This window comes from Mirounga angustirostris, unplaced genomic scaffold (genome assembly GCF_029215605.1).
Source record: "Mirounga angustirostris isolate CCGP_5_RB_7025 unplaced genomic scaffold, mMirAng1.0.hap1 SCAF_9, whole genome shotgun sequence".
In the NCBI taxonomy this organism is placed as follows: Eukaryota; Metazoa; Chordata; class Mammalia; order Carnivora; family Phocidae; genus Mirounga; species Mirounga angustirostris.
The window spans coordinates 36,882,314-37,025,238 of NW_026991717.1; the positions used below are offsets into that span (position 1 = coordinate 36,882,314).

Consider the following 142,925-nt stretch of genomic DNA (forward strand, 5'->3'; position numbering starts at 1 on the left):
CTCCCCATCTGTGTCCTCAGCTACCCTCTGGCCTCCTTGAAGGCGAGGATGAGGCCGGCACATCTCTAGATTCTGGGCTAGTCCCCATGCCCACACACAGTGAGAGTGGGCACTCAATAAGTAAATATTAGATGATTCTCAAGTCAAACCAGGTAACATTCTGGGGTTGGAGTCCAGAGTAGGGAGAAAGATGGGAGAGAAGTGACCTAAGAAGTGAGGCAAGACCCACGCTCCTCATCTCCACTACATTGCTTGTTATCCAAGGGGCCTTCGTCTCTCCATCAGCAAAACGGGAATATGGGGGCGCCTGGGTGGGCTCAGTCGGTTGGGTGTCTGCCTTCAGCTCAGGTCATATCCCAGGACCCTGTGATGGAGTCCCACGCCGGGCTCTCTGCTCAGCAGGGAGTCTGCTTCTCCTTCTGCCGCTCCCCCTGCTTGTGCTCTCTCTCTCTCAAATAAATTAAATAAATAAAATCTTAAAAAAAAAAAAAAAAGAAAGAAACCTGACTTTGCAGGGTCGTGAGGAAGAAGAGAGATGATGGATGTGCAGTGCCAGGTCCATAGTAGGTGCTAAGTAAAAGGCTGCCCATGACTAAAACAATGACCCTGGGATGTAGATGACGTCTGATGCTGAGCTTGGGCCAACGATCAGTGTTTCCAGCGGGGGAATGCAGGGTTACCAGACGACATTAGCCAGAGGTTCAAGATCTTTTTATAAAAGCCAGGGAGGAGAGCAAATTCACAGGTGTTGAATGCCGTATATGCCGTAACTTTAATCCTCTTGTCCAGGAGGGAAGTGAGTGTTTCGTGCCCCGGTCTACAGGAGGGAAGGAAGACACGTGCCGCCGCTCGCCCAAGATCTCAGGGACGGAAACTGGTGGCATTTCTGGCCTCTGGGGCAGGAAGTATTCCTGGGCTCCTAGTACTCTCCTTAGTCTCTTTAAATTAAATCAAGTCCTGGAAGCAGCTCAAAACTCACCCTTTTCGGCGCCCAGTCCCTGTGCCTTTGTTTAACAGCAAACATGGTTCCATTCCAGGCTGGCCTGGTTCGAGCTGATGAGGATAAGGCTGTCAGCCGGGAGGTGCACCAAGCTTCTCTTTTCCCTCCCCGCTGCCCAAAGAACACGACCCTCTCTCTCCTCCAGGCCTTGCTCGCCTTGGGTTCAGCTCTGAGCACTCCACCCTTGGAGACCCTTCCCTCCCTTCGGAATCTGGAGTGAAGAACTCCGAGGGGCTCAGAGGTTGGAGAGGACCTTGCCCGGAGGGACCAGGGAGCAAGAGAAAAGACAAACCCAGGTGGGCGATCCCAGCCGCCTCTTCACAGGCCATGTGATGCTTGGTCAAATGACTTCACCCCACTGTGCCTCAGTTTCCTGCAAAATGGGGACAACGGTGCCCGCCTCCGTTCTCAAGGGTTGCTGTAAGAGTCTTTATGATGGCAATGTGTAGACAGTGCCTGGCCAGTAGAAGGTGCTCAGTAAATACCCGTTCCCTAGTCTGTCGAGCCAGAGCAAAAGGGCCTTGGCCATTTCTGCACACCACCAATAAGAGTCTCCTGTTTTTCTATACAATGATTCAGTTTTAAAACTCCATCTCACGCAAGCAGAAAGCCAGCAGCCCTTGGAAAGTTTTTATTTCTTTGTCTCATCAGTATTTGTTGAGTGTTCACCATGTACCAGGTACTGTTCTGGGCACTGGGGATACAGGAGTGAACCCCCAACCCCTCATCCTCACAGAGAGTACATTCCAGGGGGGGAAACAGTGAACAAAGAGAGATAGAACGTGACATCATTGACAGCGTCCAGGAAAAGAAACCAAGGCACAGGGTAGCCTAGAGAGACAGGGTACCTGTTTCATTCAGTGGGAACAGAAGTGGACTCATCCCAAAATTAATAAGGCTTTCGCTTCAAGGCTTTTTGTGTGGTCAGGTCCCTTCCTGTTCCCATTCTAGATACTTCCCTACCAAATTTTGTAGCCCCAACTGGGGATGCTTTTTCCTAAAGAGCACTCTCCAAAATTAAATAAGCTTCAGGCAGGCCCCACAAAATCTGGTTCTGGGCCCGGTGGCCAGGGAAGCCCTCTCCAAGAAGGTGCTACGGGAGCCTGGACCTGAATCCATAGAAAGGAACCATTCAAATGAGCAAAACAAAATTCTTGGCCCTGCAGAAGCCAGTGATTCTAAAAGGCCCCCAGTCTACCTGCTTTGCCGAGTGGAAAGGCTGACTCTGAAATCCTACCTCCAGCCAGGTCTCCAAAACAGGTGGAGCTGGAGAGTTTCTGTCTCCCCAGACCCCCTCCCCACAGGCCATGGGCCTATGCCAGGCCCAAGCGTGGATCGGAGAGGGTGGGAGCTCGGGGAGGACAAGAAGCGTGGACTGGCCGTGGGCCCCGGGCAGTGGCAGGGACTCGAGGCCAGAAGGAGGAAGGAACCCGGACAGACAGCGTCAAGTGCCGATGAGAACATGGAGCAACTGGAACCTTCACGCACTTCTGGTGGGAAAGCAGTGATCCAACCATTCTGGGAAACAGTTTGGCAGTGTCTTGCAAAGTGAAACACGTACTTCACCCATGACTCAGCAGTCACCCTCCCTGGTATGTATTTTAGAGAAATGAAGCCTTATGTTCAAACAAAAACCTGTACACGGATGTTCCTGGGAGCTTTATTCATAATAGCCAAAAACTGGAAAAAAGCCAAAAACGGCCCACATGTCCACGAGCGGGTGAACGCGTGAACAAACTGTGGTCTGCCCAGCAGTGGAGTGCTCCTCAGCATTACAAAGGCACAAACAATGGATACGCCCAACAGCACGCGTGAATCTCAGACATCACGCTGGCTTCTGGAAGAAACCAGACACAGCAGAGTTCATCTGTAGGATACCATCATGTGACATACGTTCTAGCTCTAGGAGCAGAGGGCAGATGACTGCCAAGGGGCAGATGGACATAAATACGTTGTCAGAACTCATTTTATTGGATATTAATTGCTCATTAGAATGGGCGCATTTTCTTATATATGTTACAGCTTAATTGAGTGATAGCCTAATGAAGTTGACATGAAAGTTCCATCACCGTGTAGTCCAAGGGAAAGACCCTCCTTGAGCTCAGCCTTCCGCCCCCTTCACTTTATACATCAGGAAACAGGCCCAGAGAGGGGAGTGACTTTCTCAAGGTCACACAGTGAGTCAGGACTATTAACAATGAGCAACTGAAGGGCTACTTGAAGTTCACAGAGTGTCTTCCAAACCTGCTCTGACTCAGTGCCCCGGATACTTTGTGAGGCTGCAGCACTCCCATTATGCCCGGGTTACAGATGAGCCCACTGAGGCCCAGAATGGTTGGAAGACGCACCTGAGGTCACAGAGCCCCCTTCATGACCTACCCTGTTGACGGAGTGGGAGTACAAACCCAGCTACTCTGCTCTCAAAACCCAGTCCTTCCCTCCTCCTCAGCACACCTCCTCTTGCCCACTGAGTCGGTGTGAGCCAGAGACCCTTCACGGAAGCCCCAGGGCCCAGAGATGGAGGGAGGGACAGCATGGAGCTCCGGGGGGCTTTCCACTGTGGGGCTGCAGGCTGGGCCTGGCAGGGCACACCCAGGGGGCAAGGGGGTTGGTGGGGGGGAGCAGGGACAGCCCTGGCTTTGCTCAGAAAGATCCGGTTTCCCCTGGATGCTTTTTCCAGTATGGCCTGCCAGGGGAGATTAAGATCGCAGAGAGCAACATGATGCCGCTAGAGAAGGAGATTAGTGGGTTCCAGGGTATTTGTCTCTCTCAGAAAGGCGGTTTGTTTGGGATCTGACTCCAAGCCACGGGATGAAGCCACGCCAAGCCCTGCTGGAGCTGACTCCAGGAGAGACACAGCCCCTCGGGCAGGGAGAGGGAGGGAGGCCAGACCTAACAAGACTGGGGTTTTCAGAATCCCGGAAGGACCATGCGGGGGTCCCTCTGGGGTCCCACGTAAGCCTCCAGTTTAGCCGAGCCCGGGCTGCATTACAGACAGACCGCTGGTTGGCTGAAAACCCACCTGGCCTTGACCCTGTCCAGCCAGCCTGGGATGGGAGTAACTGGGGTTGTTTGCTCCAGAGTGGGAGGGCCTGGGCCCAGAGGGTAAGGGGGAGGGGGTGGGGGAGAGTAGCCACTAGCATGAAGACTGGCGGAACCTTAAAAACAAGTAAAATGTGTAACACAAAACCTTACTGAGGTTCTCACTGACCCGAGCCCAGTGAGATACCAGCTGTATCTTCAGTAAGGTTCCTGTTGCCCCAGCAACTTTGGAGTGAGAGACCAAAGAGAAAGACCTAGCCCAAAGTTTGGGTCCGCTCCAGGGAACAGATAAGGGAACAGCCGAAAGGAAAAGTAGGTCTCACGGAGGCAGGAGTCTGAGCCTAAGTGGGTGGGGACAATTCGCAGGAATTTGCATCTTAGAGGCTTTGTGTCCCCCAAGGGCTGACATGAGAGTTTCGGTCTATCTCATTCAAGTTCCCGGAGGCCGGGGACTCTGGCGGCCATCTGAGTCACATGTGTTCGTGCCATGGCAGTGGGGGTGGGAGTGGACACAAAATTGGATGTGGCGTGTGTCCTGCCCTCAAGCAGCACCCAGCGGAATTCCGCAGTTACGGCAAGCTCGCAGCAAGCTCTGGGTGGTGGGGACCGAAAGAGCATGATGGGCAGGGGCAGGGCGGGTAGAGCAAAAGCCGGGAAGAGGGAGGGACAGAGGGAGAGAGGTGGATTTTTTTTTCGCAACCTGGAGACAGTAACATAAGGAAGCCCTCTGAAATGAGATCACATTTAGGCCAAACAGTTGCCAAATCAGTAGGCTATGGCCTTAGGGATATGTGGAGAGGGCCCCTCGGGGAACCTGGCGTGAGCACAGAGGGGCGAAGGCACAGAGCACTGAGAAGCTGGGGCAATGGAGACATGAAGGGGGAGCCCTGGGGGAGCAGGTTGGCCGAAGTGTTAGCCCTCCACCTTGCCGGGCACGCCAGGACCTTGCTTGAAGATTACAGTCCCGGAAAGGAAACACCTATGAAATAGTCACACAAATAAATACAATGTTTGAAATACTGATAGTGTCGCGGGGATACCATTTCAATAAGGCTCTTTCCAAGCCAACCCCAGAGAGCGTCAGCTTGGTCAGGGCAGCGATGTCTGCGATCAGAGGGGAAGCGTGGGCAGAACCAAGTGGCCGAGGAAGGCGGGGTGGGGAAGAGCGCTCTAGGCCGAAGGAACGGCCAGTGCGCAGACCTCAGGGCCGGACAGAACATGGCACCGTTCAGGAACTGAAGTGAGTTCCTCCTTGCACCTCCCCCATTGCACTGCACACCGGCCTGGGCCTCACATGTGTGCCCGAATTCACAGACTCCGACTGCTAATTTGCTCCCACGCTCATCCCTTTCTGCAACTTATACTGATCACCTCGGGGCACCACTGCATATCCCCGCGGCTGATTTCTTAGCCCACGGCCACCAGATGCACACCAGTTTTGCTCAGTTTTGTGAAAGTGGGCCTGCCTGAGTCCTGCTTGGGTCCTCCCCACTCACCCCTCCCCATCCTGCCTGGGAGGCGAGAAGCCCACAGGAACCCCCTTGGTCCAACACAAATTCACCATGCCATGAACCCTGGATCAGAGGGGGCTAAATAGGTGTTACCCCTTCTTCTCCAGCAGGCCCTTTTGAGACTCATCTCATGAGGCTCTGTAGAAGGCTCTGGGAGACAGAACGGAGGCAAATCCGTCTTGCATCCAACAACGCGTGCACAGATGGGCTTTGCAGATGGCTGGGTCCTAAACCCCCAGCCTCTCTGCTCAGCTGCCACACCCCTGACTTGATCACGTTTGAACACCCAGTCTGGTCCCCACGCTGACTTCTCTTAATAGCCAGTCGGCATGTTTACCAAGAATGTGTTGACCTTTACTTTCCAATGGCAGGGACAACGTGATACATTACTTCCTTGTTTGGAGGTTGCTTGCTCAAAGGCTAAGTGGCCACTCCACCGAACCTATATGGTGGCCTGTATTTTCACCGGCCGCTCCAATGCAGCCTGAGGTCCTGGTGTAGAGCCCAGCACCACTGCCTGGGTGCTGGGAGCCTGGGCTCCCAACCAAATTCGGCCATGCATGCTATGCGACCCTACACAAGTCCCGGGCCTCTTTGTCTCTTCCCTATGAACTAAGGTAGGATGGACGTTCTCCAAGGTCCTTCAAGCTCCAATCAGAGGATCACGCTCCTTCCAGTGCCCAGAGAAAATCAAGTTCAGGTCTGCCCAACAGACCACCTCCCCAGCTAACGTTCTCCCTGCAGATCAATCACTTCTTTATAGTACCTTTAATACCATGTATCTTTAATACCACGCTTTTTGACTGGGATTTACGGGAGGTGGGAGGTGGTAGTGTATGTGTATGTCCCCAAAATTCAATGCAACATTTTTTAACAAAATAGGGTGTGGGAAAAGAATCAAGACACACTCCAAATACAACTCGTAGAAGGTCCAAATCAGGCTGTGTTTTGAAAAACATGAAAACAGCAACAAAGTGGGCGGTGCTTCTTGGCTGTCACTGGCACCAAGAGAGGCCAGATTCCTAGGTGGGGGCAACTGCTTGTGACTGTCCATATTAATTAGGGGGTGACCAGGAAGCCGAGCCTGAAGCCTTTGACAACCTAACGTGATTGTTTCTTACATATAGAAGCATTTTACCATATTGTATAGTTAGATCTAGGATGTTGGTTGGGATTGGGGTTGACAGGTAAAAATAAAATGTTCCCCCTTTAAAAATAATAGAACATAAACAGAAGGAAAGGAAAGGAAAAGAAAGATGTTCCCAGAAGCATTTTCACTGAACAGCTCATTTTCAGAGATAAATTACTGACATGAAGCAAGAGATACTGTGAGCTCTTCCCATTTGCATGGTAGTAGTATTCCGGGGAAACGCAGTATATATTAAAGCCTTGCAAATATATTTGGTGTTTATTATGTAAATCAGAGTTTAGTTTTTAGCTCAGATAATCATCTACATCAATGTCTGGAAAGACGTTCTAAAGTCACGTGGAATGCAAGACAATTCTTCATCGTGAGATGGGCCCAGGCCCTGCAAAATATCTAGCATCTGGCTCCTCCCAGGCTCCCCAATGCCAGCAGCACCTCCGTCAACCCTGTGACCCCCGGAAATACCACCCCCCAACATTTTAATCCCCTGGGGCTTTCCTACCTTCATGGTGACATGATCTGAAAGAACACAGTCGCCAGATGCAGTAGGGTGGGTGAGGACAGGGCTTGGCAATGGTTTCAAGGACCCCACCATTCTTCCCATGGGCATTTTTTTTTTAATTGAGTTATTCACATATCATAAAATTCATGCTTTGAAAGTGGTTTTTAGTATATTCACAAAGTTGTGCAACCCTCACCACTAACTCCAAAACATCTTTATCAGCCCAAAGCCTCGTACCTGTTAGCAGCCACTCCCATTCTCCCCTCCCCACGCCCTGGCAAGTTCTAATCCACTTTCCACCTCCATCCATCTGCCTACTCTGGACATTCCATATAAATGGAATCATATAACATGTGGCCTTTCATGTCTGTTTTTTTCACTTAAAACAATGTTTTTCAAGGTTCACCGATATTGTAGCATGGATCAGTACCTCATCCCATTGAATGGCTGAATAATATTTCATTATATGGATATACCACAACTCATTGGTTGATTCAGCCGTTGATGGACAGTTTGACCATTATGAATAGTGCTGCCATGAACATTTATGTATAATTTTTTGCGTGGACATATGTTTTCAATTTTCTTGGGTATACACCAAGTTGTTGCTGGGTCATATGGTAACTCTACAGTTAAATTTTTGACGACCTGCCTGTTTGTTTGGTTTTTTTTAAGTGATTACACTATTTTAAAATCCCACCAGCAAAGTATGAGGGTTCCAGTTTCTCTACATCCTCACCAGCACTTGTTACTGACAGTCTTTTGGAAAACAGCCACCCTAGTAAGTGTGAAGTAATGTCCCATTAGGGGTTTTGTTTACATTTCCCCAGTGACCAATGATGTAACACATCTTTCCAGGTACTTATTGGCTATTTGTATTTGTTCTTTGAGAAATGTCTGTTCAAGTCTGTTGCTCATTTTTAACTGGATCGCTCATCCTCTTGTTGAATTGTAAGAGTTCTTTATATATTCCTGCTACAAGTCCCTTATCAGATGTGTGATTTGCAAATTTTTCTCCCATTCTGTGGGTTGTCCTGATGATGCCTTCTGGAACACTAAAGTTTTTAATTTTTAATTTAATTTTGATGAAATCCAAAGTATCTCTTTTTCTTCAGTTGCAGTATGCCATGGACCTTTGAACCAGCTGTCCCAGCAGCCCCACCTCACAGGGCAAGGCCAGGGAATGGAGGCTGCCGTGATTTGAATGTGGGGCCACACCCTTCCAGCTTCAAAGCCTCTTGCTGGGATTCCATAAACAGGGTTTAATTTCTCTAGATAAAAAAACCTCTGTCCCTGCCCAAGTAAATAATGTCCCCAGAATGGGCAGCACCAACCCTACCAGTCATTCAAACCTTAGAGGCAACTACTACCCTCCCGGCCCTTTCTCAAAGAGCGAACCAAGCTGAGGGTATGGGGACCCTGAACCCCGAGTGGGCACCACGTGGGTCAAGGGACACCAGAGAGGCAAGCTGGACAGTGGGGAAGGCCAAGGTCACCGCTTTGCAGAGGGAAGTCATCACGAGCTGTGTCCTCCATGGGCCTCAGCTGGGAGCCCGCCCCTTCTCTACCTCAGGCCACGCTCGGGGTGCACAGCAAAGGGTCCTGCTAAAACGTAAAGATGTCTGCAGGCTGGGGACACATTCCTGGACAGCTGATGCTGGACTGCTCTGGGGAAATCAAGGAAATCCTGCAGCTGGGGAAATCGAGGCCCGGTGACACCAAGGCCCTTACAGCGAGTCCACACTTATCCTCCTGCTCCCCCTGCTGACCTCCAGTGAGCATGTTGGCCGGAATGAGGTTCGTGGGTCTCTGGCAACAGGCAGGGCCCGTGGGACATGAGCAGCTTGCTTGGGCAGAAGAGGCACAGAGAGGTCCATGTCCCAGCAGGTGAGCCCACTGACGGAGCAGAGCAGGGAAGCCTGAGCAGCACAAGGACGTGACCCCTTGGCAGGCAGGCGACTCACCTCTTTGGGACGACCCCACAAATCCCATTGTCTTAATAACAGTAACAGCGGCCGTTCCTTAGTGCTTCCTTGAGCGCCAGGTACCGTGCTCAGAAATGTACACGCACCACGGCACGGATCCTCCCGACAACCCCACGAGACCCACAGTAAGTTTCTTCCACGAGGACACCGAGACTAGAAGAGGTTAAGTGACTTGCCCATGATCGCGAATCGTAAGAGCTGAGCAGGCTTTCAAACCCAAGCCCTCCAGCTCCAAAGTCAGTGCTCATAATGGCCATACCTCCTGGGTTCCGGAGACCCTGGAGTTCTCAGCTCTCCAGTTGAAGATCCTCCCCTGAGTGAATGGGTGGGCTGCTACCCTTAGCCGGCTTCATCAAGCTGAGCTTGGCTCTGGCGCCATCAGAACCCTAGTCGGTTCCCCCAGGGAAACCTGGGCTCTCCTCTGGTGTCACAGCGCCCCCTGCTGCTCACTCCCACTCTCTTCTGCAAGAATCTCTTAACTGCCAAAGGGCCACCTGCTAACAGAGGCTCTGGGGGTTCCCTATCCTCTTAAAGGTCCTCCGGGGGCCTGGAGCAAAGCAGGGAGAAAATATGCATGTTTGTTTCTGGATGCTGAGGTCGGCCCCGGGGCCCCAAATCCCTCTAGCTTGCCACCCTCCCGTCACAGAGCAGGCAAGAGGAGCCTCCACACACTGGAGGTCAGCGACCCCACTCCAGCTCTTCACATTCCTGCAGACGTGTGTAAACCGAGTCTCGGTTCCCTCATCTGCCAACGGGAGACAGAATTGCCTACTTCCCTCCAGCACCCCATACTGAGCTCCTCCCCTTCCTGAGCCTCAGCTTCCTCATCTCCTGATGTTTCTTGGGTACCTGGCCTTCACCTGCATTACCTCATTCAATCATCACGGTAATACACGAGGTGGGATAAGGAAATCGAGGCTCAGAGGAGTCAGACAAGTTGCCTGAAGTCACACAGCTGGCAGTATCTGGAGCCAGGATTCCAACCCAAGCAGCCTGGCTCCAGACGCCCGGCTCATAACCACCATGTCACAGTGTCGTCCAGGGGCAAGATGCCTTATACACTATGAAATGTGCAGACTTGGCATGGGTCTGGGCAGATGCGAAGGAGGAAGAAATTAGAAAAATTAGTAATTAGAGGAATAAGGCCACAGTGAGAAGACTCCTGGGCTTGCATCCATCTTGGCAGACTTCCTGGAGGAGGTGGGGGCTGAGCCAAATCTCTCGGTGTTACAGGGTCCAGTGGTCAGAAGGACTGGAGGAAAAGGGCCTGCCTGTCCGCCATTTGCCCATCCGGAAAGGAGGGGTTCCCAACTTCACAGGAACCTCGAGAGAACAGGCATGAGGGATCGTCACACTAATAAACACATTTGCTGGGTATCTATATGGACCAGGCACAGTACTGAGTGCTTCACGTGGATCATCTTTTTTAATCTCCCAAGAGCCCTGTGGGTTAGGAACCATTAATACGGCCCCTTGACACTTGAAGAAACTGGACTTTCCGAGACTTTGAGTATCTTTCCTGAGTCCTCACAACAACCAAGAGGAGAAGGCAGGATTTGAACCCAAGTAGCCTGACTCCATGCCCTGTGCTACACGCCCAAGTCATAGAGCTACACTTTCCCCAGGAAGAAAGCCTCTGGCAGCAATCCTCACTCTCCTGCCATCTCCGTGTGGGCATCCTTCCTAGATGTTCCTCCGGGTGACTTTGCTCTTGGCTGAAGCAAAACAAGGAGAAGGGGAAAGCCTTCCTTTCTCCCGTGTCCCAGCATCCAGAAGGTGTCAAATGGAGGATACTCCCAGAATGAAATGTTCTTGCTTGGGGAAGGATAGATTATCTATGTCTCTGGCGCCCCCTGCTGCCCCAACAGAGAACTTCATGAGATGGCCTCGCTAGGGGATCACCCCAGTGCAGGCAGGCAAAGGGGGTCAGGAGCAGGCTTCTGACAAGCCATCTGTGAAGAAGGACCAGGTTGTCATTGTGGTTTTTTTTTAACTTCCAGTCTGTCGCAGACTAAGACTTTTTGTAAGATGCAATACAAATGAATTAGGGGAAAAAATGAAATGCGGCTTAAATATTACAGGCAGCCATGTCAAATTTCTATAAAAGCTTCTCAGTGTGACTCTCAAGTTCACAGTTCTCTAAGAATTTCCTGGGCCTGTCTTCAGGTGACAATGGTCTGTGAGCCAGCATGGGCCCAGGGATCTCAGTTTGAGTAGCACTGGTCCAAAGGGCCACTGGGCAAGGCCGGCCCAAGATCAATGGCTAGCTAAAAGGAATCCACCCCCTGAGGCACTGCCTCAGTGGACAGCAAGGGTTCCTGTGCCATTCAGAGACTGCTAACACTGTTAGCTGCTGCTAACTTGGGGGACAGCTCTACACCTGCAGTTGGGAAAGAAGGAGTAGCCTTGGCCTAAGAGAGCCCCAGGGACAGCGTCCCAAAGAGGGTGTGCAGAAGCCAGGCCCTGGACTCTGCCCTCCCCATCTGTAAGCAGGAAGGTGAGCCTTTCTGAGCCAAGGAAACCTCTGGAAATAGCTCTATCCTCTAACAAGCTGGGAGGTTGGGGGGTGGAGGTCTGATGTTAGACCAGGATGGTGGATGCCCTGGTTTCTAGTCCAAATCACCTCCCCACTCGGAGTTTCCTCTTCCACAAATGTTAAAAATGAGGGGATCCAGGGGCACCTGGGTGGCTCAGTCGGTTAAGCGTCTGCCTTCAGCTCAGGTCATGATCCCATGGTCCTGGGATCGAGCCCCGCATCGGGCTCCCTGCTCAGCGGGAAGCCTGCTTCTCCCTCTCCCACTCCCCCTGCTTGTTTCTCTCTTTCGCTGTGTCTCTCTCTGTCAAATAAGTAAAGTCTTTAAAAAATAATAATAATAAAAAAATGAGGGGATCGGATTGTCTCTGAGGTCCCTTCTAAATCCAGCATGCTGTGCTTGTCCTGGAAGATCTACCGCCTGCACTCGGCAGGGGAGGGCAGGGAGCGCAGCAAGGCTAATGCACAGCCAGGAGGAGAAAGCAGAGTGGAATGGAAATGCATGGGTTGTGCATTACAGGCTGTCCCCAGGGCTCCTTGAGGACAAGGGTGATCCAGGGCCAGGGAGACCAGACCTGGCTTCTGGGCGGTACCTTGGAGGGCAGAGGTGTGGCGGATCAGCTGGGCAGAGGCATTTGCTGGAACTGAAGGAGCACTTGAGGGAGGGGAAAACAGCTCTTTCCACGTTAGCTAGTGGCCACACACAGCCACACTCATCTTGTCACCAACCCCCCCCCCACCAGCACCCCCCACCACTCTCGGGCCCCGCTTGAAAGAGAGCAAACAGCCACGGAGCAAGGAGCCAGCTTCCCACCCATTCCCAGCCAAGGTGAACAGGCTGTGAGTTTGTTGACAGAGAAAAAAGTCATCAATTTTTCATTACCCAGTGAAGGCAACAGAATGTCTCGGGATGTCAACAGTTTCCAGGCAACAAAGACAAACCAAATACACAGTCCCCTCACCTAAAAAGATGTTTCCTTTACAAGCATCAGCTTGGATGGGGAGCCGGGGGAAGACGAGAGGCTGAGGCAGGTGAGATCACTTGGCAGGCGCAGGGCCAGATTCATCCAGACGTCGGGGGTTTGTGGCTGTCTCCAGTGACCCTGTTAGCAGATCTTGTCAGACTATGACTCAAGCTGAGCCTGCTTTTGGAAGCATTCAGGCCCAAGACGTCAGAGCAAGACCCAAGAGATCAGCTGGTGTCGCTTATTCATCCCTTCATTCAAAACAAACATTTTGAGGATTCTTAGGGCCTTGCACTCAGGCCTGGGGCCCAGTCTAGCTGCGGCGATGTGTCCGTAGACCACTTCACCTCACCCTACAGATAAGAAAACTCAGAGCCAGAGAGAAGAAATGACTGTCCCAAGATGACGCAACCACGTGTAGGCCGAGCTGTCCTTGAACCCACAGCTGAAGGCGCTCTGCAGCTGTGCCATGGTCCCCAGCAGGCTCAGGACTGGGCTCTTGGCAGGGGGCCCACCAAGTGGCTGGCCCAGAAAGAGGCTGGTCCAGAATCAACACAGGAAGCTTTCTAGAGACCCCTAACAAAAGTGTTCAGATATCGAATCTAAAAACTAAAAGGAGATCATTAGAATCTCTTGTGGTGGGTATATTATTGTGATTTTTAACTCTCAAGGTGGTTCTAACCAAAACAGGAAGGATGGCCCTTTCCGGAGCACTTTGTCAGGCCTGCAGGCCTCCAGGATGTCTCCTTGTGTTTGCATTGACATTTCCCAGTGAATGTCAATGACGACTCAAGAATAAGTCAACACAGGTCCTCACAATAAATGCCAAAGCTTGTTAGCAGAGTAAACCGTGTGCTTAGCCTGTCTTAAAAGAATCTTTGCTGAGTAAACAGAAGGAAGGCTTTCCTTGAGAGCAAACAGAGCAAGGAGCTGGGTGCGCCCCTCCGGAGGGCTGGTAGGTGACTCCACTGGCGGACGCTGTAGAGACATCTTCAAGGGGGGCCGCGAGGTCAGGGGGCTTATCTAATGTCACACAGCCCCTTCAAGCAGAACAGACCTCTCTCCCCAACAGCCTCTGATCCTTCAAGGAGCCACCTCTCTTGGGAAGGAGGCAGAAACCAAGACTCAAAGTAGAACCTAGAGATGCATCTCCTTTGCTCAGAGATGTCAAGGAACTCATGTCTTAACCTCCCCAGGACCATTTTTTATTTTTAAACACGATTACAATGAAAGGTAGCCCTAATGGTGGCTCGTCAGAAGGCAGTGGGAAAGATGTTTTTGGTCCAAATGGGCTACCAGCTTTCTGTCTCAATATTATCCTTGGTGGTAGTGGATAAGGAAATGATCCTTAATAGCTGCTGATCTTTAGCTCACAACTTACCACTTCCTTCTTGGCCTTATTTACATGAGCTTCTCATTTTCCCAAGTAAAGACACATTACGGTCTGAAATCTTTGACCCATAAACTTGTTAGTCTCAAAAACCCAAGTGCAACCACTGACTTAAAATCATCTCAGATAGCTTTTCACCAAAAAGAACCCCTCAAATATTCCACTTTCCATTTAATTTATGGATTCCTTGCCTCTTTCTTGAAAGAATAAAAGAGCGTAGATCAAAGTATAAATATGCAGCGAAATCATTAAAAGAGCCACACACAAAAATTTTTTTTTAATTAGCACCAAGTAAACAAGGAGGAAACATTACCCATCTTGGGTCAATTTAACTGCTGAGAATAGGCATCCAGCCTGGCACTGTTCCTCAGTAGCTGAGACGGAGGGGCAAGCGTGGTAAGTCACAGAGCTCTTGTTATGATAAAAGAGGCATGGCTACCAATTCCTCAGAGGATACAAACTTTCTCTTGGCCCTAAATTTTTAAAAGAATTTTCACATGAGACCTTGTAACAACAAAACAGCCTCCACAAGTTTTATGGCAAAAGCAGAAGTGGTTTTCATGTGGCTGTTTCTTCCAACAACCTTGGAGGAAAGCCAAGGGCACGCCAGATAACACAGCAGCTCAGCAACGTGCTTCTTTGTTTTTCGACAAGAAATGAACTTGAGCACGTTAAGAAGAAAAGTCAAATGTTCTAAGTAAATTACACAGGAGGCATGACCATATTAAATAAAGTGCACTTGGTTTCCTCTTGGCGGAGTCACTGGTGGGCATACAAACAAGCCTCTCCTTCCTGAGGTGGGGACTCACTTGCTCACCCCTGGGCCAACAGCCCACCACCCCAGCCGGCTTGACTCACACACCCCACCCAGCCCAGGCGTGCTCTGGTAAGAAAAAGCCGACTTATCTAAGTAGCCAGTCAGATGATTGGCCACTGTGGGGCAGCACTGAGCCAGCATCTGGAAAACAAACTTCCAAAAAATTCCCTTCGTAAGCAAAGCCATCCAGCATATATGCAATTCTACCAGTCCACTAAATCCATTAATCCTGAAAATCCCATATCTGGTTATTTCCACAAATATTTAAGGGTGGAAAAATAAAATAGCCCCTCCAATAGTAGAAATGTTTTCTGTGATTCTCTTTTTAACTTTTTAAGTGTCGATCCATCATACAAAACAGCAAAGAAATACGAACATTTTTTGAACAGGAACTGTGCTGAGTGTCTTACATGTACCATATCATGTAATTCTACAAAAATTCGATGAGGTAGGTGTCATCATTATCCTTATCATGTAAGTGAGGAAACTGAGGCACCCAGGGTTTAGACGACTAGCCTAAAGTCACACAGCCCTATTCAGTGGCAGAGTGGGATTTGAATTAATCCAGGTAGTGTGACAGAGAGCATTTAACCTACCTCCTTAAAGACCTGGGTATCTTAGAGCTGCAAGAGACATCTAGTCCACACTCCTCCCAGAAGCAGACATTGTATTCCCCATCCCAGCCTCAGGCTAATGGCCAGCAAAGTTTTTCCTTACTTTTCTTATTTTGAGCTAAAACTGTCTCCCAGTTGGTCAGAGTTCTTCCCTCCAGAGCTACATAAAATAAATTCAGTTTTCCTTCCTTTTTTTTTTTTTAAGATTTATTTATTTATTTATTTGACACACAGAGAGAGCACAAGCAGGGGGAGTGGCAGGCAGAGGGGGAGGGAGAAGCAGACTCCCCACTGAGCAGGGAGCCCCATGCGGGGCTCGATCCCAGGGACCTGAGCTGAAGGCAGATGCTTAACCAACTGAGACACCCAGGCGCCCCAAGTTCAGTTTTTCTTCTATATTGAAGCCCCTTCACTTTTTAAAAAAATTAACGATAGTGTTAACTGTTGCTCCCCAACCACCCCCTCTCAAAAAAAACCAGCCCTGTGGCAGGAATGGGTCATTATTCCTAATTTACAAATGTGCCCCATCCCATTCCTGCTGGTTAACAGCAAGTACTAGAATCTCCTGATGCAGAGGTGTAACAATAGATTAGTTGCTTTAATTGGCTAACCAGTGCCGGAGATGACAATGCCATTACCAAACCAGACTTAAAGGCTATTAAAAGTAATACGTGGTTGTGGTTTTTAAAAATCCAAGCAATATGGAATGGATAAACTGAAATGGAAAAATCTCACTCCCATCCTCCCAACCCTTCTCCTCAGAGGTAATCTTTTACCTTTTACTTGTTTTGTGTTTTTCTTCAACCCTTCCAGAATTTCCTTTACACATACAAACACGTGCATGTGAATCTTTCAGGGTCATATTACGTATACTGGTCTTCAACTTGCTTGTTTCATTTAACACCGTATTCTAGATCTCATTCAATAACAGCGCTCCTGTTAATAGCCACATGAAAGCTTCCTCACATGCAATTTTCTTCTCTTACAAAAATGCTTCATTGAAATTGTACATGCACTTTTGGATGGATTTCTACAAGTGAAATTCCTGGATGAAAGAGTACGTTTAATTCTGAGAGATGGGACCCAATCACCCTCCTTAAAAAGTGGCAGTAATTTACACTCCAACCAACAGTCCATTTTCCAAGTGTGGTCAACGGGGTTTATTATCCAACTGTTAAACCTTCCTTCAATATCTGAAGACAGTTACTAACTCAGTCATTCTTTCGGACCGTGTTTATCATGCACCCTGTACTTGTCAGGCACGTGAGCAGCTGGCTTTGCCCTAAACCAGGAGTTCCCAACGCTTCCCTCGCCCACACTCGGCCTTTAGCCCCGCCTCTCGCCCCGCCCTCCCAGACTCTTGCCCAGGGGGGCTGAAAACGCAGATCCCGGTCCCCCTTCGCCCGCCCCCCGGGTTTCGGTTCCGCGGCCTGTGAAGTGTGCAGGGGCCCAGGAAACTGGGTAGTTGTTGCTGTTTGTTTCATTCGGGTGTTTTGTTTTGTTTAACAGCTTCCCAGGTGACTCAGCTGGATGATGAGCAGCCAAAAGCAGAGCAAATCTCACTTCTTTCTCTGGGTGAGAACGCTTTCTGGAAATGAAGGTGCTGGGAAGAGTCAGTACCCACTTCCCTAAAGTAAAACAGGGAACCAGTTGGGGTCATATTAACTACTAAGGTCCAACCGCCCCTTCCGTCGAAAACCAGCCCTGGGACATTATTCCCAGTTACAAATATGGCCCATTCCTGCTGGTTAGCGAAAGTTCCGGAATCTCCCCGCAGGGGCGTTTCACAACGGACTAGTTGCTTTAGTTCACCAACCAACGCCCGAGCCCGGGAAGCCTCCCCTAAACCAGACTTAAAAGCTAGTTGTTGGAGGACCTGGGTGGCTCAGTCGTTAAGCGTCTGCCTTCGGCTCAGGTCATGATCCCAGCGTCCTGGGATCGAGCCCAGCATCGGGCTCCCAGCTCAGTGGGGGGCCTGCTTCTCCCTCTCCCGCTCCCCCTGCTTGTGTTCCCTCTTTCGCTGTGTCTCTCTCTGTCAAATAAATAAATAAAATCTTTTTTAAAAAAAATTTTTTTTTAAAGCTAGTTCTTGCGGGACCATGTTAATGAGCATGCGCAAAAGGCTCCGCGGACCCGCGCGCACGTCCCTAATGGACAATGGGCCTCGGTGCAATGGAGAAGTTCGGCTTCCCTCGCCCACACTCGGCCTTTAGCCCCGCCTCTCGCCCCGCCCTCCCAGCACGGACGTTGATTGGCGAACAGCGGCCTATAAAAGCTCGAGGGCGGGCGCACGATTCTCAGGCACCTGTGCGGGTTGAAGACCTTTTTTTCCCGGTACGTGAAGCCGAGGCGAGCAGAGGACCCTTCATCCGGCTGCCTGCCCTCCGTCTCCAAGCTCGTGCACCTTCTCCGTCATCCTAGACGACGTGGACGTGACAGGTCACTGTGTCCGGAAGGCAGTTTGCGGGCTCCGGGGCGCCACACCTTTGCTTCTGCTGCCTCACCGGCTGAGAATTCCCGGTTCGGCACTGAAGCCTGGCTCGGGCCGCAGCTGCGGAAATCTCCGGACGCCCCTGCTTTCCGTTCACGGAGCCGGGTCCCGCGGGTTCCCGCCTCGGGGCCTGACCGCCCACACCTGTACCTGGCAACCTGGAAGATGCGTATTAAGTGGGGAATGAATGAACGAATGAAGCTTGCGGTGGGGGCAGGCCTGGGTTTGTGCCCCTGTACGGCCTGCTACAATGATAAGACCATTCGCTGGTCCGGAGACTTGGGTTCCAGTTCTGGCTGTCCCATTCCCTGCTGCTGAGCAAGGTCCTCCTCCGCTCTGGGCCCCGAATTCCTCACGTGTAAAAGGAGAGGGTTGGACAATGGGATGAATGCATATCGAACACCAACAATGAGCCAGACATTGTGATAAGTATTGGGGATACAGGTGAGCAACACAGCCCCAACCCCCGAGCTTACTGTACGGAGGAGAAAGATACTGAACAAACTCTCACAAACGCCTAATTACACATCTACTCTAAGCAGCCTAAGACAGGGAACTTTCAGCAGAGAATTTAATACAGCCTGGGGTGGGCTTCTGAAAGCTTGAAGGAATAGAATTAACTGGGGTAGGTGGTCAGTGGCCTGGCGATAGTGGGGAACAGCAAGTGCGAAGATATGAAAGGTGAAACATGCACATTTTTTTTTCATTGTAATTGGATGTCCTAATAACCCTCAAAGTATACAAGCCAGAGGAGTGGAAGCTCTGGTGAGTTAAATGGAATAGAAGTTGGAGGGTTCTTTGGAAGCCCCTATTTGAGCAATCCTGTGAAAATACGCAATGGCCCCTGACCCCGTGTCCTGATATAAGTGTTCTGGAAGATTGTTCAATCAGACCTAACAGCTCAGGTTCGTGATGCAGGCTGTGTGGCCTCTGCAATCTGACTCTGAGGGGCATCTCCTGGCTGCTTCAGAAGAACTAAAAATACCAACGCTCTCTTGAAAGTGGCCCATTCTACCTCGAGCTGAATTATCCAGGCTTCTTTGCAAAGATAAGAAGATGGAGAAGAGGCTTGTACGGTGACAGAAAAAAATCAAAGGCTCACCACCGAACCTTACAAAAGTGCACATATGGAGGGGACGCTGTGTCGTGGTAGAAATACTGGAGACAACAGAGGTGGCAGGCCCAGCTTTGCCTTCCATTAGCTGTGCAAACCTGGCAGGCACTCAGACTCTGAGCACCAGTCTGGTGTGTGACTAGGGCAAATTCCGTGCTCTTGACATGGTCAAGTTCAGAATGGGAAAACCCGTGAAAGTTATTTCTAAATTATAAAGCACTATGCAACCAAACCCATAGGCACCTGGCTCACGTTGTTCCCTCAGAATTTTACTGAATATGCTCCTTCAAATTATGGGGAGAAAGGATTCGACATATTTTATTTGAATTTGTAGCAATATACCAAGTTGTTTTGTTGCATAAATATTTTGAATTCTTTCATTTTAATTAGAGTGTTTCTCTTTTCCAAAAGGTGGTTTTAGAATTTCATGTGTGGTTCTCTCATTTTTAGAAGAAAGAAGAAAAAAAAAAAGAGTAAAACTGTTGACAGGAGCTTTGGATTTTTTTTTTATCCCATTGTGTAACACATTCAGTGACAATATGGATTTTTTTAAAAATTGTTGTTCTTAGATGGTTTGTCAGCAAGTCTGTTCCTAAAATTCTCCCCTACACCTAATCCTGGCATCTTGCTGATGCAAGATTATAAAAGGAGTGAGTGAGCCAGCCACGGACCTGGGTATGCTTTCCTTGTGGCCGCCACAGGAGTGAGTTGAACAGAATCTTAGGAACAACGGAACTTATTAAACAAAGTAGAGAGTATGTTTGGTGAACAATCAGTAGCGCAAAACCAGTCATGAGAAACCAAACTTGCTGCCTGATTGCGAAGGACTGGCAGGGAGAGGTCTGAAGAGCACAAGGCTTAGGCTTGCTGGACCTAGGGATTCTCAGAACTGTGTTCTTTGTACCTTACACAGAAGGGAAATGGCATCTACATACCAGCGAGCATTGATGGGCAAGTTCATTCCCCAATATAAACTAGATATTCCCATTTTGCAAAGAATAAATAAAGGGTCAGGAGAACTAAAAGGGGAGTGGAACTGGGCAGACTTTTTAATTCAGTATCAAATGAATAAAAGGTTAGCATTTCTACATGTATAAGTGGGTCTCCTACTTTATCAGATCATTCTTTGGAAAGGTTTTAGCTCTATTTAGATTTTTTACTACGTTAAAAGATTTCTTTTCAAAAGCTGGGCCCACCCATGAGGCCATGTTAACACTTGAGTCTTGCTATAGTGAACATTTGTCACTGTATAGTTTGGGTAACCGAACTTGGTATTTATATCCCAATTTACCACTTAATTTTCAGCTGTTCTAGATGCTGTTTTCCTTTATCTTCTAGTTAAGTGTTCTTTTTAATCTGTTCAAAATATTTCCTTGGCCAAGTGTCCATATTCCCTCCTCACACTTAAGTGCTCACCGACTGCAAGGAATTCCTGTTATCTCAGAACTGTCTAAAACCCAGTGAGGCAGGTCTATCGTTATAGATGAGTAAACTGATGCAGGAGGGGAAAAGGGAGCAGCGGTACGGGGAAAGATGCTAAGAGCAGGTTTAGCAGAGCCTGGTCTGAATCCTTCTACCCATTTACTAGTCTTTACCTCATGTTAACCTCTGAGCTCCCACTGACCCATCTGTGACATGGGGTTACCATGGGATTGTTGTGCAGAATGACAGGACACGCTAGAGATCAGCACAGCATTGGCTGTTAGCTGATAGATGAAGATAAGGAGGAAAAACACTTAAATGTGGGCGTATATCAAGCTTTAGGTAAGCTCTTCACCGGCCGGGCTTGAACTCATGACCCCAAGGTCAGAGTTGCATGCTCTACCAAACCAGCTAAGCGCCTCACAATCGCTTTATGACCCTTTCCTCCCGTGCACAAAGGACTCATCTCTAATACATGAGAACTCCAAAATTTGAATGACAGTAACATCTATGTACTACTATTCATTGCACTTCCTCAAGGTCCTAAATTGATCATCCCTTACCTTTCTTGTCTAATCCATCTTATTTTTGAGCTTTAGGAAAAGGGTAGTGTGCTGTATGCAGTTTACCAGGACTTGTTCTTTATCTAACCTTACTTTTAATAATTCCTCTATACCCAGAGCTCATTTTCAGGGCTGATAATTTAGGATCATTTGTTTTCTGATTGATGGAACTTTGAGATTTTTGCTATCTTTTAAGTACTACTTTAAACATTCCCAAAAATGCACCGACGTCCATAATGTAGGGTTGTTCAATTCTGTAAGGTACACCAGCCATTAACCCATGTGGTTCTAAAACTTAACACTAATGGTCTTATACACTGGACAGCTGGGGCTAGGAATCCTGCTTTTCACCAACTCCTGATCTCCTCTATTAAATGGAGACAGAGCAAAGGGCAAGATGTCCAGGTGCCTGGCACCTAACAGATGCTCTGAAGACAAAGTAATCATATTTTATAAATCCAAATCTTAGGGTCCCCTGGCATTTTGAAGTGAACTAGTCTCCACACCAGTGCTCAGCCTGCCCCCTTCCCCAAACCCTACTTTGTTAGTGTCAAATACAGGTTTGAATTTTGGTGTTAGCCTTTGTGTAAATAAGGACCCAAACCTGATTTTTGAGAGTGAGAGCGAGAGATCAGAGGGAGAGGGAGCAGCAGACTTGCCACGGAGCAGGGAGCCCGATGTGGGGCTCAATCCCGGGACCCTAAGACCATGACCTGAGCCCAAGGCAGACGCTTAACTAAGCCACCCAGGTGCCCCATCAAACCTGAGTTTACACCACTCCTTCAGTATTGCTGAATTATAAGCCCAGGGACATAGCAGTATTCTACCTCTGATGGCTCAGCACAGCTCAAAAATTTGTAGCCAGGATTCTACTTGGGATTTTTAAGAGGCCTTGATTATACCACCACCGCTGCTTCTTATTCCTGTCAAGGGGACAAACCCTGTCATCGTGAACTCACACAGGTGACCCCGACAAGGCATTTGCTCTGATCCTTCTCCCACCTCTCCATGCAGTTCTAGATGCAATTATTAGGTACATTCTTGGCACAGAAGTGGCTGGTGTACTATTTCTCACCATGAGATGGTGGCAGGGGGAAAAAAACTCAGCTGGTGTCATACCAGAAAAGGCTGAAAACCAGTGTTGCAGAAGGGAGATCATCCATACATAGTACATTCCCAAATAAATGGCAAAACCAACAGCAACCAAGAGTTCAGCTTTTTATTGAGCAGCTTATAGAAGAGGTTTAGTCAAAAAGACCAAAGCCCATGTCATCATCGGACTCCTCAGATTCTTCCTTCTTTGCTTCCACTTTCTTCTCCTCAGCTAAAAAACAGAAAGTCAATCACAGCTGCTCAGTATTTTAAACTCCAAAGAGCTCCAGGCCCTTCAACTTACATGGTTAAAAATACCCTAGCCTTCTTTCCAACTATGTCCGAGTTTAGGATTTCTACACATCATCTACTCTTAGCAAATTAAGTATTATAGGCAACACTGTTCTTCATCTCCACTCCTCCCTCCAATACCAAAAAAAAAAAAAAAGGTCTACCTGGGGCAGCAGCAGTGGAAGGAGCAGGACCTCCAGCTGGCGCAGCACCAGCTGCTGGGGCAGGTCCACCAGCTCCTACATTGCAGATGAGGCTCCCAATGTTGACGTTGGCCAGGGCCTGCAACACACATGCATACAACAGATCACACTCAGTTCTGGCCTTTTGTTATGGTACCAACCCCCTTTTGAACGGACAGTAAGCAATTCCCAACACTATTACTGTTCTTCCTTCTTCGCTAGAGTCTGCCAGTGACATTTTGTCTTCTGCTTGGATTAGACATAGATAGGGCCACACAGCTATGTTAAAAATTAATCACACACACAAAACTACTCAAGCTTTAAATCTTGAGTATTGCATTGCGATACTTAAGTAGCAAGGCAGAATAACTAACTGAATTTCTTCCTTTTATAGATGAGAAACTGGCCCACAAAAGCTGGCTTAAGTTGTTGGCAAAAAACTCAAGCTTCCTTAAACACTCAAACCAGGATTCTTTCCACAGTTCCAAATTTTTTAACAGTGAATTCAATTTTTCAGACTGCTAAGTCCAGGGACTTTATTAAAGGCACAATGTTTTCAATCATTCAAGTCTTTGGACACAACCTGAAGAGATGAAGCTAAAAGCCACTTACCAAAGATTAAGTAACATATACAACAGAAAAGGGAGCCAGTGCCAAGTTCCTTGGGTAGGAATCTTGTCTTCATTAGTCTTTTTAGGTATCCCAACAAATAGTAAATGGTCAATGAAAGGCCACTACACCCAACTTCCATGAAATCAGAAGGAAGGATCTCCTTGGAACGGCATGGGTGGTGGTATCCCCTGGGTGACCCTTTTAAGGAGGAGTCATTTGGTGCATATGTCATATATACATATACATACACGTACAAATATATGTGTGTGCCATGGTTTCAGAACAGAAGGAAAGAGAAACCAGATTGAAATCAAGGAAAAGACAAGATAAACTTTAATTAGGTTCTAGAAATGGAGCTATGAAGAAATAGAACTTAAAAAAGGTCCAGTGGAATACGGCACCTTCCAGTCTTTTTCGCGTTACGTGAGCACCTGACTTAATAAATCAGTAATGTCCCCAAATTTGCTTCTCCAAATCACTTTGCTGCCACCACCTTACCTTTGCAAACAAGCCAGGCCAGAAAGGTTCAACATTCACACCCGCTGCTTTAATGAGGGCATTGATCTTATCCTCCTAAAAAAGATGAAACAGCAATCCATCAGAGCAAAGTGTAGTTTTCGTAAACGTCTCCAAAATACTGCAACTGACAGTAAATCACTCAAAACGTGTGTACAAAACCATGTTTAACCATTTCGAATACTCTATCTGTATTTCACGTATGCTTATTTAAAACGACCATTTCTTACTCCTACGATTACCACGAGCAAGTGAAATGCATCCGGCTCCTGTGTGCCAGGCACCTTGCAAGGCGGCGAGCCCATCGCTGCCATTTCGCAGGCTGGGACCTGCCCAAGTCACGCCGCTATTTTAAGTTACGAGACAGGCCGGGAGGTGGAGCAAGCTAACGTGCTCTCCACATCACGCAGCCTGGCCCAACAAGACCTACCAGGACCACCACAGGAATTCCAGGCCATCACACCAAAGAGGAATAGTGACCTAGAGGGTGAGGATGCCCACACGCCGCGGAAGTTTCGCTAAAGCAAGCTTCCAAAGCCGGAGCGCGCAGCCCAAGTGTACTCCAGTCCCCCAGGAAGCTGCAGCACGTGGCCGGGGCCCCAGGCCGCCCCGCACGTGCGCCCGCCCGCCGCGAATGTCGATGGCCGCGGCTCCCGCCGGAAGGGCCTGGCAGGGAGGCCCGGCACGCGGAGAAAAACGGCCGCCCGCAGGCCGACCCCGCCGCCGGCCCGGGCCCGCACTCACCGTGACCGTCACCTCATCGTCGTGCAGGATGAGGGCCGAGTAGATGCAGGCGAGCTCCGAGACGGAGGCCATAGTGCTGGCGAGTGCTGAGCGGACGCTGCCGGGCACGGTGCTAGTCGCCGGATGAAGTGAGGGCCTCACCCCAACGCGGCCTTAGCTTCCTCGGAAGGACCGAGCACCTTAGCGGCAGCTGAGGAAAGGAGGTCCCGCGCCTGCGCGCAGCCTCTTATACTGGTCACGCGGACCAATCGGTGCCCCGCGCCTGGCGGAAGAGGCGGAGCGAGAACCGCCCGCACCGACCACTGTTGGCGCCTGCGCACAAAGTGCGACTCGCTCGTTCAAAAAGTTGGTGGGTTCCTGCAACTGCGGGTTCTTTGGGTTAGGCTAAAACTCAGGACTCGTGAACAGTAAAAATATTTCTAAGAAAAAGTTATCTAAGTACATGGCTTTCACCCCCATCTACTGTAGCCCGTGTGACACTATTTGGACCTTTAATGACGCCGCCAGCCTCTCCTAGCTGGCTGTGACCACCTGGAGCGCAGGAGCTAAATTTCAGCCTGGCGGCCTCTGGTCCTTAGCACAGCGTCTCGGATGAATTAAGTGATGGAGGAGGAACTGAGAAGCTTCCAGCGTGACGATAGCAGTACCATTGGAGCGCCTACTGTGTCCCAGGCACTGAGCCACACTCTACAAGGATTCATTTAATCTTCACACAGCATAAGAGGTAAGTACTATTATTATAAGTATAAAAGGTCTATTGGGAATGTAGGGGAACTTTCCATATCAATTTCATTTTTTGTAACTAAGGCATGTGTTTGGGTGGAAGCGTCTTGAAACGACCCTTAAGACGTTCAAGACTTCTTGAAGCAACTCTGTCTAGGTGCTGCATTGCTGTTTTGTATCTTTGAGGCTTAATAAAACTGGATTCATATTGAGAGTTGGGCTTTTTTTTTTTTTTTGAAGTATAATTGACATAACATTTTTATTTCTGGTGTATAGCATAATGATTCGATATTGTGTGTATTGCAAAACATATGTCAACCATTTTTAAGGTCTACTCTCAGCAACTTTTAAATATGAAACACAATATTATTAACTATAGTCACCATGTTGTACATAACACCTAGTGACTTACAACTGCAGGTTTGTAACTTTTGACTCCCTTCACCCATTCCACCGCTCCCTCTGGCAACCACCAATCTGTTCTCTGTATCTATGAGTTTGGTTTGTTTATTTTTGTTTGTTGTTTGGATTCCACATATAAGTGAGATCATTTGTCTTTCTCTGACGTGTTTTGCTTAGTGTAATGCCCTCAAGGTCCATCCATGTTGTCTCCAATGGCAAGGTGTTATACTTTTTTACAGCTGAATAATGTGTGTGTGTGTGTGTGTGTGTGTGTCGCATTTTCTTCATCCATTCATCCATTGATGGACACTTTGGTTGTTTCTGTGTCTTGGCTATTGTAAATAATGCTGCAGTGAACATCGGAATGAATATATCTTTTCAAATTAGTGTTTTTGTTGTCTTCCGATAAATACCTGAGAGTGGAATTGCTTGATCATATGGTAGTTCTACTTTTAATTGGGGGGGGGGGAACCTCTGTACCGTTTTCCACGGCGCCTGCACCAATTTATATTCCCACAAACAGTGCACAAATGTTTCCTTTTCTTCACATCCTTGCCACCACTTGTTCTTGTCATCTTTTTTTTTTTTAAAGATTTTATTTATTTATTTGACAGAGAAAGACACAGTGAGAGTGGGGACACAAACGGGGAGTGGGAGAGGGAGAAGCAGGCTTCCTGCCGGGCAGGGAGCCCGATGCGGGGCTCGATCCCAGGACCCTGGGACCATGACCTGAGCCGAAGGCAGACGCTTAACGACTGAGCCACCCAGGCGCCCCTGTTCTTGTCTTCTTGATGACAGCTTTTCTAACGGTTGTGAGGTGATATCTCACTGTGGTTTTATTGATTTCCCTGATGATTGGTAATGTTGAGCATGTTTTTCATGTGCCTGCTGGCCATCTGTATGTCTTTGGAAAAATATTCAGATCTTTTGCCCATTCTTAATGAAATTTTTGTTGATATTGAGTTATAGGGGTTCTTTATTCATTTTGGTTATGAACCCCTTATCAGATATATGATTTGCAAAAATTTTCTCCTATTCAGTAGGTTGCCTTTTCATTTTGTTGATGATTTCCTTTGCTGTCCAGAAGTTTTTAGTTGAATGTTGTCCCACTTGTTTACTTTAGTTTGTGTTGCCTTTGCTTTTGGAGTCAGATCAAAAGATCTTTGCCAAGACCAATGTCAGGGAGCTTACCGCCTGTGTTTTCTTCTAGGAGTTTTATGTTCCAGGTCTTACATTCAAGTTTTTATTCCATTTTGAATTAATTTTTGTGTATGGTGTAAGATGGTGGTCCATTTTCTTTCTTTTGCATGTTTCTGTCCAGTTTTTCCAACACCACTCATTGAGGAGACTGTCCTTTCCTGATTATATATTCTTGATTCTTATGTCATAAATTAATTGACCATATATGAATGGGTTTATGTCTGTGCCATTGATCTGTGTGTGTGTGTGTATGTGTTTAAGATTTATTTATTTATTTCGGAGGGGGGAGAGAGACAGAGAGTGCCTGAGCACACAGGGTGGTGTGGGGACGGGCAGAGGGAGAGGGAGACAAGCAGACTCCCCACTGAGTGGGGAGCCTGACAGGGCTTGATCCCAGGACCCTGAGATCATGACCTGAGCTGAAACCAAGAGTCAGATGCTTAACTGACTGTGCCACCCAGGCACCCCTTAATATCCCAAACTTTTAAAAAAGCTTTAAAAGCTATCAAGCTTTCTAAAAATAAAACTTGTTTTGAGTTTTCATCCAAATCTAGAAGCAATTATAGTGGACTTTGGGTGGAAAAAGGTAAAGCTATTGAAAAATTCAAACATTTCCAAAGCCAAAATGAATCAGTCTAAAACATAGTCATCCCCCTTTCCCACCCCTAGTGTACTTCAAAACAAAACAAAACAAAAACTGATCTGGCAAATATACATCAACAAAAAGTAAAACAAAATATTGCCTCTCTTAAACTATACTAATAAGGGACCTTTTTACATCAATGTTTTGTTCCCCAAATTGTTTTATAACTGTAATAGTAAAACCTGAACCTTAGAATATAAGAAAGGTAAATTGTAAGTTCTTCTCACTTATGAATATAAACACAAAAATCGTCAATTAGTAAAACTGGAAAAACTTAAAGATTAATGAACTGAATGCAGTACTGCGTGTCGAAATATGGTATATCATGACTAAGGATAGTTCAACATAAAAGCTATTAAAAGTAATCCATTAACAAAGAGGAAAATCTAGATGAAATTCTTACAGATTCAGAAAAACCACTTGATAAAATTAAGTATTAACATAGACTCTTAGAAAATTGGAAGAAAAGGTAACTTCCATATCCTGATAAGATATCTGCTAAAAATCTACAGTAAACATCATACTTAATGGTGAAACTTAAAACCTACTCTTTAAAACCAGGAACAAACAAGGATGTGTCCTTCCTCTGCTTCTACTTCAATTATGGTTTTAGAATTTACCCATCTCCATAAGACAAGAAAGAGAAAAGGTATTAAATTGGAAAGTTGTGAACTCTCATTATTCATAAATAATATGATTATTTACCCAGAAGTTCCAAGAGAATCCATAAACAAATCAGCCTAATAAGTAGTTCAGCAAGGTAGCTAGTTTCAAGATTAATACACAAAAGCCAGCAGCATTTCTGTGTTCAGCAAAAGTCAGTTACAAAATGTAGTATTAAAAAATACACCTCATACAATAGCAACAAAAATCATATAGTTTCTAGGAGTAAATCTAACAATTTATGCATGATCACTATTTTTAAAATTACAAACGTCATGGAACAACATAGACGCAACCTAAATAGAGTGATACACCATATTCACAGATGAAGATCTTAAAGTGGGTAATTCTCTTCAAATTATATAATTTCAGTCAATATTCCATAGGAATATTCCAATATTCCACTGGTCAAATTCCATCTCAAAAACCCTAACGGGGTTTGACCTTAAATTGACCTTAAATTTTCATGGAAGGCTTAAGGACCAATAAAAATGAAGGCAGTGTTTCAAAGTAGGAATAGAAGCTTTACTTAAATGTCAGTTCCATGGAGGGCACACACTTTGGTTTGCCACCACATCAATTGTGCCTAAACAGTGCCTGGCACATGGGGGCACTCAAATAAATACATGCTGAATGAATTAAAACTATGTTATTGATATACAAGTAGATAAACAGACCAAGAGAACAGAGAACCTAGGAATCCACTCTCATACATATGGGAACTTGGTAAGTCAGAGGTATGACTTTATAAATGGGGAAGTGAGGTGGTTAGGGGGAAGAGTACCTTTTCAAAAAAACATAACTGGGACAATTGATTTTCTATCCATATGGAAATGTGGAAAGAATATTTTTAAGTCCATCCTCATCATATATAATGTGAAAAGAAAAACTCTAAAATTTTAGAGGAAAACAGGAATTTATTATTATTGAGTATATGAAAAATTTCTTAAGGCACAAAAACATAAAGGAAAAGATTCATAGGTTTGATTACATTAAAATTGAAAACTACAAGCCAAAAGAAACCATAAACAATGTCTAAAAAAACTGTTATAGCCAAGAGCCTAAGGAAACACAATGACTAAATGTGATATGGTTTCCTAGATGGGATCCTGGGAAGGACAAAAGACATTAGGTGAAAAGTAAGGAATTCCAAATAAAATACGGACTTTAGTAAATAACAGTATATCAACATTGGTTTATTAATTGTAACACATATTGATATGTTAATAATAGGGGAACCTGGCTGTGATTGTAAGGGAATTCTAATCATAATTTTTTGGTAAAACTAAAATAATTCTAAAAATTAAGTTTATTTTTTTAAAAAACCACCATAACCAAAGTAAAAAAAAATGTCAGATTGGGAGAAGATACAAGGTCCAAAGTACCCAAAAGCTATATAAAGTCCCACAAACCAGTAAGAAAAGACACAACTGTCCTGTTTTGCAAAACATCAAAAATTACCAAGTAAGGGGTGCCTGGCTGGCTTAGTCCACAGAGCACATGACTCTTGATCTTGGGGTCCTGAGTTCAAGCCCCACACTGGGCATAAAGCTTACTTAAAAAAAAAAAAAAAAAAAATTATCAACTAAAAGTAACTATCTAGGGCTAAGAAATTTTTACTTAAACTGTAAAACTGAGACAGTCATTAGCTAAGTGGTTGAAAGCTTTGATGTCAGGCTCAGACTTGGGCTTAAATATCAGCTCCATCATTTATGATTTTGGGGTCATTAATCCTCTCGATCTGTTTCTTCACCTATAAGTTATAGATAATACCTGTACAGCGTGTCAGATGCTGAGCACCCAGTTAACCACAGCCATTCTTCATAAATGTTTAGGAGAACTCTTTAAGCAAAACATCAACTGCCCATGCATTTCCCTTTGTTATGTGTAGTTCCCGGACTTAAAATGGATTCAACATCATACTTTGACTTTAGACAAATTCTACTACCCTCATTCCCCTATCATAGTACAAACGTCCTGTTAAGATGTATTTTCAAAAGACTAAGCAATATGCCATTTAAAAACATTAAAAATAAGAAATGGAGAGGTTAAATCCAGTAACATCCACTGAAATAGGATTAAACTTTAGTGCTCTGGAGCATTCTAGAAACACAGTTGTGACATTGCTTACTACTATACTGTTAGTGACAAGTGGTTTTTGTGGACTAATATTCCACCTTCACTATTAATGTAACAGATTACCATTGTAGTTAAAAAAAAAAAAAATCAGCCTCCAAAGAAACCCTAATTTAATCAGAAGAAAAATGTGTCTTTACCCAGGTAATAATGTCTATTTCATCATGTTTTTCAGTAGTGCTTTTTCTAATTTATGTTGTCCCCATACCATGTTTTTTGTTTAAATGTCTAGAAGAGCATACTTAATACATAGATATAACAGTTGTTACACAAGAAAGACATTATCAATTTATTGTCAAATTACTTTATATTTCCTACTGCCTTTTTTTTACAATTGCAAAAATTCTACTTTTCATTTTTTTCTATTGAAATGTGTTTGACATAATATTTTATAAACTTACAGTGTACAACACCTTCTAGTATAGAATTTGATACATTTGTACATGGTAATATGATTGCCACTGTATAGCATCTCTATCAGATTACATAATCATGCTTTCTTCATAGTACTTACAATAATTAAATTCTAGTCTCTTAGTAAGTTTGATGTTTGTAATACAGTATTACTGTAGTCAGTGTACTGTGCATTAGATCTCTAGGACTTACTTACTACTTGTTTTAAGTTTATACCCTTAAAAACATCTGTCTTGTCTCCCCACCCCCATCCCTTGATAACCACCATTTTATTCTCTATTTTTACAAGTTTGGCTTTTTAAAATTGCACATGTAAGTGATATCATACAGTACTTGTCTTTCTCTGGCTTACCTCACTTAGTATAATGTGTTCAAGGTCTATCCATGTTGTGGCAAATGGCAGGACGTCCTCCTTTCTCACGGCTGAATAACACTCCTCTGCGTGTGTGTGCAGGGCATGCGCGCACCACATATTTTTATCCATTCATCTACTGTTGGCCACTTAGGTTGTTTCTGTATCTTAGCTGTTGTAAATAGTGCTGCAGTGAACATGGGAGTGCAGATATCTTTTCATGATAGTGTTTCGATTTTCTTCAGGTAAATACCCAGAAGTGGAATCATATTGTAGTTCTAATTTTAATTTTTGGAGGGACCTCCGTACACTGTTTTCCACAGTAGCTGTGCCAGTTTACTTTCCCAGCAACAGTGCACGAGGGTTCCCTTCTTTCCACATCCTTGCCAACACTTGTTATTCTTGTCTTCTTGGCGATAGCCGTTGTAATACCTGTGAGGAGATATCTCGCTGTGGTTTCATTTGCATTTCCCTGATGATGAGTAATGTTGAGCCTCTTTTCATGTACCTGGTGGCCATCTGGATGTCTTCTTTGGAAAAGTGTCTATTTAGTTCTTCTCCCCATTTTTAAATCAGATTGCTTTTCTCTTATTGAGTTGTATGAATTCTTTATATATTTTGGATATTAAACTTTTTTTTAATATTTTATTTATTTATTTGTCAGAGAGAGAAAGAAAGAGCACAAGCAGGGGGAGCAGCAGGCAGAGGAAGAAGCAGGCTCCCCACCAAGCAGGGAGCCCAACGCGGGACTCGGTCCCAGGACCCTGGGATCATGACCTGAGCCGAAGGCAGACACCGGCGTCCCTGGATATTAACCTTTTATCGGATGTGTGGTTTGCAAAAACTTTCTCCCATTTTGTAGATTGCCTTTCATTTTGTTAAATCTTTTGTTCAAAAGCTTTTAAGTTTGTTGTAATCCCTTCTGTTTTTACTTTTGTTGTTTGATGTCATATCCAAAAATCATTGCCAAAACCAGTCTCAAGGAGCTTCTTCTCTATATTTTCTTCTAGGAGTTGGATAGTATGAGTCCTTATGTTCAAGTCTGCAATCCATTTCACGTGAATTTTTGTGAGTGGTGTAAGATTGGTGTCCAGTTTCAGTGTTCTGCATGTGTTCAGTTTTCTCAACACCATTTGTTGAAGAGTCTTTCTTTTCCCCATTTGGTGCTATTGGCCCCCTTGTTGAATATTAGTTTAATGTATAAGCAGAGGTTAACGTTGGGCTCTTTGTTCTGTTCTGTCAATGTGTCTGTTTTTGTGCTGGTACCATACTGTTTTTAATACTATAGCTTTGTAGTATAGTTTGAAATCAGGAAGTGCAATATCTGTAGTTTTGTTCTTTTCCTCAGGATTGCTTTAGCTATTTGGAGTCCTTTGTGGTTCCATACAAACATTGCAGCTTATTTTCTATTTCTGTGAAGAATGCCATTAATATTTGTTGGGGATTGTGTTGAATCTATAGATTGCTTTGAGTAGTATACACATTTTAGCAATATTAATTCTTCCAGTCCATGAGCATAGGTTATCTTTCCATTTGTTTCTGTCTTTTTCTATTTTTTTCATCAGTCTTGTAGTTTTTGTTGTACAGAACTTTCACCTTCAGGGCAGCCTTGGTGGCTCAGTCAGTTGGGCATCTGCCTTCGGTTCAGGTCATGATCTCGGGGTCCTGGGATCAAGCCCCATGTCAGGCTCCCTGCTTGGCAGGGAGTCTGCTTGTCCCTCTGCCCCGCTCCCCCTCTCTGCCTGTGCTCTCTCTCTCTCAAATAAATAAATAAAATCTTTAAAAAAAAAAAAAAACTTTCACCTCCTACATTAAATTTATTCCTAAGTATTTTATTGTTTTTGATGCTACTGTGAATGGGAAAGCTTTTTTTTTTGTGACCATTATTACCTTTTTCTTAGACTTGACAATCATTTTATTGAAACATAATTGACATAAAATGTTTTATTAGTTTCAAGTGTACAACAGATTGATTCCACAGTTCTGCACATTACTCATGGCTCACCATGATAAGTGTAGTCACTATATGTCACTACACAACATTATTACACTATCATTGACTATATTCTTTATGCTGTACTTTTCATCTCTGTGACTTATTTATTTTGCAACTGGAATTTTCCTCCAATCCCCTTTATTTTGCCTATCCCTCCACCTGTCTCCCTTCTAGCAGCCACCAGTTTGTTCTCTGTACTTAAGAATCTGTTTTGTTTTTTAGATTCCACATATAAGCGAAATCATATGGTATTTGTCTTTCTCTGTCTAACTTATTTCACTTAGCATTATACCCTCTCAGTCCATCCAGGTTGTTGCAAATGGCAAGATCTCATTCTTTTTGATAGCCAAGTAACATTCCCTGCGCACGCACGTGTGTATGCCACATCTTTATTCAACCACTGATGGACACTTGGGTTGCTTCCATATCTTGGCTATTGTAAACGATCCTGCACTGAACATAGGAGGGAATATATCTTTTCAAATTAGTGTTCATTTTTGAGGGGTAGATACCCAGTGGTGGAATTACTTGATCATATGGTATTTCTAGTTTTAATTTTTTGAGGGACCTCCCTACTGTTTTCCACAGTGGCTGCACCAGTTTGTATTCCCACCAACAGGGCATAAGTGTTCTATTTTCCCCACATCCTTACCAACACTTGTTATTTCTTGTCTTTTTGATACTAGGCATTCTGACAGGTGTGAGGTGATATATCATTTTGGTTTTGATTTGTATTTCCCTCATGATAAGTGATGGTGATCATCTTTTCATGGGTCTGTTGGCCATCTGGATGTCTTTGGAAAAATATCTACTCAAGTCCTCTGCTCATTTTTAAATCAGATTATTTGTATTTTTTTTGGTGTTGAGCTGTATGAGTTCTTTACATATTTTGGGTATTAACCCCTTATTGGGTATATCATTTGCAAATATCTTCTCCCATTCACTGGGTTGCCTTTTTGTTTTGTTGATAGTTTCTTTTGCTGTGCAAAAGCTTTTTATTTTAATGTGGTCCCAGTAGTTTACTTTTGTTTTTGTTTCCCTTGCCTGAGGAGACAGATCATATATATGTTTAAGGACACATTCCATGAGATTACTGCCTATGTTTTCTTTTAGGTTTTTATGGTTTCAGGTCTCACATTTAGGTCTTTAATCCATTCTGAGTTTATTTTTGTGTATGGTGTAAGAAAGTGGTCCAGTTTCATTCTTTTGCATATAGCTGTCCAGTTTTCCCAATACCATTTATTGAAAAACTGTCTTTTCCCCCATTGTATATTCTTGTCTCCTTTGTCATAGATTAAGTGACCAGGTAAGTGTGGGTTTATTTCTGGGCTCCCTGTCATGTTCCACTGATCTATGTGTGTGCTTTGTGCTGGTACCGTATTGTTCTGATTACCATAGCTTTGTAGTAAACCTTAAAATCTGGAATTGTGATACCTCCAGCTTTGTTCTTTCTCAAGATTGCTTTGGCTATTTGAGGTCTTTTGTGATTTCATACAAATTTTAGGATTAAAAATCTGTGAAAAATGCTATTGGTATTTTGATAGGGATTACACTGAATCTGTAGTTTGCTTTGGGTAGTATGGACATTTTAACAACATTAATTCTTCTGATTTATGAGCATGATGTATCTTCCTATTTGTGTCATCATCAGTTTCTTTCATCAGTGTTTTATAGTTTTCAGAGGACAAGTTCTTCACCTCTTTGGTTAAGTTTATTCCTAATAATTTGTTGTTTAAAGCCACTGTTCCCTTACGGATTTTCTGCCTGGATGATCTAGACATTGATGTTAAGTGAGGTGTTAAAATCCCCTACTGTTATCGTACTACTGTTAATTTCTCCCCTTATGTCTATTAATATCTGCTTTTATGTATTTAGGTGTTCCCATGTTGGGTGCATAGATATTTACAATTGTTATACCCTCTTGTAGGATTGGTCCCTTTATCATTATGTAGTGTTCTTCTTTGTCCTTTGCTACATTGTGTTAAAACCTGTTTTGTCTAGGGGCACCTGGGTGGTGCAGTCAGTTGAGTATCAGACTTGGTTTTGGCTCAGGTTGTGATCTCAGGTTCATGAGTGAGCCCCACATCGGGCTCTGCATGGAGTCTGCTTGAGATTCTCTCTCCCTCTCCCCCCACACATGTGCATGCTCACTTGCTCTCTCTCCAATAAGTAAATCTTTAAAAAAAATAATGAAGTTTGTTTTGTCTAATGTAAGTATTCCCACCATGGCTTTTTTTTCTTTTTGCTTCCATTTGCATGGTATATGCTTTTCCATCCCTTCACTTTCAGTCTGTACATGTTTTTCAGTCTGAAGTGAGCCTCTTGTAAGCAGCATATAGATGGGTCTTGGTTTTTTTATTTTTTATTTTTATTTTTATTTTAAAAGATTTTATTTATCTATTTGACAGAGAGAGACACAGCGAGAGAGGGAACACAAGCCGGGGGAGTGGGAGAGGGAGAAGCAGGCTTCCCACGGAGCAGGGAGCCCGATGCGGGGCTTGATCCCAGGACCCTGGGATCATGACCTGAGCCAAAGGCAGATGCTTAACCAACTGAGCCACCCAGATGCCCCCCTTTTTTTAACCCACTGAGTCACCCTATGTGTTTTGATTAGAGCATTCAGTCCATTTACATTTAAAATAATTGTTGATAGGTATGTACCTATTGCCATTTTGTTAAATGTTGTCTGGTTGTTTTGTAGCTTTTCTCTGCTTTTTTCTACTTCCTCTTTTCCCTTGTGATCTGATGGTTTTGTTTAGTGTTATGGTTGGATTCCTTTCTCTTTTTATTTTTTGTATATCTGTTATAAGTTTTTTTTTTTTTTTAAGATTTATTTACTGAGAGAGAGAGAGCACAAGTGAGAGAGCACAAGCAGGGGAAGCAACAAAGGGAGAGGGAGAAGCGACTGCCCGCTAAGTAGGGAGCCGGACACGGGGCTCGATCCCAGGACCCTGAGGTCATGACCTGAGCCGAAGGCAGCCGCTTAACCGACTGAGCCACCCAGGTGCCCCTCTGTTATAGGTTTTTGATTTGTGATTACCACTGGGTTCATGTATAACATCTGATGTATATAGCAGTCTGTGTTTAAGTTGATGCTCTCTTAAGTTTGAACACATTCTAAAACCTCTAAATTTTTACTCCACTCTCCATGTTTTATGTATATGATGTCATATTTTACATTCTTTTGTGTATGCTTTGCTTAATTTTGTAGAGATAATTGATTTTGCTACTTTTGTGTTTTAACTTTCATATTGGCTTTATAAGTAATTAACATACTATCTTTATTATATTTTTGTTTTTATCTGTGAAATTTTTTCCTTTCATTATTTTCTTCTAGTTATGGCCTTTTTTTTTTTTCCCAACTTAAGAATCCCCTTTAACATTTCTTACAAGGCCAGTTTAACTATAACTTTTGTTTGTCTGGGAAACTTTCTCTCTCCAGTGATAACCTTGCTGGGTAAAGTATTCTTGGTTTAAGTTTTTTCCCTTTTAGCCCTTTGAATATATCATGCCACCTTCTTCTGGCCTGCATAGTTTCTGCTGAAAAATCAGCTGATAGCTTTATGGGGTTTTCCCTTGTATCTTGTTTTGGTTTGCTGCTTTTAAAATTGTGTCTTTATTATTACTTTTTGCCATTTTAACTATTATGTGTTTTGGTCTGGACCTCCTTGGGTTCACCTTGTTAGGGGCTCTCTTTGCTTCCTGGACTCGGATGTTTGTTTCCTTCCCCAGAGTGGAGAAATTTTCAGCTCTTATTTCTTGAAATGATTTTCAGCCCTCTCTCTCCCTCTGGCACTCTATAATGTGAATGCTATTATATTTGATGATGTCTTTTCTCAGGTCCAGTGAGCATCTTTATGACCATTACTTGGAATTTTTTATCAAGCTTATTATCTCTCTTTCATTTAGCTCTTTTACTGTGATTTTGTCTTATTCTTTGATTTGGGACGTATTCCTTTGTCTCCTCATTTGGTCTGTTTTTATGTATTCGGTAGATCAGCTGTATCTCCTGGTCTTTAAAATAGTGGCCTTGTGTAGACGAGGTCCTGTGGTGCCCTGTAGTGCAGTGCCCCCGTGGTCAGCAGAACCAGGTGCTCCAGAAGGATCTCCTTTGTGGGCTTGGGTGCCCTCTCGTGGCTGAGCCGTGACTGCCTCCAGCTGCGCTAGCTGCAGTCTGCCTGCCTTGCCTGCTGTGGCGTCCTGGGCGTTTACTCCCCCGCTGTTGCGAGGCCTCTGCAGCAGAGGGGCTTTCATTAGTGGACAGAGCCGGCAGTCAGTCCAGCTGTCTGCACTTAGCCTCTCTGCCACAGCTGTGGGCACACTGACGGGCAGGGCTTGCTGCATGCACAGTCAGCTAAGAGGCTCAGTGCAGGGACTGCATGCATGTTGGTGCGTGGGCTTATTTCCACCACGCCTCAGGACAGGAGTCACTTTGGAGGGATACTGGGAGGCGGGCAGTTGGATTGGGTGGATCCGCAGGAGAACACTGGGGTAGGGGCACGCAATGCTAGCAAAGTAGAGGGAGAGTTTAGTGCTGGCTCCTGCAAGCATCCAGCCATCTAGGCTGGGGAACCAGCACTTTTGTTCCTGGAGAAATCTCCTGCAGATCCCTACCTCTCCAAACACATTCTAAAATTAGTCAGGATATCTCTTTCAGGTATACCCTAGGTGCTTTTCAGACTGCTGTTTTCATGCTGTGTCTCCAGCCAAGTTATTTAGTAAATTGGCTCTTTAAGGGTGGGGACTCCGTTTCCCTTCACCCACCCTCTGAATTTTAAAGCTCTTGGGCTGAAGGCCTGTTGGTTTTCAAAGCCGGTTGTTATGGGGACTCCTCTTCCCCAGTGTGCGTCCCCAGTGCTGGGCGTGCCTGGTGTGAGATCTCATCCTCTCGCTTCTTCCTGTCTGTGGCTAGTCACACTGGGGGTCTGGTTCCCAACCCCGTCTCCACCCCCCTGCACTTTCTGATGTGGCCTTCCCGATGATTAGCTGTGGAAGGTCTGTTCTGTCAGTCTTCAGGTCATTTTTGGAGTTAGTCATTTAGATGTAGCTGTTGTCGCAGTGTGTCCATGGGACAAGGTAAGCTCAGGATTCTCCTCCGCCGCCATCTTCCCAAAATTCCCTCAGCAGAAGTTTATTTCTTTTTCAGATGTTTCATACCTCGTGTATAGAAATGCAATTGATTTCAGTATGTTGGTTTTGTATACTGCAACTTTATTGAAATCATTGGTTAGCTCCGACAGTTTTTTGGTTGAGCCTTGGGATTTTCAGTGTACAGAATCCTATCATCTAAAAATAGTGACAGTTTTACTTCGTCCTTCTCAGTTTGGATGGATTTTAGTTCTTTGTCTTGCCTAATCGCTCAGGCAAGGACTTCCAGTACTGTATGGGATAAGAGCGCTGAGAGTGGACATGCTAGTCTTGGTCCTGATCTTAGAGAAAAATTTTTTCATTTTTACCTCCACCGAGTATGATGTTATTTGTGGGTTTGTTGTATATGGCCTTTATTATGTTCCATTTTTACCTCCACCGAGTATGATGTTATTTGTGGGTTTGTTGTATATGGCCTTTATTATGTTCCATTTATATCCCGTCTACCAAGGGTTTTTACTATTGAAAGTATGTTGTATTTTGTCAGATTGCTTTTTCTGTGTCTATTAAGATGATCATATGATTTTTATCTTTCATTGTTTTAATGTGATATATTACACTTATTGATTGGCATATATTGAACCATCCTTGCATCCCAGAGATAAATCCCATTTGGTCATGGTGTATAATTTTTTTTTTTTTTTAGATTTTTTTAATTTTTATTTATTTGAGAGAGAGAGCACATGAGAGGGGGGAGGGTCAGAGGGAGAAGCAGACTCCCCGCTGAGCAGGGAGCCCAATGCGGGACTCGATCCCGGGACTCCAAGATCATGATCATGGTGTATAATTCTTTTTATGTGTTCTCAAATTCAGTTTGCTAATATTTTGTTGAGAATATTTGCATTTATATTCATCAGGGATACTGATCTAGTTTTCTTATGGTGTCCTTATCTCTCTTTGGTATCTGGCCTTATAGAATGAGTTTGGAACGATCCCTACCTCCTCAACTTTTTGCAAGAGTTTGAGAAGGACTGCTGTTAATTATTCTTTGAAGGCTTGGTAGAATTTGCCTGTGAAGCCATCTGGTCCTGAGGTTTTCTGTGTTGGGAGGGTTTTGATTACTGATTCAATCCCTTTATTCCTTATTCATCCTTTCAGATACTCTATTTCTTCCTGACTCAGGCTTGGTGGATTGTGTGTTTCTAGAAATTTATTCATTTCTTCTAGGTTGTCTAAATTGTTGATGTACAATTGTTCATAGTAGTCTCTTATGGTCCTATGTATTTCTGTAGTATCAATTGTAATGTGTCCTTTTTCATTTCTTGAGTCTTTTTTCCTTAGTCTGGTTAAAGATTTTGTTTACTGTTTCAAAGAACTGGCCTTTAGTTTTGTTGATCCTTTCCGTTTTTCTGGTCCCTATTTCTTTATTTCTACTCTGATCCTTATAATTTCCTTTCTTCTGCTAACTTCTGTTCTTTGGGGGAAAGGTTATTTGTGATTTTTCTAATTCCTTAATGTATGCATTTATTGCTATAAACTTTCGTCTCAGAACTGCTTTTATTGTATCCTGTAAGATTTGATATGCTGTATTTCCATTTTCATTTGTTTCAAGGTGATTTTTTATTTCCCCTTTGATTTCTTCTTTGACACATTGGTTGCTCAAAAGTATGTTGTATAGTTTCCACATGTTTGTAAATTTTCCGGTCTCCCTTTTGTTGATTCCTAGTTTCATACCATTATGGTAAGAAAAGATAGTTGATGTGGTTTCAGTCTTCTTAAATTTGCTGAGATTTGTTTTGTGCCCTATCATGTCATCTGTCCTGGAAAATATTTCATGTGCACTGAAGAAGAATGTGTATTCTGCCTCTGTTGGATAGAATGCTCTCATATGTCTGTTCTTTTGTTCTATAGTTCAGTTTAGTTTCTTTGTTGATTTTCTACCTGGATGGCTTATTTATTGCTAACAGTGGGGTACTGAAGTCCCCTACTATTAATGTATTGTTGTCTGTTTCTCCCTTTAGATCTTTTGGTATTTGCTTAATAAATTTTGGTGATCCAATGTTGAGTGCATATATATGTACTATGGTGTTGTATCTTCCTGATGTATTGACCATTTTATCAGTATATAATGACCTTCTTTGTCTCCTTTTGTTTTTAGGCTTGACTTGCACCTGCTTTCATTTGGTTTCTGCTTGCCTGGAATATTCTCTTAATTCCTTCACTTTGAGCCTGTGTGTATTTTAAGAGTTGAAATGAGTTTCCTGTAGGCAGCATATGGTTGGGTCTTGTTTTTATCCATCAAGCTACTCTGTGCCTTTTGATTGATGAATTCAATCCATTTATATTGAGTAATTATTGATCTTAAGGACTTAATACTACTGCCTCTTATATTTTGCCTTCTGATTGTTTCTTTTCCCTATGTTTCCGTCTGCCTTTATAACGTGGTGGTTTTCCATGATGATTTGCTCAGTCTCCCTTTTTTTATGTTTTGTGACTTTTCTCTAGATTTTTGCTTTGTGATTACCATGTGGCTTACATAAAACATCTAAGGAGTCCTCTTTTTATGCTGATAGCACTTTATCTTCATATAAAGCTTCCACCCTTTTACTCCTCCCCTTTTACATTTTTTATGTCATAGTTTACCTTTTTTTTTTGCTTTGAATTATTGAGGAATTATAGTGGTGGTGGTTTTTTGTTGTTGCTCTTAAGCCTTTATACTATAATTAAGTGGTTAACACATCATTCTAATATATAGTTTTCTAAATGTTTTTCACCTTTGTCTAGAGTATAGGTCATTTCATGTGCTTTTATGTCACTAATTAGCGTCTTTCCATTTCAGCTTGGAGAAATTTCAGTATTTCTTGCAAGGCAGATCTAGTGGTGAACCCCCTCAGTTTTAGTAGGGAAAGCCTTTATTTCTCCTTCATAGCTGAAGCATATCTTTGCCAGGTAAAGTGTTTTTATTTTTCAGCACTTTGAATGGGTCATTCCACTCCCTCCTGGGCTGTAGAATTTCTGAGAAACCCATCATTAAGCTAATGGAGGTTCCTCTGTAGGTTACTTTGTTTCCTGGGTGCCTTTTTTTTTTTTTTAAACAGATTCATTATAGGGGCGCCTGGGTGGCTCAGTCGGTTAAGCGTCTACCTTCGGCTCAGGTCATAATCTCAGGGTCCTGGGATCGAGCCCCACATCGGGCTCCCTGCTCTGCGGGAAGCCTGCTTCTTCCTCTCCCACTCCCCCTGCTTGTGTTCCCGCACTTGCTGTGTCTCTGTCAAATAAATAAATAAAAACTAAAAAAAAAAAAAAAAAAAAAACCAGATTCATTATAATGTGTCTTGGAGATCATCTTTTTGCATTGAGATAATAGAGTATTCTGTTAGCTTCTTGGACTTCTCCACTTCCTTCCCCAGGTTTGGGAAGTTCTGTTCTATTTCTCTAAATATACTCTCTGCTCCCTTTTCCCCTTCTCCTTCTGGTAGACTATTATATTTTTCTCATCATACGTGATAGCTCTTACGGGGTTTCTTCTTTTTTATTTTTTTTAATCTAAGCTCTCCTCTCCTGGGTCATTTCTAAATTCCTATCCTCCAAGCACTAAATCCCTTCTTCAATCTGATCTGCCCTATTTCCTAAGCTCTCTATCTCATTCACTGAATTCGTCAGCTCCAGAACTTGTCTGGTTCTTTTTGAAAATTTCAAACTCCTTGGTAAGAAAACACCTCCTGTTCAATAATTTTATTCCTAAATAGATGAGCTTGTAATAAAACTCATGTGCTTCAAATTTCTTTGTAGTAGCTATTTTGAATTATTTGTCAGTTAAGTCACAATATTTTGCACCTTTGGTTCAGTTGCTGGAGAATTTCTTTTTTTGTGATACCATATTACCATCATTTTTTATAGTGCTTGATTAAATGTACCTCTGCCATTGCATCGAAATAGCACACTTCTCTCAGTTGTTTACTTTGTTATAGTTCAACAGATTGGCAATTGCAGACCTTTCTTTTGTTTCCCAGAAGGTGGTGCAATAGCTCAGGTTTTTGGCTTCTCCTCACCTGAGCTGGTTCTGGAGCTGCACTCAGGACCACATGTAAAAGCAGTCAGTCCAGAAGCTGGCAACAGAGGTAGGGAATGAGGGGAAGTGTAGGCTTGGCACCGTGCTTTGTGGTTGCCTACAGGCTGGTAGGGGGAGCCTGAGACAGGGCAGTCCCAGAGGTCCTTGCGTGGACCTCCTACTGAAATCCCAAAGCAGATAGCAGGGAATGTTCCTTTAATGTCCTTTGCTAGTCTTCTGGTTTCCATTTCCTCTCCCTCTCCCTCTCCCCAGTCAAGGAGGCCCCTCCTCAAAGCTGTGCTGCTGGGGTGAAATGCGTCCCTGGGCAGGAGAAGTACCCTGTTTTGAAGCTGTTCCTTTGTGTGCTTTAAAACAGGTAGCCCCAAGATGAGAGAAACAAATGAGCATCAGCTCAATGCAAGGCATGACGCTAGATGCTAGGAGTATGCGTTAAATGACTGTCACACAACTGTATTTCTTAGTGTTTATTTCAGTTCTTTTCACATATCTATAAGGTCAGAAAGTGGATATATACATACAAAATTCAAAACAACTTCCTAAAATGGCTTTAGTATTAGCCAGTTATTGACATCCTTATTTTGAAAGTTTGAATTGTCAAATGTGTCTAAAGTGCATTCTCGCAAGCTAATCTATAGCAGCATTTGTTCTGTTTATAAAACCTTAAGTATCCAGACAAGAGCAGGAAACGTCACAAAAAAAAGTGTGATCTACATATATTTTTCCTTAATCACCCAGGACAAAACACTTGTGTGAATTAGTTATTAAGTATATAAGAAATATACAAAACAATAGCATTATTAAAAAGTTCATATGGCAAGGCATGGAATATAAAAAGTGTGCTGAATCCTAGATATCTTTGGAACCATAGGGGGATCTCTGATCTGCACCAGTGTATGATGTATCTGAGGTCTGTGATAGTCAACAAAGCTGCGAGATGACTCAGAAGACTCCTGGCACGGCTTTGGAGAAATCACCAACACAAATGAGATTGTCAGGTCATGGTTTCTTGCGCCTAAAACGTGAAAACCAGCATTTAGTATTGACTGTTGCAATCAGTGACACATTCATAGCAATTGGATCTCCTAGGAAAGGCTTTACAAGAACTCAGGTTTTACTGTGAGAAAGTTCAAATCCTGAGAAAGCAAGTAACAGTTATAAAATATATGTACCCAGTATTAAATTTAAAAAGCAGGATTCCTGCCTTCATCCTCTTGCAGTGATTTTCCAACTTGCCTAAGGAATACATGTGTTAAAAATGGACACAAAGATTTGTATAGGTAAACATTTGAAAGGGGGTTTTACTAATATGGAAAATGAATAGACCAGACTCTTGGGTATGTGCTTTAATAGAAGGAAAAGTGTGATTCCTTCCCCTACCATAAATTCCACACTCCGTTTTATTTTAGTGAACACTTCACACTATAACGAGACCAAGAGGCAAGTTCGGAAAGAATGAAGAACCGGAAGAGCTGTCATCCCTGACTAAAGCCTCCAGCCTCCCTCCTTACAGATGATCTCAGTCCAGCCTCTGAGAGCTTTATGAGCGCTAACAGAGTATCAATGAGCATGAGCAATCTTCCGTCACCTCCTGTTAATGCTCTTACCACGCGTTCTGAGGTTCTCAGCCCTGCTGTTGAAGTCTGCTAGAGGACCCAGATAGTCCAAGGGGTAAACAGAAACCACATATGTCCTCTTAGAAGTGGATAGTAGGGAGAAGCGGTGATAGTGGAAATACTGGAGGAGGGAGAACACACACAGAAAGGCCCAATTAGTCAGGACTCACTTGGGTTGTGCATGATGCTGATATCCAGGTCCCAGCTGAGATCCTGCTCTCATCTCCACAGCCACAGAACACTAATAGGAACATTACAGAAGAGGAAAAGATCAGCTACTCTCTCTAGAGTCTATAAACACAGTTCTGCTCAGACGGGCTCAGCCCCGGTGGAATCCCACATTGCTTTCTAGTGCAGCAGAGACACCTACGTTAAAATACCAGATCCGTGCAGTTTATTTGACAGAGGCCCCAAAGCTGGTGAGATGGAAGGGTCTCTAGAGATCATGCAGGTAATTTTCTTGAGAAGGTTAGTGACCAGGGCCAGAGCTTGGCCTCCTAACACCATCTGCCCTTCCCATGCTCTTTCTAGAGGAGCCTCTCATCAGGAGTAACAGTGAGTAACAGTTCCACAGGGCACTGTGCTTCTGTGAAGATTCATTCCCACCAATTTGATGTGAACTGTTGTTATTCTACAGGCATGCTCTCTGACTCGATCCTCGGGCCCTGTCCCTCTACACTGAAAACAGGAACCTTGAGCCAGAGAGCTCCAGTAGGAGCAGACTAAACAAACAGGAGGACCTTGGCAGGTTCGCGGGGAACCATGCCTACAGGCCCCACTGGCAATGTCAGATCGGACCTCAGCTGCTTCAGAGAGCAGGAGAAGCTGGAGCCGGGGGCTTAAAATAGGTTGCCCCTAACTTTCATGAAGCAGACAAATATTTAACTTTTACCCCTACCCTTGTTTCTACATCAGTCCATTCCGACTCTGTACCATCTGGTGGGGCAGGTGCTGCTGTGGAAGATCTTCGTTTTCGACTGTGGAAAAACAGGAAAAATACTAGACATGGGATATCACTACACTCTTTCAGATAATTAATGCTACATCTTATAGGATATTGTGTTCTGCAAGAATAAGCAGCTAAGAAAGCTATAGCCCTCTGAAGAGATACATCTGATGATCACTCACCCAGTTGGTGATTCTTGTTTTAAAGTCTCAATATCCGTAAACTGAACAGACTGTCCACCACCTCTTGTTTTATAAACATCACCCTGAAGCCGAGAGAAAAGGTCAGCATTATACTTTGATATACCTGAATGATAAACATGTATTTCAAACTGAACTTAAGATTCTCCATGAAACAGTAAATAAAGTCCTAGTCACAAAAACCAGATGGTGCTGCAGACTGTGCTATTAAAATACTTGAGAAATTATCTCTCACTAAACAAAAGAAGTCCGATGCAATATAATCAGTAACATTCTTAAATTGCAAAAAATATTCCTTTTTGTTCAGTCTATAATTTAAAAATACCAAGGGTCAAGAAATCTACCAGAAATTTCTAAATGTTCTAAGGCATTATACTGTCCTCTGGGTACCACCTCCCTCATATTACAGTCATATTTATAACTCTGGTTATAATTAAGAACCATCCTCTAAATTAAATTTTCTCCAGTTGGCTTTTACGTCCCCAATTATTCATTGACTCTCTGATCAAAGGATAATTTTTCTACAGGCGAGGGAAGGGAAAGGGCTCTGGGTAGCTCAGTAATAAGAAATGTTGATAGGTCACATTTTAACGTGGGCTTTTTATCTGGAACTGACAAATGGTAGGAGTTCTTTGTTTGGGTTTACTTTTAAAGTAGTGGTTAAAACTAACTCTACAAGTACATAATAGATCTGGAGTTCCTCTAACAGAATCCTGAGGATCTGAAACTGTTCACTAGAGAGCAGCTGATTTAGTCCTAGTTTAGCAGATTTAGAGCCTGAGCAGTTCCTTTAGTTTTCTAAGACACAAACAAAAAGGTTGTATCAACACCCATTTATCTTCGTTGACACTGCCTGTGTGTCATCAAAGGAACAGAAGAGTAAGTGGTTTTTTGCGAAGTTGACTTTCTGTGTTTTTCGTCCTGTGTCAATTTGTTTTTACCTTGATTAGTTTAGTTTCAATCTCCCCATCGGAGGCTAGTTCCTGGTGGGTCAGCATGTACTTCTCACACTTAGCTAGTGCCTTTTCATTTGCAACAGATACTGTGATGGCATGAGGGACATGTGGCTGCATGACTGTCTCAGTTTGCACGTTAGAGGCAGGCTTATGATCTACCCATCTGTCTCCTGCAGAGCGAGATCGTCTGTGGCGGAGACGAACTGGTGGTGCGTTCTGATCAGGTTGAAAGAGGAATCAAGAAACAAGCATAACCCAGAATTAATTTAAGGGCGTTATTAGAAGTGCAGCAGGTTTGGCTACGGTAGTTGATGACACAGTATCAAAACAAATGCACAAGCCTTTTCAAAAGCTAAATGTTACTCAGATAAGTTAAATGTCGTCTTTGTATTTAAGCACAAGACCAACAAACATCTTTTAATACCGCTCGTCTATTACACATTCTACACCAGGGAGCTTCCCTTTCAGCAAAAACAATGGAAGGAAAACTTCTGGTTATGCTGCTAGGCTTTCCTGCATAGGTGGTATTCAAGAGAATTCATTTTATATTCCCTATCAAAACCATAATGGTTTTATTTGTGCCTGCCATTGTAAGGGAATCTGTTAGGTCCACAACTATGTTAAAGACTTCAAATGAGGTCAGTAAAAGCCCTAAACATGCCACGGGCCTCTAAACAAGGAGGAAAACACTCCATATACAAAGACAGACAATAAGTAAGTAAAAACTAATGGACTGTATGGGCCAAAATGCTAAAGAACATAAGGTATAATAAGAAACCTATGTATAAAATGATTAAGAGAATAGAAATGGGGCGCCTGGGTGGCTCAGTTGGTTAAGCGACTGCCTTCGGCTCAGGTCATGATCCTGGATTCTCGGGATCGAGTCCCGCATCAGGCTCCCTGCTCAGCAGAGAGGTCTGCTTCTCCCTCTGACCCTCCCCCCTCTCATGTGCTCTCTCTCAAATAAATAAATAAAATCTTTAAAAAAAAAAAAAAAAGAATAGAAATGAAGTACTTCTGACTGCTTTGAGATCTTAAAATCTCAAATAGAACTTCATGACAAGTTCAAATACAATAATGGCTAAAACATACCAACTATTTTTTTTCTCAAACATTTCATAAAGATTCCAAGAACCAAACTAAAAATGTAGTATCAAATCAGTCTCCGTCATTTCATACAATAAAATACTAGTTGCTTCCAGTTGACTATCATGTAAATCTGGGAAAGTTAAATTTAGCACATTCAGTCCAAGAAAAAGTATTTCACATACAGAACATAGTTCCAAAGACAACTCATTGCTTCATACATCTCCTGTTTGTATAACTGACAGCAAATAAAACAGTCTGTCACAGGCCAAATCCTTCCAAGCTGGTCACATACGAAGATCCCAACTTTAAGATGCCTGTCTGGAGAACTGAAGCGTTTCCCCTATGTAATCACAATCAGCAGCTGAAGTGCTAGTGACAAGTCATTGCTACTACAGAACCTGGGCCATAGAGTTGGCCACGGAAGGTGCCCACGCCTCCAGCAACCCAGGAAACTTTCCACTCTTAAAGTGGCCTGATGTTGAACAAGAAAGTCAGGCTCTCGTGAGCATTTAGCAAAGGTGATAGTTTTCCTGAACACATTTAGCAATAAATGCATTATGAAACTAGCTTTAGAAAGATAATTGTTACAGTCTACTATCATTTATGGAATCAAAGATATTTACAACTTCTTCCTCACTGAAGTATAAACTCAGCCCACCTGACATAATTTTTGGCCAAAACAAACCTAGATATGTTGTTGATTCTAGCCTAAACTTTGCTGCACTTCTAAAAAGATCTGATTTCAAGTGAGAAGTTAAAGGATCTCTAGTAAATCCTCTTAAATACCTGAGAGCCGAATTAGATACCACATTAATGTTGACCAGGCTTAAGCAGGCCTTGAACAGTGTTCACTCTGTAAACTTTCATGAAAAATAAAGGGGATTTATTAGAGTTGATCAGAAAGACCAGTCACCATAATTTGCTCCCTAAAAAGTTTTCAAGCAAAATTTGCAAAGTAAAGAACTTAGGCTTTAGAATCATCTGTTGTCTTGGTAAATACCTTGCAATTCATTACTATCCCTTAATAAGCAGGAGTGCAGGCCATCTAAATGAAGCTTATCTGTACCCTAAATTATAGGAAATCTAAAGTAAAATACTATTAGATTAATTTGTTAAAAGACAAATTCTAAAAGAACTATAGTAAGATTTTACTAAATATAAATCCACAATATTAACTTGGTCCATTTATTCAGAGTCAAAGGAAAAACTTTAATCCTTAAGAAGAGAATTTAAGCGTGAATTTCTTTAAACACCCTTAACTGAGGCCGAGCCCTTATAGGTTGAGATAAAGGTCTTGAGATTAAAAACAATTTACTGGACATGCAAACCTTCAGTAGTTACAAAACAACAGGCCTGGACTATTCAAAAACAGTCAAGGTCATGAAAATCAAAAAAAGTGTGTGGCCGGGAGACTATTTTATATTAAAAGAGATTGAAGATTGGGACGCCTGGGTGGCTCAGTCGGTTAAGCGTCTGCCTTCGGCTCAGGTCATGATCCCAGGGTCCTGGGATCGAGTCCCGCATCGGGCTCCCTGCTCTGCGGGGAGCCTGCTTCTCCCTCTGCCTCTGTCTCTCTCTCTCTCTGTCTCTCATGAATAAATAAATAAAATCTTAAAAAAAAAAAAAAGATTGAAGATACATAATAACCACATGCAGGGCATTGACTTTGTTAGGACCATAGATTAAAAATAGAGGATATTTATTCAATTAATGTTAACTTTCTTAGATTTGATAAAGACTGTTTATACAGGACAATGTCCTTAGTAGGGATGAAGTGTCACAGAGGGTAGGGACTTCCTTTCAGAAGTTCAAGGAAAAAATGATTACATATCTATATAAATGACAATTGGTAAATCTAGGTAAGAGGTAAGGTAACTCAACTTTTGAGTTTGAAACTTTTCAAAAGAAGTTTGAGAAAATAACTTTAAAAATAAAAGTTCAAAAGCAGCAAAAAATCTGAGGAAGGAAAACAAGGAAAAAAGGGAAAATGTGCTCTGAGACCCTCGTGCGCTGATTTTGTGGCTGCTCATTAGCTTATGCAAACGAAAAGCCCAGATTACTCTGGGATGCGCCCCACTGACCCGTGTTCGCTGGCGGCCTCGCGGTGGCCAGATGTGTGACAGCTATTTCAGATGAAGAGCTAGGCCTCAAGTTCAGGGTGATTTTCCAAAGTAACTAACAGAAAGATTAGACCTTGTTTATATTTCGAGTTCGCCCCTCTTTCCATTGAACCTTCTGAATGAATCAAGTCACAGAAGCCCCCACCAAGCCCCGAGCTTCGACGCTCCGGCTGCGATGCTTTCGGAGAACACCAGCACTGACCCTGCAGCAGTGGTCCTCTTCTAGCTCTACCTCATTTCTCAGTGTGGGAACCACCTCCCTGCCTTCCGTCCAGTACATGCCTCGCCTTCTGTCTGACACGACACAAGTTTTACTTTGTCCTGGCTCCTGCTGCCTACGCCTTGCAATAGAGGTGACACGGACAGGTGTGCTGTACGGAGGCATTTTCTGCTCCCATTCCGAAATACAGGAAGCTACAGAAATGCTGCTGCAAGAGTTAGAGCGCCTGCGTAGCTGCGGCTGGCCCAGGAGCTGCTGGCCGGTGGGAATCTGAGCAATATAGTTACCAGAAAGCTAAAAAAATGGAAGAGAAATTAATGAGCAAGACTGAAACACCGAGAGAAACAAGTCACGGCTATTCTGTCATTTTAGCACATGCTAGAATTATTTTTACTGAGTTACTCAATGTTTTCTTCTGAATTTGCACTAGATTTGTGTTTAGGCTAAACTGAGAAATATTTACATAGCGAAGGTGGAGAAATACAGTAAGTAATCTAAAACAACAAAGGGAGCGTCCTAGAAAGTTACCTAACCTGAACGGATTTTCTCTAGTGCACGTGACTCCCCAGCCACGAAGAACTTACAGGTACTGGTGACGGGGAGACAGCTCTTTGAGTGCCTTTTTCCCGGTCCCGCTCCCGAGAGGGTCTCTCTGGCTTTTCGGCTTTGGGTTCCGTAACAATAGCCTTCAGTTGTTTCAGTTTCTCATCTTTGACCCAGAGTTTATTTTGCATCTCCAGCTGCTTGGCTGCCACCCGGCGCTCCTAGGTTAGCGACAGGGACACATCTCTAATTCAGTCACACCAAACGCACGCACCCAACCACCAAGCCACCCCGTGTCCTAAGAATGACCGGCCTCCCGGAGTCCAGCACGCCTCGTCGTGCATTTTAAGGGCAGAGAAAGGAAACGGGATGGACTGAACAGAGGCTCCTGCTGCCGCCGCCACCAAAACCCTAGGCCTGGGAACACGATTCAGAACACGGCGGGTGGAAATCAGCCCTCGTCCCAGAGGTAAGCACCGCGGGGGCGACACTCACGCATTCTTTCTCCCACTTCATGGTCGTTTCCGTCACCATGCCTTGCAGCCTGGCTTCCAGTCTGCGTTTGTCAGAAAATTGCCGCTGGAGTTTCTGGTTCTGAGTCTCGAGTTCCTGTTGCAGAGTGCGCTTATCTTCTTCATAGATCGTAGTTGTCTTCTCTAAAATCTCAATCTGGGAAGGCAGACCGTTCTGTTCAGGATCTGGCTCATAAACACTGCATGTAGCTGTGAACTAACCGCTTTCGTGATTTGCTCATGCGGGCATAGTTGCGGAAAGAAAAATCATGGAGAAAACAGTTCCCTCTACAATTTCATCTGAATTCCCACCTCCATTCCTAGAAGTTAGAACTTCTAAACAAGGTCCTCACAGAAAAGACGAAGCTTTAATTGACTTCATGTGAAAATGATTTTCCCCTAAAATTAGACCTGAATTTTGTTTTTAAGGCTGTTTTCAGAAGAGAGAACACTACTGGTTGAGATGAGCTTCTGTCTAGAATGAGTAAATGATACTCAGTAAATAAAAGAACAAACCTATCATCCTAAGTCAAAAAGCAAGCCATAACCAGAGCTAAATTCATGAAAGCCCTCTAAAAACTCACTTGTTTGGTCCAAAAACATTCTCTCCAGTTGGTAAAGTCTAACTCAGAAAATTAAAGAGTATATTACCCCTCTGAAGCTCTTCACTCACATTTCTTCTTCTGTAGGCAGCCGGGTGCTGCCTCTCCCTCAGTCAGCAGTGGTGAAAGGCCGGGAGGGCGAACACTAGGTCACACAAAGCAGTGCTAACCTGCCAGCACGCACATCCACTCAGTCATGCCAAAACAAACCTTATACTCTAAAGTTTTGTTTTTCTTCTCCAGTCGTTCTATTTCCAATTTCTGTCCTGAGATCACCTTTTCTTTTTCATTTAGTTTTCCTTGAATGTAGTTTTCTTTATTTAAAACAGCACTGTCGAACTCTTGCAACAACGCTTTAAACGTAATAGCTGAAACAAAAGCATGGAGGCCGTTTACTCCCAATTCCAAAATAACCAGTGAAATCAACTTTTCCTAACCGGTATGTAGCTATTCAGCAAATCATGAGGGTCAGTCTGTAGCAGAAAACACGTTGAGAAGGAAATCAAGAGTTTGGTTCCCAAATCTACATGAGAGATATTCCTAGAGGCTGGTTTTTACTGAAAAACACGGAGTCTTTCATTTTGCACTCTGGCATTCCTTGTCAGCCCTTACAGGTAAGTAATTTGCTTCAAAACAAATGCAAAAACAGAAATAACAGATTCAGGATTGTTCGGACTTGAAATCCCTGGTACACCAATTACTAGTTATGTGACTTGGGCAAGTTACTTAATTTTTCTGAGCACATGTCCTCCTTTCAAAACGGGGCTATAGATACCACTTACCTCACACCTTTCCTCTGAAGATGCAAATGAATTGATGATGATAAAAATCGTAGACCTGCTCACTGAGCACTTGTATGTACCAGGCTGTTTGTTCACTGTTCTACATGATTCTCACATATTACCTCATTCCCACAACACCCTCTGAAGTAAGAACAGTTAAAATCCTCATTTTGCAGATAGGGAGACCAAGAAATGGAAGACGAAGTCATTTGCCCAAAGACAGTCTTTAATATGTAATATTTATGAAGTGCCTTGCCAAAGTAAGTAACCAGTAGGAACCGAAAGCAAAGTAGCTATTACTCCTTTGTGTCCATCACTGTAGATTTTAAAAAGGGAGAGAATACACACCCACCGGTTTCTTCTGTTTTATGACCTGTGGGAAAGTTCCTTGTCAGTCTAATTGAACAATGCCTTGAACACTACAAAGTGCAGAAACAACCCTTCCTTAAAGATCTCAGATTCGTTAAAATTTCTGGAGCTGAAATGATCGCAGACCGCTTTTGGCCCTTACATTGTTTGTGAAACTCATCGATCATCATCTGCCGTAGGTGATGTCGTTTCTCTAATGCCTCGATCAGCCTGGGAAGAGTCTGCTCGTCGTTGATATCCAGAAGTTCACAGGATGGCAGAGGTGGAAAACTCTGTAAAACCACTTCTGTAACCAATGGTTCTGCGTTGAATTATAAAAAATTACAAGTTACACAGGAGAGAAAGCTTATTTAAATATCTTAAATCCTTGTGATTAGAATAACCCCCAGTTCAATGAGCCATGTACTTTCTTGAGTTGTCACAATCATACTTCCTTAAAAATGAGGTATAAAAAAGGAAAAGTGGGGAAAAAAAAGGTTACAGTATGTAACAAAAGAAAACTCATTTATCTCATTTATACTTTGGTTCTTTTTTTTTTGCACTTGGTTCTTGAGAGGGAGGGAAGTAAGTAGTAGTTCTCTAATGTGAAATCGATCTTAAGGAAGGAGAGACTGACAGATGTGAGTGTGCACGTGATGTGACACCAAATCATACCATCTCCAACTGGACCTCCCCGAGCCTGGTTTCTGTATCTCCTTCCAGGCGTCAAACCACATATTGCCTTGTCCACTGGTCTTGCCACTTCAACTTCTTGGGTCACTTCTGCAAATCTCATGACTTGCTAAGATACAAAACACATCAGAGGGGGGTTTTTTGTTTTTGTTTTTCTAAATCAGCATATTCAAGTCCTTCAGAAAATACTTAATGAGATAATAAATTGGTCATTAGTTCATTTCTGTAACTAATGGTTCTGTATCAGTTTTAAAAATATTTAAAATGTCATTCTTCACATCCAAATAGTTGTTTTCTCCATAGAAACTCTGAGACTTTATAAGATAAATATATCAAAATTACCAAGCTCTCTTCATAGTCTTCAGCCTTTGGATTCACACACACGATCATGCGTACTTTACCTTCCCCATCGAAGTAGTTCTTGAACAGATGGGTTAACTTTGAATCTCGGTATGGAACCATCTGTAAATACATTCAAACCCAAATATATAAGGCACAAGAATGCACACAAACAGAGCTCTACAAATGATGGTTGACAGGCTGTTGCTTACTTTGTTAGTTCCGTACATTTGGTTCTCTCTCAGGACTTCCATACACGTTCTTAGCGTCATTAATGACTGATTAATGTTACCTGACAGGAAAATATAAACAGGAGACATTTGAAAACAATAGAGTAGCTACAGTGTGGTCTGTCTGCCTATAAAATCCCCACTTCATAGAAATACTATATGGAAATTACAACTAACAGGTTTTAGTGGCTCAGTCTAAGGAGCTGTCCTCACATGGCCTGGCAGTATTTCAGGAGTATTTTAATAGCAGTGTTTCAAGAGGGGGTTGAACACCATCCTTCAAGGATTCTATCAAAACGACTGTCCATGGAATGCAACATTATATACTTCATGGCCCATAAAGTTTCTTCCAAATCTTAAATTCTATGAAAGTATATTAGATGCAGATGTTTAATATCCTCATATTAAAATATTATCTCAAAAGCATGACAATTTCAGGCTTCATCAGCACTGAAGTCCCCCCAGCACCCAGAGGGTCTCCTGTTTCCAACAGTCATGTGTGTTAGGATCCAGCTAACTCTGTCCCCTCCACATCCAAACAAGGATTTTTTTTTTTTTTTTTAAGATTTTATTATTTCTAAGTAATCTCTATACCCAATGTGGGGCTCGAACTCACAACCCTGAGGTCAAGAGTCACATGCTGTACTTGAGCCAGCCAGTCGCCCCCAAACAAGATTACTAAGGCAACATAGCTGTTACTTCTGACCACTCCTGTTTGGACTTCTGAGCCAAGGCAAGCGTGACTTCATCAAGCCTCCAGTAATGCAGGAGATCTCACTTGCAGAGACCCCCAAATACATCAGCTAACCCCCACCATGCTCTCATCCTTGGTCACCTCTCAAAACACAGAGCTCATCTGTGCCTCCATATTGTCCCATGATTCATGATTCCTCTTCCTTGACCCCAACTCCCGGTGTCCTTCCTGCTTCCACTGTGCTCTCTGGAACCCAAATTCCTGTTAACAGACTTCACTACATCCTCACACCTTTCACAGAGAGCTCTACCCATCTCTCACTAATTGCCAGGGTTTCTTAACATGGGGCCCATGTTGTCCATGGATATGTTTCAGGAAGTCTGCATACTTGGATGAGAAATAAATTATACCTTTATTTTTTCCTGACTTCTGAAATTTAGCAGTTCCTTTCAATTATGAATGTAGGCCAAAAATATTAGTGGTGCCTGTGATTTTTGTCAGTACAAATCATAGGTAATTTTACAGCATATTACAGTTTATTGCTGATCAAGATATTTATATTCATTACTACTTTGAAATTATGTAGTTATAAGACCTACTGGTTCATCTTTAATTAAGGCATTAATAAAGAAGCATGTAAATTATTGTAGTGACAAATGCCTTAAGAATACTTTTGGGGGGGCACCTGGGTGGCTCAGTCAGCCATCAGACTCTTTTTTATTAAGATTGATTTATTTATTTCAGAGAGAGTACCAGCAGGGTAAGGGGTAGAGGGAGAGGGAGAGGATCTCAAGCCCAGACTCCCTGCTAAGCATGGAACCTGATGTGGGGCTCGATCTCATGACCAGGAGATCGTGACCTGAGCTGAACCAAGAGTCAGACACCCAACCAACTGAGCAACCCAAGCACCCCAGGCATTCACCTCTTGATAGCAGCTCAGTTCTTGATCTCAGGGTCGTGAGTTCAAGCCCTGCCTTGAGCTCCACGCTGGGCATGGAGCTTACTTTAAAAGGGGGAGGGTGGGTTGCACCTGGGTGGCTCAATCAGTTAAGTGTCTGACTTCAGCTCAGGTCATGATCTCAAGGTCCTGGGATCGAGCCCCACATTATGCTCCCTGTTCAGCAGGGAGTCTGCTTCTCCCTCTCCCTCTGCCCCGCCCCCTGCTCGTGCGCTCTTTCTCCCTCTTTTAAAACACATTTCCATCTAATCAGTTTCCTCTGTAATCCTGTGTATTTTATGTTATTCACTCAGGATTATTCTGTGAAGTGTCCATGCAGTCATGGTGCAAAGCCCTGCAGGCTTACCCTCCAACTGTCAGAAGGACAGTGCTCCCTGCTGCAGCCCAAGTGAAAATTGCTTGTTTTCTGAAGCCTGACATTTTATAAGGATGGTGAGCAGAGGAGGCCAGCAACATTCTCCTAGTCCCTAACTGCTGCCCTTCCATGTTCCCCCACACGCCTGCTCCTAGGTCATTCTGGTGTCGGTGAGGACTACTCTAACATGCTGCCAGAGGACCCCCACTCCCTCAACTCCAGTCAGTCTCTCTCTTCACCATGGGAGCCGCACAGCTATGCCCACACCCCACATCTTTATCACTCAGAACCGCACCACCTCTAGAAACCTGTGCCCCAACCACAATCTCCTCTTCTTCCCATGCTCACGCCCTCGTTTTTGTCCCACCTGTGACCTGTTCCCCATCCATATCAACACTGCTAGTCCTTTCTGGTTTTTTCCCAAAGCATCAAAACCCTCAAGCTTCTACTTTCTTCCACTGAGATAAACCTCTGCCCATCAAGGTGAATCCTTCCTCTCATGACCTGGTTTCCAGATTCTCTGTCTTATATACACATATATAATGTGGAGCTTTTTTTGTCATCTCACTTAGCTATCACCTTCTTTCTCCTTCCCAGGCTCTTCAAATCAATCACCTCAAGCATCTGTTCCTCAAGGCTTTGCCCTCAGCCTGTTCCCATGTGTCCTCCATGAATAATCTCATCTCCTCTGTTGCTTCCATCATATTGGCAAAACCTAAACCTATACACCTCAAGTCAAATCTCTCTCCTTGCAAATGCGTGTACATCCAGTGACTAGGCACTTGAACTGGAATAAGCTGAACACTCCAGCACAAACGCTGTAATGGCCCACACCGGCACCTCAAACTGCTCTCTCAGCCAAGATCTTGGATCTGCCCTCCCCTCCTGCTTCCTGTCCACATGCAGTTCGACTTCCTAACTAGCTCTCACTTTTCTCGCACCCTTGCCTCCAGGGTACAAGATTGCTCCTCTGAATTACTGCAAAAGGCTCCCAACTGCTCTTCCTATCTCTAGACCTGCCTCGGTACATTAATTCTCTATATGGGAAAACAATCTTTCTAAAAGACTAATTCTTTGTTGACTTTAAGGGGAGGCTGTATAACCATAGGAAGACACAGTGTTGAGAATCCAGCCAACCTCGGTTTAAACTCAGGCTCCAGTCTTAGGAAAATTACATAACTTCTCCCAACCCATTTCCTCATCTGAAAAATGGGTATGACACAATCCTGAAAGGTCAGAATCAAGAAATGGAGCCCAGGCATTGTTAATACTGAGATACACACTAGTCCTTTAATAATTGGCAACCACCATTATTCCTTCAGGACAAAATTCAGACTTTTTAATATGACAGACAAGAGTCCTCTTGGCCTTGCCTTGCTCTGCCGCCTCAGTTGTCATGGGTCACCAACCCACACCCTTCCACTTCAGGGACCTTGACCCTGCCATATTCTCAGTTTACAAGTGGCTGCCTCCTCTGTCAAGGATGACTTTAACCCTATCTTCCATATAGCTCGCTCAATTGAAGTGTCAACTTCATGAGTTTCCCCCCTAAACTTCCCCTTACACACCCCCCCAGACTGGATGAGTGTTCAAATACTAGTGCACAGTACACACTCCATAAATGCTATTATGTAAAACATAACATGAATGGCTACACTAATGAAAGATTAAAAAAAAACAAACACAAAAAAACACAGATTTCCTTCCAATCCGCTTTGTGTTCAAAGATTTTTCCCACCTCTAAAAGCTAATTTTCACCAGTATGAATGTTGGAATCACTGTTAAATCACTTAATTTTAAGGATCTAGTAGTTTACTGACAATAGATACAATATGAATATAACTTGCTTTATATTTATTTTAATCACTTACCCTTATTCTTCAAGAAGTCAGTGTATTGTAACATACTGATACCAAACCAGCATTACTAAAGAAACAGCAATGACCACTAAGCCTCTAAATTACCAAAATTGAAGGCAATTATGCTTAAACCACCTATCAATAAGCAGATGACAGCCTGGCATTGCAAGTTTCTGAAAGTTGTAGCAATCAATCAGTACTATGCTGTGCTCACCAGCTTCACGTAATCTGTTCCCTTCTGCTTTTGTCCGGTTCGTTCTTTCACTTCCAGCAAGATCTACCAGGGACAACTGGCTTATAGTGATTTGTTCCTTTTCCTGAAGGGAAGATCGTAATGCCAATAACATAAGGTATAACTGGTTTACAATGTTCTTTAAATATATTCCAGTCAACAAATCATTAAGTCTTATGAATATCACGTTTGCACAAATCAAAACAGTAGGGCCAAACGATAAGGTTTTGGGGGAAGAGTCTGCTAAGAGCATGTGCTCAATATACTCATGGTAGTGATGATGACTTGCCCATTGTCTGGTCTTCCACATTATACTCTAAGCTCCATGAAAGCAGGGACTGCCTGTCAACCAATGTTCTCATCTCTAGCACCCTGCACAGCACCTCATGCGCAAGATCTCAATCCATGTCTGCTAAGTAGTGAGTCTAGAACAGGCCTATCCTAAATTTTTCTATAACTAGATACTTAACAATTTTATAATCGAAAAATTTCATAATACTCTAATTGTATAAGAAATGAAAAGTAAGAGGTACATAACTGATCTGTAATATTAGAGGTGTTCAAAGGACAGCAAGTGTATATGGAGGCTTGACTTACAAGCATTTTCTAGCTAATATTTATAAATGCTGACTCTGTTAAGTCAGGCACTGGCCTAAGAACTCTAGATACATTGCCTCCTTTAATCCTCACAACATTATAAAGAGTTTATAATAGGTCAGACAGCTGGCAAATTAATAGGACTCAGAATTCAAATCCTGGTGGTCTTCAGTACGCTGCCGTACCATCTTCTCATGACATGCGGAAACCTTCATGATAATGTTCACATGGAATTACACTTTAATAGCTTAAAGTTATTAAATGATTCCTATTCAGCTCAAATGCTTTTACTAATTGATGTAAGCCTTGTAGTGTGACAGGCCCAGCAGTAAAGGATGTTCGGCAAATGGGAGCCCTACTGGCCTATCAGCCAAGAGAAGAATAATTTAGAATTGTCATCTCCTAAACCATACCTACCCTGGAAAGTTAACCGCTGACATTTTAAAACCATTAACTGAATTCCCACATACAAAATGAGTCTTCAGAGATAAAATAATGACTCATACATACTCATTTTACCTCCTCTATTAAAGAGATTTATAAAAGATTTATAAACCTTTTTCACAGCAAAATTCCAGGTTCTCAGATTCAATAGCCAGCTTCCCAAAACTACACTCTCTAATGGAACAATTTTTAAATGTCATCACCCACATTTAATAATTCTAGAATAGTCTTCATTGCAGTCAAACTTCCCTGATTTAACTCTAGTTCCAAAAACTCAGGGTTCAGTTAAAACAAGAAGAACTCCACACACTACAAATTTACCTGTAAGACATTGTCTCCATCCGCATCCAAGGGAGCCTGAACTAATTTAATGTTGAACACGCTATGGGAACGGCTGGACTCACGATTCAAATGTGTGTTAGCAATACGTCTCTTTTTCTGGCCTGTGATAAGAGACATCATTGATCAAACCTGAACTCAGTCATTACAGTATACATGCTTTCTACGACAAAGTACTGCCATCAAATTATAGTAGCAACTCTCAGGATTATATTTATTGTTTCAGATTTTCCTAATTTTAGCTCCATTTCTGACCTCTCCAGAAAACTTCAAAAGCCTCCTCAGTAGATTTCACTTCTACTTCTGTACATCCTGCAACATACATGTTATGGTTCTTATCTTCACGAAGCAATTTAGATTGTGGCGGTCTGTGAGAAAGAAAAAGACATCAGTCTCCTAAATGATGAGATCCTAATATCTCAGCTTAAGACTAGAACTAAAATGCCAGGCCACATGACATCGATTCTTACCATAGGAATAGGCCTAGGCAAGAGCTCCAAAAAAATAGGAAATTTGGGTAAGTATAAGGGTATATAGTCAGGATTAGTTACATAACGGGGTCACAGGAATCTATGTTCTAGAAGCTTTGCTCTAATTTGTTCTAATAAAGCACACAAAACACTAAACAAGTAGAGAACAAAACAGTATTATAGCAACATCACATGCACAGGTTAAGCATCAAAATCTAGCCTTTCCCTAATTTTAAAGATCAACAGAGAGCTGGTTCTCACATCAGAATCAGCAAAAGACAAATTCAGAAAGAGTTTGGTATATACTAGGAGTGGCAATCTTTTCAAAGTGGCTGGTCAGGTTTTGATCTGCACAGTAGGATAAAGATAGAAAGCCTGCTGGGTCTCAGTCTCGTGAGCGGTGGGGGTAGAAATGTGTGCCAGCCACCATCACTCAGTACAGGGCAGATTCCCCAGGCAGCAGGGAGGGGCTTAGAGGTAGCAGCCAGCCCGCGAAAAACCACCTACATGCAAACATGCCACAGACGCCAGCCACTAGTATAACTGCACCCTTTCTCCTTAAGGAAAGAGTCAATGTCATCACATACACAAACTCTGTGTTCCTCATGGGCGTGCTGCAACTGTTCCACCTACCAAAGGAATAAGGTGTAAGTTACTGTTTCTACAGCAGCCAGGCTCAGTCCACAGTAGTGACGGTCACGATGAGTCAGCTCTTAAAAACCCTCTACTTATAATATTTATCATATTTTCAAGTTAACCAGCTCAAAAAAGCAGAATAAACACCACCTTAACCAATTAAATCTGAATTCAGTGCCAAATATGCACCCAGTGAGTTCATTCAAGGAGTTACCAGAAAGGTTACAAGGCATGCAAGGCACATTTGTCAGTCTTCCTTTTGTAAGACTAAAACCAAGATAGGCTTCTTTGAAAATAATCTCATTTAAAACAAACCAAACAGAAACTTGGCACATGCGCAAAAAAGTGAAATGGATTGGTATAGCAACGAATGACATCACAAAAGTTGAGGAAAGTGAGTACACACAACTGATACTCTGAAACAAATGGGAAAGGAAGTAATCCATAAATTGCTTAATGTAATTTATTAAACCCGTTCTCAGTCTCATGGTTTTCTAAATAACCAGCTGTTTCTCCAATAATGTTCAGTTAGTCTTCATATTATTTATGTTCTGAGAGGCCCTAACAAAGACAGCACTGAAGATAAACATTTAGCTTAAGAACAAAACCATCAACTCAAGAACAAGCTACTAATATGAAATGAGCCTCCAGAGTCCGCTCTGGCACAAACACAGACGGTGATGCCAGGCTGTAACTGCTCTTCAGTCTGAGCCAGCCAAGACCCAAGGAAATCTAAGGAGTTGTCTTTTAACTCTGGTGGAATGATGATACAAATGTAACTTCACATTAATCAGGGATGAAAGATCTGTATTAGTTGTATGGACAACAGCTTTGGTCTCTGCTCTGTAGATTACCAACCACAGATGGTTAACGTGGCTATGAACTCCCAACACTAAGTGTTAGGTTCTTGAAAGGTAATCCCACAAGGACACTTCCTTACACAATTACAGTCCTTCTCAAAATACAGCCCCAAGGCCAAGAGTTCTCAAAAGTAATGTCTAAGATGAGTATTCAGGTCTCTCTTCTCCTTAGATGGCTTAACCCACTGGTTCCCTAATATAGCTGCATGTCTGGTGAAGAATAAAACTATGCACTGAACACCAACTGCATGATATACAAGTTTCATTTCATTGTGAAAACAAAAGCATTATCACCATTTATCACTGAGAAAACTAAGGCTCACTGAGGTAAAGTGGCTTCCCCAAGGTTAAGCAGCTAACATGGGACTCTCTTCACTACTTACTTAGGCTTTATGGGATCAAACGGCACCTCTTCCAATAGATCATATATGTAATTATTATATATTTCAATATAAGAGACAAATACACCATAGACGCTGTCTTCATCAACCTCTTCTGCTTTGCAGAATTCTTGTACATTTATCATATCTGCAAACTCTGGGTCTACTTGTCGTCTGAAAAAAGAAAAAAGCCAAAAAGTCTGTTCTTTCCCACTGAGTCAGTATCAAAAGTAAATGATCTCAAGGAGAAACTAAAAGACGTAAGTTAAAAGACCTGTCACTGCAAGCAGAAATGCACAAAGCCATCCATTGATACTCATGGTCGGCCAACAGTACCACGCCCCACCCCCCACCCATGTCCTTATAGATACACAACACCAGCTTTTCTACCCTCTCCCACCCAGAGTGGCACTTTCTCTAAATAGAAATTCAAGGACCATGTGCTCAAAACCAAAGAGAACATCTGAGCAAATAAACTTAATGAAGAACATTCCTCAACTCTGATCTCACTACAGTCAACTGTCAGACCAACTCCCCTTCATGTTCATCATTCCCTATGCCTGAGAAAGCCACCAGACAGGGTTCCCCTTAGGCTAGTGTCACATTGAATGTAATTACTTACTTGCTAGAGGGAGTCTTTGGATTGGGCATGGCTTCTCTTTTCTGCCGTTCTAACAAGGCGTCAACTTCACACTGTATATCCATGCTATTCCTGTCATTAGATTTAAAAACCTGAAGTGGGGGTAAAAATCGGACCATGATTTTTTAAGAATTTGACTTAAGTAGCAAGAAACATATTTGAGAAATAAGAAACATTTACTACTTAAGGTTTCAAAATGTATCCAGTGAATTATTTTTCCTTTAACACTACTGTATCCACAGGTCTCTTGGTCCCTATGCCCTCAAGTGAAATTACACTTACGTATCGTTTAGCTTGAAATGACCCTATACTGTTAAAGATCATGTCCAAACAACGAGGAAGCAGACCTCCTTCTCCTGGAGAACCAGTCATCGTGTGAGTTTTTCCACTTCCTGTCACACCATATGTGAAAAGGAGACCTACAATGTAGCAAGTTACATGGAGTTATATTTTGAAAGTCACACTGGGTTATATCTTAAAAGTCCTCCACTTTTAATATTTCTTCATTGTATTAAGAAACACTTAAAATTAACCAGCTCAAAAAAGCAGGATTTAGGGGCGCCTGGGTGGCTCAGTCGGTAAAGCATCCGACTCTTAATCTCAGCTTAGATCTTGATCTCAGGTTGGTGAGTTCAAGCCCTTCATTAGGCTCCACGCCCAGGGTGGAGCCTACTTAAATAAAAATTAGAAATTTTAAAAAGCAGGTTTTATACCACCCTAACAAAGCAAATCTGAATTCAAGGCCAAACAAAACCAAATATGTAAGTATCAAAAAAGTTTTTTCAGAGGGGGACAAAAAAGAAAATGTAACAAAAACTCCAATAATCATACCATTTTTGCCATGAATGAGGTCATCTACCAAGGGATTAGCCACAACATCAAAGAGTTCCTTCTGGGTGGTATGAATGCCAAATACTTGTTTAAATGAATACTGAGTCTGTGAAGAAGAAGAAAAAAATAAAAAGCATATGAATGGAATTTCACTCTATCTAAGCTAGAAATACACCCGTTTAAATGTGTTCAGTTGGGGGCGCCTGGGTGGCTCAGTCGTTAAGCATCTGCCTTCGGCTCAGGTCACGATCCCAGGGTCCTGGGATCGAGCCCCGCTTTGGGCTCCCTGTTCCGTGGGAAGCCTGCTTCTTCCTCTCCCACTCCCCCTGCTTGTGTTCCCTCTCTCGCTGTGTCTGTCAAATAAATAAAATCTTTAAAAAAAAAAAAAGTCAATACTTCAATTATCAAATCTCTATCAAAATATGATTATTATAACGCTATAACCATATTACCAAAAATATTACCAAACTCCTATTTGGAAAATTTGATTGGGGATTGAGGTATATATAAATATATTTTCATGTAAACTAAATTGTCCTAATTGTCCAGAGCCTGAAGTTCTATTATTTCTGGTTTTGTTATTTTTTAGTTTTTTTTGTATTGTAGACATTAGAGTTGTTTCTGTGACCTTCCTGAATTTCGCAATTTTTACTTCACGAAGGTCAGTGCTTGCTGAGCTATTTGTTACATGAGCATTCACTAGAATTTATCACGGATTATAGCCTTTGTCAAGAGCACCCCCTTTCCTGTTTTACACCCTTGTCCTTAAATTCAACCCGTACAGATATCACTATCATGACACTTACGTTTTTAAAATGAGCAGTTCTGTCCCCCCAAAAGGAGACGTGTCTAGAATAGTACTCAAATGTACACTAATACAACACGTACCAAGCACTGCCTTAGCCTGGCCGTGAATCATTTCACTCTTACCTTCGATTACATACTATTATTATGCTCATCTGATAACTTGTTAAAGATCACACACCTGCTTCAGCTAGGCTAACTCTCACTTCGTGAAGGTTTTATTCCAATCCTGCAAAACAGCTGTAGAGTTCACAAGAAGAACAAAGAATCTTAGAACGGAAAGGATACACATAAAATAGTGCTGACAGATCAGTCAGATGACCTCCAAGTTCTTGTGAACAAACCCCTCCTTACCAGTAAAGAAAACCAAGGCCCAGAGGAGGAACTTGCCCAATCCTATGGTGCTGACTGCTATCCCAGCCATTTCCAGGCCAGCGCTGCCTTCTGTGACAAGGCAGTGAGGACTGCTAATCCTCACCAAGCTTTCTGTCTACTTATACATACAAAATTAATCTAATAGAGAAGTGAAGTTCTTCACAGTAAGGCAGTTCTCAATTATTTGACTTCTTTGGAGGCCCACTCCTCCATGAAGCCTTCCCAGACTATTCATTCATGCTTCATCCATATTCACTGAATGGGGAACAGGACAGATAAGGTACATATCCCCACCCAAGCTTACATTATAGCAGGGGAAAGAGACAATAAACATACCTCTTGATGTGCTAAGTGCTTTCAAGGAAGCACATAAAGGGCAGACCAGGACAGAAGCAGGGAAGACTGCCACTTCTGATAAGGTAGTCTGGACACTCTCTCTCAGGAGGTGATGTTTATGCTGAAATCCACAGATGAGGAGCCATCCATGATAAGAGCCAAGAGAAAGAAAAGTCCACACCAAGAGAACCGCCCTGAAGCAGGATCCGGGCTTAACCAAGGAACTCAAAGGACTGGATGACTAGCAAGAGATGACCGTGGAGAAATAGATAGGAAACAAATTAAGCAGGATTTTGCCCATTTAAAGACTTTATGCCTTGAAAGATTTTAAACAGGGAAAGGGTCAGATCAGATTTACACTTTAAAAGATCTCTCTGGCGGCTCTGTGGAAAATGGACTGGAGAGTAAGATTCAGAGAAGAAGCAAGCAGTCCAGTTAGATTTCAAAGTATGGCCAGCAAGCCAGTGCCCCTCTGGAAACTGTTTCGTTTCCCTAGAAGGAGAGAATTAGAGAAATCTGGAGTAAGTTTAGAAACTTCTGTAGCCATTTGACATGGCTGCCACATCCCAGCATGTCATCACTAGGCTCATCTCATTGAACAGATTATCAAATCACTTCTCTATGGACTAACTCAGATGGCAAAGCTACATGAAAGTATCAGTCACGATAAACTGAAAATCTTAAAAAGCTGTTCCTTCACCACAGATCATTTGAGAAGCACTAGTCTTGGTAATTATAATAGCAAGGCCAAGACAGGCGGTGGCAGTGGAGATAGAAACAAAAGGACAGTTTCACACTGGAGCAGAACTGATAGAATGGGATACAAGCGGGGACACATGGTGCTACCATTGATTGAGAGAAGACAAGGGAGGAAATGATTCAAAGGGGGAAAAAAATCAAGAGTTCTTTTGGACACGTAGAATTTGAGATGCCTATATGACATACAGACAGTGGATGTTCAAGTTTAGAGGTGAGAAAAGGTCTAGGCTGAAGATAAAACTCCAGAATTATTATCGTATAACCAACATTTAAAGGTGTGGGAAAGTGTAGAGAAGAGAGCCCTGGGTATAGTCCACCCCACTACTGAGAGGTTGGAAAAGGAAGAGGAGCCTGCAAAGGGTGGACGGTGAGAGCCGAGAACATGAAGACCTGGACAGGAGACAGGAGAGGGCTTCGGGAAGGATGGTCCTGCTGAGAAACAGATTATGAGGACAAGAGGTGTCCATCCAATATGAGCAGTCCAGAGGCCACTGGTAGGCTTCTGACAAGCTCACAAGAGCAGGGTGCACGAGAGTGAAAGGCTGCTAGAAAGTAGAGACAACAGTCTGAATCAATGCTTCCTCTTGCATTCCCATAGTCCATCTCTTTCAGCACACCGGTCTGTCTTCTATCTGTGCCTCCAACTCAGCTGTAAGCCCCGTAAAGGGAAGGATTGTGCCTTACTCATTTTTGAAAATCTCTTTCTGCCCTGCAGCTTTAGTGTAATGTTTGTTGAACTGAACTAAACTCACTTTGCTCAAGATTTTACTAAAAAATAACACTTCATGAAAATACACAATGCCTATTGCTATTTTAATATGCACATGAAATTGTATGTATGTGTGTCTGTGTGTATAGCCACCCAGCACAATCATTCATTAAATGATCCCTAACCTATGCTCTTAAATAATCCAGTACAAGAAATTAACTTGTAAAAGCAATCCTCTAAACTCAAATATACCAAACGTATGCCTATCCACACTTTATATATGGTGGTTATAGGGAAGTAAACAAGTTTTTCAAAAAAGTGGAAACATGAATTGTGTTAAATGTAAAAAATGGTAAAGCCCTTCAGGAGAGAACATCTCAAGTAAAAACAGCTTGGTTCCAATGGGAATTACCTCCTTGTAGTCTCCATTTCGATTGAGTCTGTAACCCTCAGGAGTATGAAGCTGAACGGTTGTATTATTGATCACTTCTATGCAGCACTCTTGATCAGGAAGGCTCAGTGGGCGCACCCTACAGTACACCTGAAATTACAGGAAGGTGCTTCCAGAGCGAAAGTTGACTACTTTTCATTTAAGCTTCCCATTCATTCATCCAACACTTGGTTTCTCAACATAAGAGATTTATATAAACTTAGAGCTATGAAAACCAAAACTTGCTACCAGAAATTGTCAGATGTAAACAGGTATATCAGATACAAGGGATTTTGAATACACATAGAATTAAAACAAATTCGGATAACAAAAGCATCAAATCACACAGCTTCTCTACACTATTATTATACTGGCACAAATTGAATAAAGCTATATACTACCGTTAATACAAAAATTTCTAAAATTAATAACATCATACAAGGAGAATTATTTGAAAAGCTGTTAGAATTCTTTGAAATTGGATGTCAAATAAAACTTGGCAGCTTAACATTTAATATACAAGTAAATATATACAAATAAGTATAATAATATACATATATACAAATAACCGCAACATCTAAAACACGACTTCTCAATCAGTGATAGGGTTAAGGAAAAACTGTTCAGCTGTATGTGCAAATTATCTGGTTCCCTCAACTTAAAACAAGAGACACATTCCAGTGCCAGTGAAGGAGAGAGAGAAAAATATCCCAGAGCAAACCAACCTTCTTTTATTTGCCATTTGCCTTTAAAAGCAAGTCCCAAGCCTGAAACTCATGAAATACATGCAATTATGATTAGTTACTGGACTGAATCAAACTGTTCTACACCAGAGTCTTTATGAAGCGTGCAATCAGTTACTATTTAACAGCTCTGAAGATGGGAGAGGACACTCATCCAAGCAGAAATTTCCCTGCCTTCCGAGAAAGCAGGAAGAAATCTCCAGGACAGTTGAAGAATATTTTTCATTATCTAACTTTTCAAATTATAATTAGTTATAGGAGTTATGCAGTTGACAACCAAAGACTTCATTTTACTGGACTATGAATCCCCCATAGAAACAAAATTTTAAAGCTGGAACCAGCCTTACCTATTTCACTAAATGTTTTCAGACTCTGCTTCCACATCTCCAACCTTTCCAAGTATATATAGAAGACAGAAAAGGCCTGAAGAAACACACACACACATATTTATAAGGAGACCTTACCCCAACTGGGTCTTTAAGACTCGTTTGGGATCCTTTCTTCACTAGAAGTTTCCTGGGCGTCTTAGTCCTCCTGGTCATAGGTTAAAAAAATTCAGTTCAAAATAACATACAAAAACCTCACCTGTAATTCATACAGAGACAACCTTCCTAGGGTTTATAAAGTTCTCCCTTAGCAGTTCCAAAACATTACACCCCAACATAAGAATAAGCTGCATTGGAAGAAAGTTTGTGGCACACAATGCAAAAGTAAGGATAACTGGGTTCAGGAGACGGTTTCAGTACTAGATAATAGTTCTATATTTAAAAGAGCTTGCATTTTTTCTTGAAGGACAATTTTACAAAAGCACTGCAAATTTGAAAAATCTACAGATAATTGACCACGCTTATCTTGAAGGCATTTATCTATGCACACAAGCACACACACTGCTCCAACAGCCATTGCCAAGGCAGACTGACAAGGATTAACTTCACCAAATGATAAAAAAGTAGATGGGGAAATCCATTCTTTCATCAACATCTGTCTATACTTTTAAGAAACAATTGTTTATTGAGTTCTCCAAGCTATCATCTTGTCCCCAGACAAAATTTAAGTCTCCGACCTGCAATTTCTTGATCTCTTAGAATCCAAAGAAAAAGATATTTGACTTCACCAATTTCTCTAGCATGCGGCTTTCCTCCAAGGCAACCCCCACATTTATCTATAGTGCAGATGAACATTTAACCCGAAAATTAAGTGTAATTATTGGCATGGACTACAGATCATTAAAATATTTTCTCAACACATTCCGAGATGAAACAAGCAAATTAGTGTTTTCAGTACAAAGTATTGTGGTTTTGCTTAAACTCGATTTTTTTTAAGATAAAAGATTTTGACTTCGGCCCCTTAAGAAAACCAGCTGCGTTTGGCAAAGTGTTGCTTTTACCCAGGAGCGTCCGGACGCGGGGCAGCGCGGGCGCCGGGTCTGGGGCAGGAATGCGGGCTTGGGCGCTCGGGGGCGGAGCGGGACTGTCAGCCGGCCCAGACTCCCGCCACAGCACCTGGTCTCGGCCTCCAGGCCACCGGCTGGGCTCGGAAGAGCACGCCGCGCTCGCGGGGGGCCAGGGCCCTCCAGGGACGGAGGCCGCCCGGCGCCCCCACTACCAGGGCACGGCCCGCGGGGCGACCCCCGCCCGCAGCACCCGCCGCCGAGTGCAACCTGGGCGCGCCGGCGGCCGGGCGGGAAAGGGGCACTTCCTTAAGGGCTGGCGGCGGCGGTCCCGGAGCCAGGCGGGTGGCACCCCGGCTGACGGGAGCCCACCCGGCCCGGGGCTCCCCGTTCCCCTCCTCCCCCGACGTGGGCCGGCCTCTCCTGCCCTCGGGAGGCGCGGGGCGGGACGCCGGACTCCGGCGTGAGGGGGAGTCGCGGAGGGCGCGCCGCGGACCGGTCCCCGCCACCCGGGCTGCCCCCTCAGCGGCCCACGCGGGGGCTCCCACTTTGGGGGCCGCGGCCCGGACAGCACGGGGCTCGGTGCAGACCGAGGAGACGCCAGCCCCAGCCCCGCGGCCCGGTACTCACGCTGGCTTCATGGCAGCGGGCTCCGTGCTGCCCGGACGCGCGCGCGGGGCGCCGGGCTCGATCGGGCGGGCTGGCGAGGGCGGCGGGCCACAGGGACGGACCGCGGGAAGCGGGACGCGGCGGCTGAGGCGCGGCGCTCCGGGAAGCCGGCAAACGCCGCCGCGAGCCCAGGTGAGCTCGCGCCCGGCGCATTTCAAACGGGCCAATCAGCGCCCGCCCGCGGGGAAAGGGGCGGGGCCTCGGAGGAAATGACTGCTCTGCCGGAAATGGTGCTGGTCTCCTAGGCGACCGCCGGGCCGGAGCGCGCGGCGTCTGGGTGTCAGGGCTGCGGGCCTGGAACGGGGACCTCAGACGTAGTAAAATCCAACCCCTCCCCCTTTCCCAGGAGGAAACTGAGGGGGTTTTTCCCCTACAGCAGAAGAAGTCCAATGGAAGGGCAAGTCCAGGGTCGACTCGGAGGTCAAAGGCGTTCCCGCCCAGGAGTGTCCTGTTCTTGTGCTGTGCCCCGCATCTCTCCCTCCCTGGCTTCCACATCACCTCATCAGGTTGGATTTCGTTCTCTCCTTCACCTTTCCTGGGTTCTCCCTTTCCGGTTCCTCCAGCTCTTTCGTGCATACACATTGTGTTATGAAATTCTTAACAACGTTTGATGCTGGGCGTTGTTAAAAAGAAAACCACAGGCCCAAAATGGAGTCCCTCATACTAGGCCAAGTCACCCAAAAAGGGCCTTACTCTCTAACCTCAGTGCAGTTTCTACCTTCGCCAGAAACGTAGTCTGAACCGGTCAGTCAGGAACTTTCCCGTCGGCAGCCGCGACGTCATCTCCATCTGCCCTCTCCCCCAGCCCCCCACTAAAGGAAGATGAGATGATCCTCAAAATAAGACCCCCTGCCCTTCACCCTGAGGGAAGGTGACCTGGCCTGAAACAATCCTGTCTTTTCTCTCACTAATGATTTCCTTTTCCCACCCTCCTTCCTATAAAAACCTTTCCTTTTGTACAGCCCCGGGAGCATCTCTCTGCTTGCTGGGCGGAATGCTGCCGATTCATGGGTCACTTAATGAAGCCAAGGTGATCTTTTAAATTACTCAGTTAAATTTCGGTTTAACAGCAGACAGAGATGAATCAAGCTGGGTCCTTGCCCTTGAGGAGCAATGTCCAGAACCACTCTTTTCTCAGATGAACGGATTCTCTCCCACTTTGACATTTGCCCCTAAACTGATGGCTATCAAGTATGCATCTACACTGTGCTCTCATGGGGCTCTACTCCCACCTCCTCAACCAGGCACTAGTTAAATAAACATAATTTCATATCCTTGGCCCATGCTGTTCTACATAAAGATGCTTTTTCCTAATGCCTTTATTGCTTTGTTTTTTATATATGAGTCTTTGAACCATCAGAACTTTGTTGTTAAATGGCAGGTTGGGATTTGTATTATTTAGGAATTAGGCATCACTGCTGGCTACTTACCTCTTAGTTACCCTGCAGTCTGGCTTTGGCCTCAGTCTCTCCATTGGAACTCTTCTCACCAAGACCAACATCTCCTTCATGCTAAACCTAATTGACCCTCCCCACCCCTATCTTACTGGACCTCTCAACAGCACTAAAAATATTTCTTATTCTTCTTTTCCTATGCCTTTTTTTTTTTTTTCTCCTAGCTCTCTAAGCCCATCTTTCTCAGAACTCATTTATGAGGTGTGTTGTTTGTTTGGGGGACTTTTGTTTTGTTTTGTTTTTGTCCCTTAAATGTAGCTTAGGGTTTTGACCTGGTCGCTAGCTGAGGCCTCTCCTCAGGCACTCCCAGGGCTTCACATACCATTCAAATTTGTTCTTCTCAGCTGCAGACCCATATGTCCCCCGCCTTCTGGATTCTGCACTTGGGTGTCCCACAGGCACCTCATACCTACCGCACCCTGATCTCTTCCCCTGAACCTGCTACCCCTCAGTGGATGGTATCACCATCTACCCAGCCACCCAAGCCAGGGTCCCAGGTACCATCTTTGACTTTTGCCTCTCCTGTTCCAACATCCACTCACCACATCTTGACAGCTCTGCCTATTAAATAGCCTTCGACCCTCTCCTTCCACTTCTCTCCATCCCCTTGGCTCCTACCATGTCTTGTCTGGATGACTGCAACAGTAACTAAACAGGCTTCTCTGCTGCTACCCTCCAAATCCACTTGTAAACCACAGATCCGGTCATGTCACCCTCCTGCTTGTAAAACCACAGTACCTCCCCAGGGCTGGACAACCCCCACAGGGCCCTGAGGCTCTTCCTCTCCAAACCCATCATTTATCATTGCCCCCTGCACCCCTCCAGGCACGTGGCCCTTCGGAGCCCCAGGCTCACATAGTAGTCCTGCCTTCCTCTGACACTCAGTTCTCAGCAGATCTTCGTCAATGACCTGGCACCGGATGCTGAACCCCTACTCTATACCCCCAGTCCCCTGCACCCTGTCAGCACGTGTTGCTTTGCTTCAGAGCTCCCATCCCAGTATGGTCACTGTTCCTTATTGTGTCCTCTACTGGCGTATCCCCACATCCACGCTAGGTGGCGCTCTTGCACCCCAGCGCCCAGCAATTTACCCTCTTGTAAATGTTGGGAAGGAATAGATGAATCCATCCCAGTTGAGGACCCGGTAACATGGAGCCCCCACCCCAGCTTTTCTCCTGGCCTGTTTCTTCTTCCTCACCTCTATCCATACTAAAGCTCTTATTTTCTTAAAAAAAAAAAAAAAAAAAAAAGGCAAAAGCGAAAACAAAAAAAACAGGCATCTCACACCTAACACAGTCTTTATCTCTTCCCCTGAAGGGTTCCCCATAGCCAGTAAAGATTTGCACTTTCCCCTAGAATTAGAGATCCAGACCAGGGATAATGGTAGGAGATGGGGAGGTAGTAGAACCGGGAGGCTTCTACTAAGATCAGGTCATGGAGTATAATTTACGTCCAGTAAAATCCACCCTTCTCGGTTGTACTGTGTATGTTATGTATTTGACAAACAGAGCATCCCATAGCCACCACCACTATCAGATGTGTAATACCCCCACCACTCCAAAACTTTCTTTGTGCTGCCTCTTTGTGGTCAGTCACCTTCCTCTACCCCCAGCCCTTGGCAACCACTTTTCTGACTTCCTCCCTTAGAGTTTTCTCTTTTCCAGAAGGCCTCTTCTCTAGCTGGGCAAAATGCTTTTGAGATTCACGCATGCGTTGCACGTATCAGTAACATGTTCCCTTTTTACTGCTGAGTAGTAATCCCTTGTATGAATACATGACAGTTTATCCATCCACTAGCTGATGGACATTTAGGTTCTTTCCACCCTTTGGCAACTGTGGTCTAATTATTTGCGTAAAGGTCTTTAAGTAGATAGGGATTTTCATTTCTCTTGGGTGGGATTTCTGGTCTCATCGTAAGTGTAAGTTGGACTTTATAAGAAACTGCCAAACTGGACTGGGAGGGTTCTATGCAAATCACAGGGGAGACGCTGAAGTCACCGGGTGGAAACCGTAATTAACTCAAACACCCAGCTACGTGAGTCCAGCTGTGGAACCGTATAACCACTAGTGACCAGAAACTGCCAAAGCCTAGAGTGTTGGAGGGAAGGTGGTACAATGAAGAGAGGGACACCTGTGGCATTTTCAACACACTCAACACTGGGGCGCTCTCTCGTGGCCCTGCTGTTCACTCCCAGTGGCTGCAGCATGGTCTCACATCCACGGCCATGTGACTCGCCCCAGGCCATCTGAAAATGAATGACTGGATGTTAATGTTTTACAGACTCAAAACACAATAAAATCAGCAAGCTGGGGGGAGGGGGGAGGGAGGTTGTAAAATTGATACAAAAAAAGAAACAAATGATCTGAACTGTATTTCAAATGAATAACATACACATAAATGGGCCATAACTAACACAAGTAATTTAAACTCTTGAGACCATATGCCCTCAGGCTCAAGACAAAAAGAATTTGAAACATATATTGAATTCTAATTAGTAAGCCTTTTTGCAGACATGAGTTGGTAATTCTGAAATGACAGTCTGTACATTCTAAGATTGAGCAAATAATACGTTGTGGATAATGGGAGCCACGTTTCTCACTGTTGGAGAAGAAGAGAGTTATATACATTGCAAAAGGGGGAAGGATGAAAAGTGCCTGAGAAGTCTCTTTTTCTTTTTTTAAGATCTTATTTTTAAGTAATCTCTACCCTCAACATGGGACTCAAAACTACAACCCTGAGATCAAGAATTGTGGTCTATCAACTGAGCCAGCCAGACACCCCAGTACCTGGGAATTCTTCCTACTATTTTTTCCAGATGTGAAAAAAAAAGAATGGTTGGACCAGACCAGTGTTTCTTAAACTTCCTTATATTAAAAATCACTTGGGGCTTTTGATAAAAATTTAAAACTCTAGGACTACTTTTCCCGCCCAAGGTTTTCTGCATCTGTCCATTTGGGCCTGACAATGTGCATTTTACATCATCAAACACATTTTTGAAAGGCTGGATTAAATTATCTTGGAGATTCCTTGTTCCACGCTTTAGAGGAGGCAAGAATTAAGCCAATTTTAGAAATCTGTTGCCCCGAGTGAAGAGAATGGGTGTGGCAACTCTCTCTTTGTCTGAAATACATGTATTAGAGAGTTGAAGCATTCATACAAGTACCAAGAGGACAGAGGAAAGCCCCCTGCACAATCTCCCGGGGAGAATATCCAGGAGAAATTCCACAATTCTTCAAAAGTCAAATGATCCATACATTTTCTAGAGTTACACATTTTGGAATGAGTGGCTTGATTTCCATCCTTCCAACAGGACGAGTACTTACTGGTCTTGGGGCCTTTGCATATATGCCACCTCGACCCAAAATACCTGGCCCCGCAACATGCTGGCAAAGTGGGCCCTTTTTTGCCCATCAAGGCTTTCCTCAAATGTCAGCTTCTCAGAGTGGCCGTCCAATCTCACCTGCCCTGTCCCTCCCACCTGCATTTCTCCTCCAGGCTTATTTCCTTTAGAGTACTCACCACTATCTGAACTGATCGATCTTTTCCTACTGACAATCAGCACATTTCCTCCACACAAGTGAGGTGGGTTTTCCTCACTTCTCTTATCCCCAGCCCCTAAAACAGTGTTCATTCTATATATATCAGGCACAAAATAAATATTCACAGAATGATTTAGCAATGCACACGTGTATAGGAATTTCTTACGACGAACGAACACGTTTGCAGTGATAGGTGAAACATAACCAAATCAAGTGGGAAATAGATCTTTATTGTAATAAATAAATTTTATTTTCTTTCTCCCACACAATTTAAGAAAACCAGACATTGCTGTAAGTTGAAAGAACATCTGAGTTTGGAAATGGGTCTTTGCCTTTTCGTCCATGATGCATTGTTGGCTAGAAAATCAGAGGCTGGCATTCAACTAATGTTATAAAGTGTTGTCATACAGTGTTAATAGCTGTTTCATATAGTGCCATGGCCAAAACAAATTTGGGACACAACAGAGCCAAATGAAGCGTCTCTCCAACACATGTGACCTCACCATTCTCTTCCACGTTGCCTTCCTTAGAACTTCTCACGTGAACTGGGTTCCACAACAAGCACTTTGAGAAAGACTACAGCAGACCAAATATTTAGACCACTTTGTACTCAAATGATTTCTAAATCCTCCCACTTCTCATTCTAATCCACAGTGACAAATTCCTTTCTCTCCAAAACTGAGCAATGGAAAGTGAAACTCTTAAGATGAGCGGAGGAAGGTGAAGTTGACTACATGACCTCATTCAAACACATTCAAGTTTTATCCCAACTGTAGCAACTGGGAAATTTTGGAGTAGTATTTCTCAAGCCAGGGGAGGAAGAACGGGGGGACATCCCATCAGGTGTCTGTTGCTCCCCACAAAATCCCTTTTGAGGCAGTGCCGTGGCGAGCAGTCCCTACCAATGGAAGAATGGTGTATCTCCAGGGCGAATTGAGACACTCAAAAAACCCTGAGAGCCGCTACATGAAAAGACCTCTTCCCAGTGAGGTCTTCAGCTCAACCAATGGCAGCCTTTTTGACTTTCTGGGATGGCTTACGCAAAACTCTACCCCCATTACTCTTAATACCTAACTGTAATTAATATATGTGAACCCATTTTCCACATCTAGAAGCTTCCAAATCAGTATATTGGAACTGTTCTCAAATTTTAACTTGTAACACTGTCCAAAAGTATACCATGGGACTAAGTTTACCAAACATCTAAAAACATTATGAAACACTGCTCCTATTTTGTAGATTTAACATTTCTTTTCCATCATGCAGTATGATGAAAAAGCCACATAACCAAAAATTAAATAATCTAAAGGTCCTTCAAATGAATCACCTATTACCTTTCAACTATTTCTGAGCTAAACAAAGAACATTATTTTACTCTCTCTAAATAAGAGATATTAAAAAAGCTTCATGTCTTTGGCATTACTAGAATAGGGTATTTAAACTTTGTACTTCTCAGCATAAAATTGCAGTGACAGCAAGATGAAATGGAAGCCCACAGACCCTGCTGGAGTAAAATTCCACTAACTAACAGTGTCAGATCATTGCCAAAAACAAAATTTTGTCATCCAACGGCAATTAATGTAACAAAAATTTACCAGCCCATATAATTTTATCAGTCTACCTTCCCCAGAGGAAGTAAACAGATAATAAAACTAATGAAATCATATTTCTTGACCACTCTCATCCAATATAAATTTTTACTTGTCCTTAGAGGATTGGACGATGAGCTATTCACAAGGCCATTTGGGTTTCTGGGCCAGTTAACCATAGAGGCAGTATTCTAAGATATGGGGGTGTTCCTGAGTCAGCAAAGAAGATCCTGCTTTGTGATGGACAGCCCCTTAAGTCATTAGCAAGTGCAGATCAGGGGTTGATGGGCCTCTGTTAAAAACTGTTTTGCATCAGCATTTCTGTACTCTCTGAAAACACCATGAAATACTAAACTTTAACTCCCAGTGCAAAAGATGAGAAAATGCTCAGTCTCATGCAGAGTAGAAAGCAGGGGAAACATCCTTAGGTGGTAAATTGCTGAAAACTAGGTCAATCCCAGCAAAGCTGATAGGCCCAGTGCCTTCTGGAATTCGTGAGGAAAGCATCTCTTCAAGTTTGGCCTGGGGCCCTTCTGCATTAGAATCACCTGGGGACTTGCTCAGATTTAGGGCAAATCTCCTCTAAAAGACCTACATTTTAAACCATGTACAAATGCAGAATCTCCTGACTTTGCCTGGAAATCTGCATTTGTCACAAACCCACCAAGTGTTTCTGATTCACGGTAAAGCTCGAGAATCACTACAGTTGACCAACACTTTAGCAAGGTCTTAGCATCCTCTGCACATGACAGTAACATCTGCAGCATTTAAAATGCTGAAGCGACATCAAATGTATAATATCCCCAGATATCGTGCTGCCACTGGTTTAAAAGGTGACGGATGAACACCGCCAACTGGGCTTAAGTCAGCCAGCCCCCACCCATAACACAATGGACCTGTACTACACAATACTGTGCATCAAACTGGCAACAAGAAAACAGAAAAAACACAACATGGACACCCAGCCATGTGGACCTTTAAGAAGATCCAAATCCACATGACATGGGAATTGGCACTTTAAGGCAGAACGGACTTGTGGGAAAGAGGACCCTTTCTATTCATTCCCTTACTAGGTGGGGAAAGGAAGAAGACCCTTCCCCAAACCAGGTCTCTCCATTCTGGAGTGTTTGCCCTGTCCCCAGAGCTCCCACAGACCCCACACTTCCTCTTACTCAGGTTCCTTACCCTGGTCTTCCTGGCTCGTTCCCCTCCCACTGTGGAGCTCTCAGCAGAGGCAATGCTAGGTGGAACTCATCAAATGAAGCAAGTTCCATTTGCAAAGGGTAATACTACAAGGGTGGTAAAGCTTCGTTCAAGTGTTTAATAGTCAAGCTACAATACAAGGGTGGTATGCTTAATCCAACTGTTTAAATAGAATTGAAAAACCCATTTTAAATCAATTTAAAACTTAATGAAATATTAAGAATCTTCCCCTTTTAAAATCATAATACAGAATCAGTGCACCTCTAGAGAAATTTCCCCAGTTCAATATCTTATTGACATGAACCCACTCAAAAATGCCAAGACATCAGCCATTGTGAATACTTTAGACCTTTGGAAACGGGTACCCTGCTGCTGGCTTATGGTGGTTAGGATGTTGTAGCTTAAGGTTGACATCTGGCACAAGAAGCAAATGGTCTGAATCATGTTTCTTTTTTATGTAATTCTGGCTCAGGAATCCGATACAGAGCAGCTGAGAAATAAATTATGTTGCTGAGGCTGAAGATGAGGCACAGAAGGATGGCTCCAGTTATCTGAGGGAAAGACAGGGGCCTGGAGTGGGCCAGGAGCCATTCCTTCCTCAGAGTCTTGTCCAGAAGTATGGCTTCCATCTGCATGTGAGTGGCCAGGATCACACACACATGGAACAGCTGGTGACTGTGACCTAAGGCAAACACAGAAAAGGCCACCAAGATCAGCAATAAAAAAGGAACAGACTGTTGATACTATAATTGTGGCCTACAGGCCAGACACGTTATGCTGGGTGAAAGAAGCCAGGCACAAGAGACCACGTATTGAGAGATTCCGTCTATATCACACATCCAGAAAAGGCCAATCCACAGACATGAGGTAGATTAGTGGTTGCTTCAGACAGGGGGTCGGAATTGGGACTAACAGTACATGGGCATGAGGGATCTTACCGGGGTGATGATAATGTTCCAAAACTCATTTATGGGGATGATCGTACAACTTGGTAAGTCTGCTAAAAGTATCGCTGAATTGTACACTTGAAATTAGGGAATTGTTTGGTATGTAAAGTATGCCTCAGTACGTTTATTTTTAAAATGCGGTGTGAGGAAAAATAAAAAGGCCATCTGAGCAAACCAAGTCCATGTTTCAAACACCTTATCCACCAGTCCTGTATTTCACGTAAAGAGGTCTGGCATCACGTTCTGCCAGAGGTCACCTCTTCAGGGCCAGCACTCATCGGCTCCAATTCTGACTTTAGTGCCAACGGAGAAGCCATCCAGACTTTCTGCTGGCCACTTTTGAGGTGGTCCTCTCTCACCTGCCGGTTAATCCCAGACATGACCGGGAGCTCTTCCTCCCCATGACCTGCCGGACCCTGGCTGGCCAGCTGTGAGTGCACAGAGGGGAGAAGCCAGCAGAGGGGGCAGGGGTGGGGGTGGGCAGCCATGGGCTGAGTTGGTAGTGGTGAGAAAAGGAGTCTATCGCCCTGGGCTGAGGACTGTGTGCGGGACAAACCTCAGAGACCAGAAGATGAGAAGACAGCACAGACAGCACGTGTCATGGACTGACTTGTGTCTCCCTGCCCCCAGGTCCGAAGGTCAATGTCCCAACCCCCCCCCCCCCATACCTCAGAATGTGACTGTATTTGGAGACAGGATCTTTTAAAAAGACAATTACATTAAAATGAGGTCACTAGATTGGACCTCTGGTGACTGCTGTCCCTCTAAGAAGAGGAGGTAAGGGTCTGGGCAGGCACGTACCCAGAGGAAAGACCATGTGAGGGGAGACAGAGAAGAGGGCCGTCCACAAGCCAGGGAGAGAGGCCTCGGGAGAGCCCAAGCCGGCCCCCACCTTGGTCTCAGCCTCCCGGCCTCCAAAATCCTGAGAAAATGCATTTCTGCTGCATAAGCACCCCAGTCTGTGATTCTTTGTTAGGGCGGTCCTAGCACCCGAATACAACACAAGAGTTCAAAAAGGATTCTTTCAGTAAAAAGAGAGAGAGAGAGGTTATACCCCCAGGACTTATCCCGGAGTAAGTATTCAATAACCGTGTCCCAGGAAGGGGACATCCTGGGCACGTGCACTCGGGAGCAGAAGCAGAGTCGGGAATGGGAGTGTGGGAGCGAGAGCCCTCTCAGGTGGGTGGCCCGAGCTCCTTACCACAGCTCCTGCTGGCCCCCCAGGCTGTGTCCCCTGGGCAAGAAGGTGTGCCCGGATGAGCCGCCCCTGCCTCGCTCAGGCTATATACTCAGAGGCTGTGTAGGATTGCCAAATCCATTTGGGGTGCAGCAAAGTGGCTTCTCGTCCAGCAGAGAGCCCTGCTCTCCAAGGACACATCTCCAAGCAGAGAGAGGTGACTAGCTGAGCTCACCAAGGCTCAAACCTGTCTGCATCAGAGCAGGAAATAAAAAGACAGAAAATGCCATGGCCACAGGATATATCTGAAAAGTGATGTCAGCACTCCAGCCCGACAGGAATGTGGAAGAGCTTCCTAGGGGCCAGCGCCTCACCACTAAGCACTTTGGCCCGCACTGCAGAGGGAGGCCCACGTCTGGCAGGCTCCATTAATGCAGGACAGAGAATTTTCCAAACCCCTTGTTGATGATCTGTCATTAACAATTGTCTGGCAAATGTCCCATTATAGGGGTGTCTTTTTGCTCTGCACCCCGAGACCCAAGAGGATGGGACTAAGGTGACTGAATGAAACAACCAGGGAGTTGGCAAAACAAGGCCCAGGGCTACTTTTCCTGCAGCCCCCAGACTTCATATACAACCACCTCTGCTTCATCGAGGCGGGGCTGGGGGTGGACGTGGCTCCTGCAAGCAGGTTCCAGTTACCAGGCCTTCTTGTTTCCCTCCTTTTTGGGGGAACCTGCCCTCCAAGCCTTTTGGTCTTTGCAATCCCTTCTGGTAGGAGAGAGTAAGTGAAGGAGATGAAGCTCTTATCAGAGTCCACAAAGCAAATCTGGCCACGTCTCAGGTGGGAGGAGATGGAAAATCACCGGGCAAAATGGGTTTGGGGAGAACCAAGGTCCCTGCCCACCATTTAAGGACAGGGACTGACCCTTGGATGCCCACGATAGCTTATCTAAGGAACGCTCATCCCCGGACTCATCAGCCTCACCAGAAGTGGCCCAAGGGTGCCTCCTCCAGCCGGTGCCCACCCTGCTTCCCTAGACAGGGAGGGAAGGAACTCTCCCAGCAAGTGGAGGTCCCGTGGCTTGGACGGCCCCTCCCCCACCACATCACTTCTCTCACTGTAGTGAGCTCAGGTTCCCCTGGAGAGTCACACAGCCTGAGTGAGTGCTGGGCCCCCGGCCTCAAGCCTCTGGTGTGGGATATCTGGGGTAGGGCCTGAGAATCTGCATGTTCCCAGATGCTGCTGAAACTGGTGGTCTGGGGGCCAGACCTGAGAACCACTGTTCTACCAAGACTCCTGGCCCCACTGCACCCACCTGAACACGAAAGACACTCTCCCCTCAGCACGGCCCCTGTCATCTGGTCGCCTCAGAGCCAACTGCACTCTGTCTGTCCTGTTCCTCTCCTGGGCTGCCCTCAATGTCTGTTTAATAATGGGATTTCATGTTCTGGGTAATAATGGCACTCCCCGGGCCCCATAACCCATGGGAATGCCTTAGAATCCTAGATCCACCTGCTCTCCATCCTCCCCCACCATCCCCTGCCATCTGCTGGCTGCATACATCCCGGCCTCCAGTTCCACTCCGCTTGGCCTGCTCCTAGACAAGCTCCTGAGGAACCACTTCTCTCTCTGCCCCTGCTTCCCCTTCACACTGCACACACTGGTGTCGGCGGGGGGCTCTCTCTGAGTTGGAGGACACCAGGCAACAGGGCTCCCCCACACTCACCGATGTAGTCGAAGCGTCCAGGTGCCAGGCGCTCTGGCAGGTGCGCAGAGTAGAAGAAAGAGGCCAGGAGGGTCATGGCCATGTGCTTCTGGTGGTTCAGGACGGCTTCATTCTGTACACTCTCCCCGGGGAGCAGGAACAGCTGCAGGCAGTTAGAGAAACATCAGGTCTTGAGGGGAGGCCCTCTCCCTTCTCATCGCCTGAAGACATCTCTGCACACACGTGTGGTCGTCATAGGCCAAGGCCCTCACCTCCTCAGGTCTGTGGCTTGGAAAGGAACTCAGGGACTGTGTGAGCAGAATTCCCATCCTGACGGTGATCATCTGAGAACGAGGGCAACTGTATTTTAATCCTCCAAATGCTCATAAAGCCTTTTGGGTTATTTAGAGTACAAAAGAAAAGGAAAGGAGTGAAAGAAAAGAAAAATCCTATTAGACCTATTGCTACTCTACTGTCTGGGGGCAAAACGTAAGTATAGTAAAAAGTGGTCTATTCACCCTTGAACTCACTTCTTAGCAGCGCACCGCCTGGTTTCATGTTCCTAGTTAAGGCTTTAAGGCCCTGAAATCCCTGGAAGGCCTTCTGAGTCATCAGAATGTATTAATTACGGCCATGATGCTGTTTGAGAGCTAAGCCTAGTTGTTGTGTTACCATTATGAATAGCGACAGCAGCGGTCACTAACCTGGGGCACTGGGCCAGCCCCTCTCTCGTGGGATCTCATCAGCGCCTCGCCTCAACAATTACCATGAGGCAGACTCTAGCTTCCCGTTTTTCAGATGAGGAAGCCGGGCCAGAGGGTGACGCGAACCACTAATGAGCGGTGAAGTCAGGATCTGGATCCAGACAGGCTGATTGCCAGAGCTGCGCGCTCATCAACATCACCATTCGGGATGAGGCCTCCCCTCCCCACTGCCCACCGTCAGCTGCAGCCGAGCGCCAGGAGCGCATGGTGCCCCTAATAACCGGACCTCAGCTATGCGACTGGGTGGGGCGTGGGACCAGCTTGTTCTCTCTGCTCTGGTTTCCTATGTGTGTTCTCTCTCCTCCAGGAAGGAGTCAGGGGGGTCTCCCCCGGGCCCACACAAGTGGAGCCAGCTCTGACCCTCCCCTTCCGTCCCTGCCTCATGCATCAAGCCTCAGGCTGCCCCTGGGAGGGGAACTCCACTCACCGGTGCAGGCCATGTGCCAGGCACAGCTGAGCCCTTCAGATCTGCGGATCAGATGAACCCTCTCCACCCCCCTGTGCAAGAGGGGATGTTAGCCTCCTTTATGGATGAGGAAACTGAGGCTCGGAGAGGTTATGTGCACTGCCTAAGGTCACACAGCCAGTGAGCAGTGGGACTGGGATTTGAACTCAGGTCTGTCTGATTTGAGAGTGCCTGGGCTCTCCCCCTTCTTGTGTCCTTCCTACACCCTCTTCCTTCGTGTTCTCTGTCTAATCCCCATTTATCCTTAAGACCCTCCTTCATACTTTTTCCTTTGCTCCTAGTATGTTAATTGATGATAATACATAATAATGCGTTTATTGGACACTTGTCACCAGCTAGCATTTTATATGTTCTCTCCTGTAATCTCCCCCACAGCTGATGGACTGAGGTGTTACTACCATGCCCATTTTACAGATGAGGGTAATCAAGGCACAGAGACACTACATAACTTGCCAAAGTCTTACAGTGAGTACGTATTAGAGATCTGCCTCCAGAGCCCACTCTCCTTGTCCCTCCACTAAACCCCAGGCTGCCTCCCCTACCCAGCCCTCCATGATTACTTCTGAGCCCCCAGTCAGTGCCGGCCATTGATGCGTCGCCTGTGGTTTTCACGGCGTCTATGTTCCTGCTATCTCCTCACTACTCTGCACCTGCTCTTATGGAAGGTCTCAACTCCCACGTGTCTTGCAGTGACCAGCCTGGTGCTCTGACCCCCAGGACCTCAGGAAACAACAGACTCCCTGGTGTTGCCAACAGGCAGAGAAAAGACGGAGCTGGGCCCTTACCCTGTAGAAGATGGGGAGGGAGTCCCAGGTGTAGGGATAAGCAAAGGCCAGGACGCGAAGCATCTTACAGAGCGCGGGCTTCTGGATTTCAAGAAACCTAAATCAGGAAAGGAAAAAGGAGGAAGAGACTGGAATGAAAACAGTTTCAGTAAATGACACACACGCACGCACATTACAAGTAACCGAGGGCAAGTCATCAACAGAAGGCAAGTATTTTGTGCAACCTCCTCCTGAGACCAGCAGCTTCTCCACCAGCCTCGTCCATTGCTCCCGCCCCCCGTGGTAGCATGTGGAAAGGCCTCAGGGGAAACCATCTCCTGGGGCCGCATCATGAGAAAGCAATCGTGTCCAACGAAGCCAGAGTGGAAGTCCTGGGCTGGAAAGGCCCTTCAAGAGGCAAGTTATCTAGCTGCTCAGGAGCCTTTGCGAAGTCCAGTAACAACAGAACAGGGAGACGTGTGGGGTGTGGGTGGCCCCCTGGCACAGTCTCCTGGGGCAAGCAAGTCTGGGAAGAATGAGAGATCTAACCAGTCAGAGCTGCCCAGCTGATCGCTGTGCAGAAGCCCCGGGTTCAGGGAAGTGTTTAACGACTTGGAAGAACTTTCTGGAATCCTTAGTGCCACACCCAGGGACACTGGCCTGGGGAAACTGAGTAAATGTGGCCTTTTCCCCTCTTCTTCATCAACCCGCCTCCAGTCCAAAAATGAAGCCCATGTTAAAATGAGTGGTGCTGACTGCAGGGCCTCTGGGATGGAGCGCCACGGGGCCTCAGCGGGCTTGGGCCCAGCTGGGGCGGGGCTGGCAGCCTGGGGTGTGGGGAGTGGGGCAGCACAGATGACAGGCTGGATACTGACAGGACCTGAGAGGAGCAGGGAGAATCTCCACACAAAATCACAGCCCTGAGCTGGGGCTCAGGTAAGGAGTGCTCAGGCCCCAGGCTGGGCTGCCCAGGCAGGGGGGCAGGGCACGTCCCCGCTTCAATACCACAGTGTACTGTGGAGGGCTGGGTCCTCTCTCGGTGCCCACAGGGGTCCCCACGAAGGTGGTGTGCAGACTCAGGGCGCCAAGGCCGGTGGGGTGGCTGTTCCAGGGCAGTCAGTCAGACAATGGAGACCCTTGGGCCCTCTCAGCCCTTCCTGACAGTCCTGCCCCTCAGCATGCTCTCCATGGGGGATGGAGTCATGTCCCACCACTGCTCCCCACCCGTTTCCCAGACGCCCTGTCCCAGCCCACAGCCTGCCCTTTCCCCTACCAAACACGATCTGCTGCTCCACCCAACCCGGGCCCTCGGACCCTGGCCAGCTTACTCCTGGCCCCACAGCCGGTGCAGTCACCTGACTACAAAGCCCTCTGCTCCCCATGTCCTTTGGCACGGGACAGGGCAGAGACTCCCGCATCCACCCCGAGCCATCAGGGGACCCTCACGTCCCCCAGGCTGGTGTGTTATGCCTAGCCCTCAGGGCAGCCAAGCACGAGGATCCCTGCTCCAGAGTAAGAGGCAGCCACCGTGGGCCCCGAGAAGCCCCCCAGCTTATCCCCTCCAGGGATAAGCTCCAACTTCTCTCAAGCCTACTTCTGCAGGTCTCTCCTCTCCTGACCCCATCCTAAGTCATGGCAGGCATGGGGTAGCAAAGGAAGAGAAGCTGAAGGAAAAGGAGGAAGAGAAATAAGGGACCTCAATTTATCATCCCCCCAAACAAGACCCCCAGCCTTGGAGTAAACCACCAACCCTGGGAGAGGTGAGGCGGCACTGGGCCATGATTCATAAGCAGCGTCTGACCTGGACAGTCTGGGTTCAAATCCTGCCTCAACCCTCCGTGATCATGCGACCCCAACAGGTTATGTAACCTCTGTGCATGTCAAAATCCTCACATGTAACGCAGGGACGACAACTGTACCCCATCGCGGGCTTGTTGCAAAGATTTGATGAAACCATACTTGCAAGGAGCATACCCACCTCACAGAGGAATGATCGCTAAATGGCAGCTTTTAATAAAAGGTGTGTAGTGAGATTCATTCTTTCCCCTTCCCCACCTTACAGCTATGCTGTGCCAGAAAACAGGACCAGGAGGGAACAGACAGGTTCTGGGTGACTTGCCTAAAGTCAGGTGAGCTGATAAGAGGTGAAGCTAGGATTTATACCCAGCGCGGTCTGGCTTCCAAGTTTCACACCCCCACCGCTCCGGCAGGCTGAGCAGGCCTCGGACCACCACCCAGCCTCCATCCTTGCCTATATCCCCTCTGCCCCAGGGAGCAAATGGGACACACTCCCACTGCCCCCCACAGCCAGAGCCTGGCTCAACAGCCTTCACAGCCTACCCTGGCCAACCCAGTCCAACCGCAAGCCCGCTCCCTCCTTCCCCATGCACGGCCACCGTCTATCCTTTCTGGGTTCAAAGAGGCTCACTGTGAAAGCATGCTCTTTCTGTGACCACTTACACAGGAAGAAAGCTGGCTCTGGCTGGCGAGGGCCATCCCCCAAACCATGGATTTCCTGTGACTTGAGACAACATTTCGCCCAGCCTGATAAAGTGCTTCCCCAGGGGCAAACGAACCAGCCTCTCCATCTGCAAAGCCGAGTCTACAGGAAAAAAAAAGGAGAAAAAGCAGAACAGAAGAGAGACAGCAACACAGAATAAAAGGCGGAAAGGCCAGCAGCCACAGAGAGGGGCCTCCCACTACCAAGGTGCAATTCCACAGTTAGCCACAGGGTGTCGCCCCAGCCAGAGATTCCAGGAAGGAGGGGCGGGAGCCACAGAACCCTCCAAAGCACTGGTTGCCCCCAAGTCTCGGAAGCCCCACCTGGGAAGACAGTCCCTGCACCGCAGAGCGGACACACCAGTTTAGGGAAGTCAGGCCTCCTCTGCCTAGAACCAGGTTGGCAGGAAACACTGGATTTTGGCAGAAGCCTCCACCAGGAGAGGGTCAGTGCATATCAGTCTGTTCTAAAACCTGATAGATCTTGTTGCAACAAAGCTGACAGGATGTGCAAGCAAATTCTGGAACCAGCGCTTGAAACTAGTGGGCCTTTGGAAACATTCTATTGCAGAGGGGGTGCGCGCACACGCCTGTGTGTATCGTGCGCGCGCGGTGTGTGGTTATGGCTGTTTTACTGCGTGGGTGACATCACAGGAATGTGCACTTTGTCATCTGGCTGAGCCCTCCGACCTCCAGAGGTGTCTGAGAACCACTGACTGCCCGTGAGCCTCCTGACTCCAGCTCTGCCCTCCAAACCCTCTCCCGGCCCCAGCACCACCCACCGCCAAGGGATGAAAAGTCACCTCTCTCCCTCACAGCACTGACCACAGGACATTTCACTGAGCAACTGTTTGTCAAAACAAAACCACTTTTGGATGCCTTGGATGAGTGAATAAAGTGCCTACGGTGACTTGTGATGGACAGCAAACTCTGGGTGACTGACGTCCCTAAGGGAGTGAGGACGCCTTTCTAGGCTTCTGGGTGGCCAGTGGGATGAGCAGGCAGGGTCTCCGTCACCCCACCTTGCTCTGAGAGCCACAGAGAGGTCATGCGTTCTCTCATCTCCCTTCTCAAATGCTACAGAAGAAGGCAGGCAGGTTTCTGGAACATTCATTTGAACTAGATTCCAGGGAGTCCACAGTGCTCGGTACTATAACGGAACGAATGCCATTTAGACCGTGATATTCTGGCAAGCACGTGAATAACTAAAGACCACTCAGGAGGTCTGTGCTCTGCTTCTTGCTCCGGGAAGGAGATGGCGGCTCTCTGCCACTCCTGGCCACATCATGGACTGATGGAGCCTGAGGCGGAGGCAGGGTGGCCTTGGGGAAGGAGGAAGGCGAGGAGAGAGATCTCAGAAAAGACTCTGAAGCCCCGGCATGGTAGAACACCCAGAGACATCTTCTCAGATGCCCTTGTTTAAGGTGAAGCCAGAAGTCCGTGAAATCCGGGACCCTGGGGGGGGGCGGTTCTCCTGAAGTGAATGGGGGCCGAGTCACTCCTGGTGCAGGAGTCAGCCCTCTCACTCCTCAGACACTGAAGACAAAGGGAATGAAAACAGGAAAGAGGACCAGGCGAGAAGGGACCGCACAGGGTCCTCAGATGGGACATCCCACTCTGCCTCTGGCCCCCTCCCTCAGCTTCCGTTCCAGCACAGGCCTCCTCCAGCCCCCAGGCCGGCAGCCAGCGACACACCTGGATGCCCCTCGGCTCGGAAGCTGAGGCCGTGGAATGGCCCTCCCACAGAGATCACTGTCCTTCACCAGCACAGGACCAGTCTGCTGCAGGACACACAAGGCACTTCAAATCCCAGCCACTGTGGGAGACCCTCTCTAGCCACGTGCCTCCTTCCAGCTGTGCAGCTCTGGCAACTCGGAAGCCCCTTGCCACCTCCCAGGGCTGTCTTCTCTGGCCCCCTCACCCTCTGCGCTGTTTGCTCTGTCCCACAGGCCCTTCCCTCCTCTCTGGCTCAGGTGTTCAACCTCCCTCAATACTCAGTCCTAGTACCACTTTGCAGAACTTTGTGTATCCAAGCAGGGGTGTCATTTTGTATTACCATTACTTGCATACATTACATTCTGTAATGCTATACTCTATATGCCATTTCCTTTGGCCTTTAGAGGAAACGATGACTCCATCTGGGCTTCTGGGGGGTCTGTAGTCGGCTTCAACTACTGCCCTGGGTGCTCTCTCAGGGCAAGGGCTGGGCCTCACTCCTCCTGGTATTCCCAGATCTTAACATGATGCCTGGAGTATGGCAGACATTTAAGGAATATTGAGTGGTTGGTTGGTTGGTTGGTTGACTTGTTGGTTGGTTGGTTGGTTGGTTGGTTGGTTGGTTGGTTGGTTGGATGGATGAATGGATGAATGAATGGGTGGATGGGTGCATGAATGGATGGGTAGGCAGATGGGTGGGAGGATGGATAGGCAGATGTATGGGTGGTTGAGTGGATGGGTGGATGAGTAGGTGGATGGATGCGTGGATGAGTAGGTGGATGAATGGATGGCTGGATGGGTTGGGTGGATGGATGGATGGATGGATGGATGGATGGATGGATGGATGGATGGATGGATGGATGGATGGTTGGGTAGGTGGATGGGTGAATGGGTGGGTAAGATGGATGGATAGGTGGTGGTTGGGTAGGGGGATGGTGAATGAGGAGGTGGCTGGATGAATGGTTGGAGAGATGGAATAGCAACAGATGTGTCTGGTAAGTAAACAGAAATAATCCATTTCATTGACAAGAGAGAAACCTCCAAACACAGGCATCAGGAGATTCCTGGCCAGCCTACTCTGTCAAGTAAGTTTGTCCAAAGGTAACAGGCATGCTACATCCAGAAGACCCATTTATTATTAACAACCAGGATGGACTTCTGGCTAGAAGAAAACCATCTACCCTGGTGGCTTACAGATGATTCAGGAAGCTTTAAGAAAAAAGAAAAAAAAGGCAGCAACTTTGCATTGGGGGTTCTTAGGAAAACAGTCCTGGATCATGAACTCTGGGACTTCTACTTCAACACTCATGGAGCCTTCCATGCCCCCTCAGGCCACAGTGCTCACCTCTCACCCAAACAGCACAGCTACACAGCCAACGGGAGCTAACCAGACAGGATTGTGACTCATCCAAGGACCAGAGCTAGGTGTGTCCACACATCTGGGCCCCGTGCCTCCAGGGCATGCTTCATCTCTCCTGGGCTGCTGCCGGCAACCTGGTTACTTTTCTATGTGTGTGTTATGCCTTGTCTCACCCAAGGCAGGGCCCCATCCCCTCCTCCCCATCACCCGTGCAGCCCTCGAAGCTCCACCCTGGCACAGAGGCTGAGCTCCAGAAAGAGTTTCTAATCGACAAGAGTCCTTGAGGAAGTGGGGAGGAGGCAAGAACAACCCGGTGATGTCTGATTCAGTTTCCATCCCAGTGGGCAGACCCTCTGTCCTCACAGCTGTAGGGGGGCTCTGCATTTCCAGGGAGAGGGAAGAGAGCTGAGCTCCCACTCCCTCCCCCAGGCTTGTTTTCGTGGGATGAACAAACCCTCGTTGTTGACACTGAACCTAGAAATGAGATGCCCTCCCACGCAAAGCAACTCCACGCTCCCAACTGGTCTCAAGACAGGCAAGTGGAGACAAGTTGGGGCAAGTATTCTTGATGCTCTTTAAGAATCTCTATCCTCCCATTTTTTAAAGAAAACCAGCTTGTCAAGTTTGTGAAACCTGCCTACCTTCAGTCCCACGACACCTTAGTGTCACCCAAGGAAAGGGAGAGCCACAGTCATTGCAGAGAAGGTACAGAAACTTCCCACTCCCTCCATTTCTTCCTGGGGGGTGGGGAACCATGGTTTAATGGGGAGACTGCAGCTGGCTCCCTGGAATCGAGATGGGGGCAGAGGATCGGGTGCAACCTGCCAGCCTCCCATGGGCCCTTTCCTAAGCCAGCCCCCCTCCCCGAGAGCCCCCCAGCCCAGGGAGCACCCAGCACCCCGGCACCATCCAGACAGGGCTGTCCCCCCAACACCACCATTTGAGAGGTTTTCTAAATCATTTAGGGAAGCAGAAATTTGGACAGTTCGCTTTTACAAAGAGCTGAGTAAACTAGAGTCATTAGCCCCCAAACAATGTCTCTTGGATTCACGCTCCAATGAGCTTTCTGGAGTGAAACTGAGAAACCAGAGGGAATTAGAGCCAGTGTGAGTGGGTGAGACTCACAGCCATGGGGCTTCCCCAGGGACACAGCAGACATGTGAATATCATCAGCCAGGGAGCATGTGTGTCTAGACGCAGGCCTGCTCAGTCACTGTCAGCAGACTGCCCATCGATGGGGTGCCGCCTCGGCCAGACGTGCCAGGCACATTCCCTGCAACCCTTACATCCCCCTCACAGGGTGGGTAGATGTGTGGGCCCCATTTTACAGATGAGCAAACTGAGGTTCAAGAAGGCTAAATAAGCGACCCGCCCCGCAACAGGACCAGCTACATCATTTGTAGGGCCCAGCGCAGAAGGAAAGTGTGGGACCCCTTGTTCAAAAATCATTATGAAGTTCAAGACAGTGACCGCAGAGTGTTAAGCCAAGTGTGGAATCCCCTCGAATGTCCCGGATGTGTGCCCGTGGAGCGGGTCTGGAACTGAGCCCCAGGCTTCCGAGAGCCCCTTCCATGGAGCGTCCTCCCCCGCCCCTCTGAGGCCCAGCAGCCGGGTACCTGGAGTAGCAGGAGAGGCCGGTGCTGACGATGGTGTTCAGCACGGCCAGGGGCACGTAGTAGTCATGGAATGCGGTGCACACCATCACGTCCGGGATCGAATAGGCCGAGTATGCGATGGCTGAGCCTGGAGAGGAAAAAACCAGCCTTGGGCCAGAAGCCAGGCCGCAGTGTAGCCTGGACCCTTGGGAAGCCCAACCCCAGCGTCTGGCTGAGCCCTGTCGCCGCACGTCACTTGTGTCATGCTCCCCCCGCGCCCCCGCCCCAGAACGTCCTACCTCTCTTCTCTGCCTGCCAAACCCTACCCTGCGAATTTACTATGAGCCCAGCTTTGCCCCAACTCACATAATCCTGACAATCACCCTCTAACATAAACCCTGCACTTATCCTCATTTACAGATGACGATGCAGAGGCAGAGAGGGTGAGCAACCCCCCTGGGGGGCACACAGCTAGAAAGTGGCAAAGCCAAGCTCCCACCTGAGGCAATTCAGTGACAGTCCCCCCTTTGATCCCCAAGCTCTGGTCTATGATGACACCTCAGAGTGCTCAGCTTTTCTGAGTGCACATCTCACCTGCCGATGACACGGGGCACCCCTTGTGGAAAGACGGACGTCGCAGGGAGGGAGGGATCTTGTCAAGGGGAGGAGGCCTTTGGTATCAGGGGGCTGGGGGACTGGCCAGCTGAGAGGCAGGTGTAAGAGGCTAGCCTTGATGTTTCACTGTTTTAGGTTTGGGAGTCTGTGACAGGAGGGTTCCCCAAGGGCCCTCCGGAGACCCATCTGCTGCAGCTTTTCTTTGAAAGAACAGGGGCGATCACTGTCCTTTTCAAAGGGGCCACGTGTGTCCGGAGGCCTGGCCCCGAAGGCCTCTCCAGCTACCCTCACCAGGTCTCCTCTGGGAGAGACAGCCACAGGCCTGTCCGCCCAGGGCCTCAGGGGTCGCCCCTACGCTCACCTGTTATTCCAAAGACACAGAGAAAGCTGGAATCCTAGCTCAAAGCTGAAGCAGGCCTCCACCACACAAGTTCAAGCTCTGCCTCTGACCCCATTTGACAGATGGAGTCTGGTGCAGCCAAGTGGTGTCCCCAGGGTCACACAGGCAGAAAGAGCTGATAATCAGCAGACTGCCTATGGGATTTCAGCTGGGAACCGCCTCCTGGGGGACAGACTCTTCCTCAGCCTGATAGGAGCGGGAGGTTCCCCTCTGGACCAGGATGCATTCGCTCTGTGTATGCTGGCTGGGGCCAAGGTGCACGCCAATCTCCGCGGGCAACACAGGAGCAGGGGAGCCCCAGACCCTGCCCAAAACGGCAGTGAGAAGCCAAATGACTTCTAGTAAGAAATAGACATTTGGTCTTCTCCACTGTTCCTGGCAGAGAGCGCCTAAAATCCCTGAATTTCCTAAGCCACGAGAGCAAGGAAGGTGTCTTTTGTTATGTTAATGAGGTGATTTGGAAAGCAGGGGACTGGACTGGAGGGTTGACCTCTGGGAGGGGAAGAGGGGGCTGGAGGTTGAATCAATTGCCAGTGGCCAATGACTTCATCAGTCATGACGAATGAAGTCTCCATAAAAACCCAAACAGAGGTTCAGAGAGCTTCCAGGTTGGCGACCACGTGGTGATTCAGGGAGGGGGCGCACTCAGAGGACACTGAACTCCGAGCCCTTCCCCACACCCTGCCCTGTCCATCTCTTCCATCTGGCTGTTCCCGAGTTCTACCCCTTTATAATCAACTGGTAATCCAGTACGTAAAATGTTTCTCTGAGTTCTGGGAGCCAGGGTCATTGGAACCTCCGATGTATAGCCAGTCTGTAACAACCTGGGCTTGCGCCTGGCATCTGAAGGGGGGAGATGGTCTTGTGGGACCAAGCCCTTCACCTGTGGGAACAGATGCAGTCCCCAGGACGGTGTCAGAAATGAGCGGAATTGTAGGACCCCCAGCTGCTGTCGGAGAATTGCTTGGGCTGGCGTGGGGGACCGCCTCCCCACCCCCACACGCATTGTACTGATGCTCAGACCCCTTTAGAGGGCTTTCTGGGGAGCAGGAATAGAGGCAGCTTTGGATAGAGACTAAGGAAAGTAAACATCCTCTTAAGGCCATAGGGAGCCATGGAAGTTTTCTGAGTGAGGGACTAAGACGGCCAAAACCGAGTGAAAGTGCACAGGACAGCCTAGAGGGAGAAATAGCTGGAAACCAGGGAGGAAGTAGGCGCAAACACCACCCTCGGGACTGTGGGTTTCCACAGGGTAGAAGTGAGAACAGGAAGGAGAGGTGGCTGTGGACAAAGGGGCAGGGAGTCTGAGGTGGAAGCCAGAGGCCCTCTCCACTGGCCAGACCTTCCTTCCTTGTTCCCAGAACACCCCTGTGTCAGGCACCAGGATACCGGCTGGAAGACCAGACTTGAAGGACCGGTGTCCCATCCTCAGGGAGCCGTTCTGAGGAGCAGAAATGAAGGGCTCACTGATGAGACTGGGGCCCAGAGCTTCAGAGAGGGGGTCCCGGTCTGGGGGCTTGGAGGAAGCCGTGATTGGGGGCCCAGCCTTGAAGGACCTGCAGGGAGGGAAAGGGGATAAGATCCCGGGGAAGGGCCTATGGGAGGGTACCAGACCCTGAGGAACGCTTACAAATCCAGAAAGCCAGTGACAGGAAGGGAGACCGTTCAGGGTGGCGGCTGACCCCCTGGGCTTTGGTTCGAACCCTGGCTCTGCCATTTACAAGCCATGTGACCCAAGTCACTTCCCGTCCTGGTGCCTCAGTATTCTCGCCTATGAAAGACACCATCCCAGGGCACGGATGCCAGGGTTCAGGACATAGCCGTGGTAATGGCCCCCCTCAGATGCTAGGTGCCAGGCACTGCGCACTCCACTTGCAACACTCAATTCATCTTCGTGCCATCCCATGAGGAGGGTACGATGCCGAGTTTGTGGACGGGAGGACTAGGGCCTGGTGAGGTGAAGAACCTCGCCCAGGATTTCAGGGGTGGCGGCGGCTGGGCCACAAGCAAGCACTACATGATGCCGCCCTTCGTGACCTGTCTCAGGTGCCATCTAGGCACTGAGTCTGGGCAGGTGATCAAGGGCTCTGGAAGCCTCTAGACTACGGAGTTCGAACTTCATCTGGGGTAACTGGGAATCCTGAAAGGTCTTAAGTGGGAGGGGAGCCGTGGTCAGAAGGTGTTAGAGAAGCCTGAGGGGGGGGGCGGTGGAGGGGAGTCGGTGGCAGTCGGGGAGGGCCAGGAGGCGGAGAGGAGGCTGTTGTCAGGGTGCAGGGGGGAGGCGGGAGGGTCTGAGCAAAGGCCATGTTGGGGAGCCATGTGGGGAATATGGGGAAGAGACTCACCTGAACTACCCGACAGGGTGGCAGGGGCATGGGAGGGAGGGGAACCCGAGGGCTCAGATTCTGACTCAAGAGACCAGGTCGGGGTGGAACCACGAGCCAGGTGAAGTACTGCAGGAGCGGGGGCGGATGTGGATAGTCTCGGTCACAGGGCTGGACACGGCGTGGATCTCAGGTTAGTGGTAAGCTAGGATGGGTTTGGGAGAGCCTGGTCCAGAGGTGTTCGGGGATGGTGTGAGGTCACCCTGACGCCGGACCACACGAGAGCAGAGTCCCAAGGCCTGATTCTGAGCTTGCCCACTGCCTGGGGAGCAGAGCAGGGAGCCAGCTGAAGAGAATGAGAACATGCACAGGCAGGAGGAGAAGCGGGAGTGATGTGACAGGGACCAGAGGAAGGGAGGTGGTTTGGAAGCATGGAGAGGCCCCTGCGTCAGAGGCTGGCGAGAGCACCCAGAAGCCATGTGTCCGCAGGCGGGGCCCCAGCAACTGCGGCTTTAGTAAATGGTGGGGGCTGGACACAGAGCACGGAGGAGTGGGAGGTGACACGGTAAAGCCCGTGGGTGTGTGTGTGCACGAGAGCACGTGTGTATGTGCCTCTGTGTGTACATGTGTGTGCACGTGTTCGTGCGTGTGTGACTTGTGAGAGGGAGGGGAGGAAACAGGATGGGGACAGGATCCTCACGGACACCCCCTTGGGCAAGGGAAGACAATGCCTTTGCTTTCACACCTGGAGCAGGAGCAGGAGGGAGAAGAGGCCAGAGCAGGGGAGACTTGGGGACAAATGGCTGCCCACCAGCTGGGGAGAGAAGTGGAGCCAGAAGGAGGGGACCCCATAATTGGGAGGAAAAACACGAGGAAGCTCAAGTATCAACACCCACCCGCGCATGCTTTGGGCTCACCCCTCGGTTCCCATGGCACTTTGAGCACATTGCTAACTTGTCTAAGCCTCTCGACAAGCGGGGTTCATGAGCCCCCTTCTTTGTCAGGCAGGACAGACAGCAGCCCTGACGTGCAGAGCTGGCTCACCCTGGCCTGTGACGGCAGACGGATGAGGTTTCAGAGATCTCGCAAGACGACTGTTAAACCCCGCCGACTACCTAAACTGACAATTAAATAACCACATTAACACAAGTAATAACTTTCCTTTAATGCCTCTCCTCTATCTGCATAGAGGAATTACTGCGTGATGATGTGCAGGGAGGTCCCACTGGTGGCCGGAAGTTGGCCATGGTTGGGGGTCAGCCTACCCCACAGATCGGGGCTTTTGTCCCCACTGAATCAGTTAATATTTGCCAGCACAGCCCTGGACAAGTTTCTTACCAAACATCAGGAACCTGGAGGAGGCATGGCATTCCCATGACTCTTCCGCAAGCCCATCAAAGCCTTCTGGTGAGCCCAGCTCTCGGGGGCGGGGGGGAGGAGGGGGCGCAGCTATCTCAGTCTCAGGGAGAGGAGGACGCAGGGCCCTACGCACCCAGGCTGAAGAGGTTGACGGCCCCGTAGTCCAGGAAGTAGCAGATGTGCCGGGCGTTCTTGGACATGGAGCTGAAGGTGTGTGCACAGCTGGACGCGAGGGGGTACACACAGCTGGTGCCCATGTACACGAACAGAGGCCAGGAGTAGCTGTCATTCTGGATGTCTGTCACATACAAGGCGGTCACAAACCTCCACACGAAGAACCTGGAACACAGCGTGGCCCACTCGACCTCCGTGGCTGGGGGCTCCTCTGCACCCCTCACAGACTATCTGCTGCCCCCCATTCCCCTGGGATAACTGAACCCTGTGTGTTCTCACTTTGGTGAAATACTACGAGTGAGGGAGGGTGAATGGGATCCTTTTACGGTTAGAACTGGGCAGAAGGGGCAAGAGGAGAGCCTTAAGATTTATCTAGTACATTCCTCTCCCCACCTTGCAATGACAGAATCTCTCTTACAGCATCCTGCCTAAGTGATTCTCCAGGCTCAGCTTGCATGCTTCCGGGGATGGGGAGCTCACCACCTCTCAAGGGAGCTCTTAAGTGTCGGGAAATTCTTCACTGAGCTGACACCGGTCTCCCTGGGATCTATCTCCATTTGATCAGCCCGAGTTCCCCTCAACGGGACCACAGAAAACTAGCACATCAAATATCTAAGGCAATCATAATGCCTCCTCACCTCTTTGAACCTTACATTAAAGAACCCCGTGGCACTCAACCACTCCTCAAAGGATCCACATGGGGCTGTGTCACCAGCCCTGTGGTTTGTCTTTGTCCCCTTGCAGGAAGGTTCCTCAAACAGAAGCAACCTCCCAGGAGGGGTCTGGAGAGTCTAGAAGACAACAGGACGATTGTTCTCCCTCCTCTCCATGCTATTCCTCCTCTCACACTACCATCGCCTTTCTGAGTGGCCTGGTCCCATGCTGCGATCTGCTGAGTCTAGCTCTCTGGGTCCACCCCACACAGAGACACAGGACAGCTCTGCACCGTATCTGCCTCCTCTATGACCCAGGCAAGGGGGGCCTGCCTGCAGAGCTGCCCACTTCCACAGACCAACCACTGCTAGAAAGCAGGGCCTCTGCCCACGGGCTCTCCCAGGGGAGGAGACTCCAATGCTTTTCCCACAGGAACCCAAGGAGCATCCGTCCATCTTCTGGTTACATTTGCGATCTTTCTCCTCCTGTCCCAGCAAAAACAGAGCTGAAGCTATGTGCTGGTCTCAAAACCTATCCGATCATCTCAAGATGACTCCCTGGCCCCACTTCCTTAGGGGCATCTTACTCCAGGCTCTCCCAACCTCTCCCCACCCTGTGTTGCTCAGTGGTGACCATCTCCCAGGGTCTGGCAGAGCCACAGGCTATATGCAGCGGGGAGCCTCGGCCCAAGTGGCCCAGCTTCGGGACAGCTAGGAAGTCACCCCACAGGGATCTGTGCACAAGTGCCCCGGACCCACAGGCAAGCAGGGAGGGGCCAGTGCTCCTGGCAGGAGCACAAACTGCAAACCCCATAAATCACCTGTGGTTCATCCACACAACGGAACACCATGCAGCCTGAGAGGCCTGGGGGCCAGACGGAGATGGGAGGGAAGAAAGCCAGGGAAGAGAACAGGGGCCAGGGGAAGACACTGTCTCTGTCCCCATCTGCAAGTTGCACTTCATGAGCATTTAGACTTTTTACTTACATTTACTTAGGTTTGCTTAAATTTAAAAGGACACACACACACACACACAAATAAAGTAAAATGACAAACAGCCCCCCTGAGCAGGATCTGGAGGCCACCCTGAGCAGTCTGCAGGCCCTAGAACTTCCTTCCGGATCTCCCTAATCCACCGCAGGCCTGCTCTCTCTTCTCTGGGGAGGCCTCTGGCACCAGCCTTGCCCTGCACTTTAGCCCTGGATCTGCCCTCTGACTTCTGAGCAAGCACGGCCTTCCTCGAGCCCATCTCTGTGGGCGGCACACCCTGGGGTCCCTCCTATTCCCTTGGCTTCTGGACAATGATCAGAGGGGAGTCCAGAGTCTGGCCTGTGCCAGGACTTGCCGTGCCCTTTCCCTGGGCCACACATGTGTCAGCCAACGGGGGTCTTAGTGGGCCCCTGAGCTCGTGGCTTCTCCATTAAAGTGCCTCCTGGCCAGCATGATCACGGGGCCCCCACAGCTCCCTGCCCGATGCCTTTTCCAATGCTTCCACCAGCACCCCCCCCACCACCCCCCACCCGGTAATCCTCACAGCAACCCTGGGCAAGGCACGGACCATCCCTCCCACTTTACAGACGGGAAAACATTAAGCTCAGAGAGATTGACTCCCTCAAGCTCATGACATTTTAACCAGGGCTTCTGGAGGACTCCAAAAACCTCCAAACTGAAGGGGATGAGATCAACCCAGGCCCCCCAGTGCAGGGAAAGACTGGGGAGCTGCCAGGAGCCTCTTGAATCCTATTAGAATCCATATGCTAAAGCTCACCCCAGCTGCCGGCCCCAACATCTCCCAGCTCCATGCTCATGTACCACGGGGGAGTCCCCAAAATCCCAGCGTGGACTCTCAGCCTTCCCAACCCCCCTGGGTTTTAAAGAAGCCCCAGGCCCAGGGCTCCTGAATTGACATGGCCAGTCAAGGGGACTGGAAGGTACCAGAAGGGCAGCAAGTGAGTCCAGATGTTGAGAGTCTCATTGGTCATTTGGAAAAGGCTGAGGATACAGGCAGTGGCGGAGCTCTGCGGGTGTCTGTAGCCGAAGAGGATGCCCTGCTCATGGAACACCTGCAGTGGGGGTAAGAGAAAGGAGCACTGAGGTGAGGCCAGAGGGTGGCAAGAGGGTCTCAGGAGGGACAGCTCTGGTGGTATCTAGTTTTCTCCCAGGCTGCGCACTTGAACTCAAGCCTGGAACACGTGACCCCAAGCCCTTGAGCTGTCAAGCTGCTTCCCTCCCCCACTTCTCTCCTCCTTCCCGTAGGTTCTAAAATCCCATGTCCTTCCAGAAGCCTGTAGCGGCTGGAGGAGGTAACTCAAGACGCCAGCTCCCTTTGGGAATCCAGCCAATCTTCGCATTCCCAGACAGACACACTTACTCTTGTCATGAATATTGCCTAAGAATCTGGTTTTGCGCCCTCTGCCTGGGGCCTACAGCCCAGTGTCTGGATGCCTTCGTGGTTGGAAGACATATATGCTGTCTGCCTGAGCCAACGTGCCCCAGATGTCAGGAGCCGGTGGGAAGATCTCTGCAGAAGATTCCCCGCCCCCCCAGTGCCAGGATATATTCACCAAAGCGCTTCATAAAGGCTTTTTGATGATGAAGACAGTGATGGCATTAGCCTGGGATGCAGGCGGAGCAGGGCCTGCCACAGCTGGGCCTGCCCGAGCCAGCCCCTCCCCACGCAGCCCACCTGGCACGTCTCTGGGTCACCAGCCCCGAGAAGACAGGTGGACTGGTCAGCTGACCTCTGGGCATCAACCCGCCCAGAAGACTCCATCGGACCCATTAAAAATGTAATTGTGAAAAGGAGGCAAGAGGGACGAACCTCAGCATGTGCTATTAAGTGAAAACAAGTAGAATGCAAATTGTATTCCTGGGCAATTATAAGTATTATAGAAGTTTAAGGACACAAGGCAGGGCAGAGGCTGGGGAGAACACAGGAAAGGGGAGAGTTTGATTCATTGAGGATCTGTAGGAGACTTTGTTTCCCTTTTGTGTTGATTTGAGCCAGGGTTTCTCAGTCTTGACACTGTGGACATTTTTGGCCAGGTAACTGTGTGTTGTGGGGGGCTGTCCTAGGCAACACGTGAGCGCACCCACGGCCTCTCCCTAATGACACCAGTGGCCCACACGGTCCCAAGCTGTGACAACCCAAAACGTCTCCAGTACTGCCAACACCCCCTGGGGGCAGTGACCCCACTTAAGGACCACTGATGTAGAGGAATGTTGTCAGAAGCTTTGAAAGGTAAACTAAAAACAAGTAGATTCATCGAGGCAAATAATGACAATGATAACACTAGTAGTCATAATATAAATCGAGTCACAAGAACATTTTACAGTTTTCCCTGTGGTTTTCTGGGACTGAGGGAGAAAGGGAAGACAGAGAATGCCAACCTAGCCACCCATCTCTCCTCTGGGTTACAACTTCTTAGCTTAAGAGAGAATCTCCATTCAAAGGTACATAATAGGGGGCGCCTGGGTGGCTCAGTCAGTTAAGCAACTGACTCTTGCTTTTGGCTCAGGTCATGATCTCAGGGTCATGAGATCGAGCCCCATGTTGGGCTCTGCGCTGGGGATGGAGCCTGCTTGAGATTCTCTCTCCCCCTCTGCCCCTCCACCTCCCCCACCTCTGTCAAATAAATAATCTTAAAAAAAAAAAAAAAAGAACACAATGGGTAACATGTACTATGTCTTGAGGTTCTGAATCAAGTGGAGAGACTGAGGGTAAACAGTCAAATCTGGGCCACTGATGTGCCATGTGTCCTTGAGCCAGCCACGACTCTCAGTGCCTCAGTGTCCTCACCTATAAAACCATGAATACGCGCTCTTTCTCTCTCTCTGACAAATAAATTAAAAAAAAAAAAAAATCTTAAAAAAAAAAAGGGACGCCTGGGTGGCTCAGTCATTAAGCATCTGCCTTCAGCTCAGGTCATGATCCCAGGGTCCTGGGATCAAGCCCTGCATCAGACTCCCTGCTCAGTGGGAAGCCTGCTTCTCCTCTCCCACTCCCCCTGCTTGTGCTCCCTCTCTCGCTATGTCTCTCTCTGTGAAATAAATAGATAAAATCTTTAAAAAATAAATAAAACAAATAATGATAATTCATTAAAAAAAAGCATCTATGTTTTGTTTCACATTTTATTGTAATAAAATACAGAGAGAAACTATATTTAACATAGCTTATTAAAACATATTCACGGGGCGCCTGGGTGGCTCAGTCGTTAAGCGTCTGCCTTCGGCTCAGGTCATGGTCCCAGGGTCCTGGGATCGAGCCCCGAATCGGGCTCCCTGCTCAGCGGGAAGCCTGCTTCTCCCTCTCCCACTCCCCCTGCTTGTGTGCACACTCTATCTGATAAATAAATAAAATTAAATTAAAAATCTTAAAAAAAGCCATGAACACATTCTCTTCTTAGTTCAGTTCTGGGTTCAACTGGTCAACCAGGGGGAGGGGGACCCATGAAGCTGGTTCATGGTCCAGTGAAAAAATACTATTTAAATTAGGTTTGGGTCTTAGCTGATTAAAGCAATTTGTTCCAGTTTTTGATTCACGGTTCAATCCTGCTGACGTCTCTGGTTTACAGCAGACAGGCCTCTGTCCCCGGCAGCAGGAATCCTGGCTACCAGCTGCCCACCCCACCAGGGCCGCTGACAGGGTGGCAGACAGGCCCATGGCCTTCAGCCTTCAATGCATGTGAGGAGGGTAGCATGTGCTTGGTGGACATGCGAAGGCCCTGCGGCAGAAATTGGGGGTCTAGCATTCCATCTCACATTTCAGTCTTCCCTTTATAAAGAAAAATAATTTATTAAGGCATTGGCCTCTTATTAAAATGTAAAGACTCCAGAACAGAGCCACTGTTGTTGATGATTCATGCCTTCACATGAATGAGTTTAGCAGATCCTGTGTAGAAGGAGATCTCATGACCAGGCGGCCTGCAGAGCGCTGGCACATGGGGGGTGGTAGCACACAGGGAGGGGGGCTGCAGGACAGCTTGGACACGGGGCCCACAGGTGGGTAGTGGATGGGCGGGAGCCAGAGGGGGAGACCACCTACATTTTGCTGGTGGTGACGCAGGGTGTGACTACCGTTCTTCCCTCTTTGGATCCTGCATTTGGGGAAGCAAAAGAAGGCGCCAACACAGTCAAGAGCCCGAGGGGAACAGAAGGGCTGGGAAATTCACAAGCTGGACAACTTGACCGCACTCAAGAATCTTGCCCCATATCTCCGGAGGCTACTTGACCACCAACGCCAGGACTGGGCCTATATTAAAAGAATCTCCTCTGACCTGCTATCCTGACCCCAGACACGGATGGGAAGCCCACCCACTAACCGTGCCGTAAAGACAGGATTTAAAGCAGCCCTTCCAAAAAGAAAAGGACAGATAGATAAAGAATGGACAAAACAAAGAGAGTCCTTCAGTCCCAGAAGAGCCTGTTCTGACCTGCTCCTTCCCTCCTCAACTTGAACCTCAGTTTATTAGGCCAAAATGCTCGATGAGCTCTTGTTCTGAGCCCCTCTGAGCAGGGGAAAGGAGAGGCATTCCCTCCATCTTCCCGCTCTGGCCTTGCCAAAGCGCTTTGCATAGAGTAGATCTCAAAAGAAGACATGCTACGTAATTCTAAACAACAAATGAAACATTTGAAAACAATTTTGTATTCATACCCAGTCTCAACCCCCAAAGGCAAATTGCAATCATTGCCTTTAGTACTCCGTAGCTGGGTCTCATTCCTAAGCAGCCCCAGGTTAGCAGGTGCTGGCTAATTTGCACATTGGAATTGATTTGTAGGAATCCACCTCGCATCCCTGGTTGCAGGCTAGGCAGTTTAATATGAAATGAAATCAAATTGTGTGCAGCCTATTATTTAGAAGTGAGAACGCCCAGGTTCTCGGGGTGGAAGGCCACAGCAGCAGGTCTTCCTTTTAGTGCCTGCCAAGGCTTGGCTTCCAGGAAAGACGCTGTGCACCCGCCAGCTGATGCCTGAAATTCCACTGCGACCACTTCAAACCCTTGGTTTTTCTAGCCATTAATCACCTGGGGAAAATCATCGCACGTTCTGGCTCACGGTAAATAGGAGAAGATTCTGACAGCAGGCCGAGGGGCGAGGCAGAGTGGGGGGGGTCAGGTGCTGTCAGGGAGGCAATCTGCATTTCCCACCCAAATCTCAAGGAGTCCTCATGACCTTGTGAGGGACAGCCTTTCATTGTCCCCATTTCACAGAAAAGGAACCTGAGGCCCAGGGAGGTTAAGACATTTTCCAAGCTCTCAGAAGCGGCGGGGGGGTGGGGGGGGCAAATCTGAAAGCTGCATGCACACCTCAGACTTCATTTCTTTGGCCTCTTATGCTATCATGGGCCTCTCAGAAGGGCTCTGGAGGAGAGGAAGCGCTCATCTCTTGACCTGTGGTGTGATTTTGGACTGTCGGGTACTTCTCTGAGCCTCAGTTTCTTCTTCAAAGTGTGTCACAGACTGAATTGTGTCCCCCACAAAATTCAAGACCCTCACACCCCCCACCCCCGTACCTCAGAATGTGACTGTCTTTGGGAGACAGGATCTTTAAAGAGGGGATGAAGTTACAATGAGGCTGTTGGGGTGGATCCCGGTCCCATCTGACTGGCATCCCTTAGAAGCAGGGGTGACACCAGGGGCGGGCGTGCACAGAGGAACGGCCACGTGAGGGGCAGCATGGAGGCCGTGTCTGCAAGCCAAGGAGAGAGGCCTCCAGAGAACCAACCCTCGCCCGCACCTTGATATTGGACTTCCAGCCTCCAGAACTGTGAGAAGTAAATTTCTGTTTATCCAGTCAGTCTGTGGCACTCAATGATGGCACCCTGAGCTGGCTGGTTGGGTGACAATTTCTCTAAATCGGTGCCTCACAAACGTTCTTCCACAGGTGTCAGCAGATGGCCCGGGGATCTTGCTGCAACTCGGTGGGGCTAGGGGAGCATCTGCCACTCCTCACAAGCTCCCAGGGCATGCAGGACGGGCCCATCCCGTCCCTCAGCATCCAGCAGTCACCTCCCTGCCCAGAATCCAATTCATTGCCAAATACGAGGTTCCCTTTAGGTAAGAGGGACAAGATGCACCTAAAGACACGGGCACGAAAAGCCAAAGCAGGAGAGAGAGACAAGGGAGGAGTCTGGTGAGGTGTTTGCAGGCAGAAGGCATGGAGGTAACGGAGAAGGCAAAGGGCAGGCCGCGAGCTGATGCACCGATTACAACCTGCCATTTAGGGAGTGCCTACAGTGTCCTTGGCACCGGGTTGGACACAAAGCCACTGTCTTATGCAGGACAGACCACGCTTAGCCCTGGCAAGAGGGAGCATTTAGGATCTCAATTAAAATACCATAAAGCCGCTTGTACATAACTCACATGCAATTACTAGAACTACAAATAGGCTGAAGTAGGGCGCCTGGGTGGCTCAGTCAGTTAGGCGACTGCTTTCGGCTCAGGTCATGATCCTGGAGTCCCAGGATCGAGTCCCGCATCGGGCTCCCTGCTCGGCGGGGAGTCTGCTTCTCCCTCTGACCCTCCCCCCTCTCATGTGCTCTCTCTCTCTCATTCTCTCTCTCTCAAATAAATAAATAAAATCTTTTAAAAAATAAATAAATAAATAAAAAATAAATAGGCTGAAGTAATAGCCAACCATTGTCGGTATTAAGCAATGACAGATGAATGTCGTTGAGAACTTTGGTGTCGTGTTTTTAAAAAATTAAGCATCGGATGTTCAGTCAAGAAGAAGGATGCTTTTGTACATATGCCCCAATATTTACAGAAAATGAAGCTAAATTTCTTCTGGCTGAACATAAAAGATGGATAAAAAGTAATTAACCAAATTACATCTCACTATCTAAGATGGAGGATCCAAAGGATATTAGTAATTTAATAGACAATAAAGTGACAAAAAAACACATAAAATGTCTTAAAAAATTAGTATTGCTCAATTCAGGTGTGGTGTACCAGGGGGAAAAGTCCCACCTACAGAAGAAGCAAGGAAGTTGAAACAATGGCACATTCCATCGGTTTTCCCTTTGTTGTAAAAATGCAGTCTTCAAGAACTAGGAAAACAATTTTCAATTGTAGGTGCTGATTTAAAAATCTGCCATGGACTAGGCTGTGGTAACAGTGTAACATGATTGGAAAGTCTGCAGCAGGCAGGATTACGGCCCCCCAAAGCTGTCCACACCCTCATCCCAGAAACTGTGACCATGTAAGGTTAACGTGGTAAAGGAGAATGAAGGTCACAGATGGAATTAAGGCAGCTGATCAGCTAACCTTAATACAGGGAGATGATCGGGATTATCCAGGTGAGCCTGGTATAATCCCAGGGTCCTTAAAAGCGGAAGGAGGGGGGCAGAAGAAGAGGGGCAGAGGGAGATGAGGCCATAGAAGAATGGACAGAGATGCCACACTGTTGGCTCTGAAGTCAGGCAGGGGCTGGGAGCCGATGACACAGGTGGCCTCGAGAAGCTGGAACAGGCAAGAAAATAGATTCTCCCCTCGAGCCTCCACCAACACCTTGATTTTAGCCTAATGAGACCCATGCTTTAAAGCCACCAAGTCTGTAGTAATTTGTTCTGGCAACAATACAAAGTCAGAATTTGACCAAACATCCAAAAGCAATCTGAGAGCTAGAAATAAATGGCAATACATAGTCTCAGTTTCTTACTGGGAGGACTGATGACTTCCTTATGGAAAATTCAAAGATGGTGTGTAACATTCTCTGAATCTTCTCCAATATGGGACTTTTTTTTTTTTTAAGATTTTATTTATCTGAGAGTGTGAGAGAGAGAGCATGCGAGCATGAGCAGGGGAAGAGGCAGGCAGAGGGAGATGCAAACTCCCTGCTGAGCAAAGAGACTGATGTGGGGCTCGATCCCGGGACCCCGGGATCATGACCTGAGCCAAAGGCAGAAGCTTAACCCCCTGAGCCACCCAGGCGTTCCCAATATGGGACATCTTGCTGAAACATGTATCAAACTTGACCATAAACCTCTGATTCACACCATGGGAATGCCAAATAAATGCCATTACACTCTTAGATTTCATCTAGACAAGATGCAAGATGATGGAAAGAAATCAGTGAAACAGAGGGTCCTCAAATACAGAGCAAACCCCATCTTGGGGAGGAAATGACATTAATTTTGAGTCTGAGCACTTCACACGTATTCATTATGGGATGTTGTTAGCAAAAGCTTACAAAAATATCGAGGTTTGGCTATTTCACTTTTAAAGGGATTCAAAGTACACATTTATTATCTTAGATACATACAGGATTTTTCTAAACCAAAGAAGCCACATGTGAAATATGTAACAAAAATGACGTTTGAAGAAAACAAAACTTAAAAAAAGGAACAAAATCATCTCTGAACTATGGAAGAGAAGATTCACATACAAATAATCCTGAAATTAACTCTCATACAGATTACTTTTCTGAGCATTATAGATTATAGTACAATTTTCACTAAGCAAAACATTGCTCTATCAGTTTTCTTGATGGTATCTTTTTTCTTGAAAAAAGAAAAATCAAATTTAAGTACTTTATGGATCTAGGTATTATGTTAAGAGAGAGTAAAAACAACCATATAGAAGATTGTAATGTATATAATTAAAATATAATTTTTCTTCTTAATTGTAATTATCATATACAACTTCACTGTGTTTGAACTTGATAAAATTTATAGTTCATTTCTGATTCTAAATATGGCTTTAAGAATATTTTCCAATAATTCCAGTTGCTCTACCTTTAGCAAAACTGAGCAGAAACTTACCAGAAGTTTCTCCCAAATGAAATTAATAAAAAAAAAATTCAAAAAACTAAGACTCAGGGACTCAAGAATAGTGGTCTAATTTGGAATTACTGTTAGCAGAATACAAATTATGTGATAATGTTGATTACAGCAGTATAACCTATAATTTTGCTGAAATAAAGACAAAAAATAAATTTAATGGAATAAACATGTAGTAACTTATAAATTATGTACGTTTTTATTTTATTACGCATCCAAACATCACTAATCCATCAATATAACATACAGATATGTGCAACAATCATTAAATTTAGTTATCTTTGCTATTTTGCTGACTTCCACTATATAAAAATTAGAGGTTTACATATACTCTTTTGTGATTATGAAGGGATATTTGTCAAGGGAGAACAGAACCATTCTATAGAACTCTTTGCTAGCTCCATACATAACTTCTACACATTCTGTGGTCTCCACGGTTCTCCTGATTCAGACCCAGCTCATGTTAGGAGAAGTCCCTGTTTCACTGGATCATCATGAGAGGACTGCACGGTCAAGACTGTCAACCCCATTTTACAGATAAGGAAACTGAAGCTCCATGGGAGACGTTTCCAAGGCCATAATTAATAGCAGAACCAAGATGTAACCGCTAGTCTGTTGGCTTGCAAAAGCCCATCACGCTTCACTGCATCTACCCAAGTGAAACGAGCGATTGCTATAGTGGATGGGAATGCTAAGTGTGAGCAGAGTTCTCAGAAGGGAAAGATCACCGGGACCCTCTACCCATGATGGAGGAAGAACCAGAAAGAATGGCTGGGGGCCTTCTGGCTTGGGAAGAATGATGGACCACTAGATGTCACGAAAGATCCTTCTAACTAAAACAATGAAAATGCTGGATGAACTCTGCATCGTCTGTTGGATAAATGTATCAGCAAGATGACAACAAAAGTAAGGAAGTCACAAAGCCCCCTAACAAAGGGCAACTGGGAGCCCCATGTGGGAAGCTGCCTTCAACATCAGAGTTTCTGCTGCTAGGCTCTGCAAATAAAAGATGAACCCTAAAGCCCACCAAAGGCAGACCTTGCCATTAAGGCTAGGACTATAAAGGTGAGAGAATGTGAAATAAATCCAACCAGGCAGAAGGAGACAATAAGGAAAATTGTCTCTCTGAAACAATCTCTCCCCAGAATTCAGAACCATCAGCTAGGTTTCATATGGCCTTCTGATCCAAACCCACACTACTTCTATGGTCCAAGAAATCTCCAGTAGTAAAATTAAAGTGGTTACAAATAAATAGAGGTCAAAGTTTTGTGGCTCCCTCAGGTAAGTAACAAAAGCAAATGCAAATCCTTTCTGGAGGATTTCTGCTTTAACACAACAAGCATGCCCACGCCTGCAAACACCACCAGGCCTCAGAAACAGCAAAAACCATAGGTGGCAGAAAGAAAGCTCGAGAAATAGATGCTGAAATATAAAATCAGTATGTTCAATATGTTTAAAGAAATAGCTTAAAAATATTAATGAAAATAGACTTAAAAAGAATCTAATATAACTTGGAAGTTCAACATTGAAATAAAAAGTCATTGAAGGGATAAATAGCAGACTATATCTCACTGAAGAGAAAATTAGTGAACTGAAAGCAGATTCAAAGAAAGCAGTTCAGAGAGATTAAGAGGTAGATATGAAAAACCAACGGCGCCTGGATGGCTCAGTTGGTTAAGCATCTGCCTTCGGCTCAAGTCATGATCCCCGGGTCCTGGGATCGAGCTTCGCGTCGGGTTCCTTGCTCAGCGGAGAGCTTGCTCTTCCCTCTCCCTCTACCCCTGCCTGCCACCCATGTTTGCTCACTCTCTCTCTCTCATAAATAAAATCTTAAAAAAAAAGAAAGAAAAACCAAATTAGAGAATATTTCTCCAGAAAGAGAAAAATACAATGGTTTTGTTGTGATATTTGAAGACAAACTTGTACTTCTAGGAGTTTTTGAACATTGCCAGTCCTCAGATCCAAGAAGTTCGGTGTGGCAGGGACAGCTGGGGTTCACCAAATATCCCATTTGCTTTCCTATGTTTCTCAGCCTTTTCTGCAGTTAGGTTGGGGCCATGTGACTATTTCTACTTAATGTGACATCTAGGTCAGGTCAGTTAAAGCAGGGTGTCTTCTTGTAGTAGATATCATGATGCATCAGCAGGGAACACTGCCCTCCTTCAGAACTGAGCCACCCACCCCTCTATGGGAACTTCTTTTGGCAAAGCCCGCTACACTGACCACGTTATACTCCCTGCCCAGCGGCAGCACATACATCCCCTGATGGTGGATATGAAGTCCTGGCTTCCTCTTCTCATTTGGGACAAGTCTGAAGGACAAACCCCATTCTAGAACATTCTGTGTGATCAGCTGAGGCCTTGCCCTTCCTGCCTAGTATAATTTTTCATGTTATAATGCTGGAGTAGCCACCAAGCTAATAAATATAGAGCATGTTTCTAGATATTAACTATAAAACAAGTGGAGGAGAAAATCAAATGTTAAAAGGCAAAAAGAAATAAGGATGTAAAACTCAATCCAAAGAAAACAAGAAAGGAAAGGACAACGCAACAGAGAAAATAACAAACAGAAACCACATAAGATGATCAAAATAAATGTAAATATATCAATCATCTTTATAAACAGACTAAACTGTCCAGTTAAATGACAAATACTGTCAAACTAGATAAAACCCAACGGTGTGCCATTTACACGAGATACAGTTAAAATATAAGGACAGGGAGGCATTAAAAGACAAGGGAAGGAAAGAACTAAACCAGAAAAATAACAAAAAAATAAAGTTGAAGTTGCTACATGACTGTGAGACAGATTCTAAGATAGAAAGCATTACTACTTAGCAAAAGAATCACTACAAAATATTAAGAAATTTACTGCACTAGGAAGACATTACATAAATTCGGATGTACCTAAAAAACACAGGCTCAAAATATATAAAGCAAAAACTGACTTATGCACAAGGAGTAATTCACAAATCTGCCATCATGGTGGAAGATTTTAACATATCTCAGTGCTGGATAGATCAAGCAGAATAAAATTAGTAATAATAGAAAAATTTTTGATCTTACAGGACACATATGCAATACTGCCCCCAACAACTGAAGATTATACATTATTTTCGGGCACACTTAGAAGATTTATGAAAACTGATCATGTGCTAAACCATAAAGCTAGTCTGAACAAATTTCAAGGATGGGAATTATACAGAGGACACTCTCAGTCTGCAATCAATTAATTTAAATCAACAACAAAACTCCAGACTTTGGGGGAATTAAAAAAAAATACACACACACTTCTAAGCAATTGTAAGTTACATAAGAAACCAAAATGGAAATTAGAAATGAATTCAAAAAGCACATGTGGTCTGCAGTTAAAGCAGTACTTGAGGGAAATATATGTACTCAGTTGCTTACATTAGAAGGCAGAGTATGATTAACTTAAGAAGTTAGAGAAGTGGGGCGCCTGGGTGGCTCAGTTGGTTAAGCAACTGCCTTCGGCTCAGGTCATGATCCTGGAGTCCCAGGATCAAGTCCCATATCGGGCTCCCTGCTCAGCAGGGGGTCTGCTTCTCCCTCTGCCCTCTTCCCTCTCGTGCTCTCTGTCTCTCATTCTCTCTCTCTCAAAAAAAAAAAAAAAAAAAAAAGAAGTTAGAGAAGAAACAGCAAAAGGAATCCAAAGCAGAAAGAAAATAATAAAAAATAACAGACACTAGAGATATAAAATACATAACAGAGAGGCTCCACTGAGCCACAAATCCACCTCTTTTCAAATATTTAAAAAAAAAAGACAAACCGGCAAGATTAATTAAGAGGAGAAAAAAGCAAAACCACATGATTATGTCAACAGACACAGAAAAAGCATTTCACAAGATCTAATACTCTTTCATGACACAAAGACACTTGGCAAAATAGGAATAAAACTTCTTCAACCCAGAGGCACCTGGGTGGCTCAGTCCATTAAGCCTCAGACTCTTGGTTTCGGCTCAGGTCATGATCTCAGTGTGTGAGGTCAAGCCCCGTGTGCAGCACCCCCCACCTCCCCCTTGGAGCCCTGCCTTGAGCCTCTCTTTGAGCCCCATGATGGGCTCTGCGCTCAGCGAGGAGTCTGCCTGTGGTCTGCTTGAGATTTTCTATCTTTCCCTTTCCCTCCCCCTTTTTCCCTCTGCCCCTCTCCCCGCTCTCTCTCTTTCTCTCTCTCAATAAATTAATAAAATCTTAAAAGAAAAAATTTTTTAAACTTCTTCAACCCAGTAAAGGCCACCTATGAGAAACTCACAGCTAACATACCTAGTGTTGGAAAATGGAATGCTTTCCCCCTAAGATCAGGAACAAGATAAGGATGTCTGCTCTCGCCACTTCTATGCCATATCAGAGGGAGGTTCCAGCTAGGTCAACTGGACAAGGAAAAGAAAGAAAAGGCATCTAGATAGGAAAGCAAGATGCAAAACTATATTTTCAGGTGATATAATCTTACATATAGGAAATCCTCAAGGATCCACTAAAAAACTATTAGAACTAATAAATGAGTTCAGCAAGGCTGCAGAATGTAGGATCAATATACCCAAAATTAGTTTTATTTTTATATACTAGCAATGAACAATCTGAAAATGAATTTAAGGGAATAATTCCATGTACAGCAATATCAAAAACAACACAATGCTTAGGAATAAATTTCACAAACTCTTTTAATGGTATGAGACCTGTGCACTGAAAACTACAAAATATCACTGAAAGAAATTAAAGACCTAAATAAATACAAAGCCATCCCACGTTCATGGATTAAAAGACTTACTATTGTTAAGATGGTAATGCTCCCCAAATTGATCAACAGATTCAATGCAATCCCTAAAATAAATCCCAGCTGCATTTCTGTTCATTTATTTTGCAGAAATTGACATGCTGATCCTTAAATTCATATGGAAATGCAAGAGATCCTGAACAGTCAAACAATCTGGAAAAGGAAAAACGAAGTTGAAAGATCCACACTTCGGGGCACCTGGGTGGCTCAGATGGTTAAGCGCCTGCCTTCGGCTCAGGTCATGATCCCAGGGTCCTGGGATCGAGTCCCGCATCGGGCTCCCTGCTCCTTGGGAGCCTGCTTCTCCCTCTGTTTCTCTCTCTCTCTCTCTCTCTCTCTCTGTCTCTCATGAATAAATAAATAAAATTAAAAAAAAAAAAAGACAAATGACTCAATTTAAAAATGAGGAAAAGTCTTGAACAGGTATTTCTCCAAAGAAGATATATGAACAGACAATTAGCACAAGAAAAGATGCTCAACCTCACTAATCGTTAGGGAAATACAAATCAAAACTACATCCTACACAGTGGGATGGCTACTATTAAAAAAAAAAAAAAAAAAAGAACCCAAACAAAACCAGAAAACATGTGTTGACAAGGATGTTGAGAAACTGGAACCCTTGTGAACTGTTGATGGGAACTTAAAATGGCACAGCCACTGTGGAAAACAGTATGGTGGTTCCTCAAAAAATTACAAATAGAATTACCAAATGATCCAGCAATTCCACTTTTGGTTATATACCCAAAAGAACTGAAAGCAAGATCTCAAAGAAGTATCTGTACACCTATGTTCATAGTAGCATTATTCACAATAGCTAAAACATAGAAGTAATCCAGTATCTATTGATGAGGGAATGAATAAGCAAAATCTGGTAGATACATACAAGAATATTATCCAGCCATAAAAATGAAGGAAATTCTGACATATACAACATGGATGAACCTTGAGGACATTACGGTAAGTGAAATTAATAAGCCAGTCACAAAAAGACAAACACTGTATGATTCCATTTATAGAAGGTACTAGAATAGTCAAAATCATAAAGACAGAAAGTAGAAGGATGGTTTTCAGAAGCTAAGGGGAGGGGGAAATGGGGAGTTATTGTTTAATGGGTATAGAGTTTCAGTTTTACAAGATAAAAAGAATTATGGAGATATATGATGGTGCTTGCTGTGCAACAATGTGAATACATTTAATACCATTGAACCGTGCACTTAAAATTGGGTAAGATGGTAAATTTTATTGAAATGTATTTTACTACAATAAAAAAAATAGTTCAGCACAGAGTTACCACATGATCCAACATTCCGCTCCTAGGCATGTACTTAAGAGAACTGAAAACATGTTCATACAAAAACGTGTACTCAAATGTTCATGGCAGCATTATTTGTAGCAGCCAAAAAAATGGAAAGTCAAGGGTCCATCAACTAATGAATGAACAAACAAACAGCGGTACATCCATACAATGGAATATTATGCAGCCACAAAACAAATGAAGTACTAACACATGGTACAGCATGAATGAACCTTGAAAACATTTATGCTCAGTGAAAGAAGGCATTTGCAAAAGGCCACCTATTATACAATCGCGTTTATACGAATTACGGAGAAGAGGCAAATCCAGAGACAGAAAGTAAATCAGTGGTTGCCATGGCAAGTAGGAAATGACTGCTAATGGGTACAGAGTTTCTTTCTAGGGTAATGAAACTGTTCTAAAATTGACCATGGTGAGAGTTTGTGCAACAGACTTTGTGTATGTCACCATACTAAAACCCCCGGGGCTGTGTATTTTAAAGGATGAATTTTATAGTATGTGAATTATATCTCAACAAAGCTGTTATAAAAAAAAAAAAACTTCCCACACAGAAAATTCAGCTGCAAGATGAGTCATTCCATCCACCACTCCACAGGCTGCCATACATGTAGATTAGCAGGTAACGGTGCTCCCCTGGGTGGGAGGGGCACAAGGTGGTGGCCTTGCGGGACAATCGTGCAGGTACATTCTACGACCCACTCAGGAACACAGAAATCTAATATTATACGAAGTTTTCCATAGAACAAATAGGCAAGGCTCTCCAACTCGTTGTGGTTGGCACAATCATAACCCAAATCTAGACAATGGCAGTATCTGAAGGAAACATTACAAGTCAACTCATTAGAATTAAGGCTCCTAAACAGGAGCAAGTGGGTGGCTCAGTCGGTTAAGCATCTGCCTTTGGCTCAGGTCATGATCTCAGGGTCCGGGGATCAAGCCCCTGGGATCAAGCCCCGCACGGGTTCCTTGCTCAGCAGGGCTCCTTGCTCAGCAGGGAGACTAATTCTCCCTCTCCCTCTGCCCCTCCCCCTGCTTGTGCTCTCTCTCTCTCTCTCAAGTAAAAAAAAAAGTTCCTAAACAAAACACTAGCTGATTCCAGCAATAGATTAAAAAGATATTACATCATGACCAAGTTTTATTTAAATGCAAGGTTAACTTGACATTACTAAATTGGTCAGTGTAATTCACCACACTAATAACTTAAATCATACACGACCATCTCAAAAAATGCACTGATAGGGAAAAAAAGGGTTCTGTAAAATTCATTCTTATTTAAAGGGAAAAAATTCTAGAAAACAAGGGGTAGAAAGGAATATCCTTGACTCGATAAAGGTTATTTACATACACACACACAGACACACATAGAGCTACATTATTTTAATGATGAAATGTTGAAAGCATTCTTTTTTTTTTTAAGATTTTATTTATTTATTTGACAGAGACATAGCAAGAGAGGGAACACAAGCAGGGGGAGTGGGAGAGGAAGAAGCAGGCTTCCCACTGAGAAGGGAGCCTGATGCGGGGCTCCATCCCAGGACCCTGGGACCATGACCTGAGCCAAAGGCAGGAGCTTAACGACTGAGCCACCCAGGCGCCCCTGAAAGCATTCCTTTTCATTAAAATCAAGAACAATATGAAGAGGCCTGCAATCATGCTTCATATTGTATTTTTTTTAAAGATCTTATTCATGAGAGAGAGAGAGCACATGTGAGCAAGAGCATAAGCAGGGGAGAGGGGCAGAGGGAGAGGGAGTCTGCCTTGGGGCTCGATCCCAGAACCCCAAGGTCATGACCAAGCCAAAGGCAGACGCTTAACCAACTGAGCCACCCAGGTACCCATTCATATTGTATTTTAATAAGCTCCTGATGATTCTGATGGCGGGGATCCAGGCACCCACTTTGAGAAACCCTGAGCTGGAGAAACCATTTGCCTACTGAGTTGGCTCCTGGGTCCTCAGGGCCCAAGCCCTCCTACCCAACACCACACCATCTGGCTATGCTACCGTTCTTTCATAATAATCCCACTGTTCTATTTCATTTTTCTTGGATCCTCACAATAGCCCTGTGAGACTAAATTAACAGGTATTATCTCCACTTTACAGATCAGGAAACTGAGGCTCAGAGAGGGTGGGGAAGTGGCCCAGTCCACACAGCTCATTAATATGCTAAAGGAGAGGCTATCCAGGGCCCCTGTATGAAGACCTGATGATGGAAATGGCAGCCGACATTACTGACTCGACCCCATGTGCCAGGCACTTCACATGGGCCATCTCATAACCGTAACCCCAGGAAGCAGATATTCCCATCACCCCATTTTACAGGTGCAGAAACTGAGGTAGGGAGATTAAGTATCTTGCCCAAGGTCACTCCACAGACTGGGTATCAGAACCCAAGAAGCCCACCGAAAATAAGCTTAGCATTTGTAGGAGGTCTATTCTAAATATTCATGCAAATTACATATGCATTTTTCTCCTCAATATATTTGCACCTGTTTTAACAACAAACGTTTCCGTCCCCCTCTCCCAGCAAATCTTCAAATAAAAGTACCCTCCAGGCAGGCAGAGCCACTGTTCGCTCCACGGCTGCAGAAACCTTGAGCATGGGGCCCCAAAGCCCGGTAGTGGATGTAGGCACCCAAGGAAGGTTTCGAAGCAAAAAACAGTGGATGTGAGGTGCGATGTTGGTTTTCCGCCTCTGACTAGCACCATTTTACTAAAAAGGATACTGTCACCTCCAACCTCTATGAAAACCTGGACACAGGAGACACGTTCCTCTTTAGCACTCCAGGGTTTTCTGGTCCTCGTCTTCAGGATCCCCACACTTCAGAAGCCCACAAAGTAGCCATTGAGACCTTCACTTCCCCTTCACGTCTTTCCTGGGCCCATGCTCTGAATGCGACCTTGCCCAAAACACCCAGGGAGACATCTCAGCAGCGCCCATGACCCCTTTCCCAAGAGTCCCCACGCCTGCTCGCTGCTTCCCTGTCCCCAGGCCTTTGTCCACGCCAGTCCTTCCATCTGTTCTGGTCGGCCCACCTCCCACCTCCTACCCACCCTCAAGCCATCTTAAAGATCTCCCTGAGCCCTTCCTCCCCCATGATGGAAGTGACCGATCCCTCCTCTGGGTCTTTCAGGACATACCCTAGCCCACTTTGCAACAGAAGCACGCGTCCACATTTTAAAATCCTTAGGGGCAGGATTTGTATGGGATTATTCCGGAGTGACACCTTGCACGTGGCAGGGCGTCAAGAAAAATTTTGTGAGTGGATGAATCAAAGAATCACCCCGTGCTCCCACTAATCGCAGCCACTAGTGGTCTGTGGGTAGAAGCCAGCGGAGAACTGCACCAGGAGGAGGTACGGCCCTGGGAGCACACAGGAGGCGTCCTGCGAGGCCAGCCTCATTTTAATTTGTCTGTCACCTGCCGTGTCCCTCGCCTCTTCCACCAGACTGCTCTGCCCCGTGTCCCATCACCCCCCAGTGCCACCTAGCTGCATCCACCCAGCTGCACAGGCTTTTGGGACAGAGCCTGGCAGGCTGCCCGCTCCTCATCTCTGCGCGGGGCTGAGCGCGCCCAGGACTTAGGCCTCTGAGGGAAGTTGGAAGTGCCTGGCAGTCAGCAGCGTGGAAGGGTCTCCCTTCAGTCTGTGACATCCTCCAGATGACACGTCCCACCCTGGCTCGTCTTCAGTCAAAAAGGAAGGGAATGTGACGTGGCAACAAGAGTGTGCAAGAAGTGGTGTTTGCCCCGCCGGGGAAGGGGGTGCGCCAGCAGAGGGGCCTCACCTCAGGCCGCTTACAAATGCGGATTGTCAAGGCCTGCCAGGTGTCTCGGGGTGGCCGCCTGTGAGCTCCCGGGCCCAGGAGTCCACGATGGGGCCAGGCCTGAGGCCCACAAGACACCCTCCTCCTCGCCCCAAGCCACACGGGGCCCGAGCCTCCTGCAAGTGATACGGACAAGGGCAAAGCCACACACCCGAGGCGGCCTGGCCCCTGGCCTGCTTTCCAGCACCCCAGGGAGGGGCCCAAAGGAAACGTCTATCCAGCCAGATGCCACTGGCTACATGTCTTCAGCTCGAATGTGGAGTCTCAACAAAGACTTGGCTTCGGGATAAAATACAGATGTCACAGGGAAGGGTTACGACGTCAACAGTCTCAGGATCCCTCCCATGTCCAGGTTCAGTGTAGGTGGGGGAGACGGGGGTGCTGGCTGAAGACAAAGCCAGCACCCCCCCACCCCGCCCCAGGGCAGAGGCCACACGGCGCCCTCATCACTGCCCGGAACTCAACCACTGGACCCACAGCACATACCTGGGGCATCTGGTCGATGCTAAACAGCCGGGGCAGCTTCAGGCTCAGCATCTTGAAGCTGGGTTGGGGGGGAAGGCCGGGGGTGGACAGCAGCTCCCCGTCACCGGCTCCGAGTCCTGACAATGCTCGGAGTGTCTGCGGCCAGTCGGTACCCGGGCTTCTTCCCTGAAAGAGGGCGGCGTGAAGAAATCCAGTCAGCCTCAGCCCAACTCCAGCTGGATCAAGACTGTCAGATTGTTTAACCACGGAACAAACACTTGCTTGTGATGGCAAAATAATCAGGCTTCCTTAAAAACAGCAACAGAACGATCAGAGTGCTGAGTCATTTATTCCAAGAGTGCTGGAGGGGGGTCATTCACTCATGATATGGGTGATCATAAAGCTGGAGAGCCGGAAGGGCCGCGGAGACCACTGGGTCCCCTCACGCCGGACAGCAGGGCCAGAAGGGCGGAGTGACTTCTCTAAGGTTGTGCGGCTAGGGGAGAGCAGGAGTGGCTGGCTCTCGGCTGCATCGTGGGCAGACCGTGTGATCCCAAGTCTGTGTCCACTCAGTGGGCAGAGGAGGACAAGGGCCATGCCTCAGATCACCCAAAGAAAAGCAGCTCTTCCAGAAGGCCGACGGGGGCACTGTTGCCCTGAGACACACACACGAACCAGACAAGCAAATCCGAGGCACTTGTTGGAGACACAGCAACTCCAAGTAACAAGGTTGTTTAAATGCAGGATTAAGACTGCTTAACAGCTGTGAGTAATGTGAGCTAGAGGGACCCGAAGCCCTCAGGACAGGCCTAAGAAACAGAAACTTGCCAGCTGGGTTTAGCTGAGAAAGAACAGTGCTAGGAATTTACCCTAGTTAATGCCTCCCCTGCTCCCATCACCACTGGGCCAAGATCTGCCACCTCCTTAGAGCCCCCTCTCCCGCCCCAAGGAATTCTGTCCCTGCCTCTGAAGGTCCAGAGACCTTGCCTGTATCTCTCCTGTGACACCAACCGCCCCTGCCTGCAAGCAAAGCTACCTGCCCAGGTGCTTGGAAAGGAACCTCCTGGATGGCTGGAAACTCAGGGTGTATGCGTGGCTCATGCTGGGAAATGCTTGTTTAACACCATTCATTAAAGCAACGGTGCTCGTCCCCTGAACTTACAGTGTGTTTTGGTTTTTGTGGTTTGTTTATACTTTTGCTGCTTATTATAGTTCCTTATGTTTTATGTGTTATTATCTGGAACTCTGTAGCAAAACACAATGTTTTTGTGTTTCATTCCCATAAATTCGCTTCTTTCTTAAAACCATTGATGTAAGTATTATTCACAATAGTCCAAAGGCGGAAACAACCCAAGTGTCCACCAGCAGACAAAATAACAAAATACGGTCTAAGCACATATGGAATATCATTCAGTCTTAAAAGGGAATGATACTGTGATCTGTACTTCAACATCAATGAAACCTGAAAACATTATGCTAAGGGAAACAAGCCAGTCACAAAAGGACAAATGTTCGATGATTCCCCTTATACAAGGTACCCAGCGTAGGCAAATTCACACAGACAAAAAGGAGATTAGAGGCTGGGTTGGTGGAAAAATGGGGCGTTGTTGTTTAATGGGTACTGAGTTTCCGTCTGGGATGATAAAAAGTTCTGGAAACGGGGGTGGTGATGGTTGCACAACATTCTGACTGTGATGTCACTGAATTAGACACTTAAAAATGGTTAAAATGGTCAGTTTTACATTGTGCATATTTTACCACCGTAAAACCTTGTGTAATATTTCCAAGTTACAGAATAATGCAGAAAATACGTTTTTAAGAAAATAATTTTTTAAAAAGATTTTTTTATTTATTTTTTAACAGAGAGAGAGACAGAGAGAGAGGGAACACAAGCAGGGGGAGAGGGAGAGGGAGAAGCAGGCTTCCCGCAGAGCAGGGAGCCCGATGTGGGACTCGATCCCAGGACCCTGGGATCATGACCTGAGCCAAAAGCAGACGCTTAACGACTGAGCCACCCAGGCGCCCCAAGAAAATAATTTTTAAAGCATATTTTACTTGGGTTAAAGAAAATAAAAGTTAATACTTTGCAAACAACATCGATGTGAGTGGGCCACAGCCCACCCTGGTTCTCTCGGTTTTACAGGCCTAATTACCAAGACTCCCACACTCTCCGAGGCACCACGAATTCACCCAGTGGCAGGCCACAAGGTGGAGGTCCGGTACTGGGGGGACCTCAGGCACACCAGGAAATCCTCCAACAATAATGGGACCAAGGCTGGTCTCCACAGACCTGTCCGCCTTGGTCCTCTGGTTCTCCCTCGAGTAGCCTCAATGTCAAGGGCAAGACAAGCAAACGGAGTGGTCCCCTACTCTCCCAGCACACACCATCCCAGTAGGATGACCAGAGTAAACGGCAAACATAAAGGGTAATGACAATAGCATATGAGTCACCCATTTCTTCATTCAGCCACTGTTTACTGCATGTCTGTCATGTGACAAGTAGGAGTAAGGCTAAATGAGTAGTTAAGGATTCTCTGTGGGTTGCTACAGCTTGAAGGACAAGGTGAGACTTTAACAGATATAAAAATTGTATGGGTTTGGGGCGCCTGGGTGGCGCAGTCGGTTAAGCGGCCGGCTCTTGGTTTCGGCTAAGGTCATGATCTCAGGGTCGTGGGATTGAGCCCCATATCAGGCTCCATGTTCAGCGGGGAGTCTGCCCAAGGATTCTCTTTCTCCCTCTCCCTCTGCTCCTCCTCCCCCTGTTCATGCTTGGTCTCGCTCTCTCTCTCTCTCTCTAAAATAAATAAATAAATCTTTAAAAAATTGTATCGGTTTGTGACACATAGAATGGAGGGAAGTAGGCATCCTCCATACCATTCTCTTCTTTCACTGCACGGGGAAAGAAGATGAATAAGACAGTCACTGTCCCCAAGAAATGTATAAAGAAAGAGAGGAGACACCCAACTAGTCAGCACAAGTCACCCTGAGGAGGAGGGAAACTCTCACCCACTGCACCAAGCCCGTACTGGTCACCTTGCCCCCCAGCCCCTCTCATTCACCCCCACTGTGGCCATCTCAGGAGGCGAGGCAGGGCGGGGAAGGGCCTGGGTGCTGGATTCCAGCCACTTGCATTCAAAGACTGGTTCATCATTTCCTGTGCAACCCTGGGCAAGGAACGTTAACACCCGTGCCTCAGTTTCTCTAAGGGTAAAATGGAAATAACAGTAGTACTTTCTTCATAGGGGTGTCATTATGATTAAAAGACAGAACCCATGTGAAGGGCCTGCCATAAAGTAAGGGTCCAACAAACACTTGCTATTATTATGAATTTTCAGAGAGAAAAATTCATTTTCTATTTTACAGGCAGGAAAATGGAAGCGTGGAAAAGCTATGGGGCTTGCCCAAGATCCATAGCTAGTGGCTAGTAGAAGTGGATTTGATTTCTGGTTTCATAAGTTTCCTTTTCAAAAGAAAATGGACTTTGAATAAAGGTTATGAAGAGCACAGAGCACCAGGTCTTATTTTCCCTTTGCTACTGAAAGAAGATGGACAACGCAGAGTGTTTACGATGTTTATAACCCAGAGGCTAAAGGATGGCCCTCCTTGTCTGTTAATCAGGTTGAGACAAACTCTCAGGTAAGACTTGACCTTGGCTCTTTCAAAAGCGGGAGATTTCTTGTGTCGTGTCTTTCTGCCAAGGAGGTAAGAACTCTTCCATTAAACTATTAACTATTAAACTATTAAACATTAAACTATTGTTAGGTTGCATCTGAAACGTAAGCCTCTCTGTCTGTTGAAATCGTGAAACATCCCAGGATGGTCATGGAAAGTCAGAAAGCGTGGCTGATGATATGTCGTATCCCTTCTTAAGCACGGCAGATAAAATTGAACGTCAAATGAACTCACTGGTCTTTTTAGTTCCCATAACACGCCAAGCTCTTAATTTCACCAACACTATAAAAACCAGAGTGTAATTTCCAGTATTTCAAACAGCAGCTTGGTTTGCTCTCTCTGTCTACAGAGGTCTAGAAACAAGAGCGAATAAAACAAAAAGGCTTCGGACAGTTCCCATTAGAGACACAATGTGAAACTTTGCCAATATTCCGTTGGTATATTGGCTTTCCATGTTGAGATTTCATTTAAATGAGGGCTCCACAGCTTAAAGATATGTTTTAAAACAGCTAGAAAGGGGAAAATGGGCTATAACATACTCTCCAAGACCTGCCAAGTTCTCCTGAAATAGCCCTAAAAAACACTTAAAAAAAAAAAAAAGGGCCAAATTATCACAACAAAATCACCATCAAACTTCTGGCTAGTCCTCTCAGATTTCTCAGATTTAAGACCAAACAAAATTAATACAAGGTGAAATTGGCACCTGACCACCTCATCCCTCTCAGGCTAGCACTCCATCCATATTCCTGGAGGTCCCTCTCCCCAGAAATTTCATGCTATACACTGTGGATCCCAGACCTTGAGGACTTGGCCGGCAAAACCTGTAACCTCCCAAATATGTCTACATATAAGGTTGCTGAATAGAAGTTGATGGCCTATTTTCCCAATGAGAGGGTCCAAAAAATGTGTAACTTCTAGGGATGCAAATGAACTAGTACACAATCTCTCTCTCTAACATTAACTTACTCATGTGGCTAGACATATTAGAATCCCTTCCTATATCCAACATATTAATTTTAAAATACTGCTTTTTCCACTCACATCTCACAGAAATAAGTGTATTCAAAATCTTCACATCCATCTTCGATAACAGTATCTTCATAACTAAAGCCATGTTTTGGAATTACTAATATAGTTTAAGTGAAAAATACTCTCATTTCCATATAAGTTATTTGAAGTCTGTGCTTTTTTTTTTTAAGAGAGAGAGAGAACACGTGGTGGGGGGAGGGGGAGAGGGAGAGAGAGAATCTCAAGCCAGCTCCACGCCCAGCGCAGAGCCCGACGTGGGGCTCCATCTCACAATCCTGAGATCACGACCTGAGATCATGATCAAAGCCGAAATCAAGATATCAAGAGTCAGGACCCTTAACCAACTGAGCCACCCAGGAGTCCCCGAAGTCTATACTTCAGAGAAGCTGCATTTAATTAAGCTGCTGCTACAAGATGTATCCTGAGTCAGAAGTATTCATTTGCTATTATTATACTGCCCATGATTTGCTTTCAAACACTTGACACAGTGTGATATGAAATTGTTAGGTCTAACCCATACCCCTGGGGTGGTGGTGAATTAGCATTTGAAAGACTAACCATAAACTCACACTCCAGAGGCCACACCTTTGGTTCAGCTGGGGTTATTTCTGATCCACACCAAAGGGTTTGCGGATTAGCACAATGGGTGCTGTTTAATTGGAGAAATGAGTGGAACAGAAGACATGGGAGCTGATGAGAAGGATGGCCCAGGCGCCCTTCCTCTTGCATAAGCGGGGATGGCGACGGATGCCCCAGGGTGGCTCCCCTCTGAATGAGCCCAGGTGTGCCCTGTAGGGAGGATTCAGGAGCCTGAAGCCAGGAAGTCCAGCTGATGCAGGCCCCCAGACAAATGTTGTATCAACCTTGCACGTGCTTACAGAAAAGGTGCGCAAAAGTGATCCTAAAAGAGCAGAGGGTTAGGAATCCCCTGCCCACAGAATAGGCCGTCCTGCTTTTGCACCTGCTGAAAAATATGTGCATGGCAGCGGAACTCGGCCTGAGACTCACTGCGCCGTGCCACCTGGCCGTGAGGGTGTGGGGGTCCCCTCGCTCTCAGGTACCTCTAAACACTGATAGAGCCCACAACTGCATCTCAACGCACTTTCAGACACTCTCAGCTGGAAGTCACACCACTATTTTGTGTCCCAGGGGAAAAAATGCTGCCAATCATAATCAGGAGATGGTATCACTGACTGGCAATGAATCCTGATTTCAGAGCTCGTAAAACAGCACCACATAGGAATTGAGGAAATACAGAAATTGTGAATGAGCTATTGGCTTGGGTCAGTTTGCAATGGCTACTCTTTCCATCTTCCTACTCTGCTCTTGGAAGGGATCAAGGTCTCCTTTATAACAAAACCAGTTCTTACAAATGGGAGGTCAGGCCCCTGGGAATAAATCTCAATCTGGGTTATACTTTCTGCCTAAATCTCCATCTGTATTACATTTTCTGTCTCTTTCAGTTGCTTGTGTGTGTCAGGTGCCCTCTCGAAGGATCCAAACAAGCACGGACGGGAAGAGTTTCGGGTTACCGTATCTCCCCCAAACAGGCCATACAGCCAGCCAACTGTTCAAAATAAAGGAATGCAGTGGCCCCAAATGTAAAAACTCTGGATGGACCTATTATGCCACTTCCTCTTTTCTGAAAAAGAATTATGTTGGAAAACAAAAAAACTCATAGTCGGGCATATGTAGCAAAAACAAAGAAGGCTCTTTGGTAGGGAATTTTTCCCATGCTTGCTTTAGAAAACTAGAAACATGAGATCAGGAAGCTCCTGAGAGGTCTCTAATCCAAGTTACCACTGGATGCATGAATTTCATCAATGGCATTACAGACAAGAAGTCAGATATTTGACCCAAAGAAGCAACGTTCACAGAGGGAGTTCAGGATTCATGAGTAGACAGTGGGGAGCACAGGAGAGAGGACGGTCGCCCCTTTCTGCCCATACTGGCTGGCCAGCCGACCTCTGATTCCCCCCTTCCCCTGGGGCTCCTGTTTAGGTCTCCTTCATGTTAAACAGAAAACAGCACAGAGCCCAGGAGGCGACTGGAGCAGAGTTTCCATCCCATTACTGTGCCAGAAGGCCCCTCTCAGAGGACCACCAAATGGTCCTCACCATCACAGAGGGTTGAACTTGCACTAGGGAAGGTGGGGGATAGGAGTGGGTAGAGTCTAAGAGCAGCCCCAAGCCGCCTTCATACTCCTGCTTTACCTTAAAAATGCATATGAAGGGGCGCCTGGGTGGCTCAGCCGTTAAGCGTCTGCCTTTGGCTCAGGCCATGGTCCCAGGGTCCTGGGATCGAGCCCCGCATCGGGCTCCCTGCTTGGCGGGGAGCCTGCTTCTCCCTCTCCCACTCCCCCTGCTTGTGTTCCCTCTCTCGCTGTGTCTCTCTCTGTCAAATAAATAAATAAAATCTTAAAAAAAATGCATATGAAAATCAAAAATTTTTGTGCATCAAAGGGTACTATCAAGAGAGTGAAAAACGGGCGCCTGGGTGGCTCAGTCGTTAAGTGTCTGCCTTCAGCTCAGGTCATGGTCCCACGGTCTTGGGATCAAGCCCCTCATTGGGCTCCCTGCTTGGCGGGAAGCCTGCTTCTCCCTCTCCCACTCCCCCTGCTTGTGTTCCCTCTCTTGCTATGTCTCTATCATAAAATCTTAAAAAAAAAGAGAGAGTGAAAAACAGAAAATATTGCAAACCATATACCCGATAAGATTAATATCCAAAATATATAAAGAACTCCTACAACTCAACAACAATAACCCAATTCAAAAATGGGCAAAGGACTTAAGTAGACATTTCTCCAAAGAACACACACACATGGCCGATAAGCACATGAAAACCTGTGGTTCAGCAGCACTAGTCATTAGGGAAATGTGAGTCAAAACTACAGTGAGATACCACTTCACACCATTAGGATGGCTATTATCAAAAAAAAGTAACAAGTGTTGACGAAGATATAGAAAAATTGGAACCTTAGTGTATCGCTGGTAGGAATGTAAAATGGTGCAACCACTCTGGAAAACAGTACGGCGGTTCCTCAAAAAATGACCCAGAGAATTACTATAGGATCCAGAAATTCCACTTCTGGGCATATACCCAGCAGGGACCAGATATCTGTACACCTATGTTCAGAGCAGCAGTATCCACAATAGCCAAAAGGTAGAAGTGCCCCAAGTGTCCATCAGCAGATGACTGAGCACAATGCGGAACAGACATGCAATGGGATGTTATCCAGCCTTCAAAAGGAATAAAATTCTGACACATGTGACCACACGGACGAATCCTGAAAACATCATGTTAAGTGAATAAGCTAGACAAAAAAGGACAAACACTGTGTGATTCCATTTATAAGAGGTCCCTAGAATAGGCAAATTTATAGACAGAAAATAGAATAGAGGTTGCCAGGGGCTGGAGGGGGGGGGAAATGGGAAGTCGCTGTTTAATGGGTAATGATGAAAATGTTCTGGAAATGGATAGTGATGATGTCTGTACAACATTGTGACTATAAGTAATGTCACTGAACTTAACACTTAAAAATAGTTGAAATGGTAGGCACCTGGGTGGCTCAGTCGGTTAAGCATCCGACTCTTGATCTCAGCTCAGGTCTTGATCTCAGGCTAGTGAGTTCAAGCCCCCTGTGAAGCCTACTTTAAAAAAAATGGTTAAAATGGTAAATTTTATGTTATGCATATTTTGTCACAATAAAAAAAGTATCTAAAAAAAGCACGTGAGTTTTATAGTCTGCTCCACCACTGGGCTATGTTTGTATTAACATAAAAATTTATTTTCTCCAAATCTTCCAGAAAAATACAAATCATAAATATATACATATTGTCTCAGTCCATTCAGGCTGCTCTAACAAAAAACCATAGAGTGGGTGGCTTATAAACAGCAAACATTTGGAACACCTGGGTGGCTCAGTCAGTTAAGCGTCTGCCTTCGGCTCAGGTCATGATCCCAGGGTCCTGGGATCGAGCCCCGCAGCATCGGGCTCCTTCTCCCTCTCCCTCTGCCTGCCGCTCCCCCTGCTTGTGCTCTCTCTCTCTCAAATAAATAAATAAAATCTTAAAAAAAAAAAATCCAGCAAACACTTATTGCCCACAGTTCTGGAGGCTGGAAGTCTAAGATCGGGGGGCAGCATGGTCGGGTTCCGGTGAAGGCCCTCTTCTGGTTGCAGACTGCGGAATCACTGCTGCGTCCTCACAGGGGAAAGGGCCTCTTTCCTAAGGGCACGAATCCCACACAAGAGCCCCAGGCCTCCCTCCCTTCCCTCTGGAGACTTTAGCTACAGATTCAAGCATCCCACTACCCACAGCTGTGTGTGTCCTCAGCTCTCCCCCTTGTAGAGCTGTTCTTGCTGGGATAACTCCTCTCCCCTCACGGCACTGCTGAGACCTGAGATTTGCCCAGCTCTCTGTCACCTACCACCACATGCTTGCTCTCTCCCCATTGTCAACTGCACCCAAATCAGTTTCCCTGGAAGCCCCAGCCTCAGCGCACATCCAAGCACACAGCGAATCCCAAAGCCCTCAAGGTCTGTCCTAGGCACTGGAGGGATGCAGACTGCTACGCTTTCAGACTTCTCTGAGTGCCTCAAGGAGCTCCCAATCTGCTGGAGACGAGAGAGCCAGCACACTGTCCCTGTGCGGGGACAGGAAGCTCCCGAGTCCAGAGAGGTGAGAAGAGCTGAACCCAGTGGCCGGGGGAATGAACAGGAGGGGTGTGGTGGGATGAAAGAGTATGGAAAGCAGAGGCTCTGGGCTTCCAAACTGTTTCGAAAATAAGAGGCAAGAAAAAAACAAATTGCTGGCATGATACTGTAGAGATGGATACATGTGAAAGCGCACCGAATGGAATGTACAACAGAGTGACAGCGTGAACCCTGACGTAACTGTGTGCGTGTTAATAATGTATCAGTGTCGGTTCATCAGTTGTAACCAATGTACCGCCAGTTGAGGCTATCAATAATAGCGGAAGGGGGTGGGCGGGAAGGGGAATTCTTTCTACTTCGGCACATTTTTTTTAAAACCTAAAACTGCTGTAAAAAGAATAAAGTCTATTAAGAAAAACAAATGTGGGTCAACATCAAAAAATAAGGGACCTCAGAAAAACCTGGACTCCAGTTTCTCTTGACAGATCTGAAGGTCAAGTTCACACATAGCTAGAACTTGCTGTTCCTTCTTTCTGGGTAAACGGGGTAAACACAGTCAGGTTCATGGCAGAACACCCCCCCACCCCATGCCTGCCAGGCTTGGCCCCGAGCTCTGCATTTTGGGCTCTGGTGCTCAAGGTCAGGTGTCTGATGACAGAGGGACAGCCAGGGTCTCAGAGTGCCATGTCCCACGGGCTGGGAAATAATGACACCCATGAAGGAAGGGAGTAAGACCAAGGCAGTTTTCAGTCAAGTTGAGTTTGATTTGTACAGATTTGCAGTTTAAAAATATGTGACCACATCTTGAAGGAGAGATCAAGGGTGCAGATCGATTTAGGAGGCAGAGAGAGGTGACTTTCAAAGGTCCTCCAGAAGGAGAAAAGCAGACAAAAGATCCAAGGGATGAGAAAAAGTCAAGTTCATGGCACTGATGGAGCAAAACTGACAGAGTTGGGAGAGGGGGGCAGCAGGAGCAGTGATCTAGAGGATTCTCCCAGTACCTCGTTTCCCTGGCCGGGCGAGGTTAGGAACTGTGCGAGAAAGCTGTGAGCCAGTCTGGAGGAGGGTGGAGGCTGGGGGGGGCCAGTGTTGAGGGGCAATGTTGGGGAACCAGCCAGGTAAGAGGCGGGAAGCTGGAAGAGCTGTTGGTAGACAGGTTGCTCATCCAACATGCCTGGGTTAAACTCATCCCTCTGCTCCCCCTAGGGAGAGCTGCCCGGGGCAAGGAGGAGAAATGGAGAGTAGACAGGAATATGCTCGGCCATTTACTCATTAAGCACCCACTTACTGAAACACCCACTATGTGTCCGACCCTATATAGGACATGGGGATGGACCCTTCCATCCCTTAAGAGCTCACATTCTAGTGCAGGAGATCAGCACCGACACGTGACACAAAACACATCTGAAGGTTAGAACCATCAGCTGCTTCTGGGGGGAACACAGAGGAGGGGCATCACACCAGGGAGTCAGGAAAGACTTCTTGAAGACATAAAGCTTGAGCTAAGTCTTGAAGAATAAAGAGGAGTGCAGCAGCCGTGGAGGACAGAGACCGCTCTGAACTGAGGGTGCGGCTGGAGCCAAGGCGCGGGGGCGGACGCAGTGCATGTTCCGGGAGCTGTCCACCGTTCAGCATGGAGCCTGGAGAAGAGCCACATGAAGGCTCAGTGTGCACCATCTGAAGGCAGTGGGAGTGAATGCACGAGAGGGCGGGAGTCAGGACCGGAGGTCTCAGGGATGGTGACGGGGGAGAGCCTGGCATCCCAAGGTATGGTACGGAGAATTCTGAGCGGTGGATGCCAGACACTTTCAAATCCTGGCTCCATCACTTCCTGTGTGCCCTAGGGACCGATCACCTAATCTCTTCAACTTGCATTTTCTTATCAGTTAAATGAGGATAATGAAAGTCTCAATGACTCTTGCGAGGATGAAAAACCAGAGTATCTACCAGATAACCAGCACTCAATAAAAAGTGCCTACTGATACCACTGCACCCTAACCCGTCTCAGTTCTGCATTAACACTCCCTCATGCTCCTTCTGCCCTGGGTTTAGAATTTTGCTAGAAAATAGACTGTTACCTTTCGGGCTCTGACCCATCTCCCTGGCTGGAGGTGTAGCTAATGGGCCCTCCACGCAGGGAGAGGTTGCCATGGTGACCTCCCAGCGTGGCTTTAGGACTCGGTGAGTGAACCAAGCCTTTCCTTTGTTCCAGCTATCCCAGCTATTCTAGATATTTACTGCTAGGCAATGACTGCACATCTGAAAAAGCTGAATGATATTCTTCAGCACATTGTGAAAAGATGGAAACAATCCAAATTTCTGGCACTGGAGAGCTGGCCGGGTAAGTTACACTACAACCATGCAAAATTGCACAGCGCGCGGCTATTAAAAATGTTACAGATCTGCGGTTACTGACAGGAAACAGTGTCATGACATGTTGCTAAATGAAAAAAGCAGGTTATGGAGCAGCATAAATCTTCTAACACCATCCATATAAAACTGTGTTACAGTTAACTGCTTATATTTATGGACAGAAAAATGTTTGGAAGGATGTTCCCCAAGTGTTCAAAATGGCTCCCTCTAGACGGTAGTGGTGAGCCCAAGGGATTTGCTCTACTCTCTTCCTCCTCCTTTTCTATGACACCGGCATTTGCCCACAATGAGCATGGGTCATTTTTTTTTCACCAAAGCAACAACGCTGTTAAAAGGAAATAAGGGAACCCTTGGTGAGTCTTGGAGACGTTAGCTTTGTGAACCAATCCACAGGTTGCAAATACCAGCATTTCCTCATATGCCCACCTGAGAATCTCGCATCTGAGCCTTCCTCCCTGAGCCCCACCCTGCCTGCTGGCCCAGGGGCAACCCTGGCCTTGCAGTCCCCCATTCAGGGTAAGTGGGGCGCAGATGCATACAGCCAAATAGCTCACCCATTTTGGAAAAGCCACCATATTTCCCCCAGCTGCAGCTTAAGGGGGCTCCCTCTGTCATGACCATGGTGAAGGTGGAGGTGGGCAAGAGTGCCCTCGCTGGGAGCACCGGGAGGTCATCAGTCAATGGACACATAGTGAGCACTTTGTGTGTGCCCCGCTCCAGGCCAGCCCCAGAGATTCATGGAGTTGAAGGCAGATAGAGGCCTGCCCCCCACATGCGGGACTCCTGGTCTAGTGGAGGGCTCCAGGAAGGGCTTACAAATCCAAATAACTCTTCATAGTTCCTACAAGGCTCTGCTCTCCTGACTCATGGTCCAAACTTAATGTTCCTATGACAAAGTCTTGGGGTCTCCTCTGGAAGGTCCTAGAAGACCCCACTCCTTAGCATATCCTCAAACCCTCCAGAGCCCATCCAGCCTCGGCATCACCTCCCACCAGTCTTGCCACATGCACTATACCCCATCACACCCCTTCACTCTGCTCTGTCCTTGAACACTCCATGTTTTTGCACTTGCTGTTTACTAGGAGTGGGACACCTCTTCCTCCACCTTCTCTTCTTGATGAAATTCTACCCATTCTTCGAGGCTAAACTCAAGTATCATTTGCAAGAGTCTCTATCATCCCATTTGCAAATTTCACAGTGAAATGCCTGGGCTCCCTGATGGCAACACTGGCCGAGTCTGCCCGGTTCACTGCTATGTCCATGGTGCCCAGCCCGGGACTGGGCACGGTATCGCTGTTGATTGAATGCATGTTTGCTGAACAACTAAATGACTTCCCCCGCCCACGTCACTCTGAACCCCAAAGGCAGGGTCTGGCCCATTTATCTAGAACCTTCTTCCCAGTGGTTGCCAGGTTCTATTCATAATCCTGCACCTCGGTGCCAAAACGGTGTATTTTCCCTTGGTCCAAAATGTTTATTTCCGAATTTTTAAGATCTGAAATCTCATACCAATTGTAAAAAAAAAAAAAATGTATGAGACAACCGGGGAAATCTGAACGCCGGGTGTTTTATGACAGTGAGAAATGATCAATTCTTAAGGTGCAATCATAGAACCACAGTTGTGTTTTTTAAAGAGCCCTTTTCACTGAGAGATGAACAGTGAAGGAATTACAGATGAAATGATACAGTATCTTAGATCAGCTTCGACAGAATCCAGCTGGGAGCAGGTCAGGGTAGAGATGAAGGAAGACTGGCCATGAGTTGGTCACTGTTGAGGTCAGGCATGGAATTTTTGTATATGTCTCAATTTTTGTATATGTTTTAAAAAGGAGACAATAACAATGTCAAGGGGAAAAAAACCCCAACCAAAACCCTTGAAATGTGACCTACGTCTCGAGTCCTCCTCAGACACTGCACGGCGGCAGACAAAGCAAAACTCTGTTGCTAGAATAATCATTACTCTATTCACTGACCTTCCTAACATGGGGAATATCAGCACGACAGTTCCAAAACTGATACAGGAAATGCTGCCTCAGACTCTCCATCTGAACAAGATAAAACCAAAGAATTTGAGGACAAACCGGAAATGCTTCAGGAACAAGAGCTAGGGCTCCTTATAAATAAAAGACAGCAGTCCCTGAAAAAAAGCCAACAGGCCTTGTCAGCGGAAAATATTTGAAGGTATCTCACAAATCTATCTTCTCACCATTCCCCGGCTAGGGTAGAGACAGGAAAAGCTTTTTCTCGGACGTTTGATAGGAAAAAACCATACTTGAGATACAATGATAGCCCAATGTACTTTTTTAAGATTCTGCTTTAAATAGGGATCAAATAACATTTCATCTTCAATTTTTCATGACTAGATTTGGTGTTTTTGGAGTGTGTAGATTTTAATGTTTTTATTACTTCATTTTTATCTGTGACTTTAGATCTGTAATGTCTATTTTATCAATTTTACATTTATTTGATGTTCTAAGGCATTATACATTTATGTATTTTTGATTATTAAATATTTGGTTTTACTGACTTAAATCTTTTAAAAATATTTATTTATTTGAGAGAGAGAGTGGGGGGAGGGGCAGAGGGAGAGAATCTTAAGCAGGCTCCACACCCAGTGAGGAGCCCTACATGGGGCTCCATCCCACAGCCCATGAGATCATGACCTGAACTGAAACCAAGAGTCACACACTCAACTGACTGAACCACCCAGGCGCCCCCTGACTTAAATGTTTAAATACCTTTTTACAAAATGTATAAAGTACATATGTAATATAAAATAACATTTCAGTATTATGGGATATACAGAGTAAAAGGGCCCTGGCTCTTTTACTTCCATGTAACTATCCCCATGCATAGTTGGAGCTAGCCTGATGGGTTCCGGACATGTAGCCCAGTGGTCCTCAACTCAGGATGCACCTTAGGACCACCTAGAAAGCTTTAAAATATAGTGCTTCCCTGGGCCCACCACAGCTCAATCAAGGTAAGCTCTCTAAAGGTCAGGGAAGGAAGGTGAAGCCCAGTGACCACAGGGATGGCCAGAGTTGAGACTGCTGAGATTCTAGTCCAAGGGGAGAGCAGAGCCCACCCAGAGCTAGTCTGCCACTGAGCTCTGCAGGGTGAAGACCCGGGTATCCACACCTTGCAACTCGCTGGCCTCCAGGGTAGGTGCATAGGCGGGTTCCTCCCCCCAGGTTGAGAGAGGGTGAGTCCCTGCCAGGTCGATGGAAGGTGAATACAGGTCCTAAATGTTGGGGTCAAACGTCAGGCTGCTAGAGAATGCATGATCCCATCTTTACCCGCTTCCCAAGCCTCTAATCTGATCAGAAACTTAAAGTCTGAGATAAGGCTGTCAGCCTGCAAGAGAGCCCAGACCCAGGAGGAAGGAAAGGAGAGGGACCCGGCAAGGACGAGGCAGCCAGCACCTTCCCATGTCCTGGCAAAGCAGGTCTGGAACCCTGGAGGAGGCCATGCAGCCCCTAAGGTCAGAACCAAGACCCCCAGAGGGGTTCTTCTGGGAGGTGGGTTCTGCTCACACCACAGAGGCACTGCCCCCCAGGGAGGAAGGCCCGCTCCATGGGCACTGAGCTCCCCACCTGGAAAATATCCAGATGGGGTCTGGGGCACCTATCCTGGGCAGGAGGGTGACGTTACAGGTCGAGACAGGGGCCTGGAAAACCTCTCTCACGTGAAGTTCCAAGCTCAACCGTGCATCCAAAGACCCAGAGGTTAAGGCGGAATACCCAGAACAGACTACATGAGCTCACCTCAAGCCTTCGCAGTCAGAATCCTCAGGGGGGCCGCCTGGAAACCGGCCTGGTTATCCAGCTCCAAAGCTGAGTCCCACACAAGGCCCAGTCCTGAGAGCACTGCCCTGAGCTTCTGGGACTGTCCACCTCTACTAGCCTAGATCCACTCGGGAGACAAGACACTCGGAGCCCAAAGTGAGAGGAAGAACGGGGAGCTGGGGATCAGGGCCAGCAGGAAAAGGTGGAAAGCGTGTGCCCAGAGGGGAGAAAGGCCGACTGAGAGAGGGTTTGTGATGGGCCATGAAGGAGGCAAGTTTTAGATTCAGTTCCACATCCTCTCAGGGAGCAGGTGCCCATGACTCAGGCCTTGCTGAGCGGGATGTCAGAAATCATGGCGGCCCTCCAAGAGATACCTTCTTTCTGAGGAGACAGACACAGTAATAAGCTGTGAGGGATCCCTGGGAAGGAAGGAGACAGACTTCTCCGAGGGGCCACCTCCCTCCCGGACACACCCACCTGGTGACTCACAGGTGCGCATCCACACCCAAATCATCATCTGACCACCCAATCGTGCTTCTACGCACCGCTCTCTCCGCTTCCAGACACCCGTACCCTCAGATTGTGTCTGCCTGGAAAGTTCTCTCTCCCCCTTCAGTGTCCGCCCAAGCCCCTCAGACTGCAGCCCCTCACCTCCCATCCGCCTCCAGGCCTCCTCGGGCACCCCCGTCGTACCTCGGGCTGCACGGGCGCTCCCGGGGCAGCGTGTCTACCCCCCTCCTGGACGGCAGGCTCCTGACACGCTCACTGCGGACTCCCAGGAACCGAGCGCAGTGCCTGACATGCTAGGGAGAGCTCAGGAAAAAAATTGTGCCCAATTGTGCAGGGGAGTTCAGAGACGGGGCCCGGAGCAAGGATGTCGGGTAGTCAGAGAAGGCTCCCGGAGAAAGTAAAGCTTGAGAGGAGAAGGGCTGGCGTTGACAGAGGAGAGAAGGGTGCCCCCAGGGAGGGGGACCGTAAAGCACAGGCCCGGGGCGGGAGCGTGGGCCGGCAGACTGGTGGGGCTGAATTCAGAGAGATAAGAGCTGGAGAACAGGAAGGCGTGAGGGCAGTGGGGGGGCGCGGGGAGCAGGCCCAGACACGGGGTGCAGCCCCCCCTCCTGGCCAAAGCCACCTCCCTCCCCGACTTCCTCCTCAGATGATTCGAATTCATGAGCCGATTTCCTGAGCAATCATTAACCCTGAGCTTCACACACCGGGCCTGGCCGGTGGGGGGGGGGGGGACGACTGTTAACTGATCCGACGGGTGCGTGAACCAGTCCATGTAATTATTACCCAAAGAACACAGCACACTGGTGCCAGGGAAATGGTCAGGGGCGGCAAGGAGCCAGGGAAGTGTGAACTGGCAGAAGAAAGAGGTTCACATGGACTGGGGGGGGGGGGGCGGGCATGTGCCCAACTCTCAGCTGATGAGAGGACACTGAAAGTCAAAGAAGGACAGAGGGCCCAGACAGGAAAGGGCGTGACTTGCGAGGGGCGCTGCAGGCACTGAGCAGTGTAGACAGGCAGGAGCTTCCATCACACACGACACACCCGATCGTTCCCACCCGAGACGGGGGAGTCCGGGCTCTGGAGTCAGGTCGACCTGGCTTTGAGTCCCCGAGTCTCTTTCGGCCTCACCTTCCTCCTCTGTAAAATGGGGATGACATTGATTTGAAGTCCCATTTATTGAGCCCTTGGTCTATTCCAAGCCCTTATGGGCATTTTACACTCCGCTGCATTTTCACAATATGGCCCCGTGTGGGCGCCTTTATAAGCCCCAGAGTGACTACCTCTTGGGTCTGTTTCAGGCATGAAAAGGAGCCAATGGATAAGCACTTGGTATGCAGTGGGTGTTCAGTGGTGCCCGAGCCGAAAGGATGTCCTGATGTCTCAGGCCAGCCACAGGCTACTAGGTAGATCACAAAACTGACCCTCCTTCCTCCTCGATGGAGTGGTATTTTTCCTGCTAGCCCAATGTCATAAGCAATATATTTCCCAATATCTGAATGCAGCAGTGGATTAAGAGCCCCAGTGGCTGACATGTGACACAAGTCATTATTCTAGCATTAATAGTAAGCACAGGCTTTGTTCAAGGGCTGAGGCAAAATGCATTATACAAACACCTCTGAAAAATGGGAATAAGAGGTCCTTCCAAATCAGCCCCCAAGACCGTGTGGCTGGAGCTCAGGAGGGCATAAAGAGTAAACCCCCACCTTCCCGGAGCCTCGGCTGCCAGACCACCTCTGAGGCCCCAGCGGGCCTGCACTCCTGCTCTGAGGTCTGCCCAGAACCCAAGAGGGCCCACCAGAGTCTGCGGCGTGGAACTGGCAAGCAGGGCACAGTGGGAAGGGGGGATTCTAGCTGCATCTGTCCCTGAGCTCTGGTCCTCCCTTCCTGCCCCCAAAAGCCCCTACAGCGGCTGGTTGGCGTGGACACAGACTCACTTTGCCCAGGGAGGGAACACCAGGCCTCCATACGAGAAGTGAGAAGGAAAAAATCACTTTCATGCTGAAAACACCTCTCCCAAACACACGTCCCTACAGTGTCCCCCAGAGCACTGTGAAGCAGGAAGCACCGTCGAGGAGGACACACACCTGGAAAAAGGTCTCTCATTTCTTGGCCCCGGGATGTCACACTGGTTTGGCATCTGTGTGAGGAGGGAGGCAAGTGGCCACCTCAACTGTGCGAATTGCACTATTAGGGATTCATTTGTTGGGGCCTTATAGGAAGGGCCTCGGGTGCATCCCGGAACACTGGGGACAGGGAAGGTGTCACGGGGATGAGCTGAAATTATTAGAGGAAATCTTTTTCCTCTCACTTTTCCTACAGAGGCTCAGCTCTTCCTCCCTGAGCAAAGTGAATTCACTCCCACAATCACTGGCGCTCCAGGGGGTAAATCAGAGCAGAGAATGCAGCCTCCATAGGGCCCATCATAAACAGTTTGTGGGAAGACAACACAGGCAAGGAGTCCGAAGACCTGACTCACACCTGACTGAACTGTCCCTGGGAGGCCCAAGGGCCTCTAACTGAGCTTCGTGACTTGCCTGTGCCTTGGTTTCTCACCCCGGCGTGAGGACATCGGAGGGGGTGCACCTGCCCACAGCAGCAGGCGCTCGGGGAGGGGTGCTGGAGGCATGACCGGCCACGCACGGCCAGGTGCATGTAGCGCTTTGCCCCCCCACCGCCTCCCCCCCACCGAAGGAGCCATGTCACCCACAGAGCCCTCAGCCTCTGCCCTCACACCAGCACACGGGCCTGAACAAAGCCAGCTTTACTGGAACGAGGCCCACCTGATCAGGACAGGTGCTTTCCCTTTGAAGGTCAAATCTGAGGCCTTGGGACAATGAAGGGTGGGTGTTCGCACTCCGCATACCCAGGCAGGCCTGGTCAGACAGCTACCCCCCAACCCCGAGGAATTCACTTCCTCAGACCCCTCTTGCACTCTTTTCAGACCCTTAAGGAAATCTTGAGGATGGCAAGCCAAGCTAAAAGACAAAACTTCTCTTCTCCAGGAGAGACACCAGGCGTGAAACCCGGACCCAGAGAGGTTGGGCCGCTTACTGGGGATCACACAGCAAGCTGGGCCTGGGGAAAGTCCAGAAGCCCCCAGTCTTGTGAAGCAACATTTCAACATTCAAGCATCTGTTGGACTTGGAGGAACTGTCCGCAGTAGGACAGTGAAGATTAAGCCAAACCGGACTGGGGTGGGGGGGGCATCAGAGTGTCACTTTCTCCCTCCCACATCCTCTCTCCAGCCTCACGGTTAAGCCAAGTGTTTCATCCTCCTTCACACAATTTCCTTTTTTCACCACTTATATTTTTTTTCAAACCATCAGTCAGGTTCTAGAGAGCGTATGTACCAAAAACATCTAAGAAATAAACTACCGACATCCCACATTTCGGAAGCCGACGCCCTCCCCCCTTGGCACCCTCTCTTCCTCCAGCTGCAGCTCCCCACCTCTGCTTTCAAAAGGATCCCCCGCAGAAGCATCATGGAGCCCTGATCTAGGGAAACACTTGTTTCCTGCCCTGGGGGCAACCGAGGGATCCTTCGGGAGGCAACAAACCCTCACTGGACTCACAGAAGTGCAAGGTCACTGAGTCCATCCCCGTCCCATCTAGCTCCAGGGTCCCCAGGCCTCCCTGGCAAGCAGAGAGGGTGCAACATGCACAACACCCCCCCACACACACACATACTAACAAAGCGCAGGGACTCTGCCGCCTCCTGTCCCTTCCCATCCTAGTGGCTCACCTATTGCCCCCAGGGTAGCCATCACCATCCTCCTGCCACCCCGGAGGCCTGACCCTCAACCTCCCCTCACACACAGCTGGCCTGTGGACTGCCAGAAATGTGGGGGCCTCCTCGCCAGACCTCCTGTCTCCTCCTTTCCCCCCTGCCACCTTTTCCACACCTGCTGTCCGCTTGAGCTCTTCTTCTTTCTAGAAGTCTGGTCTGCCAACCACAGCCCAGCTGGCTTCCCTTTATTCTCTGCACTGGCAGCCGGGCCTGCATGGCATGTTGGTGAATCATTACATGGTATCTTTCCTGGGGGGGAGGGGGCACAAAGCAAATACAACACGATTCTAAGTCCCACAGCCCACAGCCCAGTTCAGAGTTCATCAGAACTAGATGGGTGCCTGCTGAATATGAGATTATTTCCCCACAAATTCCACCCTCAAAAAGGTAAATAATGCTCTGGGCAACAATAAAGGAATCGCAAGGTAGCATGAGTAATCGCCAACTGTGTGCATGGGTTCATGAACTCCCTTTGGACTCAATGACTTAGAGCGCACAGGATGGGGATCTAGACCAACATTATTAGAAGAAGCAACTTCTGCCCCCCCATCCCCCAAAAAAGACTCTGTGTGACTTCCGGCAGTGTGGATCAGGGCCCCCAGCAAACAAGGCCATAGCTCTTGCTCTGCTCGCCATGTTTCCAAGGCTGTTTGGTCTCCAAGAATTCTCTTCTCGATTCAAATGCCATGAAGCTGAGAACTCGTTGGCCGGTGTGGCATCTGATCCTGAGGGAGAGAGGCTCTGGAAGAGAGGGGCGGGTGTTCATGGAGAAGGCAGAAACCATCAGGATGGTGCAGGCTCCCTTGAGACAGGAGGGGAAACGTGGCCACCATGTAACAGGCAGAAAGATGGGAGCGGGGTGCGGGTGTGGGGGTGCTGGTGGTAGCACGTTGAGCGAGTGAAGACGGAGGGTTGAGTTCACCCAGGGATGGCTGCTGTTAACACGGCAGCAAAAAAGGAAGGGGGCAGGGGAGTCTGCTGTCCCAGCAAGAGTTGGGTTGGACCACCGGGCACTGTTTAGACCCTTCATCATAAGCAGCCCCACCCGAACCCCTGGAGGGCGTTAACACAAAGTCAGATTATTCCTGAATTAAAAAACTGTTTTCAAACAGGACCCACAGGACCCGCCCTGCATTAGGAACCCTATCGCTTCTTCTCCCCCTACACGGTCACACCTGCCTCCTCTCGTATCTTTCTCTCCAGCCTCGGTTCTGACCACTGCCCACCCTCGTCCACAGACACGTCCCTGTGTCTCCTAATTGGCGCTCTGCCATCCCCACTGTGAGGCCTTGCCTCATCTCCAGACCACCTCCTCCAGGAAGCCTGCCCTGAGAGCTTACTCATTTCACCACCCACACTGTGGCATTCTAGAGCCTCCCTGGGACCTGCAGTTTATGGGCCCTCGTAATCTGTCCCTGTCCTAGGGCACTGTTGTCTCAACTGTACGCACAGGATTTTAATTTATGGAGGTGACCAAGTGACAGGAAGAGAGGCTAATGCCATTGAAAGAGGATCTTCCTTACTCACATTTCCTGAGGGGGGCGTGTTACGCCACGCAGGGCCATGTGGAGAAGCACCAGTGCTGGTCAGGAGGCAGAGAGGAAGGAGGGGAAGGCGAGGCAGGGCAGGATGACTGGCTTCGTGTTGGCTAGTTTGAACAGCTCAGGTGGGCTTCGGGGTCCAGGGGCTGTCCCTAGTTGTCTGGTCATTGGGCCTGGGTGGTTCAGGGTGGGAGACGTTGGCATGGCATGTCAGAGTAAGATAAGGAAGACGCCAGATCACAGGCAAGATCTAAGCAACTGCCACTGTTAGCCTGGCCCCACAACTAAAGGGTGCCCAACAGACAAACACAGAGCCTGAGAAAGCACACCACACCATCCACTCACTTCCCCACCTCTAGCTCAGTTTCTAGGGCTTGTTAATCCAATCGCTCTCTTGCTAATACCATCATTCTCCTGCCCCTCTAACTTTCTGATACCTCGTCAACACAACCCCATCCCTGGACCAACTCAACTATCTGCCCGGCAGCCTCCTCCCTCCCTCTGTCTGTTACACAGCAGAGAGGAGTCTTTCAATCTGGAACCCACCCCAACGCTTCCTCAGGGACCTCCATGCCAGGGACCTGCCACTCAGGTGACTCTCCCTGTCGGCATCCATAATTCTTAAAAAAAAATAGCAGCAACTGCAAAAACCTTGATCGACTGTGGAGGAAACACTCGTAATTGATATTCTAGACAAAAGATTAGTTTCCTTAATATATAAAGATCACCTCCAATTCAGTAAGACAGAGACCAACGACCTGATAGAAAGTAGGCAAAACAGGGGCACTGGGTGGTGCACTCGGTTGGACGTTTGACTCTTGGTTTTGGCTCAGGTCGTGATCTCGGGGTCATGGGATCGAGCCCCACATTGGGCTCCACGCTCAGCATGGAGCCTGCTTGATATTCTCTCTCCTTCTTCCTCTGCTCTTCCCCCTCAACCCGTGCCTCAAAAATAAATAAATCTTAAAAAAAAAAAGTAGGCAAAACATGAATAGACAGTTCACAGAAAAGAAAACACAAGTGGTTCTCATGTGTGTGAAAACATGTTCACCCTTATTCATAGCCAAAGAAATGCAAATTAAAACTCTACTGAGAAACTATTTCTGTCTTCCAGATTGGCAAATATCAGCAAGTTTGGTAACACTTCATGTCAGAGGGCGTGGGAATCGAGCACCTTCGCACATTGCTCCTGGCAGTATACTTTCCTAAAAATTCTATGGAGAGCAATTTGCTGATTTCTTTCAAAATACAAATGCACACACCCTGTGGCCCTTCAATTCCACTTCTGAGACTTCATCCCACGGGTAACCACCTGCACTGCAAACTGACTAAAGCACAAGGTGATTCAGTGGGGCATTGTTTGTGATGTCCAGAAAACAGGAGATTCCTCAAATAAATGATGTGACATCCATAGAGTGGAACATTCTACAGCCATAAACAAGAATGAAGAAGCACTCTACATACCGATCTGGAAGCATCCCAAGACAGCTAAGTGGGAAAAGAACAAACGAGGGGCAGAAAAGAACATACATTGTGCTCCCATTTGGGGAGAATGACTCTGTATACGCATGTTCTGATTCATGCACGCAAGCGAGTACATACAAAACTGGTAAAGTTGCTTCCAAGAAGGGAGAGCACCAGGAGGCCGAGGGAGATGGGGGATAGAGACTTTGCACAGTGAAATCTGTGCAATTTTTTAAAATTCTGAACCATGTACACTTATTTTCTAAGAAAAAAAAAGTGGGGGGCCACAAGCAGATTAAATTAACAAACGAACCCTTCCCTGACCCATGCTCCTTTCTGGCTTCCAGAACTCTCTTCTCACCTCTTAAAGACAAGCTTTTGGAGCGGTCAGCTGTCTCCCCTGCCTCCTGCCTCACTCCCCACCTGCCCGAGCTGCCCGAGCTGCCCCAGGGGAATCGGCCTCCCTGACTTCTCCTCTCCCGCCCCCAGGGGCCGCTGGCTCTGGCCCCACCCACTTCACGGCGGCCACGCCCTCCACCTTGAACATGCCTCCCTGGGTTTCCAGGGCATCACGCCCTGCGGGTTTCTCTGTTCCCTCTCTGGGCAGTCCTCCCCAGTCTCTAAATGGTGGAGCTCACCTCCAGGTCCTCCTCTTTGCTCTTCTCTTCTTGGTCCACACGCTCCCCCTAGGCTACCTCGTCCACCCCGAGGCTTCACCCGTCATCGGTATGCAGGTAACTCCCAAATGTGTATTTCCAGCCAGACCTCTCTTCTGAGCTCAGGGCTCCACATGGAAGACTCCAGGGGTCTCCAACCCAACATGCCCAAGTGTCTCTCATCAGCTGCTGGCCAGTTCCATCCTCCACGCAGAGAGGCTTCCTTGCCCATGCTCCCTCCCCCAAGTATCCCTAGAAGCCAGCCACTCTCCCTACCTCCACCACGGCCCCCTTTGCCAGTTTCCCTTCATGCTCTTTCCCGCCTCAGGACCTTTGCACACACTGTCACCTGTGCCCTGAATACTCTCCTCTCTGCTCCCCACACCTGCTCCTGCTTTATCTTGATTAATTCTTATATATCTTCTAGAACTCGGATTAACATTCCTTCAAGAAGCCTTTCCTGGCCTCCGGGACCAAAGAATGTCAATTAAAGGGGATTTCTGTCCCCCGAGAGGACGTTTGGCAATGTCTAGAAGACATTTTTGGTTGCCACAAATGGGTTGGGGTTAACTACTGGCATCTAATGGGCTAAACATCCTACAATGCACGCAACAGCCCCCACAACCAAGAATTCTCTGGTCCAAAATGTCAGTAGAGCTGAGGTGAGAAACCCTGCCCTAGACTAAAGCATGTTCCCATGACACGCTTTCAAAACACGCTCCATTATCACCTATCCCCAATGTGATTAAATGTTTAACTGTGCAAAGGCATTGGGCAAGTTCCATTTTCTAAGCTTTACAGGATATATGCTCATGTTTATCTCTGTATCTCCACCCCCAGTGCCCAGCCTCAAGCATAGACATGGATTGTCCGGATTGATACGGAGTGCACAGGGTTGGACCTGTCCCCGGCAGAGGCCGTTCCATGTCCTGGCCTCCAGCTCCGCTGGATCCTCTGTGCCATCCCATGGCAGTCTTTTCCCTGGTCCCTTAACCAGCTCCTCTCCTTGTACCACAGCTCTGCCCACCCCCCAAGCCCTCGTCCCCACCCGAGGGGGGGTTTCTAAGAGACCCTTCGGGCCATCCGGTCCTGGCCTCCCCCTTCATCATCTCGTCGAACTGGCTACTCCCCCTGTAAGCTGACCCAGCAGGGGCACCATAGGTCACCCAGCCGCCAAAGCACAAACACAGATACCCCTGTGCAGCACGCCCACCCCCACACCCGCTCCCTCTCCACGCACCCCAACAATGTGCCTTCAGTGTATCCACCCAGTTTTGTCCTGCTCGGTTCTTGCTTTAAGCCTCTTTCCCTCCCGATCCACCTGTGACACCACTCCCTGCGACATTCTTCTAAGATGTCACTGGCCTGTATCACTTCCCAATTAAAAACCCCTCCCAAAGGGGCGCCTGGGGGGCTCAGTCGGTAAAGCGCCCGGCTCTGGGTTTCGGCTCAGGTCATGATCTCACAGTTGCGGGATCGAGCCCTGCCACGGGCTCTGTGCTCAGCGCAGCCTCTGCTTCAGATTCTCTCTCTCCCTCTGCCTCTCATTCGCGTGCTCTCTTTGTCTCTCTCTCTCTCAAATAAATCAGATCTTTAAAACAACACAAAAAACCATTCCATGCTTCTCACAGCTCGGAGCCCAGGTTCCCCAGCCTGGTCCCAGACCCTTCCCACTGTACGTACCCTCCCCCTGCCTCCTCGCCCGCCACACCCTGCTTCCCCCCCCCCCCCCCCGCACACACACCACTTTGTTTCAGGGCACAGTTAGGCTTTCCCTCCCCTCCCCTCCCCTCCCTTCCCCTCCTCTTCCCTCTCTTCCTCCCCCCTCCCTTACCTAAATGCTTGGATATCTCATGTTCATCCTTAAAACCTAGCTCTAACACTTCTTCCTCAACAAGACAGTAATTCCTCAGAAAGTAAGACACAATTTCCATATGATCCAGCAATTCTGCTTCCGGGAATATACACACAAAAGAACTGAAAGCAGGGACTCACACAGATACCTGCCCACCCGTGTTCACAGCAGCACGACTGACAACAGCCAAAAGGTGGAAGCAACCCAGAGGCTGTCCACAGATGAGTGGATAAAGAAGATGTGGTACATCCGTACCGTGGATGCTAGTCAGTCCTCGAAAGGAAAGAAACTCTGGGGCCCCTGGTGCAAAGGTGGGGTGCCCTGGGTGGCATAGTCAGTTAAGCGTCTGACTCGATTTCGGCTCAAGCCCTGCTCCCAGGGTTATGAGATCGAGCCCCATGGCGGCTCCACGCTCAGCGCCCAGTGGGAAGACTGCTTGAGATTCTCTCTCTGCCTCTTCCTCTGTCCCTCCTCCCCATACTCTCTCGCTCTCTCATTCTCTCTCTCTAAAATAAATAAATCTTTAAAAATTTGTAAAAAGGGAAAGAAAATCTGATGCCCCTTCAACACAGATGAGCCTTACAACAGGATGCTAAGTGAAACAAGCCAGGCATAGGAGTTCGCGCGTCGCGAGATCCTGCTCACACGGGGTACCTGGGATAGTCAGACTCGTGGAGACACAAAGAAGAATGGTAGTCACCAGGGGCTGACGGATGGACGAGATGGGGAGTTAGTGTTTAACGGGCACAGAGTTCCAGTTGGTGTTCAATGGGTGCAGAGTCTACAGGGGACATTGGTAACATTGCAATTACAGACTGAATCTTTGTCCTCCCGGACTGAAGGCCTCCGCAGGCAGGGACTGTGTCTGATTAATTCACTGCTCCTAGCCCCTCTGCTGAGAGCCATCTACAGGCCTTCAATGCGGATAGGAGAAGGGGGTCAAGGGCGCCTGGGTGGCTCAGTCGTTGAGCGTCTGCCTTTGGCTCAGGTCACGATCCCAGGGTCCTGGGATCGAGTCCCGCATCGGGCTCCCTGCTCAGCGGGAAGCCTGCTTCTCCCTCTCCCACTCCCCCTGCTTGTGTTCCCTCTCTCGCTGTGTCTCTCTCTGTCAAATAAATAAATAAAATCTTAAAAAAAAAAAAAAAGAAAAGAAAAGGGGGTCAAGAGGTACACACTTCTAATCACAAAATAAAGAAGTCATGGGGATGTGACGTACAGCATGGTGACTAGAGTCAGTAATATTGTTGTGCTTACTTGAAAGCTGTCAAGAGTAGGTCCTAAAAGTCAACTTGGAATGGGGACAGGTGGTAAGCAGGCTTACCGCAGTGACCCCCCCTTGCGGTGCACACAGACAGCAGACCATCACGGTGTACACCTGAAATCAATGTTACATAGCAAGTATACTCAATAAAAAAAAAAAAAAAAGTAAAACAAAAAGAAAGAATAACCCAAACCAATTGCTTTGGTTAACATTATCCCAAATCTCACAGCCTGTCATCCCCAGAACAGCGATTTACTTCCAACATCCATGGGCAAACCCCTCCCAGCCCTGGAGAAGAGACATCCTCATTCCATCAAGCGGTGAGGTCAGAAGGGGCTTCTGTGGACAAAGTTAATAAACAGCTCACGTGGGAGGAATAAACAAAACCAAAGCAGGGCTGGGTTGGTGCAGGCTGTGTGGCCCTCGTATCCAACACCACTGGGCTCTGCCTCTCCCCCTCTGCCCAGCAGGTGGGCTGGTTCACTTCCTGTGCCCTCTCCAGGGGCAGGCAGCGAGAGGGAGGGGAGAGGAGCCTGCACGGGAGGAGGAGAAGCTCAGTCCTTAGGGCACAGGGAGATGATTAGTCACTGGTGGAAGGCTGCCGACCTCAGTGTGTGTGCCGGCCACAGGCCTGCCCCCCCCACTTTCTTATGTAACCCAAGGTCTGGAAGGCCAAGTGGACTTGGCCTTGGTGCTCAGCAAGAGGCAGGGGCCCAGAGACTCCTTTTTTGTCACAGCTCATGTCCCACCCTACAAGCCCTTGGACCCCAGGCTTCTTGTTCACGCACAGCCCATATTTATAAAACAGGGACTAGAAAAGACAAGTGTGTCCCCCGTCCTGAGGATAATCATCAGGGGGGTCTTTAGGGATCATCCAACCCGGCGGTTCTCAAGCAGAGATGATCCTGCCTCCAGGGGACATTTAGCAAC

The 142,925-nt window shown here is 46.7% G+C and overlaps 3 protein-coding genes and 2 long non-coding RNA genes across 8 annotated transcripts; 2 read left to right on the forward strand and 3 right to left on the reverse strand.

Moving 5' to 3' along the window:
* Positions 1–22,301: 22,301 nt before the first annotated feature.
* Positions 22,302–24,755, reverse strand: RPLP1 (ribosomal protein lateral stalk subunit P1). Its single transcript, XM_045899783.1, has 4 exons — positions 24,534–24,755; positions 23,772–23,846; positions 22,644–22,761; positions 22,302–22,420 (listed from the first exon to the last, which is right to left on the reverse strand). The coding sequence occupies exons 1-4, from the start codon at positions 24,603–24,605 to the stop codon at positions 22,341–22,343; spliced, it is 345 nt and encodes a 114-aa protein (XP_045755739.1). The 5' UTR covers positions 24,606–24,755; the 3' UTR covers positions 22,302–22,340.
* A 97-nt stretch (positions 24,756–24,852) lies between these two features.
* Positions 24,853–44,741, forward strand: LOC135361552 (uncharacterized). Of its 2 annotated transcripts, XR_010404969.1 has the most exons (4): positions 24,853–25,257; positions 31,731–42,271; positions 43,629–43,890; positions 44,473–44,741. It is a non-coding gene; the product is annotated as an uncharacterized LOC135361552 (long non-coding RNA). The 2 variants fall into 2 exon arrangements; XR_010404968.1 differs by having other exon boundaries at positions 43,629–44,741.
* KIF23 (kinesin family member 23) lies at positions 42,672–69,071 on the reverse strand. 3 transcript variants are annotated; one of them, XM_045899784.3, is made up of 24 exons: positions 68,887–69,071; positions 67,331–67,400; positions 66,106–66,234; positions 62,711–62,816; positions 62,162–62,298; positions 61,862–61,971; positions 61,243–61,413; positions 59,951–59,992; positions 59,149–59,261; positions 58,876–58,997; positions 57,496–57,598; positions 53,398–53,477; positions 53,189–53,308; positions 52,829–52,955; positions 52,317–52,475; positions 51,234–51,391; positions 50,405–50,578; positions 49,951–50,130; positions 49,349–49,660; positions 45,923–46,153; positions 44,964–45,046; positions 44,734–44,812; positions 44,006–44,076; positions 42,672–43,234 (listed from the first exon to the last, which is right to left on the reverse strand). In XM_045899784.3, exons 1-24 carry the CDS (start codon positions 68,895–68,897, stop codon positions 43,219–43,221), a joined length of 2,904 nt encoding a protein of 967 aa, XP_045755740.1. In that variant the 5' UTR covers positions 68,898–69,071; the 3' UTR covers positions 42,672–43,218. The 3 variants fall into 3 exon arrangements, with proteins under 3 accessions (XP_045755740.1, XP_045755741.1, XP_064426304.1); XM_045899785.3 differs by lacking the exon at positions 59,951–59,992; XM_064570234.1 differs by lacking the exons at positions 45,923–46,153; positions 49,349–49,660 and having other exon boundaries at positions 68,887–69,070.
* On the forward strand, positions 50,124–82,189 carry LOC135361553 (uncharacterized). Its single transcript, XR_010404970.1, has 3 exons — positions 50,124–50,378; positions 69,272–69,431; positions 81,343–82,189. It is a non-coding gene; the product is annotated as an uncharacterized LOC135361553 (long non-coding RNA).
* PAQR5 (progestin and adipoQ receptor family member 5) lies at positions 74,184–115,660 on the reverse strand. The gene is made up of 7 exons (XM_045901886.3): positions 115,430–115,660; positions 97,169–97,296; positions 94,540–94,745; positions 89,730–89,856; positions 82,560–82,656; positions 80,566–80,707; positions 74,184–77,393 (listed from the first exon to the last, which is right to left on the reverse strand). The coding sequence occupies exons 1-7, from the start codon at positions 115,478–115,480 to the stop codon at positions 77,152–77,154; spliced, it is 993 nt and encodes a 330-aa protein (XP_045757842.1). The 5' UTR covers positions 115,481–115,660; the 3' UTR covers positions 74,184–77,151.
* Between the last annotated feature and the right edge of the window lie 27,265 nt (positions 115,661–142,925).

Coding starts and splice junctions, on each gene's coding strand:
- RPLP1 (XM_045899783.1), bottom strand. CDS start 24,605: ATGGCCTCCGTCTCGGAGCTCGCCTGCATCTACTCGGCCCTCATCCTG. Junction 22,762..23,771: donor GGCCTGGCTTGTTTGCAAAG/GTAAGGTGGTGG, acceptor TGTGTGTTGCAG/GCCCTGGCCAACGTCAACAT. Junction 22,421..22,643: donor TTCCACTGCTGCTGCCCCAG/GTAGACCTTTTT, acceptor TCTGTTTTTTAG/CTGAGGAGAAGAAAGTGGAA.
- KIF23 (XM_045899784.3), bottom strand. Junction 62,817..66,105: donor GAAATGGAGACTACAAGGAG/GTAATTCCCATT, acceptor TCTTCTTCACAG/ACTCAGTATTCATTTAAACA. Junction 44,077..44,733: donor GGACTGATGTAGAAACAAGG/GTAGGGGTAAAA, acceptor TGTTCCTATTAG/TGTTCTGTGGCTGTGGAGAT.
- PAQR5 (XM_045901886.3), bottom strand. CDS start 115,480: ATGCTGAGCCTGAAGCTGCCCCGGCTGTTTAGCATCGACCAGATGCCC. Junction 97,297..115,429: donor GCATCGACCAGATGCCCCAG/GTATGTGCTGTG, acceptor CCCCCACTGCAG/GTGTTCCATGAGCAGGGCAT. Junction 89,857..94,539: donor CGTCAACCTCTTCAGCCTGG/GTGCGTAGGGCC, acceptor TTTCCTCTCCAG/GCTCAGCCATCGCATACTCG.